This window comes from Prinia subflava, chromosome 2, assembly GCF_021018805.1.
Source record: "Prinia subflava isolate CZ2003 ecotype Zambia chromosome 2, Cam_Psub_1.2, whole genome shotgun sequence".
NCBI lineage: Eukaryota > Metazoa > Chordata > Aves > Passeriformes > Cisticolidae > Prinia > Prinia subflava.
Genome location: NC_086248.1, coordinates 97,244,347 through 97,387,222, shown reverse-complemented (window position 1 = coordinate 97,387,222; position 142,876 = coordinate 97,244,347). Strand labels below are relative to the sequence as shown.

At 43.7% G+C, this 142,876-nt stretch overlaps 3 protein-coding genes across 3 annotated transcripts; 2 read left to right on the top strand and 1 right to left on the bottom strand.

Moving 5' to 3' along the window:
* Positions 1 to 44,275: 44,275 nt before the first annotated feature.
* PARP1 (poly(ADP-ribose) polymerase 1) lies at positions 44,276 to 76,980 on the top strand. The gene is made up of 23 exons (XM_063391139.1): positions 44,276 to 44,454; positions 48,286 to 48,448; positions 48,961 to 49,079; positions 49,792 to 50,006; positions 55,237 to 55,333; positions 56,750 to 56,866; positions 58,342 to 58,518; positions 58,957 to 59,098; positions 60,639 to 60,779; positions 61,490 to 61,732; positions 62,676 to 62,744; positions 63,484 to 63,616; positions 64,750 to 64,945; positions 66,227 to 66,355; positions 69,588 to 69,671; positions 70,486 to 70,608; positions 71,106 to 71,234; positions 71,916 to 72,014; positions 72,556 to 72,708; positions 73,000 to 73,127; positions 73,499 to 73,560; positions 74,623 to 74,737; positions 76,144 to 76,980. Exons 1-23 carry the CDS (start codon positions 44,335 to 44,337, stop codon positions 76,223 to 76,225), a joined length of 3,036 nt encoding a protein of 1,011 aa, XP_063247209.1. The 5' UTR covers positions 44,276 to 44,334; the 3' UTR covers positions 76,226 to 76,980.
* A 5,843-nt stretch (positions 76,981 to 82,823) lies between these two features.
* LIN9 (lin-9 DREAM MuvB core complex component) lies at positions 82,824 to 121,658 on the top strand. Its single transcript, XM_063391137.1, has 15 exons — positions 82,824 to 82,902; positions 92,725 to 92,757; positions 93,757 to 93,851; positions 96,376 to 96,480; positions 98,289 to 98,422; positions 102,412 to 102,537; positions 107,348 to 107,505; positions 108,619 to 108,752; positions 109,730 to 109,849; positions 110,021 to 110,122; positions 114,795 to 114,875; positions 118,177 to 118,302; positions 118,621 to 118,803; positions 118,909 to 119,006; positions 120,297 to 121,658. The coding sequence occupies exons 1-15, from the start codon at positions 82,824 to 82,826 to the stop codon at positions 120,400 to 120,402; spliced, it is 1,680 nt and encodes a 559-aa protein (XP_063247207.1). The 3' UTR covers positions 120,403 to 121,658.
* A 2,079-nt stretch (positions 121,659 to 123,737) lies between these two features.
* Positions 123,738 to 124,967, bottom strand: MIXL1 (Mix paired-like homeobox). The gene is made up of 2 exons (XM_063391138.1): positions 124,668 to 124,967; positions 123,738 to 124,593 (listed from the first exon to the last, which is right to left on the bottom strand). The coding sequence occupies exons 1-2, from the start codon at positions 124,953 to 124,955 to the stop codon at positions 124,177 to 124,179; spliced, it is 705 nt and encodes a 234-aa protein (XP_063247208.1). The 5' UTR covers positions 124,956 to 124,967; the 3' UTR covers positions 123,738 to 124,176.
* Positions 124,968 to 142,876: the final 17,909 nt, after the last annotated feature.

Sequence of the window (142,876 nt, the reverse complement as noted above, 5' to 3'; positions counted from 1 at the left end):
GCATCATGTAAGATAAAGAAAGCAAGCTCACTAGAATCAATTTCTACCCTGCTTGTCTCCTGACACAAACTGCTTGTCCAATGGAAGCCCTTTGCTCTGAATTGTATTCTGTTGATAATTTTCTGCCACTGAAGTAATATTCTTTGTCTTAATCTTTCTTTTGCTCTTCCCTGTCATTAAGTCTTTTGGGTGGAAAGGGACAAAAATGACAAAACTTAGAGGCAGATCTTAGTTTATCTTCAAACACTCACAAAAGTCTATAATAAAGAAAAGGAGGTCCTTGCTCTATTAATTCTGTGCTACCTGTATTTTTTGCCCTGGTTTCTCTTCTGCCATTGAAACAAACATTCTCATGGAAAACATCAGGAAGGCTATAAACACATCAGAAACACTGTAAACACCAGCTGCCAGTGTCACGGGGGTGATCTTGTGGCACTGGCTGTTTGTTTCACTGCAGGTTATTTTTTAAGTCTTGAATGTCTCTATCCCCATTTGAGCTTATGGAGATTCTCTTATACTGTTGAAAAGTTCCCTTTTCTTCTTTTTCTTGTTGTAACCTCATTACCCCCTTTTTCAGCACCTTTCTCCAAGAAACTTTCTTCCTTGCAACATAGCACAACACCTTGTTACTGATTTAGCATTCTGTGCACTCCATCATGCTCTTTGGTTTGAGCAATCCTCCCCAACATGAGCTAATTATTGATCACAGGCATTATGTGGTGCTCCTGGGCATTCACTTTTTGTAAGTGTGGGCAGTACAAAGTTTCTAGGTGTTAGCTCTTGTGGCATTTAGTATTTTGGATTATTCAGTCCTCTCATACCACAGTTCAGTAGATCAGTTACCGTGCTTGGAAATGCCCAAGGCTTTCTGGTTTAAAATGTTTGTGTTTTCCAAATTTATTCCTACACCAGAATACAGTCTCCTTTTTCCCCCTTTCTTTTCTACTGAGGGGCACCTTCTTGCCAAACCCAGTGTCTCCACATGCTGATCCATTTTTCTCTTTCAGCCTTGTCCTGTATCTTCTGGTACCAGCCTTATTCCCACACAGCCAAATTGCTGCTGTAGGCCAAGATGAGACCCTGTTCCTTCAAGAACTTTTAGCCTCCCCCCAAAAAATCCAGTTTCCTTACGCAGCTATGTTAAGTTCTGTGTTGCAGCTGGTGGAGAGGCAGATTCTTCAATCTTCCAGGAATGATCAAGTCTGCTTAAGTTGAGCATTTGTTTCTATGGTTAAGTTTAGGAGAAACTTGTAGGGGAAAATTAGGTATCTTCCTCCATTTGGCATCCTTTCTGCTTTTCCCTCTTTGCAGGACAAGCATCTAATACATCTAGTACACTTTGTGCAAAGTAGAGCCCAGCATCTGTGTGCTTGGTTTCCCGAGTGAGTATAGTTTGCCAGAGACTATAATTTAAAAGCTGAATGCTGTTACCATCATGCTCTGGTCATGGATATTCTGAAGGACATAGGAAGGATTCAAAAGCCTAAAGTAAATCACAGCAGAACTGCAGGTGATAGAGAAACACCACTATTCATAGAGGAGCACTAATGAGCAGCAGGAGGCAACTGCGATTATGTGACAGGGAAATAATTTGTCTGTGTAATGAAGGACCTTTAAAGGTAGGCGCCTGAAAGATTAAACAACCCTGAAAGGTAAGTGGGAATGGATTACTGAGTGGATTTAGGGGTTTTAGGATGTCTGAGTTACAATTTAAGGCAGTGTTTGGACAGATGAGATTCCCTTCATTTTACACTTGGGTTGACCCCCTTAAGGTCATTCTTGGACGTGTTTTCTAGCAGGAGTGTGAGATGAGATGGGAGCTTTTTGCACACAGTCTGTTACTCTCAGATTAAGTCTGAGGGAGGCAAATGATGTTCTGTGGCTCGAGAACCACAGCAATCAGGTAAACTTCTGCAAAACTCTGCCTTAAATGAAATTGCTCCTTTGGTCAGATTTTTTGCCTCTTACATAGTACTTTTTGCTTCTCAATAAAAGCTGGTTCAGACATATATAAATGTTATGTATTATAAGACAGCCCTTTCAGAAAGCTGAGAAATAGAAAAGCATATGCTGCTCCCCTTTCCTGGGATTTGCTTGAATCATGGTGGTGTCAGAGGCTGGTTTACCAGCACACATAAACTTTGATCCTGGAGAAAGGTACCCATGTATTTGACAGCTGTGAGGAATCAAATTTACCAACACAGGAACAGTGGAAAAAAGTTCCCTCCCTTGTACTGTTCTACGTTTTATCTGGAGGGACCAATAATAAAAATTAGTGAAGGGTCCAGAAGAGTGAGTCATTCAGTCTTTGTTTCTCTGCTGCAGTTGCCCATAGCTTTGCAGTCTCCGTTGGATGGAAATCAGCAGCTCTAGTGGCACAGGTCACATCAGAGGAGGTGTAAGGCATAAGCACTGCTGGGTAGCTCAGGGGTTTCCAGTGGGATGGGGAGTGTTCTGCATGGAGTAGAAGATGGTTTATGTTCTCTTAAGCATGGCTGCCTGGGCTCTGGTCCATGCTGAAGGTTTTGTCCAGCCCTTTGTGGGACAGCAGGAGGTCTCTGGTCTGTTCCAGGGTGTAGATATCCTCAGCAGGAGTTCAACAGTTTCAAGCACACTTGCTGAGAACAGACAAAAGGGTTTTGCCTGAGGAATGCTTTCTTGAGATCACTGATGATTAGTGATGTGTAAGAATTTGAGGGGGATTTATGGTGTAACCCACTGGACTCCAAGCTTTCCAGTGGGGATGGGACTCAGTGAGAGGGCATCTGGTGATCCAAAGGGGAGGCCTCTTGTTATGTTCAAGAGGGAGAAGTTTTAGATATGCACTGTCAAGTATTCCTTGCAACATGAACTTTATCTGCTGCCAATTCTTTCTCTCCCTTATGAGCAACTAGGGGACTTAATTTTTTGAGACTGTACTTGCTCGTTTTGCAAATGCTGCACTGACATACAACAGATTGTAGCAATGTTCTGTAGCTATTAGGAATTAAAATAGGAGAAAAATGGTATTTTTAAGCTTGTTCAGCAAAAGAAGAAATTGCAGATCTTCACCCGAGGCTTAATGCACCCAACTAATGTTGGCAAGAGTTGTGAATGTAAAACTGAAGGTTGTCATAATCAGGAAGGCAATAATGAGAGAAGCTGCTGCTCAGGCAGGGCAGCTGACATGAGCAGAGTGCATGGGGACTGAAAGTCCTGTTGTGAGTGGACTCAAGCAAGGACACGTGGGAAGGAAGGCTGGTTCATTTGTTTTAGCAATTCATCCAGCTGCAAAAGACTCCTTATGCTATCAGTGTGCGATCAGTTTAATCCACTGCCTGCTAAGCTATATTTATTTTCTTCCTGAAATCCATCTACTTCTTTTTTATTTTTCCTGCCAGAGCTGGAAGATTACTTTAAATTGCTTTTTGGCATAGAAGAACACCTGCTTAAATTCTTTTTAATCTCGAATGGGATTAATGTTGCATTGGCTGATCTTGTGAGTTATTCTCTCCCACAGGAAGCCTATACCTGGTACATTGATTTAAAGAGAGGAGTCAAGTGCAATGGGGACTGGGCAGGGAATATTCCCAAAACCCTGAAAGGGGTGTTTGTGGTGGAAATGATTCAGTTTCTTTATTTCTTAGGCAAAAAGGGGTAGCAGCTGGATAGAGGGCCATGGTGAGCTCAGGGAAAGACTACCATAACTGCTTTTGGTTTTCAAAGGCTGAGGGAGAGGGGACAGCCTGCAGTTTTCTACCCTTGAACAAAACTGCCTAATTCAATCTGAACCACTTTATTTCAGGGAGATTGCAGTTCTCAGTGGTGTTTTCCATCCCAAAGTGATTTTCTGTGCTAGAGGAGGCCTAGGGCTCTTCGCTGGGGAAATCTGCACTGGGCTCTGTGTCACAAAAAGCTGGCAAATATTTCACTGCAGCATCTGAGTCTCCTGGGCTCTATAGGAATGCTGGCTGAGGCAGCTGGAATATTTATTATTGATATGGTTGTAGGGAACTGTCCAGCCACGTCACCAGAGACTGAGAGATTCAATTCCATGATCTCACCCTAAGCACTCCAGTGCCTTATCTGCAAGGCCAGTGCTCATTCCTCTTGTGAAAGCCTTACTCTGGTTGCTTGGGAAACTTTGCCCCAGTGTGCTTCTACGTTGAACAGACTTCTCTGCTAGCTCTCACTGCATTTAAAAGAGCATTTCAAATGCCCAATTAAACTGGAAAACCCATGCCCAACAGCTTTAAGTATGGTTCTCCATTTAGTCATCCTCATTAATGAGATCATAACTTCCTGAGTGGTTCCTGTGCGTCCTTAATTAACACCTCTGTTCTGTGCACACCCCCTCACTGTGGAAGTGAAGCTGTGGGGTTTTTCCTGGGGTTTGGATCCCCCAGAGGTCTCAATATGCACCAGCACCTCCCCAGCCCGCCAGGCCCTGCTCCCTTCTGGTCCCTCTGGTTGGTTTTTATCCCTCTCATCCCAGCAGGAGGGTCCCCATCCCTCTTGCTCAGCAGCAGCACAAAGTGCTGTGGGCAGCAGCTGTCCCCAAAGGTGTTTGCTGCCTTTTCAGATGGACACCTTGCAAGTGGCTGCAAAGGGCTGCAGCTCTGGGAAGTTTTTCCCTGTAAGAAGCTGAATCCTCAGGAGTTTTACCTTCCTGTGGCACATTCAATATGGCTTTAACTGGGTTCAGCCAGGGTTTATTTCACTCAGTTGTCCATGGGAAAGTGGCAGTGGTGAAGCATGATGGACCTCACTCTTTCAATTCCTATGCTGCTGTATTTTTTTGTATTTTGGTTTGAGGTTTTTTGGGGGATTGATTTTGGGTTTTTTAGATTTTTTTTAGTTAATTGCTTGATTTTTCTGAGACAGATCCCATCTGGCCCTGATGTTTTGTCAGCCTTGTGACATTCTAAAAAATTTTATAACTATTTCTGGCATTATCTCAATTTCTGACTATTTCTGCTTTCTTCCCAAAAATGTATGGCTGTTCTTGGCATCTTCTCCACATTCCCCCTTCCTTATAAACATTGCACAGACAACTTGTTTTATCCACACCTGCTTCTTCTGTGTATAATTTGCCTTTCTGCTCTGCGGGAGAGCTGTCCCCTCAAACATGCCATGTCCTCAGCTACCTGTAATTCTCCTTTGTCAGTTCTGTCAGCCTCCACTTGCTGCTTTGCCCATCAGCTTCCTGTACACTTCTGATTCTTGCCTCTTTTCAGAAGTTTCTGTTCACCTCAGGCAGTCTGCATGGGATTTTGATCCCAAACTGCCTTCCAGCACACAGAAAAGGAATACTTGTTATTCCTTTTATTCTTAATTAATACTTGTTAAACTTTGAGGGCTTACCTTTTTCTTTCCAAAACAGCTTTATTTAATACTAAAAATCCTTAAAATCACTTTCAAATTATCTAAGTGTGGAAAACATGCCTGCATGGAAAGATCAGCAGAAGATCTGATCACTTTGCATGAAATCTATATGAGGAGAGGTGATCTGAGAGTGGGTAAGGCTTTTCAGCCCTGGTGACAAAGGCACAAGCAGATGGCTATTTGCCATCTAGTTGGGCCTTTCTTGGGGTGACCTGTTTGATGTCTGTCTGTCTTGCTTATGAATGGAAAGTTCAACTTGTAAGGGTGGAACAGAAGCCCCAGTTTCCTACAGACTGGCCCCAAATCTCTTTGCTCCCTTTATTAATTAACAGCATTCCCATGGGTACTTCTGAAGTTGTTTGCTGATGTACCCCAAGCTCTACTCCCTCTGTAAAATTAATCTGGAGCTCTTTGGCCAGTTCATTACCTTGAATCTTTTTTTCCTTTTGGTTTTTTTTGAGATAGTCTTTTCTCAGTCTCCATAATCTGCTGTCCTTATGCTTCCTGTCCAGCTGGGGAAGCTTTCCAGCCTAAGCAATTTCTGTGCACACACAAAGGTGTCATGTCATCACCCACTGGCATATTTCCATGGTTTTGGTGTGATGGTTGAGCTCTCTCCATACAAACTCATCGGTGTCTCCAATAGAACAGAGAATAAAGGATCCAGCAAGTTGCAGGTGGTGTGCATGAAAGACACGGGCAGCAAACGGGCCGTGAAATTGGAACTATTACCAGTCTGCAAGAATCTGTCACAAGTGTCAGGGACTGAAGTGATTTGATAACTCTGTCAGCCTAGCAACATGACAATACTTCAGGGTGTTTTAAAAACTTAACCCAGTTTTTTCCCTTCTCAATAAGATTTGTTATTGTTTGTTTTTTGCTAGCCTTTCTGTGAGCTTGAGAGAGACTCTTGTCAGAAGTATTGTCACAGTAAACTCCTCTGCATTCTAGGGGGAAGGGGGGAAATCAATCTGAACAGAGAAATAAAATCATAATTAGTAACATTTGGCAGGACTTCATGCATTAGAGCAGTCCTGTGCTATGCTAGTTGCTGTGACCTCTAATGGCCCACTTTTAGCTTGGCTTTCCAAGGATATTTTTGTGAACCTGTCTTGATGTACATAATCCTTTTAGATCTAGGCAAGATCTCTGCCCTCCTCTGGCCTTGGTGGTTTCCCACAAGAGTGCTTTGCATCTCTATCTGTGCTAATTCCCTAAAGACATGCTATCCACTGTAGTATCATGTTTTGGGACTTTCTCAGTAGTGCTGGTCAGTGGGAGAAAACGTCCCATAAAACCCCTACGGATCTGGATACTAAGGTTGTATCAACAGTATCTCAGTAGGGCAGGAGTGTAAATAGGAGGAACATTGGGATTTGTAGGGGAATTTGAGTGGGCAGGATCTCTCAGTCTCTTAGCAACAGCAGGACCAACGGGTCTGGCACTGCGTGCTGGGGGTGTGCAGTCCCCTTTGGCAGAGGAGAAGAGCAGAACTTCAGCACAGAGGAGAAGGGGAGATGAGGAGAGGAAGAGCATGGACCACATCACCCTGGGGGAGACACGGTGAAAGGCAGCTTACCTGGTACACAACCATCAATGAACAGGTTATTCCTTTAGTAGCAATGGGATGGCAGTGAGGTGTCCTAGGCTCTCACAAAGCACGGTGACAGCCTTGGCCTTCATTTCTGTCCCTTCCTGTAAGTGCTCCCCACAGGGGCTCTTGGCATGGGTAGGTGTCATTAATGAATGTCTGAGCTGGGCAGCTCACCTGCTGCCCTTGCCTGACCCCAGGACATGCCTGCTTCCCTGTGCCTTGCCTGCAGCACACCAGTGTGACCCCAGGGCTCCTCCTGAGTCCATCCTGCTGCTGCCCCACAGCAGTGTGACCCCAGGACTCCTCCTGAGTCCATCCTGCTGCTGCCCCACACCAGTGTGACCCCAGGGCTCCTCCTCATCCATCCTGCTGCTGTCCCACACCAGTGTGACCCCAGGGCTCCTCCTGAGTCCATCCTGCTGCTATCCCACAGGGCAGTGTGACCCCAGGGCTCCTCCTGAGTCCATCCTGCTGCTGCCCCACACCAGTGTGACCCCAGGACTCCTCCTCATCCATCCTGCTGCTGCCCCACACCAGTGTGACCCCAGGGCTCCTCCTCATCCATCCTGCTGCTGCCCCACACCAGTGTGACCCCAGGGCTCCTCCTCATCCATCCTGCTGCTGCCCCACAGGGCAGTGGGACATTGCAAGAGCAGAGGCCAGTGCTGAACTTTGGTGCATCTGCCACTCAGATGTCCGAGCCCCAGGCTTTTCCTTTGCATTATAAACTCTTGCAGAGCTGATTTCTGAGGGTCTGTCCCAATGTATTTCTGGGGCCTGGGGAGCTCAGTGTGCAACACTGTGCCTAAAAGCTGTGTTTTGCAGCTAAATCTGTGATCCTCTGTGCTCACTGTAGTGATGAGTACGGTGATGCCAATATGCATATTGGAACACAAGACTGAATCACACATGATAAGTCATTTCCCACACTATTGCTCTTCTGAAATATGGGGTATGTTTGCTATTTAGCAGGTAGGCTGTGTTTTTTCCTTAATGTAAATAGTGGGCTTGTTGTATATAAAATACCTTAAGTCGTCGTGGGAAAGGAGAGGTGAAGAAAGGAGGATGGGAGATGAATACCAATGTTCTGCTTAACCTTCTCCTTCCTTCTGAAAAAATGTCAGTGCATTTTTTTTCTTGGGACTGGTGCCATTTGCTTCTTTATACTTGGAGAGGCATTGTGTTAAATCCATTGTGAAACATTATAGGAGGTGGTGGCAGCTTCCAAAGACCTTTTTCATAGCTGCCAAGTCAATGCTGAATTAAAGTGTCCTCAGAATGGCAGTATTATTTCTTTCTTACCTTTATATCTTTCCTTGTTTTTTCTTTTTCAATGCCACATTAACACATAAAACAGAAAAGGAAAAAGGGTTCTCATTTTTGCTGTAAACCCTCTCTTTGTGGCTGTTACTGGCATGGGGAGTGATGACATGCAAAGTGTTCCAGAAGGCAAAATCAGAACTGGAAGTCAGAGTTGTAGTCTCAGCTGTTTATCCTGGCACTGGCTGCTAGAGCTCAACCTCAGCTTCTCTGCAAACACAGATCCTGAATTCTCTTCAAAACTTATCCAGAATCAGCTCTGAGCACTGTGACAAACCTCACACCACAGATCCCCTGTTCAACATGTCGACATTTACTTATGACTGCAGAAGGTGTATCTGCCTCCACTCTCCTTCCAAAATATCCCCAAAATGTAAGCTTCTAAAGTGACTGGTATCATATTGTAAGGGGAAATTCTTCATTGCTGGCAGCCTGAGAGACTGTCTTCCATATCTGATTTCTCTTGAGGGAGACTTGCACATCTACAGCAGGTCTGCAACTACCATTGGTTCTGGGTATAACTGAGGGTGCCCTGAATTGTGGAGGGGCCTGATCCTTGGCATCTCTAATTTAGACTGTCCTATGCTTGGCTTCAGGATGTGTTCCAGATTAAATTGATCTGTGTAATAGCTGGAGGTGAGAAGTCTTTTACAGTTCTCCTTATGCTGTAAGTCACTGTAATATCTATTCCAATACTGGATGTGAATTGTCCTGTGTTATGTCACTGCCATGTCTGACTGTGCTGCAAATCAGGCAGTGAGAGAGCAAACACAGAGTTGGTATTTGCCCATCAAGGTTAAAAGGAGAAGTTAACAAAAATGAATGTCCTGGAAAGAGGAGAAGGGATGTATGTGTATGAACCTTCAAAAGAAAAGCTCCTAATCTGTGATCAGTAGTGATCTGTGTGTGGTAAGAAGCTGTCATGTCAAGAGAAATAATGGAAAAGTCTGGTAAAGGAACTAAAAATCAAACTGTGTTTGTCAAAAACCTCTGAAAGCATGTAGTCAACTGGCAGGCCTGCTGGGGCTCCATAAGCTTCTTTAATAAAATCAGTAACTACTTCCAAAATGCAGCCAGCTTGATTCCCATACTGAAAGGTTCTAGGTAGGAACCTGACAGCCTTTTCTCAGGCTGGGGTTTCCTCCAGAGAGCAGGAAATTCTGTTTAAATGCTAACTAAAAATAATTCTGTAAGAAGCCTAAAAGAAAATAGTAGATAAAAATCAGCAGGACTCTTTTTAAAGAGATTGATCTCCTGTAGTATGTGTAAATTGATATTGCTTCAAACTACATTAGTGAGAATTTGGCTCCATAGCCCTGGCATTTGTCTTTTAAAATTGAAAGATTGAGGACTTACTCTGAAAAACATTGAGTAGAAAGAGTATAGAAGCTCACCATTACTTTTGAAGCATGACTGTGCCCTAACATTTGCTTTGAAATCCCTGAGTCTGTACTGCAGCACAGAATCTGACCCACAGATTCATCCTCTGCCCAAGAAATGTGTTCTCTCTCTCCCATCAGCCAAGCAAGAGCAAATCTACAAACACTGCTGAGCTGACAGTTCTGCTGGTAGTGCCAGAGACAGGACAGAATCCAGCTCATTCCCCTGTGCTTGCTGCTTCATTAGTGAAGATAAGATTTACAAAAGCACGTAGAACAGATAAACTGAGAAAGAATCCCTTCTGTAAACTCAGAATTCTGACTTGCTTTTTAAGGTGTTTCCAGCAAACTCTGTTTCCAGAGTTCAGGGGAGATGCTGTCCAAATATTCCATGTTTATTGTATCGCTCAGGCAGCGTGGGGAAGATGAGGCCAGTGTTTTCCACAGCAGTGTCATGAGCAAAGGGGAGCTGCAGCATCATAACTGAATCCCTCAGTGAGGCTGATCTAAGGGAGGGTGAACACTGACCTGCAGCTGGTATTTCTATCAGGATGGCAATGATCCCCTCATTTCTGTTCATGTGAAGTCACGTTATGAAATCTGTACTAAGCCAGAAGGACCTGGACAGTGCAGAGGAGGTTCCCTGTAAGGAACACAAAGGTCCCTGCTGCAAGGCCTCTGTGTCTGACCCACTTCAACTGAGCAATGCTGCATCACTGGCAGGGCTTGGGTTTTCTCACTTGGATACTCTGAAACAATTGAAGGTTTTTGCCCACTGTCATGCTAAACCAGGTCTGAGATTGAATTGGAACTCTGGATCATGACTGTGTGCACCTAAAAGCTGAATCCAAGTGTGAACTCTCCATGCAGGAACCTCCTCTATGGCGGATTAATTATTCCAATGGCACAAAGTGAACTTCACAGGAGAGTATTCTTCAATACTCTCAGGAGAGTATTTCTTCAACAGCACAGGTGCTGCAGCCACTGTCCCTGGAGGCCTTTAAGAAAAGGACCCAGAGCAATGGTCTAGTTGACCAGGTGGTGTTTGGTCATGGGCTGGACTCAATCATGGAGATTTTTCCAGCCAGTCTGAGTCTGTGAAATGCTCTTCACCTTGTCTTTACAGATAACTCAGCAGCCAGCAGGTCTCATTCTAACACAACTTAAAAATGAGAGCAATCCTTTACATATCAGGTACCTCTTTGTGTGCATCTGTGCACAAGCTGTGCTATGTCTGTCACATTCCTGAGTCTTACTCTTCTCTAAGTTCCACCTTTTCTAAATGACCAAATCAAGCATTTGAATTTCCTTCTCTCCCAAATTCAGCAGCTCCACTTGACCCTTTAAAGTACAGATACTGAACCAGTGTTTGAATTAAAAGAAATGCCATTTCTAAGCAAACACCCACAAAGTTATTAGGCATTTGCTCAACAGAGTACATCCAAGTTACATTAAAAGGACCAAGCTGAGACCCATCTGCTTTTTAAATATTAATTGGCTCAGTCCCCAAAACCAAAAGTGCTAATATTTTTTTTTAATTGGGGGTTGTGATTGTCTTCTGAGAGATTTTAGAAGAGAAGATTAATTTATCTCTCTAGCAGTACTTGGCATGACCCACAGCTGTTTCTCATGTGGCTGCCTGGCTAGGAGAATGTGTTTTTACAAGCACTCTAAAGTGCAGTTAGTTGTAATGCAGAGAGGATTCTGCTTGCTTTTGCAGGATCAGGTTTGCTCTTGCAATGGGGAAGGGGAAGCTCTGCTCAAAATTTTATCTGGGTAAACTCAGGAAATGATGTGGCTTTCTGTGGGGAGGGCCTTACACAGAAGCCAAATAAAATTTAAAAATTGGCCAGTGTCTTTAAAGCAAAGAAGAAATCGAACAGCTTCAAAATTAAAACTGCCTTGTGGCATTTTCATATTATCAAAAATTGTTTTGAAAAAGTTGACAATGCTTCATTTTTGACATTATCAACTGGGTTGTCATTTTAAAAATGGTCATTATCAGCTTATATTTTGGAGCTGGAAAAACAAATGCTTTTCTAAAAGTATCTTTACAAAAGCCTCCTCCAAGTCACAACCCTGCAAAAAGCTTTACATTTTGTTTTTCATAAATGAACTTTACTAAACAGTCCTGAGGAAAATACTTGAGGAGTATCTGTGTTTAGGTGAAAACAGCAGAGCTGAATTCAATAATTTAGTACCTGCATCTTTGTAAAGGAAAACAAAACTTATTATAAAACAATGCTTTTTACTTGGACAAAGAAATGTTATTCTCTTTGGAGCTAATGATGGGTTTGCTCTTACTGCAGTAAAGCCAGTACTCTTTTTGAAGGTGGCAGGCATGGGCAAGAACTTTTCAGAGGCAGAAGAAAGGTCCAGTAATTTGGACTAAATATATATATATATATATATATATATATATATATATATATATATATATAATATTCCATTTTGGACAAACCTTCAAAACTAATCCAAACTTGGCCAACATAGGAAGGATGGGTCCATGTCACTGAAAAGTGTCCAAGTTGTAAGACATCAAATGTAAGGAGTCATTTTAATCAAAGGTCATGCAACCAGTTCTCCTTAAAGGATCTATACACAAACACAAACAACTTTGTCATTTATCCCTCAGATAAGGTGTTCTCTGAGCAATCCCAGCACACAGCTCCAACAGCTCACTCAGGGAGCTCCAGCGTGTGTTTCTCACCAGTTGATCTAAGGCCAGGGGACCAGCAGCTATTGAATCATTCCTGCAGGAAATGTGATTCAGTGATGCATTTTCAGCTGAAAGGGCAGAGCATTGGTGCATTGCATGGAGCTGAGTGCCAGCCCCAAGGTTTTGACACCCAGTCACTGCTGTGACTTTCAAAGCAAACTTCCTTCTGTGCTTGTTCTCAGTGTCAACACAGATGATTCCTTTGGTGTCACAGGCACCAGTGGGAGCTCAATGCCCCACAGCCTTTGTGTTCACTTCTATCAAGTGTCGGTACTGAAGCTGTAATTTAATGTTGCCCCACCTGTTTATGAAATCAATGAACCCAGAGATGAGAGGGAGGACATAATTTCACTGTTCCTTACAGCGGACAGCCTGCTGTCTGCCTTGTATTATCCTGTGCTGTGACCGACCACATTCCCAAGCAGGAAATTCTTAGTCTGTTCTGGACTTGGGTGGTTGTCCTTGTGAGGTACCTGTCATTCATGGCTTACTTCCTTTCAAAGCAATAATGAGGATGTAACTTTGGATGCTTTTCCTCAAAAAAGTAGCTTAAAGAATCCACAAGAATCTTGCAAAAGATGTCATAAAGATTGAAACTATCAGTGTTCAAGTGGCAGATTTTAATTGTACAGGACTGTTCTAGGAAAAAAGAGTCTACCAATATTGTTCAACCATTGTAGACGTGCTTCTCTCTGGTTTGATACCCTCATGGAACTCTCAGAGGAAGACAAACTATCCACATTCCCTATAAGATTGTACAATGTAAGGAAAGCAGCTGACCAGGCTGTTCTCCAAACTCTTCACAAAGGTTTGCAGGAGTTGTTCTTCTGGTGGCTCTTCGTTGCAATATCAGTTTACCTTTCCTTTTGGTTTTAATCTCAAAAACTAGAAGAGAATCAGAAAATTGAGAAGCAACAACTGATGAAAGAGCTAGTAAATAGCCTGTCTCTGGGTACTTTTGCTTTTATTGTTTTCATTACAAAGCAAGAAGCGTGTACCAGGGTGGAGATAATGGATATTAAATTGAAGTTTTTGTCAGCAGTAAATTAAAAATTTTACTGCCTTTTGTAAGTACCAGTTTGTCATGCTTTACACAGGAACATCAGAAAGGCCACATTTGCTCAGAGTAAAGGTCCATCTGGCTCAGCATCCTGTCCCTGGGTAGTGGCCAAGAAATTATGCCTAGGGGTGAGTATGAGAACACAGAAAATCAATAGTGATTCTTCAGGATATGTCTCCAGCCAGAGCTTCCAGTGACTCGTGAACTCCCAGTTTTTCTCAGTGCTTTTTCCAAGACTAACAGAATCCAATTTTGTATCTGAGGGAAAGAAGGGGGTAGATTTTGTAGATTCTGAGACACGTCTCTCACTAGTGATGCCCATGGGGTGCTCAAAGAAGAGGGCTGCTCGTGTTCCCCAGCCAGTCTGTGTAACTCAAGGACAGCAGTGCTTCCCATCCATCCTCCATCTTATCCCTTTCCACAGTTTATGATTTATCTCCTCCTGGTCATGTATGAGCTGCCTCTCTGTTCAGAAACAGGATACATTGCCAGTTTTCTCTGTTCTTCCCTTATCATCCTTGGCTCTCCCCTGTTCACTCCTCAGGCAAAGATGAGCCATTTCCCCACTGCACACACCTCTAGTTGGCTGTAATGTGTGACAAGGGAGGATAAAGCAAGCTCCCATCGGAGTACTTCCAGCAGGAACAGGAGCAGGTTCCCCAGGGACCTCTGCACAGGCCTGCTGATCTCCCCAGGGCTGGAAGACTGAAGCTGGGAGCTTCATCTGCCTGTTAAATTAGTCCAGGGAAAAGTACCTGTGTTTGTGAGCACACCTCCCAGCACAGAGTTTTCCTGTAAAGCCTTTGGGTAAAGTTTGTGCTGGAGTCTGAGCGAGTTTGATCCAGGACACTACATCCAGCAAGAGCAGTGGCAACCCAAACCTTGTAGGTGAGAAAAGCAAATGCTCAATCAAATATGAAGTAACTCATCTGGAAGGCATATCCTGTGGTGCAGTTTTAAATTACCAGCCTTTTTTTCAATTTGCTGTAGACAGCAGACTGGTGAAGCTCTGAATGCAGACCCCTGTATGATCTAAGATTTGCAGGTGCGCTGTCTTTCTAAAGTGAAATTGAAACGTTTCAAAAGTTGATACAGCTTACAGATTGCAACAAAGGAACACGTAACTGGAGTGAGAGCATTCATCCAGCAGAAAAGTTCTCATCTGGGGTGTTAATAGGTTGTTAGAAAGGGAATAACATATTAGAGAGCTTTTCCTGTTAGTGCCTTGCATGGGCATAATTAAAGGGGTGTAACACACATCAGCAGGAGCCTAAAACCGTCTGCTGAGGGGCTCGAGTTTGATCCCAATTACTGTAATGCTCTTGTGTCAGCAGGACATGAGGGTTCAAGCAGTTTGAAGTTGAATTTGCCCCTCCAAGGAGGGACTTGGATGTGCATGTGCAACGTGTGGGCAGTGCTGGTGTTGAGTCTTTCTTCTGCACACAGCTGAGTGCACACGGCCTCCATGGGCATGGATGCTGTGGAGAGACATCTGCTAAGACCTGGACTGAGATCCTCCAACCTCTCCATATCAATTGCTGAACAGATGGTGAGCCATCATCCTTGTTATTTTTCGTTCTCATGGAGAGATGTGAGCTGGCAACTTTTTTTTCTCAGCTTGGGACCAACAGATCTTTAGAAGTCAAAACATTATTATTATCCTATTAATTTCTAGGGAACCATTAAGATTTGGGTTCCTCATTCTAACAGGATAGAGGCTAGTAATAATTCCAAAACAGTTTAAGTCAGTATGGATGATTTTTGGCATAAACCTGCAAGATATATCTAAATTTCCTTTGTGCCAATCCCAAGACCACATTTTGCTGAAAAGGGCATTTTTTGGGTGTGATCATGTGGATGAAAAGATACTATCCCTGCTCCCAGCTTCTTCTGGCAATAACTGCTCATGACACACTCCTGATCTTTGTAGTGACCTGCTGCAAGTGTACTCATTTTCTGTCATGTTGGAACAGAGTACGTGTGTGCATGCAGCTTTTGTTGCAGCTCTGTGAGGATCTCTGATTCGGACTCAGTAACTTGTAAACCCCTTAGTGTGATATCAAGCATTCATCTGATGACACCATTCAAGTCAGATGGGTACAAAAGTAAACAAAAATATTTTGGTGAACAATTCATGGTGCCAAAGCTGAGCTGAGAAGCTCAAATCACAAGCATTGTCTCTGTTAGCAAGGCAACAGAAGCTACAACAAACCGTTCTTACATAACGAAGCAATTATGTTTTCTCAGTCTCACAAGTTTTTGACAACACAGCTTTCTCAGGCTTTTCACTGATAACACTTTGAGGCTCTTCAGGGAATGTATGATAAATAAGCAGTCACTATTCCAAGAGTGGTTTTGATCACCAATTTTTACTGAATAAATATCTTGCGTGTTATATCTACACTGATATGCTCTCACACCTGAAAAAGGTCACACAGCTGTCACTGAAGGAAGTAACAAGTCAATAAGGGAAGACCCCTTATGGAATCAAAAAGTGTAGTGGTTTTTGATTTTTTGAAACAAAAAAGCCATTGTACCTATGGGAGGGAAACAAGAAGCCTGGGTTAACTTTCATGGTTAGAAAGAGAACTAAATAATGAAGCTGTCATAGAGTTTCCACAAGCCGTTTTTTATCCTAATCTTCCTGAAATATTAAATTACATGAGCTGCAGTAGCAAGCTCCCCAGACAAAACTGTACCATACATATAAATTATAAGTAAATTATAAATGGCTCTGTACGGGAAAATGTGATTTTTTTTTCCCTCAAAGCATTGAATGGACAGGGGAGAACATGTTTCTTAGGGCTTATAGAAACACTTGGAGAAGGCTACCAATTGTTTTTCTAAAGTAAAAAACCACAATATTTGTGGCTGAAATTTGCATTAATTTTGCAAAGTAGCAAAGGCAACTAGGATTTAAGCTAATAATGTGAAAAAATAAAGTTGATTCTTAAACCCAGATTCCAGGTGCAGAATAGTGTTGCATGGGTATTTTGGAGATCCGGACATGAAATTGCAGATGTTGTAACTTGGCAGCTCAAGCACACCTCTGTGTTAAGGGCAGGGGCCCCAAGGACTCAGGCCATTTTCAGAATCATCAGGTCTTCAAACGCTGGGAGTGCCAGGAGTGTGTGCAGGGAGACCGAGCACTGGATGCACCAGCAGCCCTCCAGACGTGCAAGGGTGGATTTTTTTCTCAAGGCACATCCTCCCAGTCGTAATTGCTCTCAGAGGGGGAGGAGGAGCTCAGAGTGTTCTCCAGTGCACAGCTGCTTCCAGAACTCACACTCCTTTGGGGCTGCATTCAGAGGTGTATCAAGCACCTGCAGCTCCCTTCCACATTCTCTAGAAATTCCAGGAGCTGCTGGATGGGTCAGCATTTGGTTGTCTTGTAATAGCAGCTATTCCCAAGTGCCTGGGAATAATAAAACCTTGTTGGTTTGGTATTGTTGCAGGCAGACAAAAGGACAAAATTACTGAATCCAAGTGAAATTGCTGGCAGGATTTTCTAAGATAAAGTACTGCCTGCTCCCTGTGAAAAACACCTATATAGAGTTTGGTTCTTTGTGGGGTAATAATTCTGAGCTCTTTAATGACCACAGAGGGTAAGGACTCCCTCTGAATGTATTCTGCATGGTAGTAGCTGTAATAACTCTCAGCAAAGAACCCCAGCCACCTAGCTGAACTCCTGCTGTAGGAATGACTCAGGGGTAAGACTGATGATTCAAAAGGTGAAATATTACTTCACGTGGCATGTGGGTGTTCTTCCAAGGCTTCCATCCAAGGATCCACCTTGTTTGGTTTATGAGGTCTGACAAGACCTCACAGCCCTCGCTAGCAGACTGAAATGCAAAGCACTGCACTAATTCAGAGGTGTCAGATCTGCCACCTGAGATAAAATACACAGGTACCATTCAAATTTCCCATTAAGCCCTCAGCCTTTCCTGTAGGAATAATTTAAATAGGTGAAGGGAGAATAAATTCAAGTCGCATATAGAAAATGCTGCTGAAAATAGCCTCGGAAAAATAATGTTAGTAAATAGCAATGTGAAGTACTATGTGAGAGTCTATTAAAATAATCAAATTTACACATATATCACATTTATTCTCAAAGTACCTCATAAACATTAGTTAACTTCTTGTGCTATAGAAGTATAGCACCAATTCCTCTGTTTTATAGAGCTGTGTCAGACTTCCAAGGAAGAGATCACACAATCAGAGAGCAGAAAGAACTGCGACCCTGGAGCCTTGGTGACCTTTGTCCATCTGGAAAAGGTTAGGACTCCTTTGTTACTCAATTTACTTGGGTAGGGAAGACAGAAAGGTCGCTATCGGAGCAGCTCTGTGACAGGTGTGGTCCTTACTCCAGCTACATCCCAGAACAACTGCAGAGAACAGCAGACATTGCTGGGAAATTGCTCTCTCCCAAGAAAGGAGGAGCCAGGCAGTTCTGGGCTCCTGTCTGTAGGTTGCTCTTCTTTCAGACACTGGAATATGGCCATCATCACGTTAGGAAATATCCATGAACAAGTGGCCTTTCAATATTAACAACAACAAAAAAAGGTCATGAGCTTCAATGGCATAAAGAGGAACATCATTAAAGACCTCTACAGGTAACTGGTTTTTCAGCTGGGGAGCTGCTTGGAGCCAGCTGAGCCCAGCTCCTGGCTCAGGTAGCTGAGCAGGGCCCTGGAGAGAGAGAAGGGCAGGAACATGTGGAGGGCCCTTGGAGTGCAGTTTGCCATCGGTGCTCTAACAGCTGCCAGGTGGGGAAGGGAATGTTCTTCCCTCAACCCCTGCATGGTCCTGTGGCTTTCTTCTTACCAGCTCTGGCACTTACTGGCCACAGAGAAATCAAGGTCAGGTAGCAAAGCTGGCAGAGATTCCAGCTCCATGGAAGAGAGGCAGATTTTCACTGGTTCACAGTGGCAATAGGGTGGAAAAAGGAATGGAGCAAGGTCGGCTCTGAGATGAGTGGTGAGAGAGGCTGTGATTTCTGTTCCCCTTGGGATTCTTTTTGGATTTTACCTTATTTTTCTTTTGGAGGGTTTTTTTCCTAATTTCTTTTTCTAATCAAAAATATTTTATGTGACTCAGAGTCAAACATTCTTTTTTAAAAGAAGTGAATGTCAGACCCTGTGAATAACTACTGACTTACCTGCAAAGGCCTTTTACTTCCCCTAGCAACTCTCTGGTTAAAGAGAGCCGTGCTGGAAATGTGCTTTGAAAATTTGTTTTCAGGAGATTAAAGTCTGATGGAAACATGCAGCTCTTCAGTGAATGTCCTTTTGTTATGCTAAGATTGCCTACAGAAATGCTTGCAGAAAATCTTCAACTACCACTGTGTTTGTAGGGAAGGAACTATTTAATTGCAATAATAACAAGGTGGTTCTGAAAGAATAAACCCTGTCTGCAGCAAGCCATGCCTTAAATGTAGATCATTGTTGCAGTGACATCTCCAAACAATTACTCATCACAGGAGAAGTCAGCTAGCACGGACTATGAAACTCAGTGACCCAGCAGTGGGAATGTGCAGGAACAGTTTTCCTGTTGTATTTCCTACCCTGACCTTTTCCCAGGAGTGAGGCAGAAATGATGCTATGGAAGCTGAGACTATTTGCATGAGGTTATCACAAGCAAAATGGCCTTTTCTGGATGAGCTGGACAATTCTTGGGGAAAGGGGAGAACCTAATTAAAACAACTGTTATGTGTAACTGGGAATGGGACTCGAGTTCTTTTGCTGACAGACTGCCAGCTTGGAGCAGCAGCCTTCTAACCCTTTATCTCCTGAGACCTTTGGCAAAGGGAGTCTGAGCCTCCTGAATCAGCATAATGACAAGCTGGGAAAAGAAAATGGAGACATAAATATGGAAAGGGTCATCCTCTTCATAGGTGCTCTGTGGGCAAGTGAAACGAGGCATTCATTTACTTGCTTTTTGAATTGGATATATAATTAAAATAAATAATGTAAACTGCATTTGAATACAATGGTAACACAATTCTGGATAGAGTTATTAACTTCTGAGAAGTATAGGTAAAAGCTGTACAAATCAGGAAAGATTTCATTATGTAGTTTGGTGTAATTATCCAGTTGGTTTCTTAAGGCAAATCTCACCTTCTACATAAGCCTAGCTTTTCCTTCCTGGTTATGATTGATTGATTTTATTCATTTCTTTATTATTTGTGTATATTATGTGGGTGAATATTCTCCTAGTAAGATATGTGATCACCAGGTGATTTGTCAGCTCTGAATTTCAGAGGGGCTGGAGCTGATAGAACATGGTGTTCCAAGGGTAGAATCATACAATTGCAAGGGTTGGGAAAGACCTCTAGGATCATCAAGTCCCAGCTGTTAACCCAGCACCACCATGTTCACCACCAAACCATTTTCTCAAGTGCCATGTCCACACGTTTTGTGAACACTTCCAAAGGGAGTTCCAACTCCACTGCTTCTCTGGGTAGCCTGTTTCAATGCTTTCTGGGAATATTTTTTCTTCATATCCAACCTAAACTTCCCCTGGAACAATTTGAGGCCATGTCCACTCATCCTGTCACTTGTTAGCTGGGAGAAGAGGCTGACCCCACTTGGTTACACCTTCCTTTCAGGCAGTTGTGGAGAATGAAAAGGTCTCCCCTGAGACTCCTTTTCTCCAGCCCCAGCTCCCTCAGACGCCTCTTTTAAGACTCGTTCTCCTTTAACAGCTTTGCTTCCCTTCTCTGGACATGCTCCAGTGTCTCAGTGTCTTTCTTGTAAATGGGGGGTCCAAATATTCCAGTTGTGGTGTCACCAGTGCTGAACACAGGGGTAATTCTGTTCCATTTTTATTGATCACAGAATTCATGTATTTGGTCTGTGTCTGATTCACTTGGATGACTTAATTTAAAACCTATTGTGCCTGTGAAAGCACGTACCAGGGATTTCATTTGCTTGAACACCAAGAAGTGAATGAAGAATGAATGAACAAAGCCAAAGCCATTCACTTCTTCATTCAAGCAAATACCCAGGTAATATAATTGGGGAAATGATTGGACTAAGCATATGTCTGGGGACTAATAATCATAGATGCTGCTCTTACTCTGCCAGGTGCATAGAGCACTGTATATACTCGGAATAACCAACAGGGGCCTGTATTACATGTACTGAAATTTAAGAGTTGCAATCATGCTCCTTCCATCAGCTGCTGCAGCTGCAGCTTATTTACATAAAGGTGGGAAACCTTTGGAGCTGTTTCCTTTCCTAGCAGAACTGAGAGGACCAGCTCTTGCTAAAACACTGAAATAGATCAGCCAGTCCAAATAAACCAAAGAAGGCCTGAAATTCTGTATTTGGATCCACATGTGACCCTGACCTTGCACCTGTCTTGGTTAAGCAAGGCAGCATAAAGTTGCTGACTTGGAGAGCAGGGGTTCAACACGGAGCCATTACAGCAGAATGCAGACTGCACCCTGCTGTTTTCTTTCCTTACAGTGATGAGGAGATTTTTTTTTTTTCAGTTCCAATTATTATTTTGTCATGACGTTAACCTGGTGGGAATCAGAATGGGAAATGCAAAGAGCCCCTTGTCTCTCTGTGCCATGGTTCCTTGGGGGCCTGTGGGATGGAGAGCAGCACAGTCTGCCCTCACTGACAGGTTGTGAGGATAAGGGAATTAAGTCATGAAGGGACTAAGTTAATTGGTGACAATTGCCTGAGACAGATACCAAAATATAGCTTCCTTTTGTCTCATCTCTCCTAGTTACATGAAGCATTTGTAAGAACTTTATTTTTCTGTGTATTACACTGGAACATAATTTATAGCATTTGTCACTAGAAAGTGGCAGAAAAGCTACCACAGCAACAAGCTGCTGAAGAAGTTTGATCCTTTTTTGGTATGTGTGTGTTATTTAGCAAGAAATAGAAAGACTTTCTCACATTAATTCCTGCTGATTTCCTTCTATGTTGAATCCAATTTTTTTTCACTCAGACATTAGTTTGTTAGACATGCTTCAGCAAACAGACATCCAGAAAGATACCAGGGTAATTTGCTGCCCTAAAGATATCAGTCCCCATGAGCACATGCTAAAGCAAAGATGGAGCCTGTCACTGTGCAGCAGAGGCTTCTGCCTGCCCAGCATCTTGTAAGATGAGCCATCTAAAACTCCACCTCAAATCTTGTGCTTTCTTTTCCTCATACTTTGTAAAGACCACATTTTGTGATCAAACAAGGTGTTGTGCCCTGACAAGCCTTCTGCTCGCAGCATTGGGCTGAACTCTGTCACTGTGAGCTGGGCCGCTGTGACTTGGCCAGGTGATGGTGTTGCCTCCCAGACAGACACCACTGTAACCTCCAGTCTCATTGCATTTTGTGAGTATTCCTTGCTGCTCTGGGCTCTTGTTTTGATAACTCAGAAGGAAATATTTTCATCAAGCGTCCAAAGTGTGATCAAATGCTGGTATAGGGTTTTTTGTGGCAGCTTTTTGTTCTTTCAATTCAAACTTCATTCTTCTTCTCTTTTACAAGACCAAGAGTGAAGATATGCAAGGCCCAGATTCATTCCCAATTACTTCACTGGGAGTGTGCCTGCTAATCAAATGCAGGTCTTTCTTTGCCCATTGCAATTCCTACTGCTCTTTTTTTTCCACGCATACACACGTCCTTCCATCCCCTCAATTTCTGTGCAACTCCAGTCGCTCGCTTCTGATCCATTTCTGTGTTTTATGGCTGCTCCTGGTGTAGCCCCTGGGATCCAGGAGCAGTTACAGGATTTGGGACCAAGGAAGGCTGGATGAAAGCACTTCCCCTGCAGATGTGTTTTGTCACACCTGCACCAGTGACCTGAGGGGGCACCAAAAAACCACTAAGCTGGATCCAGACTGCAAGGCCTGACAGTTTTGTGATTCTAAAAGCTCAGCTGCCTGGGAAGGCTGTAGTAGTTGCTGTGAGGCTCACAGGAAGACTTTAGTCAGGTGAGCACCTAAAATTCAGTGCAGAAACTATTTGTGCAGCCCTTAGTCCACATGCCAGCCTCTTCGGGGAGGGAGGTGCCAGCCCTTTGAGGCCTCTCCAGTCCTTCAGAGTGGCACACATGTTCCACCTGGTCCCTTCCACAGAGACAAGGGAGCTGGTGAATGAGCTCTCAGGTTTAATCTGAGCCACCAGCTTTAATGGAAATCAATGTTAATTAAAGGAAACTCATCCCTGTTTAGGATGAAACACATGCTGGTTCATTTGCAGGATTAATCACTCCAGGGGCAGACTGGCATTTCCCCTTCTCTCTCGGTGTGGGTGGAAGCCACCTACATGTTTGTAACTTCCAGCTCCCTCCTGCTGCGTGATGGCACAAAGGGGCAGATTTGTCACTCTCTGGGGACCAACCATATGAAAGTGTTGTGTTTGCTCACTCATTTGCAGAGGGTGGCTGGTTTGTGCCTGGGAAAGTCAGCTGGTGTTGGAGGGCTGCTTCAGTAATTTGGAGAGTGCTGGTACTGCTGGCTTGGTGGTGGGGGTAATCCGTCAAACACGGTAAACATCTTTTTCACCTCCCCCCCCAAATGACCATCCTCACCTGCAAAAAGCTTGGAAAACCTTCCCAGCTCACTGCAAAAGAAGACAGGGCCAGTGCAATGAGCTGTACAGTACAAAAAGCCACAAATACTGATTCTTGCGGGGAGCACAAAAGTGGAGAGGACAGAAATTGAAGCCTCAAGGGGCTTTTCCTTTCCCTTGTGATAAATTATTAAATGCTAACCTCAACTGCAGCATTAATCTAAAATCCCTGTGTCCAGAAACCCTTCAATTAGCAGTTCTCCAACTTTTCCAGTGGTGCCACCTTTGAGCCTCAGACCCCAGCAAAGACAGTTCTGGCCCCATTTTCCTCTTGCTCACCTCATCCCCTTGGGCTCAGATTTAATGTTATGTTCTCCATGCCACTGCCAGAGAAAGTTTTTCTCAACAGGGATGAGAGAGAGGGAAGAGGTGAGAGTCAGGAGCTGAATTCCCCAAAGTTGCTTCAGCCCTGACGGGACTTTGCTCAAGTCCTGTCATACCTGTGAACAGCAATACCCAAGTGGGTAAATTTGGTGCCCATCCAGGAAAAAGAGCAGCTGGCAGCTGTGAGAAAAGCCCTGTGGAGAAGGGATGTTTGTTGCTATCTACTGACAAAATAACTTACAAGGGCAGGTCTTTTCAGGTACAGGGAAGCTTGGGATATTTCGTCAGCTAGTGAGGGGAAACAGTCACGCTGACAAAGCTTCAGCCCGAGGCTGCACTGCAAGGGACCCTAAAAAACCGAATGGGAGATTGAGGATTTTGTTTGTTGGTTTGGGCTTGTCCGTTGTTGATTGTTTAATGGCAAAATCTTTGATAAATTTCACATGGACTCTTCCTTAGAGGATTTAGATGGCTATTGGGTGGATCCAAGGCAATGGACTGGCACTTGGACCATGGAAGGTGGCTTTGAGCAGGTAGCCCAGCTGCTGGGGAGCAAGCACTGGAGGTGCCTGAGGGATGGGGATTGGGCTAGGATAGTCAGGGCTGAGAAGACAGCCCTCAGTGGAGCTCTCCTGCTTTAAGAAATATGCACTAAATTTGTTCTCTAGTGAGGGTAATGGGAGGCATCCTGGGGTAGAACAACAGTCAGAACTGCTGGAAACTGAAAGAAAAGGGGAGTGAGGCATAGAGAGGCAGTATATGCAAAACATTTGTCCTGTAAGAACACTTCACAGCATGTGGACTAGGGTTAAGAAAGCTCTCTGCTGTCTTCTGTCTGTCTTTCCCACTACCTCATCCAACACCCACCCGTTTTATCCCACCAGCCTCCTGATGGGGGGCATCCTGCTCATTGTCTGGGCACCAAGCTGAAGTGTCTCTGCTCTCCTGTAAAGAGTGAAGGGTAACACTGTTCAAGCTTTTCCCTGCAGTGCTTGAACCCTGACCCCATCAGAGCCTTCCAGAAGGGCTTCAGGTGCATTCACCGAACAAAATTTTTCCCTTTCCTATGGAGACTGGAATTTAATCAATACAGCCTCAACACAGACCTGCCTACAGCTGATTTCCTTGCTGCTGGCCTTGGCCAGGAGCAGAACAGCTCTGTATTGTAAACTCTGTGGTCCCACAAGCCTGGAAGGAGAAAGAAAATAAAATCCAAGTGCAGACACAGCGGGGAAGTGAGGCCTGCCAATAAAATGGAGCACAAAGCACCAGCAGGGCAATTGAAGGTACTCCAGGGCTTCCTTCTGCTCCAGGGGATAGTTTGGAACAGAATACATCATGTCCAGTGGCTTGGCTTCTTATCAAAGAAAGATTGATTCCTGTAGGAGTGATGGTGAGCCATGGGCATTTGAGAATCCTCACATGTTAGAATTTCATGTCAACCTTCAGCCAGTGCTAATCAGAATCTGATTTAAGGTTCAAAAATTTTTTAGGCTATGCCTGGTCATGCTCAATTTTTATTTGACATTTAAGTGTCCTTTTCCAAGTTACATGTTCCTTGGCCATTTTCTTACCAGCCCAAGCACAAAAGGTCTCAGCTGGACAGAAATGTCAGGATATTTTCTACATGTCTGACTTGCAGCCTCCTCTGTCTTGTAGCAAAGGCAACTTTCCCTTTTATGCTCCCTACAACAGATGGATAAATTAAACTTGCTTTTGCGCATTTGCTGGCAACTGTACTGCAAGATCTCAAGCACTTGATATTAACTGAATTACTATCTGTTAATAACAGCTTTCTGTGCAATGTAAACTGATATGCTAAGGAAGAGTAGGCCTAATAGTCAAGCATCTTCTAGATTACTCTTCCATTTACTAAAAGCAAGTAATTGCTAAAAAAAAAAAAAGAAAAAAAAAAGATGATAGATTTCATCTTGCTGTACAAATGTGCATTTCAACAGCTGCAGTTTCTCAGAAGGCTTTTTGGTGTTAATCAGCAAAAGGGCAAAGGGAAGGCAAAATCTGGGCCAGGAGATTTTCTTGGTGGATTTTCAAGTCCTTTAATAACAGCTCAGTCACTGGCAGGGTAAAGCCAGAAGTGCTGAGCTGCTGGAAGGAGTGCTGTGCTGCACTGTGAGGCTGAGAGGGCAGAGCAGTCCAGCTTCCAGACTCTAAAACCACAGCACCAATGTGTGGCACCAAGCACTGAGCAGCCACTGGAGAAGGACTGAATCAGGGCCTGTGGCATGTCCAGCCCAGGGATGACAGCAGGGAGCTGCCTGAGGAGCCACTCTCTTGTGCAGGGCTGCTGCCTCCTTGTTGCCCTGCCTCTCACCCTGTCTCAGCATGGGCTGGGAGGGTTTTCTGCACTGTCTTTAGGTTCACTTTGCTGCCTCCCAGAGACACAGGGCCCTTGGACCTTTGCTTCTCTCACCACACCTGGCTGGGGGGATCAATAGGTACCTGTGCCAGGAGGAGAAGCACATGTTGCTGCTGAGGGCTCCTTTGGAGAGGATTCCTGACCTAATAATGGCTCAGATGTGTCTGGGAATGGCACAGAGAGAAGCTCCTCTGTATCCCTGTGTTGTGGCACAATAGGTGTGTGCTGGGCCAGTCCTGCCTTGCAGCTCCCACTCCCTTCAGTGAGCTGCTGCTCTCATGCCAAGGTTCTGTCACAGTCATGAGGTCTGTGCTTGGCTCTTGCTCTGCTGTTTGTGTTGTCAGAGGTATCTGGGATGATTTTCTGATGCCAGAGTGTGTGCATGCACTCCGGATGTTGCTCCAGGCTGCCTCCTTTTCTCTCCCATGGGTCAGGAAGCCTCCCTCTGCAGTTAGCAGGGCTGGAACCCACATGCCTCTGTTCCATCCCTCGCTGCCTCCCCTTTGCTCTGTGCCGTTGGCAGGGGCTGGCAGGATGTTTTCCTAATTTTGCAGCACCAAAGCACAAGGAGCAGATGGGCTGAGCCTGTTGCTGAATCTGCTTTCTCTCCTCAGAGCATATTTGGCAAAGGGGAGGAGATGCTGGAAGCTTGGAGCCTTGCTGGACTTCTGCTGGGGCCAGACCCTGGCATGAGGTTGGTGCTTGCTGCAGATCCACAGCCGAGTTTGCAGGTGGGCTCAACCCCGTGGATCACACTGAGCCATGAGAGCATGCAGAGTTACACAGATCTGGTTCTGGCTCCTGGGGATGTGTTTGTTAGGGTGAGATCCCTCCTTTCTTGCTCGCACCACTGCCCACAGGGGTTGTAGGCATAAACCAGCCATGCTACAGCAGCTCACGTGAGCAAGCAGGATTTTGAGGTACCCTGAGGTGGTCCCACATGGACAAAATTGCTCTCAGGGGTAAGTTAAGCCTTTCAACTGACAAGAGGAGGAGCATAGTGATGTCAGTCCTCACCTGAAATACTTCAGAAGGAGGTCTTGGATGGGATGAGTCCCCACAGACACCCTTACACCCAAAGCACCTTTCCCTGGCAGTGTTTTCTATGATGGGTCCTTGAGCACCCTGCAAGTGCTTGGTTTGCCCTGCCCACAGCATCTTTGTTCATGGTATTTATCTGACCCTGCAGCATTCACTCTGGCTGCTGTTTAAGGAGTGTGTTCTCCAGCTTGTAGAAGCCCTCCCTGGGCACTGCACCATTCCTGTGGGCCAGCTTGGAGACACAGGCTGAAATGAGCACCAAGTCACACAGTACTACAGCTAAGGTGCACTTCACAAGCCTGGTAGGGGACAAATTTCATAGAGAAATAATGTGCACCTCCCCAGACAGTGAGGAGTGAGCTTCTACACATCTACAACCTGTAGCATCCCTAAGCAGCAGCTCTGCATCCCAATGGACTGAGCAGGGAGCTGAGGAGGCTGTCCAAAGTGTCCAGGCTCAGGTGATCCAAGGCAGCCTGGAGGGTCTGGAAGCCTGCTCTAGGGTATTTCTTTCATTCTTGTGGTAGTCCAATGAATGAGAGAAATGAAATACATTTTTGTGGTTCCCCAGCTGGCCTAGATGATATTATGTTTCATGCCTGTCAGATTCAGCCGGCTTGTTAAAATTAGAGATGATAGATTTATGGCCCAGAAGGGATTGGTGCAGCATGGAGCAGGCCAGACTTCCCTCTCTGATTTCAGCTTCTCTAGTCCTCCTCCACTCCCTGGGTGTTCTCCCCTCTAGGGACAGGGCTTTCAGGCACAGCTCTGACATAAACCAAGAGCAGCAGTAGCCCAAAGGCTGCTGTTGTGCAGACTTGACCACGGCCACTGTGACAACAATAGTGACAACTCCTGTTCCCCTCCAGCCCAGAGAGCTGCAGCAGCACCTTCCCTTCTCTCCATGTCTGTGGCTTGAGACAGAAAAACAAATGTTTGAAGGCTTGAGGGGGAAATGAGGACAGGGACAAAGATTTTCACTATTCTTCTAAAGAAGACAAGGGCTCACAACTTTCACCTCTAGCATCAAGGGTTTTTCTAGAGTGTCAAACTGGGATCAGAGCATCATTCCTATAGCCCATTTCCAGCACACTTTCTTCCTTCTTGGACAGAGTTTGGCTTTCCTCACTTCCTTTAGCAAAATGTGTATCGCAGCATCTCATCTCCCCTTGCCACAGCTCTTTCCCAGGCTTTTCCGCTTTACTTTGCATTTAAACTACTGTCACTTTTTAATTGCAGTCCTGGTACTCGACTCAGCTCTTGTCCAGCAGGGTGAGATGAGTATCAGGCAGTAGCTGTGGTGTCTGAAGTGGACGGGCTGTCACGTAAGTGCAGCTCCTCTGCTGTTACAGAGCCCCCAATTGCTGTGCATCTACATTTCTTCTTTCTTTAAGCAACATTTCTACCATAATTGCATGGGGTAAGAAACTGATTAAAATGTACCAAGCGGTATCATCTTTAGTGCTTTGAAAAATCCCTGCAGCTGGTGGGTGGCTGTGGGGGAGGGAGTGATTGATGCAAAATGTCCCCTCTCCCCAGGAGATCTTTCTCCCCCACACCCATAATCCTGCTACTTCGTACTTATATAACATTGTCATCTCCTATAGCACGTATGCATTTGTCACCAGGGTGAAGCTCAGCCTGGAGTTGGAGCAAAGGACAGAGATTTGGAGGGTCATGACTTCTGTCACTGGCATGCAGAGGGCTCTTTGCTTCAGTTTTCCTCTTTGCAAAGGAGTTCCTATTGATTTTTGCCTTGCTCAGCTGATGCGAAATGAAGTATGTGTTGACAGAAATGTTTTGAGATCCTTTGATGGAATGTGTTAATTTATTAATGGAATCTTCTCTAATCATCACATTTCTTTCAATTAACTAACAAAAGTCCTTTGTGAGGGTGTAGCATGCTGTTCAGCAAGCAAAACCTGACCCTCAGACAGCTCCGAGGCCAGCCGTGCAGAGAGAGGCAGTTTTGGAGTCCTGAAGGGTGGCAGGGCCAGGGCTCTGCTGGTGACACTGCCAGGCTGCACTGGGGCTCAGCAGCCTGCAGCACAGGGGATGGGCTTGGAAAGGGTGGGTATTTTTAGGGAGAAGAAATTAGGCAATACAGGCAAAACGAATCTCGGCTGAGGGGAAACACTGAGAGCTGCTTGGTGTGTGCATGCGTGATGCATGTGTGTTATTTTGGGAGAAGGCTCATCTGCCCGTCCCCTAAAGCACATGGCAGTGCTGGGACACTGCTCCTCAGCTCTGCCAGCCCCCATCTGAATTGGGAGAGTTTTATTCAGTCCCAAACCCCACAGATGTGCCTGTACTCTTGGCTCAAAGGGGCTAAGAGAGTTGGTCAGCCCAAACACATTTATAAAATGCTTTGCATCCCTGTGGCAGCAATGGGAGTGTTAAATTCCTGGCACCACTGCCATGTGTCTGGGATATGACCAGAAAGGGAAAGGCTGCTACCCTGCCAGAGTGTGGAAGGGGCAGTAGAGGAGGGAGAGAGTGTGAGCAGTCACTGTGCAACAATGGGGAGGCAGAGTTGATTTTTGCCTGCTATACAGTTTCAGTGTAACACCACTGAATTAATCTCCTGAGATTTAATATTTAAATCCTGGTATTTTTTTCATCTTAAATCAGAAGAAGCAGTCCTTGAGGCAGGAGCAGGGATTGTGTTCCTGCAGCACCCAGGTTGGGCAGCTGCTGTATTCATCTAGCAGCAACAGCTATCATTAGCTTTAATTACTGATCAATATGGCATTTCAACTAATGTGAGATAGTTCACCAGGCAGAGTGTATTGGATTTTCTGGGAACAACATAAGGAATAGGAATATTTCAAGAATGCTTATAATAAGCAGATGCTGCTGCTGGGCCAGGCTCATCATCACGGTGCGGGAGAGTGATGTGCCTACAACGCTGGAGCTCAGCCTTTGTGCAGGGTCAGAGGGGACACTGGTCCCTGGCTCCCAAACCCCTTCTGCTACTGCTCAGCAAACTCCCTTGGGAGCTTGCAGACTTCCCTCTTGAATTATTAGGGTTTCTGACTTTGAAATACGTGCTGTTCATCTGCCCTCTGAAGCTTAGCCCACCACTGTTAGAAACACGGTATCTCTCCAGCTTTTTAGCAGAAATTCCTCCCCAGGAAGGCTTCCCCTGCCTTGTCAGAGCCATTGCTCCTCCAGTCCTGCATGTAAGGCAGGTACTGCACGTTGTCCTTACGGTGGGGTGTCTGGGAGGGCAGCAGCAGCAGCTACAGCTGGTCACAGTCCCAGCACTGAGAACACATCCTTCACTCAAAAAGTTGTGACACGCGAATCCAGCGAGTGGCTGTGCAGCCGTGTGTCATACCATCACATGCAGTCTGAGCTTTAGTGAGTCTGGTTTCTTTCTGGCTTTCAGGTTCATCAGCAGCATTTTTTATTCCTTTCCCTCTATCCAAACTTTGGATCTGGTCTTTATTGATAAGACAGTATCTTTTAAAATGGCTTTTTTTTTGTCCCATAAAACATGGGTGCTCAGCTGGAACTTGAACTGAGTAGAAGATAAGGAATTCCTTTCTTGGTTAATGTAGCATAGATGTTTTATAACTTGTTTCTTTCTTTTCTCCTAAAGCTTTACTCTTTAGTTGGGTTTACTCTTAGTTGGGTTGTGATGATATCAAATTTACAAATACACCTGGTAGAAAGAATTATAGTTCAGTTTTGAAGGCCACACTATTAATGTGAACCACTGAGTTTTACTGGTCTGTCTGAGGCTTTTGCCTTACTAGGTCCCACCAAGCACTCTCCATGTACCTTTGGGAAATAGCACAAGCTGGGGAAAACAACTCCCAGCCTGTGCTTCACACAGAGGATCCAGAATCAGTTACACCTTTCTGCCTACAATCCTGTGCTTCTGACAGGCAGTAAAGCAAAATTAAATTCAATTAACAGCCTCTGGGGCCTGGTAAATTTTGTGTCTCCTTGGCCAGCAAATGGGAGCAGCCAAGAATGACTTAGGAGTAACTTCAGAAACAGGATTCAGTGCTGAAACAGAACTACAAAAGGGGTTTGGATTTAAAAACACAGCATTTGCCCTTTTTGCACAAGTTTCATCATCCAAGTAGTAGAAACGAGCTTTTTTCGAAGTGTTCCTGCTAATGTTGGTTGAAAATTGCATGCTCCTAACACTTTGAACTTTCTACACAAAAGATATGGTGATCTTTTGATTTTAGATTAGAAAGGGGAGCTTAGAAAATTAAGTCTACCCTCTAAAATCCAAAGACTTTCCACACATTTATTAAACTTTATTATAACCAAAATGTCCCCCACAAAAATGCCAGTTGTTGGTTTGTCACAGCCTTTTTCCCTTACCAGTGGAGAACACCCAGCCCAGAGAGATCACTGCTGGCTGGACTTCTCAGTGTAGGGAATTGCTGCTCTTCCTCACTAGCAGATGTCAGCAAGCCATCAGCTCATCATTTTTCTGGCTTCAGATCCCCAGGCTTGCACACCAAAGGAACCCAAAGGTTCCCACCTAATAAGGAACATTTTGCAACCTAGTGTTAGAACCATGAATGGCTTGGGCTGGAAGGGACCTTAAAGATCAACCCCTCTGCCATGGGCAGGGACACTTCCCACTACACCAGCATTGCTCAGTGCTCCATCCAACCTGGTCTAATAGCCAGAGATACGTCCTGAAATTGGGGAATATGCAGGTCTGCAAAGAGGAAGGCACAGGCATGAGGGACGTGGTTGCCGCTGCAGTCACGTTTTCAGAGCCCGTAGCTCACCTGCCTCTGAGCCGTGGGACCCACGAGCTGTGTCACGTGTTGGAGGAAATCCCGAGCTGGGACCAGGCAGTCCCACTCACTCTGGCAGCACGCACAGGCAGCAGCATGTCTGCTGAAGTCATACTCGAGCAGTATTTTTAACGTGGCTTGAAAGAACTGCCAGCTCCTCTGCTGCTGAAAATGGGGCTATTTTTAGCAATTAGCTGTATTCAAATGTTCCTTCCACAATCTGCACAGGCAGTAAATGGTTTAGTAGATTACCAGAAAGGATCAGATATTCCCCTAGATAAAAACAGTGTTTGATGTGTTAAAAAATGTTAACTCAGATGGAAATCTTCACACTTCACAGTACCAATTCACACTGAGGAAGGGCTGGAAAAGGGATATAACCTTGGGGCTTCCTGTTAACATTTCTGTGCCCCATTCTGAGAAAAACATGACTATTCAGCTATGTTGCCTGGTTCCTGATAGTGCTTTGCATTACTATAGCTTCTTTCAGCTCACAATCTCAGACCTTTCCCTCAATAACCTGGAGGTGGACAAGATAATCGGTCGGTGAGTGGGACATATTCCCATCTGGCAAAATCTTGCTGTTGAATGTAGTCCTCGATAAAATTCATTTGAGTTTCCTGGCATGTGGCACTCTGTACCTTCCTACAAACTATATTGTGAAGTTTATAATAACCATAGTAATGGTTAATAATAATGTTTCTCAAACAGGTCTTGCATCAGCCATCAGGCTGCCATGGGGTGGCAGGAGATGGCTGTGATCTGGACAGTACATGGACTGTTATGGAATAGGGACAGTGCCCCAGATGGCCCTGATTCTGCAAATAATGCAATTGCTTCTTCTCAAAGCATATGCTTACACTTGAAGTCTGCAGTCGAGGAGTTTAAGCAGAGACACAAAATTGAACAAGTGTTCAACAGATTTGTTACAATTTTAAGTCCTCTGTTTCAGAGGGCCTGGCATTCAGTATTGCAATGCAATTTTAATGCCTCTTGCTTGATCTGTAAAAGCCGGAGAATTATTTAGCTGGGGAAAAATGTAAAACATTGATTGCCTGCAATTGGCAACCTTCCCTGACTTCTGGACAGGGGAGAGCCACAGGTCTGCCAGATTCAGCATTTCTTTGAGTGGAGCCTGAGAATTCTCCAGGCAGTGGGTGCTGGAGGCAGCTCTCCCATCACTCAGAGCCCTTCAGGAAGGACTGGATGCAAAAAGCTCCTTTCAGTTATAAAATAACTTGTGCAATAGGTTAGCAGAGCTACACCAAGACAAATCCTTTCTTCTGCATGGCAGGGAAGGGAGGCATAGTCTGCCTTTTATTTCTCTTGATGAGAATCTCTGTGAGTCAAGATTTCCTTTGCAAGCCAATATGGAAACTTTAATGCCTGACATTAAATATTCTTTTTAAAGCTGTGCTGAACTGGAAAAAAAGAAGTTAATTAGAGCTTCTTGCAAAGGAAATAAAAAAGTATATTAGTTAAAGTAGTGACATTTCCTTTTGATAGAAAGCTGGGGTTTCCAAGAGTCTGAGATAAAGGCTAATAGGCAGGCTAATCAAAGAACACAGGAACAAGTCCTTATGCAATACCTCTCCCGTCTGTTCAGTACAAACCCATTTGATCTTTACCATTAAGCAATGGAATTTAGCTTCATCTCACAAAAAAAGAATATCCCAGAGCACAAGAGAAGAATTGTGTCCAGGCCACAAGTTTCCTGCCTGGGCTCACAGGCATCTTTCTCCACAGTCAAACTGCAGTGAGATGTGGAGCTTGTCCTGACCTTCTGTAAAACCAGTCACCAGCTATAAATACAGGTTTCAGATCTTGAGGATTTCTCAGAATTCAAGGAGGTACTAGAGCTTGAGCCCCAGACTCAAATTTATTTCTCAGATGTGGGGCAGTACTACTCTGCAGCCCAGCTCTGGATCTTACATTGTCCTTCATAGTTCTCTTTTTTCTGTGTTTCTCTACTTTTCCTTTTCGCCCTCCTCCTACTTATCCTCTTCCTTATCTGCTGATATGTTTCTCTGTAGCATCTTGCTCTTTCACTACTTCTTTGCCAACACCAAAACCCCTGCTTCTGAAAGTCAGAGGTGATCATTCTTACTCCCAAAAGCATTGCTTCTCACACAGGAGGATTATTAGAAATATTAGGTATTAGAACTCAGTTTTGTGGACAAGATTCGCCAGATGGAGAAGTAGGAGCTCATGTTTTGATGCAACCAGTGGTGCTTTGATTACACACAGAGCATGGCATCCAGAGGTGGAGCATCAGGGCAGGAGTCAGGCTCAGAAGGGCAGAACCATGCTTTCTGCAAGTGAGGGGATTTTTTGTAAGTTCTTAAAAGATTAGAGTTCTGCTGCTTGCAAAGCAAGCTGAAGGAGCTGCTTTCAACAGGCTCTTCTCCTCACCCAAGAATGAGATGTCCAAACAAGCATTTGGAAACCTCTGGAGTTGTATCAGGCAGTCCAGTTCCTTCATGCAATGCTGCTCTGATTCTGAGCTCAGGCAATTTCTGTTTCAAATAGCCGATGGATTTTCTTTTCTAATTACACTAATTAGCCTCAATTGAGAATAAAGAAGTTGATGCTTCGTCCTCTGGCACTGCATGTTCCTTGACAGAAAAGAGACAAGCTGGTGTTTGTGTCTTTCCCATGAAGAAGAAAAGTTTGAGTGGATTTTAAAGCCCAGTGAAAATGCCCAGAAAGCCATCCAGACAGCTGAGGTCACCAGGGAGGGAAGTGAAGGGAAATGGTTGCAATTTCAGCTTCCATTCAGAAAGCCATGATGTCACCTTTCTGCAAGAGCTTTCAGGTTTTAGCTATAAAAGGGGATGGGGTGACATCTTTGTCAGACTCTGCCACAATGTGTGTGCTAAGCTTGAAAATTGAGGCATCCAACCCTGCTTGCTTTCACTGAACCTGCTGGACTTTGCCATGCACATTAGTGTGAAGAGGATCTCACATTGGTTCTCTTTCTTAAAAACTGATATTACAAAATGATGGACAGCCTCCAGTTCCATTAAGTTCAATGCATCTGCTCAGCTTCTGACAAGATTTGGTCTCTAGGCTTATATGTAGTTTATGTCTCTTTCTGCTTGGTGGCATATCAAATGCCATATTACCCCCTCAGTTCTTCACCAGGAACACAAGAATTGCTGGTCCATTAAAAAAAAATTGGAAATTATTACTTTTTTTCCCAAGTTAACAGGCTTCATAACAGAGTCACAGTCTGGGATGAATGGAAAGGGACCACTGCTGGCCTCTGCTTGAATCTAGTCCAGCAACAGCAGGATGCTCAGGGCCTCATTCAGCTGGATTTTGAATTATCTCTAAGGATGGAGATCCCACAGCCTCCCTGTTCAATTGCTTCATCACACTCATGATAATCTTTTTTCCTCCTATCAAAACCACAATCTCTTTTTTTGTTTCAAATCTATCACCTTTCATCCTTCTGCTGTACACCTCCCCAAAGGGTCTTCTCTAAACACTCCCAATTAACGGAGTTTGCATCACATGAAAAAGAGATGGGCAGAGTTGCAGGATGCATATCCAGACTGAGACTTCAGATATTATGACTCCAGCTGAGTTAGTCTGAGCTACTGGCTCAGATGATTGGTTCACCAAGGATCAAAAATGTACAAAAAAAAGCAGAAGAGTCAAACATGGCTCACAGCTTTGCACAGATCAAGGAATTCAGACCAGATTTGTCACTAGGAGGAGCGAAAGGGAAATCTCTCCAAAAAAGTTTCCAAATCAATTGTCCAAATTTCTTTTGAAAAACACTGTAAGTACCCCAAGACTTTGAGGTGCTCCTGTCTGAAATGTCCTTCTGTCCTTCCAGGTGGATTTGATATGTGATGCCAAATGCTGATCCCTTCAGGAATGCAGATCCCCTTTAAAACTGGCAGGTGTGATAAGTCAAAGCCAAATCCAGAGCAAAAGGCTGCAATTCTGTCACTGTGCTCAGACTTCAAGGGCAGCCCTGAATTTGGCTGCCTGCATTGGTCACCTGATGGCAATGGCAGCAATGTGGGATCCTGAGAGTGATGTCTGTGCAACAGGAAACCGTGAGAAGCTGTGAGTAAGAGGTGTCTTGGGAACTGCACTCTAAGGTAACTGAAGAGCTGCAGTCAGTCTGTTCTGCTCAAGTTCACACTTTTGATAAATAATGTGTAATGCAAAGCTAGGAAGGAAAATATGTGCTGGGTGTCAGGTTTAAGGATCCAACAGACTTGTTAAGTGCATGTTTGATGTTAGACAGGCAGAGAAGACTCCTGCACTTGAGTGAGCTCAGCAACATTTCTGCTTCAGGACTAGGGCAGGCCTGTTTCAGCAGCAGGGCCAGGAAGCTCTGACCTCTGAGGTGTCAGGAGGCCAAAAACCGAGACACAGTCTGAAAGTTACGCCATATGAAAGCTGGTAGAAACCAAGGTGCTGCTATACATTTATTTTCCTTTGGTTTTTTTTCTACTTTGTCCTGAGAAGCATGCAGTGTCGTACTCTGGCCTGTTTTGATTCCTAGGGATGTGAATAGAAATATGACTCACAATATCTCATTAACACTAGCTGCAGAATGATTAAGCTAAACAGTATTTTCCTTTGGGAGAACCACAACTATTTAATGCCCTAGATAATTGATTTTGCTCTCCCTTGGCTAGGAAATGCAAGTTCCTTGCTACACATTCCCTGCTGGTTTTGGTCACTGAATTCTTGATGTTTGAAAAGGAGATAATGAAAGTTTTCATATCCCATTGATTCCTAGAGAGTCTCAGTTCAGTGGGGGGTCTGAGCATTTCTTGCCATCAGCAGTAATGATAATGGCTCTCATTTAACGAGCAGCCACTGAGACTGAGATAGCACGCACAGGACAACAAATTAGCAGCTACACCTGCAGCCTTGATAGAAGGAAGACCACAGGACTCCAGGAACTCTCCCACAGGTCATTGATTTGCCAGGTCTTTAGCAAAGTGGATGATTACCGGTGCCTGCAGTAAAGGAGGATGGCTGTGTCCAAAGGCAGTTTGTGAACTGTAACTATAGACCATGGGATCAGCAGAGGAGACGTGACCAGAAGAGGCTGAGAATAGCAGTGAGGCCTCTGCCAACCTGACCCTGGGGCAGGTGAGAATACCTCCCTTATTCAGGCAGAGCAAAAGCAGAGATCAGACAGTACACGTAGACAAGACCTGGTGAGCAAACTTGGAGCCTTCTGCTTTAGGGAATCCCAGAGGTGGTTTCTCTGCCACAGCAGCCAGCACATCAAGGAGGGCAAGAGCTGCTTGTCCTCTGCATCACCCTCCACAGCACTGGACCGTAGCCAGCAGTGCTGGGGCAGTCAGGGGCATTTAAGCTCCCTGGAGGTAATTGAAAGTTGACTGTATCTAAAATTAGCTGCCAGCAGCTGAATGTGTGCTAAGCTCTCCCCAGGCGGGTACCTGGTCTCAGGTCTCTCATGGGGGGCACGCTCCACCTCTGAGCAGCCTGGCACATCAGCTCTGGCGCCTGCAACCTCAGCAAAGAGGTGCAGCCCCTCCTACCCCCACCAAGAGGTCAGTGTGCCCAGAAATAAGGAGTATTAGTGGCAATACTGGCCTTGTACTGTCCTTGTGCTGTTTTTCTCCGGGTGAAAAGAGGACTCCAGTTTCCAGCACTGCTAATCCTCTGTAAAGTTCACTTGGTAGCTGGAGAGATTGCTGCAGCTTTACTGAAAACAAACGTTTTCCTCTGAAATGTGTTGCCTTTGGCCGGGTGATGTGTTTATCAAGCAGTCACTTTTATCATTGCTTGCTTTATTTTATGCCATCTATTACCAGTGCCCTATGTGCTTTTGCTCTGTGGTGCGTTTTATGCATAGTTTGTCCACAAACAGTGCAAACAAAGTTAATCTGATTGTAGCTGGTTTGCTCTAATTAGAGCAACACTGGTGCGTGGGCCCCCAGTGTTGACATTGTTCTCCAGGATGAGGAGAGCACACCCAGGGCTCCTGGGTTCTGCTGCCAGCCTTCCTTCTCTGTGCCAGCCATTGTGTAAACAGGGTCTTTAGAATTAAAAACTTGAATAAATAAGAGCTACATGAATTTGGGTCTGAATATTTTGCATATTCGTGAATGCATCAGATGCCCTTAAGAGTGTATTTTTATTAGAACAAAGAAATCAATTATCCTTTAATCAGGATATCCCCTAACAGTAGTTAGTCACAAAGGAAAACTAAGATTCCTTGTCAGGAATATACAATTCAAAAGAAGATTGCTAATATCAAATCCCCACTCAGAGATACTTACTGTCATGAAGCTGTGTGATTGTAATAGAGCTGAGAAATACTTCAGAAAGCAAATTTTATTAGATAAGTGGTCAGTGCTCCTCGTTGTGGCATAGACAAGCAGTTCAGAGTTTTCTGAAAGCGATGGGTGACAGAGGAGCTGGATTGACTTTCCGCAAGTTATGACTCAGGTAGAAATATTTAGCACCTCCAAATAGTGTAACCACTGCTGTGCTCTTAGGTAAACCCAGGGGCCTATAGGCAAGAAGTACCTTGCAGATTTTTGGCAATTGAGGAAAGAGGGCATTCACAGCTTCTGGGACTGGACACATTTCTGTCTGAAGGCAACTGAGAATGAGAGAGAGCCTGTAAGGAGAGTGATGAGGACAGGTCTGCCCAGTGTAACAGGAAACTTTCTCATCAAGAGGCAAGGGAGATGAATTACGGGGCAGTGTAGCCTCCACTGGCACCACTCATTTGTTGCACTTAATGAATTAGAATTGGAATTGGAATCAGTCACATAATGGATGCTCAAAGAGCAGAAAAAACATCCTGCTGCTCACCTGAGCAGAGCTGCAGACAAACAAATGCCTCAGGCCTTTGCCTGACAAAAGGAGCCAGTGTGGGTACAAGCAAAGTCTGTTTTCAGCTGTGCCGTGAAAGCAAGGTCTCAGCTGTCTGTGTCAGTCAAAATCAGATGGGATTTAGATTTTGGATAAATTATGGGGACTAGCTGAGTCACTAACTGGACATGTTTCAATTCCCTGAGGAGTTTCACTGCTCTTTAACAGAGTGCTGTAAGAAATCCCCATTTCAAAGGTGGATTTGTTTCAGAGGCTGTGGTATCTCTGCAAAGGGTCTGTGCAGCCTCAGTCTACCTCAGAGCACCCAGAGGACTGCAGAAATGTCATTTTCTTCTTTACCCCAATAGCACAATGCTACTGAGAGTTTCATTGGCTACTCTGTCCCTTTCAGCCCTCTGGCTCTTCTGTTTTGCTTTTCTTTATTCATTTTCAAGGAGCCAAACTGGTACCATAAGCAGACTCTCCAGTTGGTATCTTGTGCTGCCCAGTATGTATTTTGGCAGCTGTTCTGGGCCAGAGGATACCCAGACAGGATACCTGCTGGCACAGGTAGGGCAGGTATCTGCCACCCCAGGGATGTGGCCATCTCCTCTGGGGTGCCCTAGTCAGGAGTCACAGCTTGGCTTTGAGCCTGTGTGGAGACAACATGTATTTGGGATTACATCTTCAGATGGGGAAGCTGCCATCCTTAATTAAACCCCTCCATAAGGCTTGAGATTGGCACACACAGATCTCTGAGCCTGAACTTTGCAAATCTGTCTCCTTGTTTCTGCTCCTGAACATTTTCAGTGCTGCAGCTGGTGCCTCCTTCCTTTGGCAGCAGAGCCTTTCACAAGTGGCATCCACACAGGCAGGAAGATTAACAGCCTCACTGCACTACAAAGGGGAAAGTGGGGCTTGGGAACACAGTGGGAGAACAAGCTAATGGGCAGCATCCACACAGAAAAGGTAGCCAGGTATCCCAGAGGGAGTTTGCCATCATTTCTCATGAACTCTGCCAAAGGCTGACTGAATGGCTGTGGGATTAGCTCAGGATTTTGAAGACTCTGCATTTTCCTTGGGTGTGATTTCTTATTCTTGATGGCAGGTAGCAGAAACCAAGAATGGACCACAGCTGCCCATTCAGCAAGTGCTCCTCTGTCTCCAGCTCACTGGGTTGAGCATTTCAAAGGAAGGACCCATGGTGAAACTGAAGATCATCTCTTCCCCATGTTATGTCTCCTCACTGCCATCATAAATTAGGTATGGACTTTATCTCCAAAGCTCACTGTTTTATGTCCCTTTTAACATTTGCAGTTAGGAGAACTCTAAGCAATTCCTCTCAGCATTACTTTGCCACAACATCTGCCTTTGGCTGTAGGCTCTAGTTTAATTAACCTGCCATGAGAACGAATTTCCTTTTACTCTTTTTTAATTTCCCACTCTCTTATTTCATCAATAGTGATTTGTGTCTCAGTTGCCACATGGGGACAGTAAAACAGGGATAATGGCCTGGTCTTTCCTATATGGGGATAATGTCAGGATGAATAACCTCAAAGCCTGGCAAGCACCCAGGTACAAACTATGGCAAGTATTGTGGCTGTACTTGGCTCTGCCACTGGCTTTGGAATATTATCTTCCCCAGACTCAGGATATGTAGTCACACCACTGAATTTACTGAGAGAAAGCTACTTGGTTATGTTCCCAGGCAGTCTCAAATTCTGTTTCTCCTCTATTAACCCCTCCTCCCTTGCCTCTTCCTACATCTACTTTCCTGGGCATCTGAAAAGCTGAAAAAGCAGGTTTATTTAAGGGACCTTCTAAAGAACAGAGGAACCATCAGAGCTGCTTCACACAGAGCTCTGTGCTGGTCTGTAATGCAAAATTATTTAGAGAAGGAAGCCAGCTCTGGGCACCAAAACTTCACCTCTGCCCTGCAGGAACACTCTAAATTCAGCTAAAGAGATTGCACATGTTAATGATCATCCAGGAGAGAGGAGCCACAGGAAGTTGTTAAGCTATTCAAAACATATTTTAGAACCCCCAGACAGGATGATAAACCCTCTGATTTATTCCTTGGAAAGAAAAGACAATAAGATGCTCAGTTACATGGGGGCTGCACGATCTGCCATCCCTTTCCCAGTGGTGTAGTCTCAGGGATGTCAGTGGGGTGATCACTTGCATAAGCAAAAAGGCACAGCTGGGCCACAGCAGTGGCTGCTTGTAGCCTCTTGCCTGGATGCAAACAGGGTCATCCCAGCCACACCGATTATGTGCAGTGGCATCAAAAAAGTGGGTCATCAACACAGACAGGATAACCTAGCAATGAACGGGTTTTTGTTACAAAACTCTTGAGCTGTCTCGTATCAAAGAGCAGATAATATAAAATCTCCTGCAGCAACAAATCCAGGCTTGAGCAAGAACGGTTCTGACTCCCCTACAGGCTGTAAGCGAACATGTTCTCTATATATGTCCAACATTTTCTCACCCTTTGTGAGATGCTTAGCAGGGTGGAAATCTTGCAGGGAGACACCTCAAGTATGTGTCAGAGATGGAGCCCAAACCAAGATAGTCTGGAAGATCTAGTGCTCAGGATTCTGTCAGCACAATCTGGGGGGAAGCATTTGGTCCTGTGACACTGAAGAGATAACTTAAGTCTTCCTGGTACCAGGAGTCTGATCTCGTTCCCTCTGCCTTTCAGAGGGATCTAATGCAAAATGGCCCAGAAAAGAAAATATATTTCTTTGTGGCAGCCTGAAGTCACAAGCCAGGTAGCTGAGTGCTTGACACTGAATTTCACAGCTTGAGATGCTCAAAACTGCCAGAGACAGGGTTTCTTGGACCGCTCTTTTCTTCTTTACTGTTTTTGTGGGGTTTGCCTCTAGATATCAGGAATTCCTCGGGGCATCCTAGAGGTGAGATTGCAGAAACAGAGGTTTTAAGAAAATTCCAAGTATCTTGACATTTGTGATGAAGCCTGCAAATCAGGCCCTTCGATGATATCCCCTTCCCCAGCTGTGCTCCTGTCTGCAGCATGGTGAGCTATGGGAGCCCATGGCATGTGTGTGACATGGGTTGGTTTTCCTGGGAAGCACCACATTGCAAGGACCACCAGCCAGTTTGGAATCTCAGTGTCAGGATATGGAGATAATCAAAACACCTGTAAGAATAGCCCTGAGTTCTACTCTGGTGACAAAGAGGAAAAAAACCCATTGGTCTCACATGTTGGTGTGAACATTTGTCATCCAACAGGATCCCAGAAGCCATCAGTCCACTGAGACAGGAATATTCTTAGAAAAGGATGTAGACAGCCTGTGAGGGATCATAAAAATATTACCCTCTTTAACTGCCCTTGCTCCTGCTGTATGCAGGCCCTGCTAAAACCCAGCTGCCAAATGTGAGGGCTCTTGAAATATTGTATTTACTTCAAGGGGAGGTTACCCAGAAAAGTGGCCTTGCCAATGCCACTTCTCTCAGCTGCTGCCGAAGCATTCCCTGTTTTGTAACAAAACTTGGTGTCCTCGGTGCTGTTTGTGCTAGCACTGACTCACTGGTCTCCCACTGCCCTGGGGGAGAGGAAGGGATGTGCTGTGAGCCACATGTCACACTTGGGAGGACAGAGAGCAAGGCAGCTCTGTTGAGATCAATAGATTTATGGAAGGGACTAACATGATTTGGCAACTCTTGACACCACAAATCAGGATGACACTTTGCCTACAGAGAAAATTACACTGCAAAAAGAACCATAACAATGTAATTCCTGCTATTTAGATGTTCCTGTTTCAAGGCAGTGCACTGGTGGTAGCCAGACAAACTCCTGCAGAATTCTCCAAGTAAGGCTGAAAGGGTAAAGTGCCCAGAGCTTTCAGCCTAAGCCTTTCAAGCAGAACCACCTACCCCTTTCAACAAAGAAAATCTACTAAACCCCATCTGGACTGGTATTAATGTAGTATGCATTCATAACAGAAAAAAAAAAAAAGGTTAAGCTTAGAACAGCCATTTGTTACAGTCACTTTCTTTGCTTGTTTTCATGCTTGCAAGCCCATGAGTGTCTGTGTACGGCTCTTCATGACATCCTCCAGATCCTCTGCAAGTGTCTAGGCTCCAAGCTGCAGAGCAGCATTCTGGCCTTTGGACAGGGCTGCCTTTCTGTGGAGTGAAAGTGGCCCCAGCCAGAGGAAACACCAGCGAGCAGTCATTCCTCTTTTGCTCAAACACTATAAATAAATAACATAAACAAGAGAGCTTTTTCAGGGAAACTGGACAAATCCTTGGAAGAAAAATTCCCCCCAGGATGATGGCATGCAGGAAGTTCCTGAGCCACAAATCTCATGAGGCTGGGAAATATTTGGGAGATCAAGTAGTGCTTGTTTGGCCTTTCTTATGTCAGCCTCTGGCAGAGGCAAGATCAGGGTTAAACAGGCTATTGACTTCACTTAGGACAGCTCTTGTGAGTCAACCCATAATCGTTTGTTATTTGCTTTCCTCTTGGATGCCCTTGGCCAGAGCAGGGTGGCAGCAGTTTTGCTGAACTGGATGAACGCCACTCCACATCTGTCTGCTGGTCACCTTCAAACAGGGCAAACCCCTTGCAAACGTACCGGGCAGCGTGAGGGACAACCCACCAGGTCATCCAGATGAACTCTCCTGGGGTTTCTCCTCCTTTTTCCCCAGGGTGGGACCACGTGCACTGATCTCCCTCTGAACTCCTGGTGTCTGGGCCAAGAACTCCTGCGGGGAGTAATCAGCAAGAGCGAAGATTCCGCTGCACGGAGCGCCTGGGTGTCTGCGTGTTCGCAGCACCATCTAGTGCTTCGCAGAGATTCCTTTTCCTCCTTCCCCAAACCGCAGTGATGTAGCCAGGAGCCATCCCTTCCTCCCGGGCTGTTGGGGGGCTGGCTGTGAAGGCAAACCCTGCGTTCGTGCACAGCACACGTGCGACACCCCGGAGAAGGGCAGCACAGGATAAAAGGTGTGTCAGCATCTCAGGTTTGCTGAGATGCTGCTGTGCACCTCTGAGTGACACCTGCGAGCTGCCTGAAGCCCATCCGGGGCTGCACATCCTGCCTTAGTTGAATCCTAATTTCAGCATCTCTATAAAATTAATGACAAACACTCTGCAATGGTTTGGAGAAACTTCAGTGCTCTCCTCTTCCTTTCTCCAGGGAAGCTGCAGAGCCAATGCCCTCTGCTGATAGTAGACGATAATTATCTGCTGGGAGTGGGGAAAAAAGTTCCAGATTTTTATCGAAGGGCCTTTCTTTGATTTCGTGAGCAGCCCCACTGTTATTCCCGGGGCCTGGAGGAAACAGAATCACAGAACTGTCAGGGTTGGGAGGGACCTCTGGAGATCACCTGTTCCAACCCCCTGCCCAGGCAGGGTCACCTGGAGCAAGTGACACACGAAAGACTCCAGGAGGGTTTTGGCTGTCTCCAGAGAGGACTCGACGACCCCCCTGAGCAGCTGTTCCAGTGCTCTGCCACCCTCATATAAAGAAGTTCTCCCTCATGTTGGGGTGGAACTTCTCGTTTACGGCCATCGCTCCTTGTCCTGTCTCTGGGCGCCACCAAAATGCCCGCCTGGCATCACGCGGCCAGTATTTGTCTGCGGGCGAGCTGCTGAGCTCGGGTTCTCTCAAGACGCGGGAGCCCGCTCTATTTGGTACGGGACAGGGATGCGGGGGGATGCGGGGGGATGAGGGGGGATGAGGGGGGATGCGGGGCTGGCGGCGGGACGCGAACCCGCGGCCTTCGGCGCAGCGCGGCCCCGCTGCACGAGCCGCGCCGCCGCGCCCGCCCTCCATTGATACACAGGAGGAACCCCTAGGCGCGCGCAATCGATGCCCGAGCGGCAGATGTGCCCGGCCGGCCAGGCGGGGCTGCGCGCTCGGCGCTCGGCTGGCGCTGCCGCGGGCGGGGTCGCGGCGGGCGCGCGGCGCGGGGCGGGGGCGCGGCGGCGGGAGCGGCGGCGATGGCGGAGCCGGCGGAGAAGCTGTACCGGGCCGAGTATGCCAAGAGCGGCCGCGCCTCCTGCAAGAAGTGCGGCGAGAGCATCGCCAAGGACTCGCTGCGCCTGGCGCTCATGGTGCAGGTACCGCGTGGCGGGGCCGCCGCGGGCGGGGGGCGGGTCGATCCGGCCGCTCCGCTCGGTGCCGCCGGCGGCGGGGCCAGCCCGGGGCTCCTCTCCCTCTGCCCGCCGCGGTGCTCCGGAGCCGCTCGGCCGCGCCTCTCGCTGCCGCGGGGGCGAGCGCAGCCTATTTTTAACAGAGGCGCCTTCGCTCGCTACCGTGTCCGCAGCAGCGCCGGTGCCCGGGGCAGCCCTGCCCGCGGCGCTCCCCGGGCGGGGGGAGCCGCTTCCCCCGGGCTGCAGGGGCGGTTGGAGCCGAGGCGGTGCAAAGTTCCCGTTCGGGGTCGGGGGCGGCCCGGGGGCGCGCACAGAGCCGCTTCGCTGCCGTCCGGGAGGCGAGGCGAGCTCCGCGGCTCGGCTTTTCCGTGCCCCGGGAAGCGTCTGCCGCTCGCAGCGCTCGGGGCCGGGAGATCCCCGCTCGGTGTTCGCTTTGCATGCAGGACAGAGGAACTGCGGCCCGAGAGCTGTGAGAGGGCTGGGGCAGCCCCGGGGGCCACAGGATGAGCGGGCGGCCCGGGCGGTCTCGCAGAGCTGGCTGGCACATGGCAGGCGTGAAGCAGCTGGACCGCAGTTGGCGAACGGGCTGCGAAGGCACGGTTTGCTCTCCTCCGCCCTCATGCTATTATTTGCCTTTTCGAGAAAAGACTGCTCGGCTTCCTTGTAGAAGGAAGGGAAGCCCGTGTGCCCCCCGTCCTGTGCTGGGGGCTGTGCACGGAGCCGGCATCCCTCCGTGCTGCGGGAGGATGCGCAGGGAATGGCCGCCCCGCAGGGAGGCACACGCCGCTATCCGGGGCGGGGGTGCTCTATCCCCGCTGGCGGCATCAGGGCAGGGGGAGGGGGCACCTGCAGCGTGCTGGGGGCGGGCTGAGCTTGGGGGTGTTGCTGTGGAAGGTAAGCAAAGGCATACGCGTGCGTCTGCGGAAGACGAGCAAGGACGTGGCAGCGCAAAGCTCTGCGGATGGATGGATGCATGGATGCTGTGGCTCCTGGCCGCCCAAGGAGCCGAGTTTGAAGGACGTAGCTCTCTTGTGCCCCTGGGAGAGGCACCACTTGTACGGGCCGGAAGGAAGGGCCCGGTCCCTCCTCGGCCGGGCTGCGGGAGCCTGCTGGCTGCCGGGCGGGGCGGGCAGGTCTGCCGGGGTGGGAGGCAGAGCTGCTGCCCCGGAGGGGAAATACCTGCCTCTGCCTTTGTTCCCCAGAGCCTCCTTCCCCGGGGAAGAATGTGGGACCGTGCGGTGCCAAGCTGCAGCGCTTGCTCGCACGTGTTCCTGCTGCCTCTCCTTTTGTCTCCCCGGCTGCCCTCAGCCGCTCGCTGGAGCTGCTCCTCCTCCCCTGCTCCGACTGCTGCTCCTCGGCTTCCTCACGTTTGTTACTCCTTCCTGTCTTGCCACCAGCTGAGGCTGATGAGAGCCAGGTTGCCCTTCTTCAGCACGGGGGCCAGGGGTTGTGTTCTGGTTATCTAGGGTTTGGTTTATGGAGTGAGATCCTGGAGACCATGATGCTCCTCACAGAGCCTATCATTACCAGACATCTCCCCAAAACTGCCGGTCTTACACCAAACACTTGTATTTTTATTTATTTTCCTCACAACCTCTTGAATTTGCTTGTTCTTTCCTGTGCCCTCTGCTAGTTTTTGTACCAGAGCATGCTGCTGAGCATCCCGCTGTAAATGCCTGAATTTTACCAGAGCATGCGGGTCCCTTGCTTTTTCCTGGGGAAATCCCCTGCAGAGCCTCTATGCCGGCATCAGGGTATCGAGTTCTTCTGCAAATTGTGCTGAAGAAACTAAAGGGAGATACAGACCAACGCCTTAGTTGTGTCTGCTGTAACCTCCCTGTTGTTTTGATTCCTCAGGTGAAGAGTTCTGAGTGTCAGTGGGATTCTGGGTGTTTGGCACAGGGCAGGCACCCAGCTCCTGCAGGACCAGAACAGCTTTGCCTTTTGCTTCCAGCTGGAACTGAATGGTTTCTGTTATCTTAACATGCACTATGAAAGTGAATCGGCCTCTTTTTTCCTTAGTTTGTTTAGGAAACTATGGTCTAAAGATAGGTGAGCTGAGAGAAGTTGTGTAAACAAGGCCCAGCTTGCCTAGAGGTTTCATTTTCCACACAGAGAAGTGTCTGAAACTCCACCTTGAGATTACTCCCTGCTTGTATGGTTGTCTTAAAGACTGAGGCAGCTCTGCTCTCTTTTGTACACCCCAGTGCCTTGTGCCCTCAAAGCCTTTGTGTTGGCAACAGCCCTGAGTGGTCCTGCAAAACTCTAGACACAAGCCCAGAGATGTCCAAGTTGCGGTGCCAGAACTGCATGTGACTTACAGACACACTGAGAGCAGCTGCAGGCTGGCTGCTGTGATGCTGTGAGAGTATCTGGGTATCCGGTCCTGGCTTGTGGCAAGAGTCCATCTGGAAATAAATATGGCCTTTTACAGTTTGGGTAGATGGTTGGTTGCAGTTTGGGCTCCCAGCTCTCCTGGTTCCATGCTGTGGTCTTTGAAGCCCTTTCCTTTTCTTTCCTGCTCATGCACAAAGCTCTGCTGTTGTGTTTGTCTTGGAGACCTCCCTCCTGTTAGTGAGTGACACATGGAAGGCTTTCCTAGGTTGTTACTTCTGTATCATCAGTAACAATAATTATACAGCACTGAGTATTATTAGTTACAGCAGTTGTTTGTGTGTTATTTAGAGCCAAACCACTGTAAGGTTATTTTGCCTGGTGGGTAACTGGAGCGATGCCAGGATGGTGCCTACTGTGTCTGAGATTTAAACAAGTGGAGCACTTGTAAAACAAGTGCTTGGTGTGGGGCAGGGCACTCTGGAGCTGCACTTCAGGGATGACTTGGGTAATACTTCTGTCCTGATCACAGAATCATGGAATAGTTTGGTCTGAAGGGACCCTGAAGATGGTCTTGTTCCAACCCACTGCCTTGGGCAGGGATGTCACCCACTAGAACAGGTTGTTCAGAGCTCCATCCAACCTGGCCTTGAACACTTCCAGGGGCAGTGTGATGGGGCAGCCACAGCTTCTCTGGACAGCCTTTCCCAGTGCCTCACCACCTTATCATTGCAAGCCCTTTTGGAAACTCCCTCTCCAGCTTTCTTGTAGGCCCACTTCAGGTATTGGACAGTGCTCTGAGATATCCCTGGAGCCTTCTCCAGGCTGACCATCCCAAACTCTCTCAGCCTGTCTTCACAGGAGAGCTTCTTCAACCCTCTGATCATCTTTGTAGCCTGCTGTCGACCTCTGATGTAGAACTTAAATTGGGCTCTGGTGTTTCCCTTGAATTTTGTCTCTACCTCCTCCAGGCCACTCAGGAATTTCCTCAGGCCACAATCCTTGGAGCTGCCCTTCTTATCTTGTGCCTGATATGTGTTCTCCAGTATATAGACAGTTTGCTTGAGAAGTGGCTCTCAAAGGGATTGTGGAGTGAGGCCAGCAGCCTTGGTGTTGCACAGTCTCACAGGGACTGGTGCAGCCATGTTGAGGCTGTGACCTTTTTTTTCCAGTAAAACAGATGGACTGAGCAGCAGGGTGATGAACTGGTTAAGCTAGCTAAATGCCCCTTCCATGTCTATCCCCTTTGGGAACATCTCTCCAGCAGCTTGTCTGCCTTATTAGATTTTCTTCTTAGACTTTGTCCTAAATAGTATCCATCTTTTGATTTAAAGAAAAATAAAAAGAAGAAATCATGTGTGTTTACCTAAATACTCCTTTTTATCTTGAGCTTTGTTTTGGTTTCGTTTTCCCCTTGATTCTGCTTGAATTGTTTCATCATGGCCTAATGTGCTTTTTTGCTAGTCACCCATGTTTGATGGCAAAGTCCCTCACTGGCACCACTACAGCTGCTTCTGGAAGCGGGCTCGGATTGTGTCCCACACAGACATTGATGGCTTCTCTGAGCTTCGGTGGGAAGATCAGGAGAAAATCAAGAAAGCCATTGAAACTGGAGGCCCTGGAGGAGGTAGGCAGAAGCCTCGTGGTGTTTGGAGGTTCAGGTGGAACTGTGCTCTCTTCTGTTGTGCTGTTATTATGGTGGTTTGATGTCCATGTCACTTCAGCAAGTGATGTCGGAAGAATTGCTGAGGTGTCTCCACACTCCAGGGCTAGGATGCTGCCAGTATCATGCAGCATCTTAAATCAGTGAGGGGAAAAAGCCAAGTCATTCAGCAGATACATTGAAATACATTCCTTGTTGTCATGATTGGTGTATTTAGTTTTCAGTTCTTTAATGTTAACAGATGCTGTTGTAGTATGTTGTTATAAGGATACCTTCAGTGCAGTGCGTGGTTGTGGTGGCTCTTGGATGCTTTTGAGCATGGACTTCCTGTCTTGCTCTGTATTCAAATTCTGGACAAATGAGTGGTTGGAACCCAAGAGTTTTATTAATGCAGACTGCTAACGATCTGGGACAGAGAATAAGAAAATCAGGGAATGTGTGTTAAAGCCAAACTCTGTGTTTGCTTTGTTCTCCAGGGAAAGGAGGGGAACAAGAGGGAGGTGGTAAGGCTGACAAGAGCCTAAATGACTTTGCTGCAGAATATGCCAAGTCTAACAGAAGTACTTGCAAAGGCTGTGAGCAGAAAATAGAAAAGGTAAAAAACTTCTCCATCTCATCTTTTCTCTCATGAGTTTTAATTGAAACAGTGGCTTTTATAATTGCTTCCTGTCTGTCCTGCATATGGAAAGTGCTTGCAGAACTGCATTTGCATGTGTCTGAGGAGCAGCTGTGCCCTGGACAGCTGGCAGTAAAGGCATCCCTCAGGCATGGTAGCCTGGGCTTCAAGCCTGGTGATCCCTCCTCTCACTTGGGTCTTGCAGCAGGCTGGCAATGCTGCTCACTAGCATTTCTGTGGCAAGAAAGCCACCACACTTGTTGCTGCACTGCAAACCAGTACTTGTTGGACACCTGAAAAGTAATTTGCAGCAAGACAACATATTAGCTTTGATGTTTGAGTGGTAGGGACATAAAGTTTAATTTTAAGATTTGCCTGTATGAGTCTTGTTCATGTGAGTTTTACTTGTTAAAGCTTACTGGAAGTTTGAGTAAAGACGAAAGGATTACCCAGGCTGAGTGGATTTGGAACAGAGAACTACTCAAAAAGATGACTTTTTTAACCTAGCAAGAGTACATGAAAAAGTAGAGGGACTGTAGTGAAAGGGTTTGAACAAAAGTTGCAGACTTTGATAGAGGAGCTGTTGCTTTTTTACAGGTTTTTAGGTAGCATCATATTGGTAACTTGTTAACATCCTGCTCCTTCCAGAGTGGCCTAACAATTGCTCTTGTGTCACTTGAATGTACCTCAGGGCCAGATCCGGATTTCCAAGAAGATGGTGCATCCTGAGAAGCCGCAGCTGGGAATGATAGACAACTGGTACCACCCGGACTGCTTCGTGAGCCGCCGAGCAGAGCTGGGCTTCCTCCCGGCCTACGGGGCCACCCAGCTCCTGGGCTTCAGCATCTTGAAAGCTGAAGATAAAGAAACTCTCAAGAAGCAGCTCCCAGCTACCAAGAGTGAAGGGTAGGTGGTTAGTGGAAGAAATTGTGTTGTCTGGAGGAACCATTGCCTTTAAATACATCCATGATAAATGTTGTGGGATGTTGTTGTATCTGTTAAAAGAATATTGGTCATAGGGAGGTTTGGTCCTTCCTGTGACCTCAGGCGGGTGACACGAGACATTCCCTGTCCCTGGGAACATGCAGTCCTGTTGCCCCCTGTGACTGCCTTGAGGAAATGCAAAGACCTGCAGCTGTGACTTGAAGGGCTGACGTAGGGCTTTCAACCATAAAATAATGCCTGCGTAGTACAGATGCACACTGGGCTCTCCTTGGGTGATACTGTTATCAGCGATGGTTTCTCTGCTCAAACCTCTTGTTAGAGAATTGATGTGACATCTTTTATCTATGAGGTACTGATCTGTGACAGGCACTGATCTGATAATGGTGTTTATTGGCCATGTAGTGCTTACACTTGGATGCTTTTGTTTGCTGGATCTTTTATCGTATGTCTGAAATTTTGTTGCCTTGCATTGAGATTTTCAGTGGAGGCTCTTGACAGAACTTGTACTGATAGAGAAGTGTTTCCAGGTGACTTGCTAGCTTTGTGAATCTTTCTTTGTTAATGAAGGCTTTTGTTACTTGTTCTTGAAATTACTTTGCCTGGAGTCATGCTTCATAATACAAACCAATGTTGCATTGTCCCAGTGGAGGAAGGAACATAAGGTATTTCTGGATCCTACAAATAAGAAAGATCTTGTCATTGGAAAACATTGGGCTTCTCTGTGTACATTTTAGACTGAATTCTACTTCGCTTTTGTGAAGATTCACTGTGAAAATGTTCAGTGAGGCTGATGTCTGTTCTGAGAAGCTGTGGCCATGTCAAATCTGTGCAGTCTTTGTCAGTGTTGGTCCTTCAGATGTGCAGCTGATGTGTGTGGTGTGCAGATGCTTGGCAGGCCACTGGCAGTATTTGGCAGTATTTGGCAGTGGTGTGGGTGCAGCATCCCAGGATGGGGGCTTTGGCCAGAGCACTCAGCTGAACTGACAGAGACCAAGAGATTAGTGCAACTGTTGGGCAGCCTGCTGTCTTTCCATGCAGGGATTTTACCTCTGTGTGCGTTGCTTGGTGTAAGCAGAAGTGCAGTATTTTAATGCACTTACAGGTTTTGAAGTAGTCCTTTGCTTTTTGTGCTGAGATGTGAGTTCTCCTTTGTCCTAGAACAGTGAGTTTAATAGGGTTATTTGTAGTTTTCTCCCATGTCCTCAGCAAAGCTCTGGAGATTTGGCTGTGTAAGTGCTTCTCGTCTCTGCCCTGACTCTGCTTTTCTGGGCCACTTCTGGGATGCTATGCAAAATATGAAGGCTTTATAAAGAAAGGCCACAAAGTAGTTTGCCAAGTCACTGTGTAAATAAAGGCTTAGAATTGCAGTGGAAAAAAGCTTGCACTGGTGATGTGGGGTTATGTGAACCCGGACCTCACACCAGAAAAGCAGCAGGATGTCTCATCTCTCCTGCTTTCTAAGCACTGCCTGATCAAGCCCCTCAGCCGTGAAGTTGCTGGCTGGCTTTTATGCTCCAATACCTTCTGCTCTTTGGGCTGTGCTTGAGCCAAGGGTGGTAAGGGTCAGCTGGAAAAATCGTTGCCTGTCACACAAACTGAATGGGCAAGAGTGTAAATAAACAGCATGAGTGGAGGGGTGTGGTGTGTTAACTATCTGGTGGTTTTGCTGCCAAGAAAGCACAGGAGTTATGAAGCCAAAGGAAAAACACTCCGGAAACCTGAATGAGATGCAGTAACCTCAGATAATTCACCTTGTGCATTTGATCAGATAACAGAAATTAACAACAGAAATTACTGCCTCTTGCAGAAATTATGTTGAAGTGTCTCTTGCAAGTGAGATTCTCAAAATTATCTTTAACGATATTTCTAATTGTGCTGCATTCAAAATATATTTTGACTCAGAAGTCTGTACAATTCAGATGTGACACATCCAAATTCTGGTGCGGCTACTGCATGCCCAGCCCATACTCTAAGGAGAATCTCAGACTTTGGGACTGCCCTGTCAGCCCTTTGTGTAAGAGTGGCATTGAGATGTGCCTTTTCCAGACGGGAGAGGTGATGTGTGGAGCAGGGCTACCAAGAATAAGTTGGAAAATCCTTTCCTTGAGAAGGCCAAATATGGGAGGATTTACTGCAAGGATCCTGGCTCCTTTCCTCAGCCAGTTCTGGGTGAGACATGCAACCCTCCCTTGGGCTGTGAGCTGTCCTGCCTAAGCCCCAGCACTTTGCAGACTGAGGAAAGGGGGATCTTGTGTCCTTGCCTGCAGCTTCTCTGTGGAAAGAATGCCTGTATACTGATGTAGGAAATGCAGTAGCAGCTTGTGAGCTCCTTTTGCCAGTATTTCTTTTGTAGTGTGTGCTTTGTCCTCCTGCCCTGAGCTGTAATACTTCTTGTATTTTCTGCCTTGCTTGTTTAGATGGAGTTGCTGCCCAGGACGGGAGCAAAGGAGATGTCATGCAGCCCTGGATTAGCTGCAGAGGTGACCTGAGGCAAATGCTGAGTGCTCAGGTCACCAACAGTCTGGCGGCTCTTTACAGGGAGGAGGTGAAAAGGGGAGTTCTTGTTCCTCCCTGCATGGGCTGCTTGCTTTATCCAGAGTTGCTGTGACTATCCTTTCCACCTTTTCATTGTAAGGAGGGGAAGAGGCAAATGTGATAAATAGGTTAGATGGTCAGGAAGGGCCAGGCCACAGTGGGACAGTTGGCTTCCCTCTTCATCTTCTCCGACGTTGGAATAAGTCTTGTGTGTCCTCTATGAGGATGAGAAGTGGTTTGCATTTCCTGGGAAATGCCAGGCAAGCTCTTGGGCTGTACCTGTCAGAGGTGGAAGCTGTCCCTTCCCCAGCAGGAGAAAGGGTGTGCACACTACTGCTGTGGGCAGCACACAGCTTTGTGGCCCAAGGGTGGAAGATCCTTGAGTTCTTAATGTGTGTCACTGAGGGTGTAGTTCACAGATTGGTCTAAGATGTGCTGCTTTGGGAAGATGCAAGATGAATTCAGCTTTGCCATTCCCTTCTCCAGGCTGTATAAAATGATTGGTGTTTGGTTTAGCGTTGGCCACGAAAGAGGAGGTGGTGACCAATAGTTTTATGCCTCCCTGCAGTGGGGATGATCCCTCCCACTCTGTAGTTTGTTCCAGTGGCTGGAGCAGGTACAGTAATCACTGGCTGGGAGAGCAACTGCTGTCCCCTTGACTGTGAGGAGAAGCTGCCAAAAGTTTGAATCGCTGCTGGAATCTGGACGCATTTCCTGGGTCATGGGGTCTCTCAGCAGAGTGATCGCCTTCCAGTGGCTGCTGTGCTGGAATTGCTGCCTTTGGAGACAAGTTGCTTTGTGGGAGTGAGTGCTGGCTTGCTGGAGACAGCCTGAGTGTCAGCAGGCATTGCAGATACACGGGGCTGGGCACCCCTCCTAAGCACTGACATCATTAAACCCCCAGGTTGGGAAGGTGCAGCAGGATGCTTTGCACTCAGGCTGATAAGTTTTTCACAGATTGGGTACCCCTGGCTCCGTTAAAACTTTGGGAAGTCATTGTCCTCTTGATGGGGCTCAGTGTATGCTCTGGTCTTGTTCCCTGCAGAGGCTGCAGGCAGGGAGGAGAGAGGACCTGCCTGGCCTGGGGACTTTTGAAGACACTGCTCTGTGTGTGCTGGAGCCAGTCCTTACACACTGGTTGCCGCTTGCCTGATGTAGAACACAAGATGAGGTTTTTCTCAAGCAGTTGCTGGTAGCACAGTGTGGTTGTTTCCCTCCACCATGAGGCAGGGAGATGTACAGCATAGCTCCTGCTCACTCGTGGCACCTGGCAGGGGCACAGCTGGAAGATGAGATCTTCTGTAACACCAGTCCCTCAAAGTGCTCTGAGCTATGGTTCGGTCAGAGGTGCTAATGGTGGGCTGTTGTGACCACTGCAAATAAAGTGAGCACTTGGCCCAGTTTTAGGGCCAGGAGAGTTACTAGAATGTACAAGTCTCATGCAGGAGTCTCTGGGAGGAGAGTACCTCCTGACATCTTCCTGCAGCAGCTTTGTAGCTGTCATACAGAGTTAGTCTTAATGGGAGAAAAGTCCTAGAAAGTGAACTGTTTAAAATTGTAAGTAGGAGAGCAATCAAGAATGTCAACTTCATGACTTAACCGTCAGCCACAGCTTACAAAGTTGAGAGAGACTTCCTTAAAAAGAAACCTGGCTGATGTTTCATAACAGAAAGCATATCTGTCAAAATGGAGGGTGAGATCCAAGCTGTGTTTATTGTTTATGCTCTGCCTCGAGTTGCAGGCCTGTCCTATCTCAGCTGGTATAGAAATCCCCTTGGCGTCCTCACAAGGACACGTGGTCCAGGCAGACAAAGGGCATGACTTGACTCTGGAAACATAAATTATCTTCTTCTGAGGTCCCTTGTCACTCTGAAGTCTGCCAAAATCCCCCAGTTTTCATTTCACTTTCTTTTTCTTTCTTGAAATCTTTCTTGAGCAGAGTTTCCTGTAACTTCTCCCTTCAGCTCTAAGGCCTAGCAAATAGCAATAAATTCCCACACATGCAACTTCCAACAGTACGTCACAAAAGCAGTGTGAGCCTGGAAGCATTTTCCAAGCAGAAAGGTGCACCTGTTTGATTCAGAGGCCTGACTTAATTCCAGTCTGAAGAGGAACTAGATGGGAAATACCTAGTTTCCCAGTGTGTTAGCTCATTAAAGTTACCATGTTTGCTCTCCTTTATTTCACTATGGACTGTCTAAGCTGATCAAGCTGTTGATTCAGCTGAAAGACACTGTGGTCTTTTAACCTGCATTGCTACACCTCCCCAGATTTGGACAGCTGTTCAGTGATCTTTAGGTATGCCTTTGGTGTATAAATGAGTATACAGATACTCATCTATAGATGAGTATACAGGTGTATAAATGTATACAGATGAATATGCCTGAGAATGTTGCAGTCTTTCACGTGCTTTTGTCCCACACCATACGGTTACTCCATGGAAAGCCTCTAAGTGTACCTGACCTGATTGATTGCAGAGCCAAGGGCAGGTCTGTCATCTAGCACTGAGGAATTTGAAAAATGGGTTTGCCTGCCAAAACCGAGGATATTCAAGCCTCTGCAGATACTGGCAGGCAGTAATCTGAGCTCTGGTAACTGCTGGGCAGCTATTTCAATAACTTCCTTTCATGTGTGTGGTTTTGTTTTTCTGTATTAGAAAGAGAAAAGGAGAAGAGGTAGATGGAAACGTGATTGCAAAAAAGAAGCCGAAAAAAGAAAAAGAGAAAGAGTCAAAACAGCAAAAACAGCTGAAGGTGAGTTTTAGCTGCTCACAACATAAGAAATGCTTTGTTGGAAGTGTGCAGCGTCAGGCACTAGCTGTGGAGCTGTAGCCTCTAGAGAAGGCAGTACTTTGTACCCAGACAGAGCAGTGGCAGCACAGACAGTCCTGGCACAGGAGGTGCCCTGTCACTGGGGCTTTGCTGAGGGCAATTCACTCTGCCCCTTTCTCTCGAAAGACAGGAAGGATGTTCTCTAGGACTTGGGCTTAGTGGATTTAAAGAGATTAAGTTAAATGCCTTTTTTCTGAGAGGCTGGTTCTGGGCTCCTTCCTGTATCAACTGGCTGCGGTGGCTGAAGCTTGGAACCCGAGCACTATTGCAGAAGAGCTTGGAAAACAATAAATAGCTCAGTGTAAAAATTAAACAGCGATAAAATGCACAACTGGATTAATAAAAAATCAAGTCTTTTTCACCCTCTGGGGAGATACGTTCAGTTCTTGGGTACAGATTGTGATAGATCACAGCTTTCTACCTGTCACTTTTTAGAATGTTGTGGGAAGAATTCCCAGTAGAGCTTCAGGATTTTTTTATTTATTGAAAGTTCCCAAGGAAAAAAATTAACAAGCTGTCTTTGCTGCAACTGGAGTCTTAATGGAGTTGTAGAAAAATGCTGGCTCTGGCTTTATACAAAAGTTTTCTTTTCTGTTGTGTGACAGCACCATAATTTTCAAAAAAGATATTTTTAAGGTTCTGCTGCTGCAGTGCAGATGTTTGGGAGACAAATGGAGGTGCTTTGTGGATCAGAGTTAACTTTGGCTTCACTTTTTATGACAGCATTTCATTGTGCAAGATCATGAACACTGAAAATTACACCACTTAACCCAGTCAACCACTTCTTCCAGGGCAGACTACATTTTTTACTGGAGTCAGTGGATAATGTTCAGAAACTGAGATATTTTAGGACGCTTCTTTGCTTCCCAACCCGTTCAAATTCTGTAGAAAGGCCCAAAAGAATATACATGCTCCTCTACACTGCTGCAGATGACTGATCTGGTAGAAATTCCTCTAATGCTTAATTATCTTTAAAAAAGAACAGTGGCAATCAGCATTTCTGATTTTTTTTTTTAATGGAAGGCTCAAATGCAGCTACATCCCCACTGCTGTCAGTGTCAGCTAGGTAGGTGAAATTTGCAAAGAATGTTGAGAGCTTTCTAAGTAAGTGCACTGACATTTGAAGGATGTGACTTTGAGGATCTGGTTTAGGTGTTTGGTAAAATGTGTGACTCTCCCTTTTGGTAAAGGTACTGGTTTTTGGAGCTCTTAATCTCACAAAATCTGTGTTTAAGATAACACGGACTTGCTGAAACCTTGTGCATATTCTGCAGTTTGAGGAGTGTTCTTAGCTACTTGCAATCGATCGCTTCCTAAGCTGCTGGGTTTTGCCAACAGGAGCAGACAGAGCTGATCTGGGGCATCAAGGATGAGCTGAGGAAGGTGTGCTCCACCAATGACCTGAAAGAGCTGCTGATCGCCAACAAGCAGGAGGTCCCCTCAGGGGAGAATGCCGTGAGTTGGTTGTGGTTCTCTCTCTGTGGGGGGGGTCTTGGAATTGGTGAAGCTGACCTGACCCAATATTGCTGTGAGGTCCACAAGTCTGAAGGATGTTCTTAACATAACACTTAAGAAAGAAATGTGGTGCAAACCCCAGTCCTTCTGTCCCAGGACTTTGGTATTGCCGTTACTTGCTTGTGAAGGGTGGTGTGGTGGTGACTGATGCTGAATTCAACACCTTAGTTGTGGTGTAGTGTCTTTATTCTGCTATGCTCAAAGTGGTCCATAATTTTTTTTTTTTGTGCAGGCTCTTCATGAGCAGGTTGGTTAAGGCACTTCATGTTGCCTCCCTCAACTGTTAAATTATGCAAAATGAAGCAAAAATTGTACAAATTCTTTCCTAGTTTCTTTTCTAAAAACAGTCCATTTCGGTCTATGTAACTTGTGAAAGTCGTCTCTCTTTCAAACACATACTGCTTTAAGTATTTGTATTTATCAAGACTCTTTGTAAGGAGTGTGGGCTGGAGTGTGGGAAGTGTCTAGACTTAAAATGGTCATGGGATACTCTTAGGCAGGAAAACCTGGGCTTGTCTGAGCCTACATTCCCACCTACCTACTCATGTGCTCAGATGCAGTAGCTTGTCTTCTCCCTGGCTGTTCTGGCATGGCAGCCTGGTCAGGTGCTGTGTGGTAGCTGTGTTCTACTGAACCACAGGGTTATAGAATGGGTTGGTTTGGAAGAGACTCTAAAGATCATCTCTTTCCAACCCCCTGCCATGGGCAGGGATGCCATTCCCCTAGATCAGGTTGCTCAAAGTCCCTTCCAACCCAGTCTTGAACACTTCTAAGGATGGAGAATGCACAGCTCCTCTGGGCAACCTGTTCCAGTGCCTCACCACCCTCAGAGTGAAGAATTTATTCCTAATATCCAGTCTAAACATACCTTCTTTCAGTTTAAAGCCATTGTCCTGTCACTACATGGCCTTGTAAAGTGGCTCACCACACTCTTGTAGAGCCCGTTTAGGTTCTGGAAGGTCTTACAAGGAGACCTGGGGACCTTTTCTCCAAGCTGCACAATCCCATCTCTCAGTTTGTCTTTACAGGAGAGATGCTCAAACCCTCTGGTCCTGTTTGTGGCCCTCCTCTGGCCTCACTTCTGCAGGTCCATGTCCTTGCTCTGGTGGGAGCCCCAGATCTGAGTGCAGCTCTCCAGGTGGGGTCTCATGAGAGCAGAGCAGAGGGGGAGAGTCACCCCCATCTTCCTGGAGAGGAGAGACTGAGCAGGATGAACCCTGTGCCGTGCCTCTGAGGCATCGTACACCCATCAGTGCGGCTGAGAGGCTCGGTTAATGTTTCAGAGTGTGTGCCCTGCTGGAAGTGTCTGTGCCAGCAGCCTGGCAGTTGTGTTCTTGTGCAGCCCAGGGTAACGCAGTGTGTGTGCTTCCAGCCTCCTCCTGCCATGACCTGCACTGTGTTCTTTGTTGTTTTAGATCCTGGACCGAGTAGCAGATGGGATGGCGTTTGGAGCTCTGCTGCCCTGCGAGGAGTGCAAGGGGCAGTTTGTGTTCAAGAGTGACGCTTATTACTGTTCAGGGGATATCACAGCCTGGACTAAGTGCGTGGCTAAAACACAGACTCCCAACAGGAAGGACTGGGTAATCCCAAAGGTGAGTGTATACTGCATATTTGATGTTCTGCATATTTGATGTTTTCAGGTTTCTGAGCTGATTGAACAAGCAGCAGTCAGTGCTGGATGCCAGAGAGCAGAGTATGCTGCAGCGCTGAGTAGCTGTGACAGCGGGCAAGTCCTGTCACAGCCACATCCCTCCAGGAGCAGGCAGCTAATGCATAAATAAATCATATTTTTTCCAGTAATGCTAAACTGAAAGAGACGTTGTTGATTTGATTTGAAACTCATAATTTACCCTCCTCCAGCTTTGTTTTCTCAGTCAGTATGTGGGGTTTTGTCCACGTTAGTGTGCATGTCTCGAAAATAATTTCCAATACATGGAATAAATACCAACATCTGGCTAGCGTTCAATTCATCCTTTAAATCTTGTGATAATATTTGTTGGTTTTAAATTGTTTATGCTTCCATCCCACAGGAGTTCCGGGAAATTCCTTACCTGAAGAAGTTTAAATGTAAGAAGCAGGACAGGGTGTTCCCTCCAGATGCTGCGACTGTGAACTCAGCACCTCCTCCCTCTGCATCTGCTCCTTTGGCAGAGGCTGTGTCTGCACCCAGAGGTGAGTGTGTGCCTGGCCATGGGTTGGTGGGGTTCAGGGTGGTGTTCAGGCTGCCATTCCCAGCCAGACAACGTGCCACCCTGAACAGTCCCACTGTTCTGCCCTCGAGCAGGCAGAACTCTCCTGGTAAAAAAGTGTCTCACCTGCTTCACCTTGTCAGCACAGTCAGGCCCTCATATGCTGGGTTGTCTGGGGTCATGGGCTTGAGGTTCTGTTGTTTACTCACAGATCATTTTGATTGTGAGGAAATGATGTGTATGCAGTGAATCAGAAATGTAAAGGCTGATGGTGCAAATTGTGTCTCAGGGGAGATCTGCTGCAAAATGCTGCCTCACTTGGTTTCTTGGGGACCATCCAGAGATGTCCATAATGCCAGATATTCCACATAAATTTAGGTTTTGAGGGCAAGAGGGTTTTTCACGGGTTTGTTTTGTTTCTAAATCATCTACTGAGATTTGGCTTTACTGGTCACTGACTCCCCTTTTGCAAAATACATTTACTGTCTCCAGCTGGCAAAAGGTTGGACTTAAGAAACTCAGTGTAGGTTGCTGGAATGAATTGCATGCTTTGGTCATAAAGCCTGTCTGTTAAGAACTATGCTGACTTCTTTCTTATTCAGCCTAGGCCATAATTTTGGGTGCAGGGCATTATTGTTATTTGGTAAAAAAGGTGGGAGTAATTCTGCACAGTTAACTTTAGCCAGATCATGTTATTTTAGCAATGAAGAGAAAGTGATGCAGGTCTTGTTTTTAATTAGCAAATTGATTCTAGCCCCAGTGTCCCCTGAAAGTAAATTCAAAAGGTTGACCAGATTTAAAGCCAGGTTGCTTTGTTTGCTAACAACCAAACTAATCTGAATTGAGGGGAGAAGAGGAAGCACAGCCCTAGGCTAGTCAATTAGAGTTGATAGCATTTATTTTATAACAGTGTAAATATGCTTAGACACCTGCCATGTCCTGGACCAGCCTGAATTGCAATGTTGACACGATGTGATGGAGCCTCAGATGGTTACCACTTTGCTCCTGACTTCTTATGGGGTTTGCATGGTAGAGCCTTGTACTGTCTGTAAGACCAAGACTGGAACAGTGTTGCTTGAGAGATAATTCTCTCTGCAGCCCCTCAAAAAAAGATTTCCTTTTGAAAAGGCAGGAGCTTTCATGTGATAGTGAATTTATCCCATGCTATCCAGGCACAAAAGAGAAGAGAAGCAGAGTACAGTCCCTAGTAGCACAGTGCTGAAGAAGACTGATTATTTTTCTTTTTACTTAACAAAATAAATCAAGAAAAGGGCAAATACGCCTACATACCATTTCCCTGTCCTTCATCCCTTCTGTTTGTTGGTAGCTGCTGAGCTTCATTGCCTTTCCTTTGGGAAGGGGAACTCTCTCCTGCTTGCTTAGCACAGGTCAGACCTGCTTGGCCTCTCATCTCCCTGTCAATTGAGCTGATTGTACAGAGAGGGGGGATATGGTCACTTTGTGCTTGCTGTTTGTGCAGGGGACTCTGTGCCTGTGCTAACGTGTCATTTCCAAACCTTTAGACAAACCACTGACCAACATGAAGATCCTGGTTGTCGGGAAGCTGTCAAAGAACAAGGAGGAGGTGAAAAGCATTGTGGAGGACCTGGGAGGAAAGATGACCACAACAGCCAACAAGGCCACCCTGTGCATCAGCACCCAGAGTGAGCAGCCGTGCTGAGATTATTGGTAGCAGTGGTAACAGAGCTGAGCAGATTACAGAGGACACTTGTCCTCAGAGCTGTCTGGGGATCAGTGTTTAGATTAGGGGGAGTGTTTTGTGTGCACACATGGCCTGAGTGTGCTTGGAAAAGTAGACAGATGTGTGCTGTTTGAGTTTTGCTTGCCTAGCAAGTTAACCTGGCAGGCTGTGCCTTAAGGCTCTTGTGGGTCGGTGGCAGCTGGGATTTGTGTGCAGACCATGGTGGTGTGAAGCCACCATGGTTGTGATGAGGGGTGCTGAGGCTGTGCCCTTGCTTGCATTGGAGAATCCCCAGAGCTGACTGTGGGTGCCTGAGGGCACTTGTTTGCTCTGCTGGCAGCTTACAGAGTCTGCTCTTGCTTTGTGTTGGAGCTGTGCAAACTGAGTGCTGAGGTGGGAAATCTGCCCCCATCCACCAGAAAGTCCAGCTCCAGCTGAGATTGGGGAAAAGGAGAACTGGACCAGCCAGGTAGAACAGGAGTGTTTGTGCTCTAGCCCAAACTGCATCTTTGAACCAAGGAAGAACTTGGCTCTCCAAAGAACATGGTGAATCCAAAATGTAGTGGAATTGTGTTTTCACAAAGTGCTGCAGAGCCCTGAATCATGGCCAGAGGGAGAGGCTCAGGTCTAAAACCTCATGTTTTTTCTCCCCTTCCTATCCTTCGTCTGCAGAGGATGTGGAGAAAATGAGCAAGAAGATGGAAGAAGTGAAGGAGGCCAAAGTCCGTGTGGTCTCAGAGGCATTTCTTCAGGACGTGAAATCTTCCAGCAAGGACTTCCAGGAGCTTGTGTCTCTCCATGCCCTTTCACCTTGGGGTGCAGAGGTGAAAATGGAGCATGAGGAAATGGCTGTGGATGGGAAGAGCAGCAAGCCCCCAAGTACAAAGAGCGCCGGGAAGGTCAAAGAAGAACAAGGTGAGGAACAAAGCAGTTGTTTCTCCATGGGCCTGTTCAGTACTGTGCATGCACAAAGTAAACCTGGGTATGGTCTGTCCTTACCCTTTCCTTGAATTTCCTGCCTTTTTTTTCTCATGATAAGTTTATATAATGGACCTCAGGGCAAGACTAGCTTTAAGTAAACATGGAACTGTGTCCTGAGCTGGCTCTTGTTTCCTCTTCTTCACTCTGCCCAGGCTCCCTGCCATCAGTCCAGTCTCCTCCTCATAAAACAGCAGCTTCTCTGCCAGTTTGGGTTAGTGTTGCAGCTCTAAGAGGTCCTGGGACACCAAAATGACAGACACTATTCAGGGAATGTTGGCAAGTGAGAAAGTACTGGGGTCCAGAGCACTGAGTTTCTGTGCTACCTGATTTAGAACATAATATTTTTGTAACAGAGGAAGAAAAATAAAGAGCTTGCATTATTAACCCTGGATAGTGAACAAAACCATCACATTTGCTCACTTTTCTTCAGAACCTGTTTTCTCTGTCCTTCAAACGGCGCTTGCTGTCGTACAGTTGGGTGTGTTATTGCCAGACTGCCTCACCACAGTAGCATTCCCAGGGAATCCAAACACTCCCCATACCCTATGAGGTTTTTTAATCCTACTTTCACATTTGTGGTTGTGTTTATTTGCAGTGCAGGTGAAAAAATGAAATGATCCACCCCTTGGGGCCAGGAGAAAAGAAATAGATAGATAGAATCTGGGGAAATGTAATTTCTCATTTACTTGGTGGATTGAGGGCTGTGATTTGGCTGCTAGAGCTAGATTATGAAAAAAGCCACTGAAGTTGGTGTCCTCATATACTGGGAATCTGATCCACCTTAGAGTGATAATTATCCAAATTGAGAAATTTAAGGTTGATTCAAGTCAGACTGTGTTGCTCACCTAAGAAGAAAATTAACTGTCTTTCACTGCAGGACCTAGCAAGTCTGAAAAGAAAATGAAGTTAACAGTGAAGGGTGGAGCAGCAGTAGACCCTGATTCTGGTGAGTGATAACATTGCCTGTGCCTGCACCACCCACAGTCTTCAGGATGGATGATGGTTTGCAAAAGGGTTTTTCTGTGAAAGGATGAGAGTTCCATAAAGAAGCATGAATTTTTAAACCTTTAACATTGCTATCAAAGGAAGCATATTGATCGACATCCAAGGTGGATATTCCAGGATTTTCTAGTGCAGCTTTCTTCAGAAGGCCCACTTAAACTAACGCATGCACCTTGTTCAGCTTTAGGATCTCCTGTCAGTGGAGTGAGTAAAGGTCCAGCCAGCAGAAGACAGGTTTGGCATAAGCATCTACTGGTGCTACTCTCCAAAGCTGTGGTGCATGGATGTTCTGACAATTTGTACTGCAGCCAAGGCCAGCCTTTGGTTTTCAGTCCATTTGCTAATGTGACATCTGCAGAGCTTCATCTCTCCTAAGGATTCCTTCAGCTGCTCACGCAGTATTAGATCCTAGATTTTAGATCATCCTCTATCAAAGGTTACAATTTTTTTTTTCCTCTACTTAGGATTAATAGTCACTCCAGTTATGTAAAAGTGTGTGCTCACAATTCATGAAGAGGAAAACATGCTCCAAATAGTTTTGAATGAGCCGTATGGTCACTGTTTTTGCAGTATTTTTGTTAAATCACACTGCTGCATGAAACATTTGGATGAATGCAAATGCAGGAAGAAAAGCTAAAACAGTAACCTCCTCCTCTGTGTTCTAATTTTTTTCCTCTCTGCAGGTTTGGAGGATTCTGCTCATGTCTTTGAAAAAGGTGGGAAAATTTTCAGTGCAACCCTGGGACTAGTAGATATTGTGAAAGGAACAAATTCCTATTATAAACTGCAGCTGCTAGAGGATGACAGAGAGAATAGGTGAGTTTAGTTTTCCCGTTAAATACTTTCATTCACTTTTTTCTGATAAATATTGGATTTTTGACACTCCAAAAGCTAAGTGTGAATAAAATGTCTTTGGGGAGATAATGGATTGGTATAGTTACTTGAAGAAAAAAACCCTCTACAACACAAATGGAAAAAGCCAAACCATAACTAAAAGAACTCCAAACCCACCAAACAAGCCACCCATGGTGAAATCTCTCATCTGCATGGAGACATTCCTTGTGGGTGTTGAAAGAACCTAAGGTGGGGGTTTTTTCCCCATATTTTCTAGCTTATTTTTGTCTTCTAATAACAGCTGTAACCTTGGGAAACAAAACCAGATTCTGGCTGTTCTGCCACAGTATTAGTGTGAATTGTGTGCCCTGAAGCATAACAAAATGCATGAAATAGTCAGGAGCTGATTGTGTGTTTAGCTTTCCAGTCTCATTGGGTGCATGGCAGAGCTGTCCAGTGGTTGCATTGCTCATTAGATGAAGAGATTGAGAGGGTTCTTTAAAATAAAGCTGCCCCTTCCAAACACGTAAGTGACACAGAAATCCAGGGTAGCAAGTTCCAGATTTATTGCACTTTACTGTGTTTTTAATAAGCCTTTTGCTGTCTCATTTGTGTGAGGTTGTATCAAGTCTGGGATTCGGTATGTGGAGGAATTTCAGTGCCTGCATTTCATACCTGACATATTGGAAAGGTTGATTGATTGTGTCCCCATAAATACTACAGAAGCTCACCCAAGGTGCTGTCAGTAGTACAAACAAATACTTGATTTACTTGTGGCTTCTCTAAAATTCTGAACTCTGGAGCCTGAGGCTTAGAGATGCTTTGTCTTTGTTTTTCAAATGTATGACCCCAGTAGTCTGAAGATTTATATTTGCAAAACTTTAAGGCTGAAGAAATGTTAGCCTCTCTTTTTCTGCTGTGCACCCGATTATGCTCAGGGCTGTGGCTCTGGTCTGTTAACACGGGGTGTTTCACACCAGTTCTTGGACATACAGTGATTCCTCTGTTGATTTCCCACAATCACTGATGAGAGAGTGTGTTCCATAAAACTGATGGGATGCAAATAGCACTGGAGTGGCTGATGCCTGTTCTTTTGTCCCATTCCATTTCTCCAGGTACTGGGTGTTCCGATCCTGGGGCCGTGTGGGCACTGTAATTGGCAGTAACAAGCTGGAGCAGATGCCATCAAAAGAAGATGCCATTGAACACTTCCTGAATTTGTATGAAGAGAAAACTGGCAATTCTTGGCATTCAAAGAACTTCACTAAATATCCCAAAAAATTCTACCCACTGGAAATAGATTATGGACAGGTAAGCCTGAAATGCCCCTGTCCCGGGTGGAGCATTGCTGAGATCCTCTGCTGTCACTGTTCTGCTCTGTGCTTCCTCTTGGATCACTGGCACTTAACAAACCAGGGGAATTAAAATGCAGCTGTTGCATCTTCTCTCTGCTACAGGGGAAAACTGTAGATCAAGGAGTACCATCCATTAAAATAGACCTGTTGGAAAACCAAAGAGTTTTCTGTTATTAAATCTGATGTCCCTTCAATGCTTTTCCCTGTTTACTGTGTAACTTTGAAGATATTAATTTGAATTTAATCCAGCAGTCAGTTCACATACATTCTGTCTGAAAACTCAATTTTTTAAAATTTAAAATAGATGCTTCTCATCTGTCTAATGCCTCCAAAATCCTCCCAAATGCTGTAACAACTCCAATGCAGTATTCCACTTAGTGCACATACTGAGTAGGCTGAGAAAAAAATTATTCTGTAAGATTTGGCTATTTAGACAGAGAAGCTAAATAAGAATTCTCTTCCTTCTTTCCAGTGGGGGTTTGTGTGTTTATTTAAGGGCATACCTGTTACCTGAACTATTTTCAGACTAAATAGTTGAATGCTGTTAATAGCTATAAAGTTGCCATAGCACATATTTTTAAGACATTGTGTTTTTCTGTGGCCAAATTAATGGATGTCACCTTTCAGTGCAAAGCACTCGAAGCTTGGCTTTAATTCTGGAAATTTGAGTATTGCAGTGGCAAAGTGTCTGTCTCAGTGTAATGTAGAGTGTTACTTAGAGCACCTGGCTGATGATTTATTCGTGTAATGCTCTCTCCATGAAGGCATCAAGATAGTATTATGGCTAATTGATGATTCCTGTACACATCTGTGGCAGTTTTTTATTACAAAAACTTGGTGAAACTAGTTATTACATCTGTTTTTTCATAAAAGCAGCAAAGTAAACAGTCATTTTTTCATATGAAAGTCTCTATACAGCAGAAAGCTTGCAGAAAAAGTAATTAATACTTGCTTGAGGTGAAGCAGCGATACAAAGAGAGTTCCTATTCACTTAATTCTACTTTCTGCTTATTTTTTAGAGTGCCATCTCTTGAAATATCTACCAAATTACTGAAAGGTGGTTTTCTAAGCCCATTTTGTTCCAGAATGTCAGAGCAGTGTCCCACGCTCCCCATGAACTTCAGGCTAGTCATAGTATGCACACACTAAATTGGTTTTGAGTTGTTGCCATGGCAGCCAGCCTGTTACTTTTATCCTTTGTGATTTTGCTAATTCTGATACTATTTTTACCTTCCAGGATGAAGAGGCTGTCAAGAAACTGACAGTAGGTGCTGGGACGAAATCAAAACTCGCTAAGCCAATCCAAGATCTTATTAAGATGATCTTTGATGTGGAGAGCATGAAGAAAGCAATGGTGGAATTTGAGGTGACTACACACGTTCATGTTTCTCCCTCCTAACCTTCCGTCATGCTTGCACAAACAGAAGCAAGTTCTTTGCAATTCAGAGTGCTTCATACTTTCCAAAAACCAAGTATGAGTTTTAGATCTGTCTAAAAATAAAAACAAGAGTCTGACTGGAATTTGCCAAGACCTGAAAGTAGTAACTTAGTTATGGTACATGCAGTTCTTAAAACACAGGTGCATTTTTTATCTGTCAGTGTCTTCAATTTAACAAGAGAGGATTGTCTGCCAGTCCTGGGAGTAGTAATCATTCTATATTTTTGTTTGTTCATGGTTTTTTTCCAGTCACACCTGCAGAGTGACTGCTGTTTACTGAATGCTCTTAAAGTATTAACACAGATAACCAATGTGCTGGTCATGTGAGACTGGTGACACTCCTTTTTTCTAAGCAGAGAACCACATTTGGGCACTGGGAAGTGCAAGAATACCGTGGATTTAGGTATCAAATGAGATGCACCTCAAACTAGAGAAATGCTGCCAGTTGATACATCCACTAAAGGAAGTGCCTTATCAAAGTCTGCATCTTCTTCTGCATCGGGTGGACTTGAGATTGTTTTGGTTGTATTTCTCATTTATTCTAATAAAACTCTATTTTCATCCATTTATCTTTCCTCCATACTTCATGACCCATCCTTCTGGCAAGCTTTCAGAGAGTGCTTTGGTAGCATAGTATGTCTCTCCTTGCATTGTTTTACTGGTGTGCAGAGATCCTGCTGTTTGTTTTAATGCAGCCATTCGAGCTAATTCTAAATAACAAACATCAGTTTTCTCCAGCCAGCTTAGTTATCCTGCCTAAGACTTGACATTCAAGCAGCTGCTCTTTGCTCTCTCTCTCATTATTTGGCATGCCTACATTTCAGAACAGGCTTTGTATGTTTTCTGCAGCTTACCTGATGGCTTGCCCAACATTTTGTAGTACCTTAGGTTAATTATGTTCTCCTATATCTCCAGTGGTACTTTGCATCAAAGTCTTGTAAAACATGAATAATTTTTTGTAACTAGCTAAAGACTGAACTGATCATCATCTCATGTCATTTGGTTTTGAAGAACTCTCTTGAAACTATGTTAATTCACACCATCTGCAGATCTATAGCAGAACTGAGACTCCAGATGAGCCAGTCTTCCTATTATATTTATCTTCCTGTACTGATGCTGCTGAACAGCTGTTTTCTGTTAGAGGAAATAATATTTTCCCTGGTTAGAGGTTTCTGTGTGTCCTCCAGGAACAACTACTTGGTTCCTTTAATTAGCCTGATCTTGAGTATTTTGTTCCATCCAGACACCTCTTGCTTTGCCAATAGCGTAGCAAATTCTTGGTCTTTCCATTGCATGACAACGCATTTATCTGATGCATTTATCTTCCTGCTTCTAATTTAGCTTTCAAGAATTTCACTTCACCAAGCATACAGGAGTTTATTACCATTATCTATGTCATTGCTCTATGTGAAGTGGCTTGTTAGAGGACTGAGTGGACTCTAGTGCTGTGTCCCCCCCCTTGCCTGAGTGGAAGGCAAACATCTCCCTTGCCTCCTGTGACAATCCTGGTGCACACATCTGGGATGTGGAGCTAATGCTTCCCATTGCACTCATTACCTAGTGGTAATTTCAGTGCTGTTGTTTTAGGCCCATCCCCTTGGCTGCTGTGCTCTTTTGGCACATCTAATGATAAAGCTTTGGATGCAGTTTAGCTTTAAACTGCATCCTGCTTAGCTCGGCAGGATTCTGTCTACCTCCCGTGGGTCGTAGAAGACACAAATTCCAGCCCTTTGGTTGTTTGTAGGCTCTGTTGGAATTGTGCTCCTAAATCACATGATTGGGGGATGGTTTATTTTATAGGTGTTAGTGTTTGTGTGTTAGTGGTTATATGTGTTACTGTACATGTTTATATAACTCACAGTTAGAATAGGTATCTGCAGCTATTCTACACATCCAGGTTAAGTGCCCTATTTTTCTTTTATGTGTCCTGCATGATTTTTCAGCTGATAATGGCATAATACAGATTGGTACAGGTAGTACTCAGCAGGAGAGTATTGGCCCCAAAAGTTTGGGAGCTACAAATCTATTGCAGATCGGTTTTCATTACATTATTAGTATTGTCCTTGTGCCTTTCATGTCTCCAAGATATGATCAGTTTTGAAGCCTGTCTTCTCTCTTGCAGCCCATCTTGGCTTTTCTTGGTACCTGGCTTTATCTACACTGAGCTGTCACTAAAGGTGAAAGTTCTCCTAAGTCCAGTACAGGCATGCAGTCTCATACAAAATCACTTCAGGGCTTTCACCCCAGTCTCTGTGGCTTGGAAGAGCCTTCTGAGTTCATCTTGCAGAGAAGATTTGCATGCAGTTGGATTTCCTAGCTCCATAGTGGATAAATAATGTGGGATTTAGCCAGACAGTATGTCATAGTCATGGTTTCATAGGATCTTCTGTCCATGAGCTAAATCTTAAATTCATCGACTTCATAAAAACTAGTTTGCCCTGCAGAGTGTATGATGAGTACTGTCAGGAGTCTAGAAGGGTGTATGTATGATCTTTCTAAAAAACTCCACTGGGCTTGATTTTTCTTGAGTGTTTTTGCATTCAGGTGGTCCTTTAACAGTGTAATGATTTCCAATACTCTCCCAAGATCCATCAGCACACAAAGAAAACCAATATTAAATTAAATCAGTGGATAAATGCAGGCAACCAAGACATTTTAACTTAGTTGAGGGGTTTTGGCTCATTTTTCATGAATATGAAGCACCTCACACCATCTTTGCCTTTGATCCTTGATAATTGTAAGGTGAAGTTGAAGGAGGGTGTCTGGATTGTACCTAGAGACACAAATGATCTTATGAACAAGAATTACTTCATTCAGTTTGCTTCTTTGCCAGCCTTAAGTGTATGGTTACTCAACTGAAAAAGGAATGCATCTGACACCAGGTTAATGTTAAACTTCATGCCAGAGATGTAATATCCTATTTTTTTGTTGCCCTAACGTGTGCTGATCTTCCTGTTGCAGTATTCCTTTGATTATAGGATGTCTTCTCAATGGTGTGTCCTTCTGACATAAAGCCTCAATACACAGAGTCTAAAATGTTTCCATTTTTTTTGGTCAGTCCTATTAGCATGGAGAAATTAGTTCTCTAGAAACCAGAGAGGGAATGCTGCAGTGGTTTAAATGTAGTGAAATTTTGGTTTAATACTTATATCTTTATCAGATTGACTTGCAGAAGATGCCATTGGGAAAACTGAGCAAGCGACAGATCCAGAGTGCATACTCCATCCTGAATGAGGTTCAGCAGGTAAGCATAAAAGAGATGTTAGAGCAAAAAGAGAAATCAGAGGTTGTTCTGGGTTCAGTGGGGTGAAGGCTGAGCTGTGCATACAGAGATCTGTGCTTTCTCTCTCTCTGGAGAAGAGGATGTGGCTTCCATGGGTAACCAGTTAGTTCTCTTCACTGTTGTACCAGTGTGGGCAGTACTTGTGTCTTCAGCATTTTTCTAGCACAAACTTTAGGCCATGCCAAACAAAAAGGGCAGCTGAGCAAATGAAGCTGGTGCCTTGATCTAGTAGTGAGCTGGTGTTTCCACCCCAGAGAAGTCTGTCAGAGGATGGGAATAAAGGTTAAGTTGACACAGGAAAGGGTCTGATTTGATAATGTTGTATTTACACATCGTGATCTGAACCATTCCAGAATCACTACCTAGTATTGCCTTTACAGATTGCAAAAATGTACCAGCATAACCCATTTTTTTAATCACAGGATCCCTGTCAAAGCATAGATTACAGGAAGTTTTTCAGTTGCTAGAACAGACCAGAACCTTGACACTGTTATGCACCACTTACATATCCTGAAGACTTTATTTTGCCCTCCAGAGACATAATCCCCATTTATTTTTTCTCATACACTATTCTATGTATTTCTGTGCAAATACTGTGACTTGCTACATGTAAGACAATTAAATAGAAGTATTCTTTTTAGTCCTGTGAGAGTTTCAGCATAAGCATTATTTGCATTGCTTCCCGTGTTAGTCCTTAAGTATCTTACGTGTTTTTATTGCAATGGAGACTTAGTCTTGCTCAGTAATTTTCTTTGGTGCTTGTTGTCTTGTCTAGGCAGTTTCTGACAGTGGTTCAGAATCCCAGATTCTGGACCTCTCCAACCGCTTCTATACACTGATTCCTCATGACTTTGGGATGAAGAAGCCACCTCTCCTAAATAACTTGGAATACATTCAGGTATTGACTAGGAACTGTTTTTTGTGAATGTTGAAAAATGTTGTTTGCAGGCAATAGGTCTTGATGTCAGACATCTAACACAGAGAATATGTGAGGTTTAACACTTACTTAACCTCATGAAAGCAGAGGTTAAACTAAGCATTAGAACCTCACAAGCAAAAAGATAATCTGAAGAAAAACAAGTTCAACCTCATGCCTTCATGAAGTTAAACTTGTTTTTCTTCATAATATCTTTTTGTTTGTTTATGTGCATGTATCTGTGTAAATAGTTATATGCATAAGGTATTAGAAGATAGAGATGTTATGTATATATGTGTGTGTATATTTTAATATATTTGGGGGTGTAAATATATATTTAAAGACAGCGTTGTTGTGTTATTAGATGGTACCATGGGGTCAGTGATTGTCATACACTTTTTTAATTTGGGGTATCACAGACTTTTTCTGAACATGTCAAAGGCCTAAGTAACATAACATCACCTGTTTCAATTCTTCAGGCTAAAGTGCAGATGTTGGACAACTTGCTTGATATTGAGGTTGCTTACAGCCTTCTCAGAGGTGGAAATGAAGATGGAGATAAAGACCCAATTGACATCAACTATGAAAAACTTAAAACAGATATTAAGGTAAAGGAAATCAAAGACAATGAGTGGCCTGCTAGTTTGGAATAAAACAGATCATCCAAATTGTAACTGGACAGATATATGGCACTGAGATGGGTTAAGGAACTGAAATGCCTTGAAGGAGATGCTGAAAGAGCTGAGATGTTTTGACCTGGAGAAAAGAAAGCTCAAGGGATATTTTATCAATATCTAGGAGTACCTGATGGGAGAAAGAAGGAAAGAAGACAGGGGCTTTCCTCAATAGTTTCTAGTGCTAACAGGCAATGGGCACAAATTGAAATACAGATTTGTGTTTAAACAAAAGAAAAAGCTTTTGTTGTTGATGCTGTTTGTTTTGGGTTTTTTCATTTGTTTACTCTGATAGTGATCAAACACTGGAAAAGGTTGCCCAGAGAGGCCATGGAGACTCTGTTCTTGGAGATGTTGAAAGCTGGACTGGACTCAGTCCTTGGCTGACCCTTCTTTGAGTAGTGGAATTGAAAATCATCTCAATTTCCAGCATTGTCTCAGACATTCTGTGGCTGTCTGTAGATCTGTGCATCTTCTCTAGCCAGGAATGTATTTCCACTTAAATGGTTGAGGGGGTTTGAAGGGGGCAGTTGCAGGCACAGGGTGGATGTTGTTGTGTTTTAAGATGGCTGCTAGTTTGTGTGCTGAGGAAACTTCCCATTTGCCTCTTTGCAGGTTGTTGACAAAGATTCAGAAGAAGCCAAGATTATCAAACAGTATGTGAAGAACACTCATGCTGCTACGCACAACGCATATGACCTCAAAGTCGTGGATGTAAGCTGGGCAGGACTGGGGTTTATCTTTGGGAGGATGGACTCTCCCAAGTTGACTTGCTTGTTTGCAATTTCCTTGTATTTTTGAGTAGCTTACCCAGTTTCTTCTGTTGAAGGGATGATTTGATAGAACATTTTCTTTTAATTAGTATAGCAAAAGTCTAAGCAAAGATGGATCTAATGAGGTGTTTTTGCTTTGGTGTTTTTATTTTAATTTAATTTGCTTCAAAGGGAAGGTGGAGGAGTAATCATCTGAAATTGAGACTTAGTTCATTGAATGATTTTTTCAGAAAAATGGAGCCTCATGAAAATGCAGAAGAAAAGGCAGAGAAGTAATCAATAACAAGTACTGCATGATTACTGCTCTTTTTTGCTAGCACGACACAGCCAATTACAAACACTAAAACTTATCCCGATCAATTTCCCTAGCAGATCAATGTACACTGCAGATTGGATGATTTTTTTTTCTCCCCTCTGATGAGTTGCATGAAGGTAATGGTTCATTTGCTTGATTATTCTTTTCCTCCTATCCTCTTCTGAAGATCTTCAGGATTGAGCGTGAGGGGGAGAGCCAGCGTTACAAGCCCTTCAAGCAGCTCCACAACCGCCAGCTGCTGTGGCACGGCTCCCGCACCACCAACTTCGCTGGAATCCTCTCGCAGGGGCTGCGGATAGCTCCGCCTGAGGCTCCTGTGGTAGGTGGAATTGCTTCTCTGGCTGCCTACATCCCTGTGCCCGGGGATGGCCACAGTCAGGGACAGCCTAAACAAGGGAATTTCTGTGTGGGGAGGGCCCTGTGTTATCTGCCATCATTTAAGTAACGTGGTGTCCCCCGAGTGGGGTGTTCATGGGTGCCCCCAAGAGCCTGAGTTGCCGCTTTGCTCTCCTGGGAGCCCAGCCAGGTGGATTCAGTGCTGCCTTTGTGTTATTTTGTTGCCCCAATTTTTATTAATTAATTGATTTATTTAATTATTTCCTTCCTGCAGACTGGCTACATGTTTGGGAAGGGCATCTACTTTGCAGACATGGTATCCAAGAGTGCGAACTACTGTCACACATCTCAGGCTGATCCTATAGGTTTAGTACTACTGGGAGAAGTTGCCCTTGGAAATATGTACGTAACTTATGAAGAGTATTTGCCAAATGTGCTTAATACATCCTCACAGAAGGTGATGCTAAGATTGCAAGCCTTCTCTTCAGTGTGAAGAAAAAGCATGTGTTTTTTCTTCAGAAACAAGATCTGTTTTTTCTTAAAATAAGAGCTGTTGCTGTAGGTCTAGCCGAATCTTGTACAAAATGCTAACATCATTAAAATTAGTAACCAAGACAAAGGAGGGCTGTTGAGTTCCAGAAGACTAAAATTTTGATTAACTTTACATTAACTCATCATAAACTAAAGCTTGAGAAATTTGTGATTTTGTTTTTTTCACTAAGGTAGTGTAAGACAAATGTGAAGTGCTATTGTGTGTTCTTTGTGCTGTCCAGGTACGAACTAAAGAATGCTTCCCACATCACAAAGTTGCCCAAGGGAAAACACAGTGTCAAAGGTAAGCGTTAGGAGTTGTCCTTGGTAATCTATAATTGATGGCAGACTTGGTTGTAGTGCTCTGCTTAGCAAAGAGAACTATAGTCACTTCTTATCTGTGCTTCCTTTAAGTTGCATAATGTTGCCCTGTAGTTGCATCAGGATGTGTATGTGGTGTTTTAAGATGCAAGTTAATATACTTGGAGTGGTAAGACTGAAGGTGCTGAAGTTCAGAAGGAAACTTCTATTTGACGTTACACTGGAGAAAATATAAAGTACATTCTCCAACTTCTTACTCACTTTCATCGTAACAATACTGTAAATTTTAGAAGAGAGATGAATAGATCAGAAGAGTAATTGTTTAGCTTTCAAAGTGCCTTAGAAGCTTGGACAGAAGGGAAAAACTAGGAATAAAAGTTCAGATGGAATTACTGCTCTCATTACGCTTCTATCTGCAAAAGGTGTCATAGCTTGAAAAAGAAGATGAGAGAAAAGACTTAGCTGTCTAATTCAAGCAAAAGAAATGGTAATCATGACTGTCTTCTGTACCAAGATGGAAGAGTGAAGAACAGTATCTTCAGTAATGGGTGGCTTATCTTATTCATTTTGAAAGGCTTAAAAAATAGGTTCCCTAAAATAGAATAAAAAGTGATTTTCCACCTTTTTCTATGCATACTACTCATGTTCTTATGGATGTGAAGTCAAATTTATATTGAAAATTTTAGCGAGAATAAGAATTGGTTTATTGTACTTGTCTGCAAATGCTGCAATGCGCATGTTTTCATTAATGGAGCTAGGATATGAGAGCTACAAATCTCTTCTGGCTTAGCTTTGATCATACAGATTAGACAATTAACAGCTGAAAGTCTAAAATTCTCATTCTTAGTGTAGCGGTGCACAACTGCCGTAAATATGGTGATGCTGAATTGAATAAAGAGATTGTATTCTTTGTTCTGTTGAAGATATCTCTACACTTGATTTGAACGTATATGTGAAGTAGCATTTGGCAGGTTGGATCATTTTCTTTTTGTGGAAAGTCTGTTTGCCTCCTAGATTTGTAACTACTGTTGTTTTCCCTTTCTAGGCTTGGGCAAAACGGCGCCTGATCCCACAGCCACTACCACCCTTGGTGGTGTAGAGGTTCCCTTAGGGAATGGGATCTCCACAGGAATTAATGATACCTGTCTTCTGTATAATGAGTATCCTTTGCTGTTAAATTGGCTGCACTCGGTGTTTGAGTGCCGCTGCACTTGCAGGACCTCACTAAGGCCAGTTAGGAGTTTTGACTCACTGTGTTCTGTTTGGTTTAGATCTGCTTTGGGGGGTATTTTCAGACAATCTCTTCTGCAAGGGGGATGATTTTACAGTTGTTGCACTTAAATTGTCATTCTGCAAAAAAAAGGAAACAATACATGTACCAATAGCTGTTGCCCAACATACTAAAAGTTGTTGGAGTGGTCAGGCAAAACGGTCCTGCAGTGTCTTGCCCAGAGATGTGCCAGGACAAGGGCAGGGGAATGCAGCCTGCAGTTTCTCATCACTCCAGTCTGGTTTCTCCCTCGTGGTGCTGTGGTAGGCCAGCTTGGCCAGGAGGAGGTGGAGGAGCCAGCTCTGTGCTCTTGAGCTCTCTCAGCATATCTTTTGTGCTCCCCAGACCTCTACAAGTGTTGAGGTAAGCCCCAAATGCCCATCAGAGATGTAGCCATTAAGTCTCTTTCTATGCAGAAGTGCCTCCAAATCAATAAGTGCCTCCAAATAAATTAAATCCACAAGAATAAGAATACAAATAAGCGATGTCTAAGGTCCAGCTCACTCTCTTCACTGCCAGTGAAGCAGGTAACCCAGTAATGCAATCTTTGGATTTGTAGAAACTGCCTTTGGCCTTGGTTGGCTGTTTTCCTCCTTCAAGGTGTTTGGGTAACACAACTCATGGCAATACTGGTTTTATCTTGAGTTTTCTTAAACACACCATCTGTCAGATGATGAGCTATAATACAGTTGCTATTACCTAGTTGAGGTAACATTTATTTTGTTTTACACTTTGGAATTAGAGGTAAGTTTGAGGCCTAAAGCATTGTGAAACACAGAGATGAGCTGGGACTGTGTCTGCAAAAATAAGAAATGTGCGAACACTGACAATCACTGTTGAGCTCTTCTCTGTGATTCCAGTTTGGGTTTTTAGTGGGAAATTAAGATGACATTAATGACTTTGTGCTGGAAGGTAGCAATAGAACTGCAATTATAATTGTAAATGCTGGGTCCGAAACTGAAGCTGTAATTTAAACAACATGACGCCTCTACTTAGATAACAAGAGAGATGAGTATTACTCTGACAAAGAATAATTTTCAGGAGCCACAGCCCCATATCTAAGTCAGTTCACCTACCTGTCACTCAGGATTCCTGCTGTACTATTCTCCACATGACTTAATTGCTTGTTCCTAGCTATTGTATAAAACATTTTCAGATTCATGGAAAAGTCAGATTTAAAGCTTTGTGGTTTGAGCTCTTAGAACTTAATTTCAAAGGTGAAGTTTCACCATGTTTTGAGGTTTTTCTGTGTCATTAATATCAACTACTGTAATTATTCCTTAACCTTCTTCCCAGATATATTGTGTATGATGTTGCTCAGGTAAATCTGAAGTACCTGTTGAAGCTGAAATTCAACTATAAGACATCACTCTGGTGAACAGTATTTAGGAGCCCTGTTAGAGTTATACTGTAGTTACACTATAGCGTTGACTTCTGACATGCTTATGCATTGACTTCTCTTACCAAGATATCAAGAACTAAACTGCAGAAGAAATTACTAAATCCTATTTAGTACTTAGTGAAAGTTTTATATAAAAAGTGTGGCAATACATGGACCTGAATTCTGATGAGAACGAGTACCTGGTTTTGTTTTATACCACTTCTAATTCTGGTGCTTTAAGTGTTCCTTTTAATTGACCAAACAGACAAGAAAGAAGAAAGGAAATTAATCTGGTGTTCCTAGCTTAACAGAGCTGGGCATGAGCAGGAGAAGGAACCTGAGCATGTTTGTGATACTTGCTCTGTTAAGGTTCCCCCTTGTTCAAGATACTCTTTTTCAGTTTTCACTTGACTAAACAATAAATGTGCATTTATTTTGAGGTAAAAAAAAATAAAAGCTAATTTCATACTAACAGTTTTATGTTTCAAAACTTCCAAATTGTTTTGGGTTTGAGTCATAATTTAAATGTATTTGGTAGAATGTTCTTAAACATGGTATCTCTCTTGAGGATTGAATGCGAAATATTGAAAATCTGTAGTTATGTTTCAGGAAGTTACGGTGAAATTAAAATTTGGACTTTCCACTGAGACTTCATCTGTCAACAGTTGGTGTGCTAAACGTGGAAAATGAGCTTGTGGCTGTTTGAATTTAGTATTAGCCCAAATAAACCTCCTTTAAATACCTACCTTCAACATGATGTAAGCTGGTTGTTGTAGACTCACGTCCTAACAAAGCTGTAAGTTGAGTTTGGGCTCAGGCTTCGTTCATCAAGACCTGGAGTGAGATCTATTGCTACGCTGTCAGTGGTCTTGAAATCCCTGTTTCAAAGCAGCAATATAAACTGATAATTTCAATGTTTCATGATGTTTGTTACTTCTCACTTTTATAGGAGCACTCAACCATAGAGCAACATCAGATTGTTCTCTTCAAAAATTACTGATTTCCCTGAGGCATTAGGGAAAGTGATGGCTAATTCCCAAGAAGGGGACAGTTCAAGCTCATTCTGATGGTTGTGGCTTCAGTCTTTAGCAACCTGTGTGGAAACAGCAGGTCTATTTCCCAAAATGTTGTTGTGTCCTAGGGCCTTTTGTAAAAAGAGTTAAAGCCAGAGTTGTTCCTAATGGTGCAGGTCTTTCCAGGACCCCAGAACGAGAGGAGGATGAAGAGTGATAGATGAAAAACAAAGCTGCTGTCAGGGACAGAAGGAAATGTAGATGGACTGGGTAAGTTGTATGGCTTGACGACAGCTCAACAGAAAAGTGTGATTGAGGTTGGTGATAATGGATTTTGAGAGGAAGTGAGGAGAGTAGGCTGTCTTCTGCCTCTTAAGAAGCTTAACCAGTGGCTAATCATTGTTTTGCTTCCAAAAAACCCTTTTGGTCAGTCACTTAAGTATGATCTTGTCAGTCTCTGAATGAGAACATGAGAACTCGTTCAGTTTAGTTATGAGATAGATGATTTTTTTTCCTCCTCTAAAAAAGCACTTTACAGTTCAGTTTGGGACCAGGAGTTGGAGGCAGCTGCTTTTGATGCTCTCTTTGTCACCTGTACTAGAGGTGGCTGAAAGTTCCCTGTTGCTCCAACCCAAGCAGCACAAGGAGTGCTTTGTGCTGTGTATGTAGTGCTCAGCTATAATTGCAGTACAAACAGGTAACATCCCAAGCTGGCCCTAACCTCGCAAATACAGCAGGAAAAGATACAGGACTTTCTGAAGAGGCAGCAGATGCCCTTTGGGGACTGTAGAAGAGCCTTGTGACCATCCTACAGTGAAATCTGATGTCAGTCCAGGCGCTGTTTCTGCTGCCAGCTTGTCTGAGCGTGGAGCAGATCCGCTCCCCTGGAAGCAGGCACTGGTGCTGCCAGAGCCAGCGGATGGACAGCCTCTCCTGGGGCCAGGCTGGGAAGAGCAGCATGGTGACAGTCACTGAGGGGGCACTGCTCTGGGAGTACGAGCACAGAGCAGAGCTGCATGAATAGGTAGTCCCATTTCTGTCAAAAGCACTTGGAAGGAACGAGTTGTCAAGGCATGAGGTCCCATGACATCCTGTGCTTTTTTCAGGGGAGGCATGTTGAGGAATGGCTTCTGATCTAAATGTTAAACTACCAAAAGCAGCAATTTATAAATATTTAACCATTTTATCTTTATTTAGCATGGCTGCAGGCTCTGTTGTACAATGGCTCACAGACTTTAAGATAGTCTGTGCAGTTAATTGAAGGAAGCCAGCCTAGGCTTACTGATTGGCAGTCAGTGTAAATTCTTTGTGACTTGCCAGAGTTCATGCAGGAAAAAAATGTCTGAGAAAAAAAAATTAGAGCACACGTTGCTCATCCTGGTACTTTAGCCATGAAACAATGAGTGACATTCTTCCCCTGCCTCCCTTCAGTTTGTAGTCAGACAAAAGTGGGGTGGAAACCCCCAAACAAATAATTTCTATGTGAAAAAGACATCTGGACACATGAAACTTTGTCAATACCATAAATAATTGTACTCCTCTTCTTAAATGAGGTCTGCAGTGTTTGTAACTACTGAGGTTTCTACTTCAGCTTGCTTTCTGGGAGACTGTTACAGACCTCTCTCTGTGAATTCTAGGGACATAATGACATAATTGTCTGCTGAAGTGTTATTGCAGCCAATTTATGTCCCACTTAGTGTTTTGCCTGAATTGCTTTTATGTATGTGTTGAGGCCCCTAACTTAGTCCATGATACTCACGCTCCTGTTATGCCCATAAAAATAGTTTCCACTGTTGTGGAGTACATACATCTGAACAAGAGCTTGTGTGTGCTTTCACTTTCAAGTTAATGCCAGGCAGCTTCTTCAGAAATGTAATTTTGGAGATGAAGTGGCACCTGTAGGAAGAAATGCAGATGTAAGTTCGGGCCAAGATGAGTTGCAGTGATGATTTTCATTTGTTTAGTGTAAAGGTAGCATGTGGGCCTGTTGTGGGCATTGCAGATCACTTCCTCAGAAGTGAGATACAGAGGGACAGGCGAGGTGAGAAGAAGGAATGAATTCCCAACAACTCAAAGGGAAATCTACTGCTTCCCCCATCCCCTCATTAAACATTCTAATTTCATAATGTGATTAATGCAGCAGGACTCAGATTTCACAAGAAGGTGCTTCAGTGACTAAAGAGCACTTTCTTCTGCCAGCTGTCTGTGCTTTTTTTCCTGCTGCCAGGGCCTGCCTAGGGGAGATGAGGAAACGACAGCGTATCTGGCTCCTGTCCCCTGGACGCAGCCCTACCTGCTCTGTGCTGACAGGACTCTGAATGCATTGGTCAGTAGGTGGTGTAACCCATGTGTTGATACCATCTGCAGCCACTGAGGAGCAGTGGGAGCGGGGCAGTGCTCCCTGCCGCATTTCAGCACACACCATCAGGAGCAGTTGCCTAACGTGACCCTGGCGAGAGCGAATGGCAGTAGCGCAGGCAGTTCAGGGACCTCCCCCAGCTGTGCCGAGCAGGTGAGTCAGCAGCACCTAAGGCAGGTTGTTGGCAGCGAGCGCGGATGTTTGCAGTCACCCTGCCTGTCTGTCAGGAGAGTTGTGTCATTTCCACCTCGCCCAAGTGCAAAATTGCCAGAATGGTAAAAGGATGCACTGGAAACATTGCGTGTTTGTGTGCACGCTGACAAATGGCCCTGGCTGGGGCTTTGTCAAACGGGGTGGCGTTTGTGTGACTTGGAAACAGCCAGCACAGGACAAACGAAAGACCAGAACACGGAGATAGTGCAACATTCATTAAAAGCCAAGATGTAAAAGGTCCTTTATCCAAGAACCATAATGCAGTGTTGATTGTTACTCTTTCAACATAGTCCATGGTAATGGCTTCAGTTAAATATTTTCCAAGTGCAGCTGTTGGAATGAAATTAAGGAATAATCATCATCGTGTTGGGAGCTGAATTCTACCTTCACACATGTTAATTTGTGAGATGATTGGCAGGACGCGTTTGGGGAGGGGGAAAATCTCTCACCTTTTTCATCTAGTTTTGTTGCAATCTACTAAGGCTCCCTGAAAGGCATTAAGGTTTTTTTGATTCCTTTTTCCTCTTTGCCTTGTAGAAATTCACACTGTTGAGGACTGCCAAAATGTGGTTGTGTTGTAGAACACTCTTCATCCCTCCCTTGCAAAGCCCTTGCTCAGGGGAAGCTGTAGCATCAGGGTGGCTCTGGGCAACGCTGCTTTCAGTGCAGCCAGAGCTGATGACACGGTTTACAAAGCACAGCAGTGAAAACCTTGCTGGTGATCAGTGTCTTCTGTCAACTCTGGAAGTCTCAGTGTCACCAGTTTCAGCTGAGCATTACCATACAGCCCTTGGAACAAGGGGAGCACATCTGGAGTACAGAGAAATACTGGTGTTATGAACACATTGTTTAACTGGGCCTGGAAGGTCCGGCCCATGTCAGGCCTTTTGGGTGGTGGAAGTGTTTCATTAAAAGGGGAAAATTGTGCGGGGTTTAATGTTTGGGGGGGTGAGGGCCCGGTGGTGTTGGTGTTTGAAATAGCACAGGTTACTATTTAGCTGTGGTTTGTTACTAGTTTCTTTAGTTTTGTGCCTACAGTGCTTTGCAACTGTCTGGTGTAGCAGCTTCCTTTGGAACTGTGCAAACTCGGACTGAAGTGTCTTAGGCCCTTTGGGGGATAAGGGGAAGGGAAAGGCTGTTTAAATAACCTTTCAAAATGACCTGAAAAGGGGGCTGGAAATGCAAGCTAGGCTTTGCATTTTCTTTCTTCTCTTTTTTTTTTCTTTTTTCCTTTTTTTAGCTCTGGTACAATGTACACAGAAAGCCCTAGGGGGAATTTCTAAAGCATTTCACTTCATTTGTTTCTTGGGTTAAAAACTGGCTTTTTTCCCTTGAGCACGAGGGCAGCATTGATTTTATTTATGTATTAAAATTGTTTAATAATATGACCTATATCATGCCCCTCTCAATGTGCTAGAGTGCCTAGTCATCTGAGTTCATTAGCAAATTAAGAACACAAACTCTCTTCCATGTCCCAAGATAGACATTTTCTGTATTTTCTAGAATCTTTGGTTTCACCTAGTGCTTTCAAAGAGCTGCGTACAACCAGGCATAGCATCCATTTTGCATTACACCACTGTGCTCTTGGCAATACGCTTCACAAGTGACACAGACTTAGCTTTGACTAAGATATAGTGTTTATTTATTTTGGGGCTCTATTTGCATTTTCATATTTATTTTTTTATATATAAAAAAGGAATTTTGGTTGGTATAATAGCAATAGATACTGTTATCAAAGCCAAACCTATGTAAAGAGTCTGGTCCATGAGCAATTAAGGTGCTTGTGGTTCATGATGGTATCTCCATGCTTCTATTTCTTGATGCAGATTCTTTAAAATTGACTGTGCTGCAGAGATCTAAGAGAACTACTCAAACTCCCCCCCACTGCTGCTACTTCAAGAAATCTTTGAGGAATGAGATAGTAGAGGGCAGGCCAAGACAAGGAGCTTGTTAGCAAACCCCTCGTCGGGGGTTTGTTGGCTTTCCCTGGCACTGGGTGAGAACCAGTGAGACCTTGACCTTCAGGCCTTGGGCTGGGTGATCATTTCAGCCACCTCACGGAAAGAGTGCCACGGACCGTGACAGCAGGGCCAGGGCTGGCTGTGCTGGGATTGCTGTGATCCCTTACTCCTCCTGGAGCCTCACCTCTGCAGTCCTTTGTGAAAAGCGACAAGGAAAATAGGCACAGTTTAGCAAAAATTTATTACTCAGTGAAGGAGGATGGATATAATATAATGGGATTGCTGAAAGACTCAGAGCTAGCACAGCTACTTTGGGGTCACCCTTTGTGATAGCCAACACCTCCATCCCCTTCGCCCCCATCCTGAACTGCCAGTCACCCATTCCCCCTCATCCCACATCCTAAGGACAGGGAACTGTTGGAGCAAGTCCAGAGGAGGACCATGGCAGTGATAAGAGGACTGGAGCACCTACCCTGTGACAAGAGGCTGAGAAAGCTGGGGCTCTTCAGGCCTGGAGAAGCTGGTGTGAAGGCCTCATGGCAACCTTCCACTGTCTGAAGGGGAGCTATAAGGAAGGCAGACAGGGACTCTGGCAGGAACTGTAGTAGTGATAGGACAAGGAGCAATGGGTACAAACTGAAAGAGGGGAAAATTAGCTTAGATATTAGGAACAAAGTCTTTAGTGGGAGGGTGGTGAGACACTGGAACAGGTTGCCCAGAGCAGCTCTGGCTACACCAGCTCTGGAGGTGTTCAAAGCCTGTCTGGATGGGGCTCTGAGCGACCAGGTCCGGTGGAAGGTGCCCCCGGCCAGTGGCATGGGATTGGAACTAGATTGGAACTAGTGTAGCGTCCACTCCGACTCCTTCACTCAGGTCGTGTGGTCCCGCCAGGCTCGGGGACGGCGCTGTTCCCGCTCGTCCCTGCCGAGCCGGCTCCTGCCCCGGGCGCGGCGCGCGGGCCGCTCCGCCCGTCCCCTCACGGCCCGCGGGCGGAGGCCCCGCCCCGCGCGCGCGCCCGCCGCGCGCTCGGCCCCGTCTCCTCCCCCAGAATGCCCCGCGCCAGGCAGCCTTTGAAAAAGCGGCGCGGCTCGTTCAAGATGGCGGAGCTGGATCAGCTGCCTGACGAGAGTGAGTAGGGACCGGTGCCCCCGCTCCCGCCGGCCCCTCGTCCCGGCGGGACTCCCGCGCCGCGCCCCGCCGCCCGCACGCCTCCCTTCTTCGCTCCCTCCCTCCCGCCGCGGACGCTGTGCGGGGCCGGAGCCCGAGCCTCCTCCCTGGCAACCGGGCCGGCCCGGCCCCCCCACCCCCCCGCCGCCGCCGCCGCCGCCGCCCCTCCCGAGCGAGGCCCCGGCCCGAGCGGCGGGCGGGAAGCTCCGTCCCGAGGGTGCGACCCCCGCTGCCCTCGGGGGTGCCGGGGCTGGGCCCCCTGCCCCTCCCGGGCGGCACCTGCCGGGCGGGCGGGGCGGGAAGCGGGAGCCGGGCGGGGCGCAGTGACAGCCCGCCCTGCCCGCGGGGGTCGGGGCACTGCGGGGGAAGGAGCGTCCTGTCCCGGCGGAGGGGCGAGCTGCCCGGCGCTCCGGACCTGGCTGTCGCCCATGGGGGCAAGGAGGGCTCGTGTATTCGGAGCCCGTACCGTGCACGGTGCATGCAGCTCCGCAGGGATGGGGGTCAGGGCGTGCACACACTGTGTAGGGGGCATTGATGAATGCACAGGGAAGAGCTCAGAGATCGTGTTGTGTGTCAGCAGCAGAAACCTAGCTGTACAGGAAGACAGCATGTAAACATGTGTTCTCCTGAATAAGACAGCATGTAAACATGTGTTTTCACGCATAGTTCTGTATATCTGCACCTCGAGTGCTGTGTCCAGTTCTGGGCCCTTCACTGCCAGAAGGACATTGAGGGGCTGGAGAGAGTCCAGAGAAGGGCAGTGGAGCTGGGAAAGGGGCTGGAGCATGAGTCTTTTGAAGGACAGCTGACGGGGGCTGCAGGTGTTTAGCCTAGAGAAGAGGAGGCTCAGGACTGACCTTATCACTCTCTACTACTCCTGAGAGGAGGGTGTAGCCAGGTGGGGATTGGCCTCCTCTCCCTGGCAACAAACGAGAGGGTGTAATCTCAAGCTTCAGCAGGGGAAGTTTAGATTGAATGTTAGGAGGAATTTCTTCACCAAAAGGGTGCTTGGACATTGGAACGGACTGCCCGGGGAGGTGGTGGAGTCACTGTCCCTGGAGATGTTTAAGGAAAGACTGGATGAGGCATTTAGTGCCATGGTCTAGCTGACATGATGGTGTTTGGTTAAAAGCTGGACTCGATGGTCTCAGAGGTCTTTTTTAACCTCATTGATTCTGCGATCTCCATAGGGTTAGTGTGGATGTTGTTTTCAAAGAGCACAAGGATTCGATAAAAAATTAGTGTTGCTAAAAACAGACGTGTGTTGCTGTATACATGGATTAATGCACAAAGTACTCAAGTGTTTCAGAAGAGGAAATTATTCAATGTAAAATGTGTCTAGATGCCATCTTGACATGTCCTCTTACAAACTGTGATCTCCTGCCAAGCTAAAACTAGGGCATTCACTAGTTTCAGTGGATGTGCACAGAACAGGGCAGACATCTTTTGGTGACACTGTTCTGTTCAGCACCATGCAAGTTCATCAAGATACCAACCCTTTCCATATCCAAAGACTCTCAGAGAGAGGGGACTCGGAGTGGAAAGCTTGAGTCTGGCTGCTCAGTGTGGGTCTTTGTTGCAGCTCCAACGACTGTCAGGAGAAAAATTGGTTAATGTGCCCAAATGGCCGGTGTCACTGTGTTAACTGAACAGATTTATGGAGGAGCGTCATAAATTATGGATAGAGCTGCCACTCTCAGCTTGGTGCAGCTCAGTCATGGACACTGTGCCACATTTAGAGACTGATTAATACAAGTCATGGACCAATTGACACAACTGTAATTAATAATTAGCAGAGGTTTACTGCTTATTAAGTGAACTTCTCCTAATCACTAGAACGGGCACTGTTTAAGTTACTGTTCCTCCATTTGCCTTGCCCATTTTCCAGACAAAGCACTGTGTGTTTCAAGAAGTTAATGTGAAGTATGAAAAATAACTTTTTCTTCTTTGTCACTTTTGTGTTGCCTGCAGTGACATCAGGAAGGTTTGACAGGTCTGTCACTTCACCTGTAGCAGATACCGTAGTAGAGTGTGTGACTCAGTTTGCCTTAGGATTGGGCTATGCTGGCAGCCCTTGCCAGCAGTGTTGGTGTTACAGTCTCTGCTTGGCAGGTGAAGCAGACACTGTGTGGTTGTTTGTGAAGGCACTAAGGTTCTGCTGTGCTGACCTTGACCTTAAAGTTTGTATTTACCTAAGTTTGGTGCAAGTCAGGGGTGTTTTCCCTAGACAGGGAGCTTCATGTCTTCTGTGGCATGGCTGAACTGCTAGAACTGTGAACATTTCAGGGAGTGACTGGCCATTCCTATTCGATCCAGTTTTGGTGATCTGGATGTTTTCAAATTACACTAATTACTGCCACACATAGTTCTTTCATTTCCAGTCCTATGCTTAAAATGAAGATGTAAACTTATTCCTGACTAATTTAATACTGACTTCATGCAGCTCTCAGTCTGCAGCTTAATATATGAAGGATAATAACAGTAAGCATTGCAAAATTAGTTTTGGAGTATTCTTATGGTATAAAAATAAGTTCCAAAAAAAGTTGGAATAGTTCATGACTAAGATATTTTGAGATTTATGCATCACCCCTGTCAATTTTCCCCAACATAGTTTATTGTAAAGTAGCAGACCATAACTGAGTTTTCCACATAAAAAGAATTACAGGTAAACCCAGCATACCTGGTGACAAGAAAACCGACGTTTTGCTGTATGCTAAGAACCATACGGGTTTACTTTCAGATTGGATGTCTGATGAGGTGGGGTTTGTCCCACAGTATTCTAATAGCACCTACTTGCCCTCTGGCAGGTTCTGTAATGCAGCTGGGCAGTGACTGTTCCCCAACCCAGGGGTGAGATGAGTGTAATGCACACAGGTGTGTGTCATGATACATTCTTATTTTATCTGTTACAGTTACTATTCTGTTCTCCTCTAAAGCTGCTATTCTGTCCATATCAAACAGTAAGAGGGTTCATGCTGACAGCCTGAAATGGTGTGTAAGTTTACATGCTTTTCTTGTAGTTTGAGGCCTTTCCTGTGCTGCCAGGGGAGAGCCATATAGTAAATCTAGGATGCAGGTGAAGAAAGAGCAAATCCATGGCAAATCCTCTAGCTGAAAAAGTACAGAATATTAAAGGTCCCAATTGTAGAAGTACTTCAAATACTAATAATTTGATTTCTATTCTGAAGACAAAAAATTTGTTTCTGCAGGCTGTTGGGTTGGTGCCCAACAAGTGACTAATTTTAGTCAATGCCTTTTTTTCCTTCTTCTTATCTCCTGGTAACTTTGCAGTGGAGGTAAATGGTGGGCAGCCTTGGTGCTGCAGACCAGATGGCTTTTTCTCTGTGTCTCAGAAGAGGGAAACAGTGGATTGTATTGGAGCATACATAATGCTGCCCTGTCTCCTGCTACTGGTAATAGCAATCTGATTTGTGGGCTGCGTGGTTCTAAAGCTTGTGCAGTGAAGCTGAGGGGAGGCTCTGATGTGAAATGAACTTTCTGCCGAGGTGAGGCTCTGCTAAAACAGGCAGCACGTGCAGATGTGACTGAAGATTGTCCTGGGCCCACTGGAGGCAGAGCTCTGCCGAGAACAGCACAGGCAAAGCCACCTCTTGGTGCGTCCCTTGGCACAAGCCGGTGTGAGGGAGGAGGATGCTGGGGCCTGCTCTGTAAAAGGGAGAGGGAGATGCCATTTCTAACAGGAGGGTGATAGCTCAGGGTCAGGGGCACGGGGCCGCTGCCAGCAGCGAAGCACCGGACTGCGGTGTTCCTGTGCTGTGTGTGGGCAAACTCCAACAGGGCCAGGTGAATCGCAGAAGGAAGGCAGACTCCAGGGCTGAGGGGTGTCAGGGCCCAGCCTTTACCAGGAAGGCAGACTCCAGGGGTGAGGGGTGTCAGGGCCCAGCCTTTACCAGGAAGGCAGACTCCAGGGGTGAGGGGTGTCAGGGCCCAGCCTTTACCAGGAGGGCAGACTCCAGGGCTGAGGGGTGTCAGGGTTCAACTTTTGCAGTACAAATTCTAAAGTCAGTTTTGCCAATACCATGTATTGATAGACATGGTTGGTACTGTTCCTAGGAGCCTGTGTTTTAGGGCAGGCAGGAGAGAAGCGGGATAAGGATCTTTCTGCATGGGTTTTTATCACATGGGGGATGCTGCAGCATAAGGGCAGCGGTTAAAGCAGAAATTGTTGTCTTTACTCCCAGCACAACCCTTGGCTGTGGTTCATGGGTCCTCAGCTGTAGGAGGTTGTGGCACACCTCTGGCACTTCCATTTTCCAGCCCCAAGGGGCCGTGAGCCCAGCACTGCTGTGGCCTGGGTGTTTGAGACAAAAAACCAGCAGAGCTGTGTGAGATTGCAGTATTTGGGAGAAGGCTCAAGGTTAATTTGTGGCTGCTATACAATACTCACAACTAATAATTTTTTGGATTATTTGTGCTGCCTACCTTTAAAATTGTGTCTTACCATGGTATCAGCATATTGTCCATTATGAGAACACAGTTTCCAAAAAGAGGGCCTTGTTATTGTGGTCATTGTCTACCAAAGTCCTGTACAGGGTTCACAGGGCTGGAAAACCTACTTCCATCCAGTAGTTAAATTAGGATCTGGAGATATACATATGTCAATTTATTATGTGGGCTCATAACAAGAGGAAAATACTGACTCATGCTGGAAGTGAATAGTTAGTGTTTGTTTATTTATTTATTTACCTCTTCAATGAGCTCAGAGTTTGGGGGAAGTTTTAAAAACTCCCCAAAGCAACTTTTCCCTCTGATGTGTGTTTTTCACTTTCAGAATTCTCCTGAATAAGCTTTTCTTGCAGTGGCCAATTGTTTGAGATGCTTCCTCTGCTGAGGAAACTGAAACAACTTCTGTCATGCTCGTGTAGATGAATGATCTCTTGGAGGATTAATGACTCAGTCTATAATAAAGGCTCATGTTTTTCCCTTCTTCTCCATGAGTTTCTTCTGTCACACCATTTTTAGTGCCGGCAATGCAGATTAATTAGATTTCTGAGCTGGTAATGCAACCAATGTTAAAATAACTGCTCACCTGTGCAAATTTAGACAAAATAGTGCAACGATCTGGAGAGGAAAGGCTTTACATCATGTAATTGCTTATCTGGATCCTAAAATTTTCTATATTAATTTAGATATGTCCCTTTGTGCCCACACGTTAGTGAAATCAGTAGCTATAGAACATCCCTGTGGTTAGTTGTAACATTTATGTTCAAAATTATCAGCTGTTACAAATTCATTATTAAACTGAAAATGCTTCCACAAACATAATATGCTTGTATGTGTTCCTGTTTAGATTCAGCATTTGAGAAGCCACATTTAAACTGCTTTACTTCATCTCAGCACAGAGAATGTTCATCAGGGCATTCACAGCTGCCCATATTGAATTGTGGTCAAACTCCTCTTTTGTTCAGTTACAATGTTTTCAAATAAGGGGAGGCAGTATGTGCTTAGTTTAAACTTAAACCTATCTTTTATTTTTGAAAAGCTTTTGCACTCTTCTTTCATGCCTCTAAGCTGATCTCCACATCAGAAATACTTTTCAGAGAGCTGATATGGCCTCTCGAGCAGATAGAGGAGGTTTTTTGAAGTTCTTTTTATTGCAATGCCCTGTGTGTCCTCCCCTGAGCTGGGAGCAGGAGGTTGGGGCTGGAGGAGGGATTCCTGTGTGCTCAGAGGCAGCAGCAGTTCAGGACTGGAGGAGCTGTCCATGCGCGGGGGCCCGCGCTGGCTGCCGCTGCAGTCTGGGAGTTTCTCAGCCAGACATGAAAACATCAGGGCCCTTGGCAGACCTGGAGTGATTTGAACCTTGGTGGCTTTTTATCAATTTGGTTTTATCTGGACTTCTTAAAAATCATTTCTTGCAAGTGTTACAAAACACATAAATATACTTGTTCCTGACTCTGAGTTACTGATGAGCTTCCTGTTATATGATACTGTTTAATACCTCATAATCTAGAACATGGTTATTTTTATTGCACATCTGTGGTGTACGTATTTTATGGAATCACTGAGGGTTTTTTCCAGAGCCAGGAAAGGCCATTATAATAATCTTAGATTCTTCATTAAACATGCTGGTATACTTGTATTTGGAATTTCTATGAATCAGTTTCAAGCTTCCTTTTTAGCTACAGTTCTCCCTTCAAAAATGTATTGAACTTGGTTTAAGATTTTGAGTTGCAGGAAGCTCAACATGCCTTTTCTCGACATAGTTACATAAAATCTGTTCAAGTTTGCATTCATTGCTAACCTGAATTATCCAATGTAATCTTTCATAAAATAGGTCTAGTTATGCCTTTCCTTAAAAAAAAAAAAGGCTGCAGAGTCATTTACCCATCTGAATCATCTTCCTTTGTAGATTCTTTTGATCAATGCAGATCTTGACCTTCTTTGTGAAGAACAAGATTGGAGTGTCTTAACTTTCTAACAATAAGGCATGTCTTATTTATCTCCTAGATCTCTGATGAATCTTTTCCTAATTTTACAGACCTAGTCAGGTGTGAACACTGTGTTCAGGTAATAATTTACTATCAACATATGCAGAGTGCTACTTGGTAGGATAGTAAGATAAAGCTGAGGTAGTTTACAGTTTACCAGTGTAGCCTCCTGAAAGCAGGCCTTGGAATTCCTGAGCCACTGCTGTGCTGAGCTGCCTGTGCTTCCTCCCTGACTTAAGGGTTGTTTTGCTCTCAGTATTAAGAAAGTCACCTTCAGGATCCTCTGAACGTGGAGGAGCTGGAAGTAGATTTTGGGTGTAATAACCTGTATGATTCACAGCATAATTTCTTGCTTTCCACCCATTTGTTTTTTGAGTGTTTCTGGAAATGAAGTCTGTGTCATTGTCATAGTAGATATTTACATTCAAGTGTGTGCGTATTCCACTTTAATCTCTGTGTATAATTAAAATGTTAAAAAGACTGCCTGTGATTACGTATTTGTTATTCAGAACAGGAGTATACAAGATTGCTGACATTTAGTGTGAGGCTAGTATATTATAAATCTAATCATTATTATAAGTAAAGTTTTGTATTGTTTTAATAAACTTAATCTATCCTGCATCATTCTATAATATTTATAGTTCTTGAAATGCATCTATCTGTATTAAATGTTGGTTGCTTTTTATTGTAACACAATATTGCTTAGATCATCATCCTAGTTTCTGGTTTTGTGGCCCTGGTAGTGTTGATAGTACTGCCCAACTAAATGAAAAAAAGTTGAGAGATGTACCATATTTCTTGGAGTCTGGTGTTGTTGCAGGTAGCCCCTAAAATCAATATAGAAGAGCTTGATAAGAAAAGCCATTTTGTGTCATATTGTTGATCATTGAGGTAAAATGAATCTTATGGACATCTCCATTGTCATTTTGGTATCCTATATGTAGTCTAAAGCTTTAAGCTACAGAAGTATTGATGTTAATTTGTTACAGTAAAATAGTTTAGTTTAACTTTTGAACTTCCATAGATCAGGAATATTTTATTTGGACACTTGTATTCCTAAATAAAGATGCCCTGGGTACATTAATTACAGGTCAAGTGAAAACAAATGAGCAGCCCTATTCTCAATGCATTTATGGAAGATTAACTGTCCCATATGGAAAACTCCCTGGCAACTAATGCTGTTTTGGAGTGCTAATCTTGTAAAGCTAGGAAGTAGCACAGTAACCTTCTGCTGGCCTGTCATCACCCTCACAGGTGAAGCATCCCATGGTTAGCAAAGCATCTCAGGGACTTCAGCTGTGAGATTGACACCACCCAGATAAAGCTTTGCTGCCTCTTGCTGAGTGTTTCTTTTGCATGGTTAACCGTGTTCGTACTCACCCTGGACTGGATTGATTGAACTTGATTCATATCAACCGGACAGTGAGAAAAAGGAAATGCTGTATGTTCAGATGAAGTGCCAGATCTCTCAGAGTAGTGATCTGTTCTGCAAAGGCAGCATCTCCTCCGTTTGACAGTCCTGATGCTCCCGCTCCTGTGTCTCCATCCCCAATGACCTGTTCTTAAACTCTGTGTGCTTACCCCTGCACACATCCCCCACCATCCCTTATGTAAATTTGGGACATGGTAGTTCTTCACTGTTCTTAATGTTACCTTTTAGAGCTGTTCGTTCTTGGTGGATAGCAGACTACTCGTGTATTTATGCAAGCACAGTGTGTGGTATTGGATTTTTAGCATAAAATGTAAAAAAAAAAAAAAGGTGATACCTTGAATATACAGTTTAGTTTGAAGACCTGAATACCCTGTAACTCAGATCATCACAGAATTGTATTCCTGTACCAGTCACTGATAGGTCTCTAACCCAATAAAGGTGGTACGTCAGAAAAGAAATGTGCAAGAGGAGTGACAGTATAGCCCAGCTGTGTCACCGTGGCTTTGACACGCAATCCCAGATGTGCTTGCTGTTGTAGGTGTGAACAACTTGGGAGATACTGGGGTGGGAGCTCTGTAAACCCCCAGTGAGTCAAAGCTAGTTCTGTTTCATATCTTAAACTGGGTTTTTAAGCTTTTGGGGGAAAAGAAATGGAACCTTTGTTTCCTTTTCCTTTTTTTTAAATGGAAATTTTGGGGTTTAACAGACGGCATACTTAGATGGCAGCAAACGAAATACTGTGATGAAAACAAAAGGGATTTAGGGGTTTATTTTTTGCTGTTTCTGCATCTGTATTCTCTTCAATGGCCCAGCCCAATCCAGAACTCTCAGTTCCCTGGAAAGGCACAATAATTCTTTTGGCTCTGTGATACTCCCTGGAATGTATTCTCTTAGAGGCAGGTGTCTCTGGCACTGTGAGGTTAGTGAGGTAAGGAGCTGAATAAATGGCAGCTGCAAGGAATCTCTGGACCTTTGGAGTCACAAAGTTCTTGGAGCAGCAGTTTCAAAGAGAAGATGAAGGAGAGAGCAGAGAAAGCACGAGGGAAAAGTGATTGTCACACAGGAACATAACTGGAAAAATAAAGTTGATTTGAGAGAAAAGCATGAATCTGGGGAGGCATTGCCATGGAGAAATATCTTGCCCTATGCTGATGCAGTTGCTTCAAACAGCTCATTCTTAGACACATTTGAAATTTCCCAGGCATGAAGGCCCACTATAGTCAGGCCCAGTTTTGTTTTTCGGGCCCAGGAGTGTCACCATGGAGGGAGGTTCTATAGATGCAGGGGAAGGGGAACAGTGAAATTTTTATGTGTTTATTACACTGTATCAACAGTTTAAGCAAAGTAACAATCTCGTCTGCATTTGAGAGCTGAATCTGTTGCCTTTCTGAATAAAGAGTACCACCAGGGGGCAACTAGCTATCCATGTTCTTCCTTTTGAGCATAAACTACTCCTTTCCTGGAAATCTTGGGCACTGAAGAGTTTTGAACTGGTAGAAAAAAAGAAAGAAGTGTTTATTAGTTTTCTTGTCAGTTGTAAAATACATTTGCAACTGCATCAAACGAGCACACACTTGGGAGAATGTAATTTGGACGTAAAGCCTGTTGAGAATTTGCTGTGTTAAATCCAAGTGTTTACCATCTAAAGTTGTTTCGTAGGCATGGAACTAAAGAAAAAAACCAAAATGTGAATATGCTTTCAAAATTTATTGGTAATAAATGTATAATTCTATGCTTAGTGCCACAGAGGGTGTGCTGGGTTCACTAATTCAGCTGTGAAAGATTTTAATATTAAGTTCCACTTTCTACCTGAGAATTAATTAAGAATGAGTAGACTCTGCATAGGTTGTATGATTTGGAATAGCTTGTGATTTATGTGGACTTCTTGTTATATTGCAGGTTCTTCAGCAAAAGCACTTGTGAGCTTGAAAGGTAAGAAATTAATGTTATTTACTTGTAGGCAATCTGACTTTCAGGTGTATTTAGTTTCTGGCTTCAGAAAGTTCAATAAAATCAGAGGCTTTTTGTTGAAATATGATTGAGTTTATTGTAGGTATTTGTAGTTCTGTACAATAATAATACTTGGCAGTTGAAACTACATATATTGTGGTGTATTTAGACACTGCTCTTTCGGGTGAAGTTCCTGAAATGTGTTTTTTTTCTTCAAAACTACTGCCTAGGCATCAAGTTTGATGAGAAGATTTGGGTAATCTTTCATCTCTTGAGGGTGAGATACAGGAAGGATTCTTAGTGAGACCTGTACATGTGACAAAATTTACATTAGAAAGCCATTTCACAATTTTATGGTGTTCTCTGTCAGCCAGTTGTGGGCTAAATCAAAAACCTGCTGCTTATATTTTTTTCCTTTGAAATTATCTTCATGAACATTCATACAAATTTTGAATACTTCTAATTTGCCCAATAATTAAAACTTCTTCATATGTTACAAGGCTTTTGTTACACAAGGAAGAAGGTACTGTCTGTTGAATATGTTGTAACTAAGGCAGATTTGCTGCAATAAAATTTTATTTACTTGTTGGTGTACACCCACTTAATAATTTTCTAGAACTAGAAGGTGTCTATGTCTTGTAGGTTTCAGTTACAACCACAGTTCAATGTTGATTTGTGTCAACCTGACAGTGGAAGTAATTGATTCCAGCACAGGAGGTTGCAAGAAATCTAAACGTTGTCATAAGTAAAAAATATTTGTTTATGTTTCTCCTTGTAGTGAAAATCTCCTTCAGGTTTTTATTTTTAATTAACATTAAGAACTATTTAATAAAATACTGAAATCTAAAATCTGTTTGTTACTGAATTCAAAGAAGTTGCAAGTAAATATTTTAGTAGTTGATGATGTTATACTTGGTTTTGGACAATAGTTATATTAAAACATATACATATAGGTACATTAATGATGTACTTTCTTAACAGAGGGAAGCTTATCCAGCTCGTGGAATGAAAAATATAATTCTCTGCAGAAAACACACATTTGGAAAAGCAAGAATGCTGGTTCTGCCGTGGAAATGGTAAGAAGCAATAAAAAGCTTCAGGGTTAGTAAAGTTCCATACCATGAATCAAATGTAAGGATCACAAAAAAAGGCTGAGATTTATAGTTTTATGTCCAAATGTGAAACTATATCCTTCACAAGCACTTTGCACAGTTTGCATAAGAGATGGAAACATATTTTTTTAAATTAATAATCAAACACATTAAATTACTTACTTTGTTCAAGATAGGTCGAAATAATTTCCTCTCTGGTTTTTTTTTTAGTAAAGCAAGTGCAGTGTGAAGTATTTGTACTGTATCTACCACCTTGAGCCTAGGAATCACCAATTCTGATCACCTATTTTTGTATCTCATGAAATATCTCACTTCTAATTATGGCTGAAAATTGAAGCTTAAAGGAGAGGAAGGGAAAATGTCACAATGCACTTCCAACATTGTGCCTTCTGGGGAGCAGATCTTAATAAAAGGAAAGCACTGTCAGTGAAATTTGTGTATTCTGAGAACTTTCACAGGAGGCCTTACCTTAAAGAACAACCTAGGGGTGGGGATATGGAATGTGCCTGCAGCTTCCAATGGGATCTCTAGGTTTGGGTTGACCATTTCAGTCCTGTGGGGGTTTTTTGCTTAACTGTTTGTTTCTTGTCCTGTGGTCTTCTCCCTGGTATTTATTTTGGTAGGATTCATACAGATGCATATATACACGTGTTGCTATGTGGTTATGGTAGAGAACATAAAGTCTACAAAATGCAGTTCCAGACAGAGACCAGAACTTTGTGAAGACCCTTAGTTCCTGCAGTTCATGTCGCAGTTTTCAGCTGCTTCCCAGGAATGCCCATCATCTCACAGAAACAAGCCTTACTGCTAAGTTAGAGGATCACATGTGCTAAAGATCTGAAGTGACTGGCTGTAACATCTGTATAAAAACTTCATCAGTCTTTAGATGTGGTGGCTTTAGGTGGTAAAAACAGGGACTCAAACTTTGAATGTAGCTCTGTAGTGTTCTGTAGAAAGCTGGGGGAAGGATCAGAGCATAGCCTGATGTGTTGGCAGTGACTCTGTTGCTAAGATGTAATGGAGTAATCTGAGTTTACTGAATACTGAAAATTTTGAAGACATGTTTTACTGTTGGTTGTAAACGCTTTCCAAAAACGCCTGACCTGCTTAGCCACTGTGGATGATACCTCTTTGCAACACTTGTTATTTTGCTCTGGTGTAGGGCACAGACAGTCCAGAGTGATGAAACACTCTTCTCATTTTGGATAGTTCTTTGGAGCAGAGTTGGGCAGTTTCTGTTGAGGGTTGTAAAACAGTGCACTTGGTCTGGATCATGATGATTTGGTTACCTTGTCAATATATAGTTCCTCTGTCCAGTGTGTCCTTTCTGGTTTGTAATATTTACCAGGAATTAATTTTTTCTTCTGTGTGCTGCATATGCTTATGTGTCTGTCACATACAGAGCACTTCTGTTACCTAAATACATTTGTGTAGTTCTTTTTATAAAATCTGTATAATTGAGCGTAAGAGAGGCACGTTCCCTTGGAAAGCCCTATGTTCAGATGGCATAGGACAGACAGATTTTTAGCTACCACTGATTAATTTATAGAAAATATCTCTTCAAGCAGTTAACTAGTCACAAATGTATTAAACGTCTTTCTTAAGTGAGAATGCTTGTTAATGAAGTTTTATTTAACTGTGTTGATTTATTTTGTCTCTGGCTCTTTTGTTGGGCCACAGAACTTTCATGGAAGGAAAGGAAGAGCTGCTTTCCCTCAGTGCTGCCAGCCAGTCACAGGCTGCCCTTTTGTCCTCAGTGAAACCAAGAGTCTTTTGTCATAGGATCGTATGTTGAGGAATAGCTAAATGATTTGTTTTATGACACATTTGCAATATCATTTCTTGTTTTCAGTCAGCCTTCTAATTCTTTCTGAGCTATAGCAGTACACAAGTAAATTTCACTTAGCATAAATTATAAATTCTTTTTTCTGAGATTGTCACATAACTTATTGGAGATTTAGTTTCTTCAGATTCAATCTTCTTAGCATTTTGCTATGTAGATACTTTCAATGAGTTGGAAAACCAACAAACACACACTTTATTAGAATTTTTTTGCTAAAATTCTATGTAGCTGAGAACAGACAAAACAAATACAACATTTGAAAAACCCTTTTTTTTGATCCAAAATTCAAAACAAATTGTTTAACAGATGTACTGCTTATAACCAAGGCAAGCTAAGATACACAAGTGTTTAGACACCTAACTCTAATGGAACAAGTGGGAGTTAGGCTCTAAATACTTCTGTGAAACTGGGCCAGCAGTGTGGTAATGGTTATAGTTAGCACTGGAAAAGCCTGAAATCTTGAACTCCTTCTTCTCTCAGTCCTTAGATCTCTGAGTGCCAGGAGGCACTATTTATTGTGTACTGTGTGCCTGAAAACCAGCAGGTGATAAGACAAGAGGCATCTCATTTCTCTCACAGTGAATTCTGTGCATGAACAGAGCAATCAGGCTTCTTGCTTGTAATTCTTCATTGTTTTCCATACAGCCCTTCAGAAATTCAAAACGGAGTCGACTCTTCAGTGAAGAAGATGACAGACAAATAAACACAAGGTCACCCAAAAGAAATCAGAAGGTTGCGATGGTTCCACAGGTACCTACATACATGTATGAAGATATTTTTACCAAAGAGGGGAACAAGCCTGTCCGTTCTAGTTGGAAATTAGAATATATTTGCTTTTCAAGTTGCATTTTTGGTTTATGAATCTTCTTGTGAGGAAAACTGTTGCTAGAAGTAAGCCACAATTCAAAACAGATTAATATTTTTCTTTCTTACAACTGATTTCTTCAGCTGAGTTTGTTTGTGGGAGTACCTGTTCTTTGTGGTCTTGGACATGAACACACAGAGCTGGAAAGGATTCCAGACTAACTGCCCATCATGCTCCTGCAAACAGTCATCTTCTGTAGTTAGCATAAATTTATTCAGCTTCAGTTTAAAACTGCCTAAGTTTCTTGCCCTCATTACATAATTGAGAAGGCTGCCATAGAATTTAATGTATCCCAGCAAGTTAGGGACTTGCTGTGGATTTGTAGCCTTACTGTGTGCATGGCCAGCTTTACCTTCTTGATCCTGTAATGCTGAAGTCCTCAGTTCAAAGAGCTTTTTTCCATTCTCCACTTGATTGTCCATGCCTTGATATAGCACAGAAAAGCAGCTGTAATTTGTCAGACTTTACTTGCTATGATAGAAAGGGAAACATCTCTTAGTGAATTGGCTCTGTAGTACCTTTGTCACCCACATCACTTCTCTGTACCATCACTCTATGAGGCTGAATTTACCTCACTGAAAAAGTACTATTTGAATACTGCTCTGATTTGTCTTCTGAGCTGTGCTGGGCAGTGTCTGATGTGAAAAGCTTGGCACTCGCCATTTAGCTGGGTCTGTTCTGCCAGAGGGAAGAACCATGACATTGCTCTTCATTACCATCATTTCTTAAGAGAGTAGAAAGCCTTGGTAATGTTCTAAACCCAGTTGTGTTGTGCTTCAGTGTCTGATTCTGGAGGTCCAATGGTTGCCAGATGAATATTTGCGAGGGACTGCAGCTGTTGTAGTTCACAGATCTTGCTGTCCCGCAGGGCTTTGTTTCAGTGGGAGAAAGGGGAGCTGTATCTAGTGCAGCAGCAGCCAACAAGGTGCCTACCTTATGTTTTATCCTTTTATTGCTGCTACTGAAGTCCAAAATACATAGAATGTTTGGGGAAAGATAACAATCGAAGATGGCATGAGGATCCAGTTAAACCCTGTAGTCTCAAAAAGCTGTTGTGTTTTGCAGCAAGTATTTTCTTTCAGCCAAGACAGCCATCTTTGGAACAAAATTACAGAATTATTTTTATGGTCTTGTTTAAACACGGGTCTATCTATTATGCAAGCAATCTAAGTGTCTTTTCTGTGATTTATCAAATAGCTTTCAAATGTAATTAAAACTTGATTGCTCGTTTCTCTTACAGTTTTCTAAGCAGACACACTGCTCAAAGCTTTGGCTGTGTTACATTCCTGTCCTAGCTTCATCCCCAGCTAAAGAGGAGTGAGCAAGAGTAGAAGCTCTAGTGCAAATCAGGCAGGTTGCTGGCATCTGAGCTGCAATGCCACTTATGCTCACCTGACAGTCACTGGGGCCTCAGAGTTTTGAAATCTGTGTGTATTTTAGTGCCATGCTGTTGTTACCGATAATGTAGTTTTCAGTGCTGGAAAACGTTTCTGTTAATTGATCCTGTTAAAATTTGCTGTCTGTTGTGTTTGATTGCATTGCTGATATAATGCAGTAAGGGTTGTTATAGATCTGCAATAAAAACATTGCCATGAAACAGTATGTGCAGACTTTTATCAGGAAAATCTGGTTTATATGAATACTGAAAAATACTAGATTCTGTTTAACAGTTTCTCTTTTTTTTACTACATAGAAGTTTAGTACAACAATGTCCACACCAGAAAAGAAAGTATCACAGAAGATTGGTTTACGGCTTCGTAACCTGCTCAAACTGCCCAAAGCTCACAAGTGGTGCATATATGAATGGTTCTATTCAAATATAGATAAGTATGTTTGGTTTGTATAATTCTCTCTTATTAATATAGAAACAAGTAATTTTCTGAAATTGAGCTGCATAGTTCCATATATTGGTTAGATACTCCAATTTATTCTTAACTTACTAGTTATTGAAAACTATTTTGTTTGGTGGTAGTGGGTGTTTTTTCTTTTTCTAATGAGCAATGCATATGCTCTCTGCTCTTTGCAACTACCAGCTTTAGAAAATATTCTATGGAAAGTCTTCCTTCCTGGATATAATGGTTTTTTTATCACCTTTGTCTCTGCCAGATACCAGATTTTATTTATAATGCTTTTAGGGTCTGAAACATGAAGATGCTAGAACACTTAGTTTTTTCTGAACCCTTGCATCAGTGTTATACAGAGGAGATAGGAGGGCTACTGCTTCTTCTTAAAGTGCTGCTTTCCTAAAAGGTGTAAATGTTGGTATTAAATATTTTTTCCCTATCATCCTGTTTTATTGTGATCACTAACAGAGCTTCAGGCTGTGGTTGTTCAGCTCTTGTCCAGATATCAGTGTCCTTCTTGGATCTCTGAATGTATTTCCTGGACCGTTTCTACTATTTGTGGCTCAGAGTTTTTGGCATTGTTCTCTTAATGCCACTAGCACAGTGGTATGAATTGTTTATATGAAACAATATAACTTCTAAAGTGTAAAAAACATTTTTGATGAATCGAATCTTAAAATCTACCCTGTTTGACTAATAGATACAACACAAGTATTTAATATTCTAAAGAATGGCTTCAGAGTTAACAAGCATTATTTTCCAGAATGTACAAACAAAATAATTGCTGTTTTTCCTTCCTATTTTAATCACAATTGCTGTAGCTTTTTTTCCTTAACTGAGAAGGCAGTCATAGCAACAGAAAAAACATTTTGGCATATATTCATCAGAAGTAGAAAAATTTTATGTCCATTTTAGTTAGTTTTGAATTCATCATCTCTAGGATTTAATTCCTTTGAAAGAAGTAGTCTTTTCATGCTTTTCTTGCCCTTACTTGAAAAAAAAATGAACAAAAAACCCAACCCTATTTATTTCTAGGAGTAATTTTAATATGTAACATTTTAAATAATGATTTTTACAACAGACCAAGAACTTTTAGTTTATTCTTAAAGAATTGTCTACGAAATTTTAGGTCTATCAGTAGACTAGAATTTGAGTTTAGCAGGTTATTCTGAAATCCTCTTTGATCGTTTTCCATCTATGCTGGTGTGGTGGGTTCTCCTTGGCTAGACCAGGTGCTCATCAAAGCTGCTCCATTACTCCTCAGCTCGACACAGGAGAGAAAATGTAACAAGAGGGTGGAAAGCTGAGATAAGCACAGGGAGAGACCACACCACTTACTGTCATGGGCAAAACAGACTTGACTTTGGGAAATTAGGTTAGTTTATTACCAATCAGATCAAAGTAGGATAATAAGAAATAAAACCAAATCTTAAAAACACCTCCCTTCTTCTTGAGCATTATTCCCAGTTCTCTCTTCTCTATGTCGAACCCCCCATAAGCACAGGGGGACAGGGAATGGGGGTTGAGGTCAGTTCATCACCTGTTGTCTGTCTCTGCTGCTCCTTCCTCCAGGGGGGCAATCCTCCCACTCCCATGGGAGCCAGTCCTTGGCAAAGTTCTCCAATGTGAGTCCTTCTGACAGGCTGCAGTTTTTCCCAAAGTGCTCCAGTGTGGGCCCCTTCCATGAGATGTGCCCCTTCAGGAGTAGACTGCTCCAGTGTGGGTCCTCCGTGGGGTCACGAGTCCTGGCAGAAAACCTGCTCCAGTGTGGGCCCTTCTCCATGGCTCCACAGTCCTGCCAGGAGCTGGACCCAGCAGGGGCTTCCCCTGGGTTCACAGCCTCCTTTGGGCATCCACCTGCTTCACCATGGTCTGCAGAGCAATCTCTGCTCTGGTGCCTGGAGCACCTCCTTCCCTCACCTTGGCTTGGTGTCTGCAGAGCTGTTTCTCTCAGATACCCTTACATCTCTGTCCTCCTGCAATTGCACAGGGTTTTTTCCCCTTCCTAGCTACATTACCTCAGAGGCACGACTGCCATCACCAATTGGTTCAGCTTGGCCAAGGGTGGGTCCACCTTGGAGCCAACTGGTGTTGGTTCTGTGGGATATGGGAGAAGCTTCCAGCAGCTTCTCAAAGAAGCCACCCCTGCAGCCCCCCTCTGCCAGAACCTTGCCTTGCAAATCAAATACAGCTTGTAATGCTCGTAAGATATGACCATGTTAAGATGTAACATAGTTTACAAGAGACTGGGTATCTTTGGAAGGAAAACTTTGATGTATCTTGCTTGGAATGATATGATCCAGGCTTAATGAGAAGCTTAAAAAAGTTTAAATCATAGAGCTGTCAACTGACAAAATATGGCTCACTGTGAAAGTCTCTGAATATTTTAATCAAATTATTGCATCCAGAATTGAAATAATCAAATCAAATGCCATGTCTGCTGTAAGTTTTTGAAATATTTTTATTTCTACAACTGTCATCTGTGGTTATTAGAGTTTTGAAGCTATTTAGTTGGATTTTCTAGATACTACTGCAGTGGACAGTTTTCTGTAAAGTCCCATTGATTTTGGGCATGCAGAGACTTCTGAAGTGCTACTTACTACTACAATGATCACAGGTCCTCAGAAGCAGATGCACCTGTAAATGCTTACATCATTTTCCAGAGCTTCCAATCTTGTGTATGCTGTGGGTTTCGAGTTTGCCTGCTTAAGGACAAGTGTTAGTAAAAACAATCAAATACAGATTATGTTTCTCAAAAAAAAACCCAACCCCCCAAAAACCCAAACAAACAAACAAAAAATACAACCAAAACCCAACCCAAGCTAAATAGTTATTCTTTATATAAATATCTTATGTTAGCAATAGTAAATATGGATAAAATTATACTGTTGTATACTCTTCTGTGTCTGTTTCCTGAGCCTCATTGCTCATTCTTTTTGCTTTCCTTTTCACTTCATACCACAGCTGTAGATCCTCCTACTGCAAAACTATTCTCTTCCATTCTTGCCCGAGTCTCCTTATATCTGTGCACCTTTCCTCTCTCCTGCCACCCCCAGCACTCAGTTGAAAGCAGTATTGCTTCCAAGGTCCTCTTTGTTCTGTGCTTGGGTGTATTCCTCTCCAAATCCCAGTGCCCTGCAAAGAATGGAGAAAAGCAGCTTTATCTAGGATGCAGTTATCCTTTTGTTCTCGCCAGGGGGGATCTATTTCAGTTGCACATAGTCTTTTATGATTAACCTTCTATTTGATGGGCATATCTGTTGCTGCTCCCTTGTCCCCCCAGCCTAAGAAGGATGTGGTACTACAAAGAAAAAGGCAGTCATAAAACAGAGATAGAGATGGGTCATAGCATCAGAGAAATTCCTGAGTTGTGCAAGTCTGTTCTCTGAACTGGCACTTCTCTCATACTGATCCTGTGCTTCACCATGGACTCATGGGATGATACAATAGAAGTCTCACCTGTACAGCTGTAGAGAATGAGGAGTTGGTTCAATTTCCTGTATTTTGGAAACCTCTGTTGAGAATCTGAGTTACAATTGAATGAATTGATGAAAAAAGGTACTGCCTGTCTGTTTCTCAGTACCACATTGTCCTTCCCTTTATTCTCAATATTTCACTCTCTGGTTCCTTCAGTGTGTTGCAGTATCCTCATGACACTGAGCTGACTGCTGAAGTTTCACTTGGTGTCTTTATATATGTTACAGAGCAGGATGAATTACGTGTATTTCTCTGTAGTAACTAGAGAAAGGCGCATTTTTAAATGTCAGTGGTAGTAAGAGTCAAAGAAAGTCCTGGAAACTTTCTAATTTTGTTTTTGGCTGAATTGAAATTGTTCTTTGAATAGGAGTTTCTTGTTCATGTGACTAATTTATATTAATTTTTTAATGTGTTTCTGATGATGGATATTTTTTGGAATCTTGTGACCAAAGTTTACTTAGTGTGGTTAACATAGGACTAATTATGTTTCAACAGGCCACTATTTGAAGGAGATAATGATTTCTGTATATGCCTGAAAGAATCTTTTCCAACTTTGAAAACCAGAAAATTGACAAGAGTAGAATGGGGGAAAATCAGGCGATTGATGGGAAAACCACGGAGGTAATTTTTCTTACTTTTCTTGCAGCTATTACTTACATGTATTTTTGATGTTACTGGGAATGTTCCTTCTAAAATTCTTGCATTCAAATAGTAAAACAAAACAATATCTTAAGAGCAGTAAGACTCATTTTATTGAGGTGTTCTCTGAGCACCTCTCTCCCCCACAGACCCTATTCCTTAAATGGATGTGTCTGCGTAGTTTTCGTGAGCCTATGCTTGAAATGTTCTCTTCCCACTCCAGATAACTAAGTGTCCAAGCTAGGATGTGTTAGATTTGTTACTGTATCTTCTATACTGCAGTGCTTCCTGGCCTGGAAGAACTGACCCGTTTTTCTGTCTATAACCAGCTCTTCATGGAGAAAACAAGTGCACATTTTCACCTCATTTATTTTATTATTGTTTTTAAACAATTTTATAGATGCTCAGCTTTTCCTAGACTAGCTATCAAGACATAAAAAAGATAAAGTCACCCATAGGGTATTGTCCATTGTAGAGAAGAAGCCAGAATTTAATGAAGGACATAGTGGGGTTTTTTTAATTTAGAGTTTTTAATTCTTAAACCCTCTGATTCAGCTCAGCCATTTCACAAAACCTACACAATTTAACCTAGAGAAGGCTAAGGGAGGATCCCATTTTTGTGTACAAATATTTGAAGGGAAGGTACAGAGAAGATAGGGCCGAGTTTTTTTTCCCACCATTACCTGGAGACAGGAAAAGAGGGAATGGGCACAAGTGAGGTGGTAGAATCTCCATCCTTAGATGTACTCAGAGGCTCTCTGGACATGGACCTGGGAAGCCTCCTGGAGGTGATTCTGCTGCAGGGGTTGGAGGAGATAACCTTCAGAGTCCTTTCGAACTTGACCACCCTGTCATTGTACAAGCAGTGTTTCATAAATTAATAATAAAATAAATTTTATTTCTGTAAATGTAAACACTAAAGCACTGAATCCATTTCTTCAGAGATCACCAAGTCAGTTTATATTTTGCATGATGGAGACCATTTCATCTTCTGTGCTTGCAAACAACATAAGTAAAAATCGACAGTCAAGGGAATGCAGCAGAGCCAGCTTGAAAATAGCTCCCCTTGGGAGGATGTTCATGTAATTTGAGGTTAACTTAGATAGCTTTTCGTTCCTTTGTAGTCATGCTTCCTACTGGGAGAGAAATGGTGCATTTGGAGGTTAAGTCATCAATTTCTCATTTGACTTTTGCCAAAAGTGGTTACCTCTCTAAAAGGTCAACTTGCCTCATTCAGCAGTCTAGTGGAGCACTGCTAAAACTTCAGTCTTAGAATGGTTTGAGTTGGAAGGGACCTTAAAGATTGTCTGGTTCCAACAGGGTTTGGGGTCGGGGCTGCCCTGGGCAGGGAACCTTGTCTGCATCAGATTGTAAGACCCCATTCAACCTGGTGGGTTGCAAACTTCCTTCTGTTTTTATGGGGTTCTTTAGGTTGGTTTTTTGCTTTTTATTTTTAAGCCATGGGGAGAGTGGTTTTGGGTTTGATTTGGGGTTTTTTTGTTCAGCTGTCATAGAGTTATTTTTTTTAAAAAGAGAGACGCATGCCGAAGGAACCAAAGGTTGAAATGGGCAGGAAATTATTTTATCTGAATTCTGAAGCAGAAGTATTTGACTGCATAAAGAGTCTGATTGTTTGTTAATAAAAACTTTGAGTAACTGCTTTATAGCAACATAAAATAAGCATCTCTGTTTGCTTTTCATTTCTTTACTAATACTTTTAAATTACTGGTAGTCTCTTTCAAGAGACGTCAAGAGTGGTCTTTGGCCTTAGTTTTAAAAGACTTTGAATTATTCTAAATCATTTAAATATTTTTCATGACAATTTTCATCTACCTCTAGAGCAGATTTTTTTATTTTACCATTTTGTTAAAAATTTCTTCTGTCTGTCCTTATCATATGGAAGTAAGCTATATACCATGTCAACACTGCTATCTCCCATGAGGGATTAAAAAAAATAATTAAGATATTTTGCACCCACAGTGTTGATGGCAGAGGATCATAGTCTCTCTATGATAGTTATGCACATGGTTGGCATCTTGTTGTTGTTGAAGTGTATTGTAGTATTTTCTTATTTCTGCTGCTACCTTAAATGTCCTGTCACACATCAACAGTGTGTTTGATTGACACAGCAGTATCCTTCATGAGAGCCTGCAAAGCTTGTAAGATTCCTGTAGACTGTGGGGAAAGATATGCTCCAGGAGAAGGAAGAGGTAATAGTTAGTTTTGTGTACTCTGTGTAAACTTGATTTGGCTTGTGAACTAGCAGTGGATATGAATTAAGCTTAGATCTGCTTGTCCTGCCACTACGTGATGGTGGTGATTCCTCTGTTAGTTCACAATCTCACAAGCAAGGTAAAAACTGAGAAGAATGTTCAACCCCTTAAGAAGTCTCTACAGAAAACTAATGAATTTGCAGTCTTGAGTTGTACCATAGTTTTAATCTTCATTTTTTTCACAGGATGGCATGAAGATGGAATAGCCTTTATTAAATGTGTTTGAGGAACATTGGGGTGGAAGTTTCCTTTAACAGAAGCCAGAAATATATTGTAAATACTTTCTACATCCATAGTTTCAGCATTTGGGACAGAGACTTTTTAAGACCATCCAAGCTATCAGTAAAACAGTAGTTGCTGTTGTAGGGACATTCCAAGGTCAGTGATTAGTATATCAGCATTTAAATTTGTATTTCTAAGAGTACAAGTCAAAAAGCATCAGGTGATATTTGCTGTTCTTGATGCAAGACCCTGGACATGATTAGAAGGACAAATATGAAGTCCGTATTGATTTTTTTTCTTTTTTCTTTCTTTTTTTTTGCCTATTTTGTTGTCTTGTGGTTAGCCATTCTTCTCCTCAATGGAGGATCTGACCTGCATTTTGCAACTTGATATTCACAACCCTCTGCAAGCATTATTTCATACCTGTTCCTCCCCAGTAGTAAATATGAAGTCAATAGCATCAATAAATGAGAACATCCTAGTAAGCTCATCGTAAGTTTCCCAACCACCACCCCTCTCTACATCTGCCACATCCTTTTCCAGATATTTTAAATTCCTAATGAGGACCTCTGGAATAGTACATGATTCCAGGTAAACACATTCTGCTCTTCAGTGGTAAACTGGTGAGTGGGACACACACCTACTCAATCTACAACAGAATTTCTGGCTGTGCAAAGACTAGTGGTGATTGTTGTGCTGATAGTGGTTGGAAAGCCTCATATGGGAACCTTCTGTGCAGTGCATCTCTGCATTACATGACAAAAGTACCTCACAGCTTCAGTTCATTCCTGCCTATGCTTTTTCCCATGTCTTGCTTAGGACTAGGATCTCATTGTGTTAACACTGGGAGAAAACAGGTGGCCTATGGCCCATACAACTCAGAAAACACGTATAAGATAGAAGGCAACTGATGTGTGCATACAGAGTGTGAAACTGTTGGTCAGTGTGAAACCAAATAGCCTCAGCTTCCTGGCAGCTTAGTGCTTACAGTCTTCTTGTACACAATGCCAGGAAGAGAAATTGTGGGGAAAAGTGAAAGGGCTTTGTGGAACTCTGCCATTGGGGGTATACAGAAGAAAGCCTAAGAATGTTTGTTTCAGCATGTAATAGGAGTAATAGAAGCAGACTTGGTAAAAGGAGCTGACTTCTTAGTACTGGGTTGGAGATGACTGAGGAACACCTTGAAGGGATTTAAATCAGAAAATAATTTGTAGTGTAGTAGAGGGAATCAGCAGCAGAGTTTACTATGTCTTCTAAAATAACTTTATAAAATAGAACTTCTTATTAATCAGTAATCAATATATAACTGTATGAGTTCCACAGAAAATGTTTAATCTGCATTTGACTGCAGTAAAGCAATTAACAAAGGTGGCAAATTATTTGATGAATAACTTTCTGCAGTCAGGCAGACTTAAAATAGCATTTGTGCACCTTCTTAAAATCACTTTTTTCAGTGACACAAGAATGAAGACACTTTTTTTAGTAAGCAATGAAAGCTAGGATTGAGTCCTTATTGTCTTTGTGCTTTGTGCTTATCTCCCTCATGAATCTTGCCTGTTCAGTAGGTTAGAAATGAAAATTAATAAAAAGCAAGCACTTTGGGAGTAAGCCTTCCATGTTTTAGATTGCATTTTAAGAAGGACCGTACCCCCCAAAATGGGGAAGGGGACTACTACAGATGATTTGATTTTACACAGTAGCCCCAGATCAAATAAACTTTTACTGTGATCAGTCTCAGAACAGTTCATCTGTGTGACAGATTTTGGGGCTGTGCTCTGCGCAGGTGCAAGGAGATGAGACAGAGAAGGGCCCTTTTATGTGCTGAGCCTGGTGCCCTTTCATACTGAGTCAGTTTAACTGAGCTGATAAGCACACGAGAAAGGGATCTCCTGTGTATCAGTAAGTGCTGGCAGCCAGGGCACTCACAGGATGCCCTCCTCACACGCATTGAACTGGAATCCAGAGCAGACTGGGGCCAGCTTTAGCTTTATTATAATCCTAGATGGATCCTTATAAGCAGGAAAAATCCTAAAAAGTTGTACTCTTTAGATATACTAATGCAACAGCTTCTATTCCTGAGTATTATTTTAAAATAGACTCTTATTTTAAGGGTGAGAATTCTGAGGAGTAAGATTGTCTAAATACATTAAATGGGATTTTTTTCTCTTGAACACATCACCCCAAGCCTTTTCATTTTCTCTCACTGATTTTTAAACTGTACCTATTTATTTGATGTGCCTTCACCATATATATTTCAGTTATGAATTTAAGTGTAATTTTATCTAATGATACTACAGGTGTTCCTCTGCGTTCTTTGAGGAAGAGAGATCAGCATTAAAACAGAAACGGCAGAAAATCAGACTTTTGCAGCAGCGGAAAGTTGCAGATCTTTCACAGTTCAAAGATCTTCCAGAAGAAATTCCATTGCCGCTTGTAATAGGAACAAAAGTTACAGGTAATGTCTTAAAAACAAACAAAATAAGCAGCCACGTGTATTTTGCAAAGATTTTAGTAAGTCACAATACATTTATACATAATTATAATAAATGTAAAACACCAAAAATTTTATTGGTTTTTTGTTAGTTCATTGAGAATATGTTTGTGAAGATTAGGTAGCATTTTTAAAACAGTGATAAGGTTTTGAGGTGCAAACTTAGTATGGCTTATTATTTCTGCTGTTCAAATTGTAGGAGTTTTTACATGTCTAGTTTTTTACATATGTAACAAAGTTTGACAAGAGGGAGATGCTTAATTTCAAAATATTGAGTGTTGTCTGATTTTAAAGTCTGACCTAATATAAAACTTGAACTTTATTTTTCCATAAATGTAAAACTACCTGTTTTGAAAAAGAAACTATTGATATTGCAGTGTAGTTGGATGTATATGCTAAACATGACATTGCCTTACTAAAAAAACCTTACACATAACTGAGGAAGGAATATTGTTGAAAGCATTCCACAGGTTTTGAAAATTTGAATTCCTCCCTCCTGTCTGATTTTGGTCCAAGTGCTTTTCATTTTCACTTCAGCATCTCCTGTTCAAGTCACTACTGTTCATTGCATTTTTTCTATTGAACACCACTGCCCTTAGATCTTGCTGAAGAGCAGGCATGCTCCACACTGCCTCTCTCACTCTCCTAGACCTGTATCCTTGAGCTGCCTTCCACACTCTTTTTTGCTAAATTTGCCATTGTCAGAGGAGGTGTTCAGAGAGAAATGCTGTGCAAAATCATCTGGAAATTGACTTTTGCCTGCAAAATCTGTGTGTCAGAAGGTTTTGGGTATGAAATAGTAGGAGTTTCTTAGACACAAGTGTAGTGCTAAGGATTAGATTTGGGAACTATTTGACCTTCAAACTTAAATATTGTAAAAAACTTGGTAATGTTTCTATTATATACCTTTTTTCTGGATTTGCTCTTTTTTTTTTTTTTTTCCATTTAATCTCTGGCCTTTGAGTATACATATAAAGAATTACTTGCAAAAGATGTAATAAATCTGGTTTTGTTATTCATATCATAGCATTGGTAGCATTGTAATGTTTGGTTTCTTGGTCCTGTTGTTTCTTTCAGCCCGTTTGCGAGGTGTCCATGATGGTCTGTTCACTGGGCAAATTGATGCTGTAGACACCCTAAATGCCACCTACAGAGTGACTTTTGACAGGGCAGGTCTTGGAACACACACAGTCCCAGATTATGAAGTCCTTGTAAGTATTATTGACACATTCTAAAAGTAGCTGTAATAAGAAAATGAAAATTAAAAATCCATAATGATATGCTTTAATCAAAAATAAGACAATAAAAAATATTACACCCAGGTGGCATTGTCATAAAGTAGAAACAGATTCCAGGATCATGAACTTTCACTGTTTATGGTTTTACAGAACAGGATAATCCTCTATGATTAAAGCACAATGGCTCAGGGTGGAATAATTTACTAGACCACCTATTGTAGGCTGTTACAATGGCCTGAGTTGGGTATGCAGAAATACAATGAGTGGTATAAGATCCCAAAGAGAATTCTGCAATGGGATCCTGCCAGGATTTGCAGAAAATTTTCAAGAAAACCTGGCCCTTTGTGATTTGCCAAAGTCAGGAAAAGCCTGTGGAAGTTGCAAACAAGTATTATGAGTTGACTGAATTTGATTTTGAAATTAAGTTTGAAATTAAGTTAGCTAATTTCAGTTAAGTTAGCTAAGGTAGCTAATGAAGCTACCTGGGAGTATGTTGTTTTGGTCAAATAATTGGAGGTTATCTCCCAGCTCCAAGGCTTTGTTCCTGCCAGACAGTCCAGCCTAGACTGCAAGATTTCTGGAGGAACTCACTTTATTTTGTATCTTGTATAGTGTTGGATCTACGTAATTCTTCTAGTCTCTGTCCTGGTCTGAATTTGGGGCCTCTGCTCAACTCCTGTTGTGATTTGTCTGCCAATAGCATTTTTGGAAATGTCCATGCAGGTTTTGTTTGATGTGATGCCAGAACACTTTGAAAACTCCAGCAACACATTAGGATTTGAAGCTCCTGCCTAGACCAAAAGCAATATGTTAATCTTTTCATGCTGTTGGGTTGGGGTGTGGATACACATGGCTAGTCCAGATCCCAGAAATAAATTATGTGTTCCAAAAGGGTAAAAATTAATCAGACAGTGAAGTATCTCCTTGCTTTCCCTTTCTGTGTCTGGCAGAGTAACGAGCCTCATGAAACCATGCCGATCGCTGCCTTCGGGCAGAAACAGCGGCCGTCGCGCTTCTTCATGACTCCTCCCCGATTGCCATACACGCCCTCACTCCAGTCCCCAATCACAGTAAGTCACTTTTTTCAAGTGGTATTCATCACTGAAGCATTTTTGATACATGTCGAAGCTGTTACCTGAAAAAGTTTTTGAGATTAATTTTCTGATGTCATTTAGCAAGATCAAAATTTTGCAAAATTCTCTAAAAAGAAGCTATTCATTTAGATGTTTTATCCTTTGTAGGACAGTGATCCTTTATTAGGACAATCTTCATGGAAAAACAAAATTTCAGGCACAGATAGTGAAACACTAGGAGGCTTTCCAGTAGAATTCCTCATTCAAGTGGTAAGTGTTAACTGCAGTTCTTGATTTTGTTGTTTATTGTGCTTTTGTGTTTATTCTGGCAATTCTTCTGCAGTTCAATGACCTTCTGTTAATTTATGACAGATATGGTAATAGCCAAATTAACTTTTGAAGAGATATTCATATTTGTTTTTATTCCCCCTTCTTAATTTTCTCACTGTGAAATATGCTGCTTTTCAGACTACTGAGATCTTCAAAAGTGTCTTATTTTCCCAGCTCTACCATTTTATTTTTTTAAAAAAGCATTATTTCTATGTGCAGACTTGAAGACTATTTATTTAATATATACTTGTATTATGCAAAGAACATTTGCCTATATGCATTATCATATATGTTTTATGTTATATAATGTTCTACTCTCTTGGAGATGAAAAGCAGCACTGATTTCCATGCCAGCAAACATTCATTTTATAGATAACATTACACAAAAAACACCTTCCTGTCTTCACCTTTATGACATAGTTCCTCAGTGGTTTTTGTGCACCAGTTCAAAAGAACACAGACAAGTAATGTTAGGAAGCTGAGGTTCGCTGAATATTAAAACACATTGAAGCATTTTCCAGGATGATGGAAGAATGTAATTGCTCATGTTAGCTTAGATTAAGATCAGTGATTGAAGTCTTTAACAAGGAAAGCAGTTTTGAACAAAGGGGATTGGAATGATTCATGTTTAAAATATTAAGAACTGAGAAATAAAATGCCTCTCAGATTTGAAAGTCTGTGTAATTGGTCAAAAGAATAAATTTGTGTCAGTAGCTCACATGACACACTAACATTTGAGCCATTCAACAGAATTAATTTTATTTGACAGAATCATCTATTCAGCTTTTTTAGAAGAAACTTGTGTGAAGCTGATTTTGAAAAAGGTGGCATGGCATCTAGCTTAGCTAAGAAAATTTAAAATAGATGTGGTTGCTATAAGATTAACTATGGTAAAATTGACATACACAAAAGATACAGTCTGTATGCATCTAAACTGTATCTGCAGCTGTCCTGTTTGAGTCAGGGAGTATGATCAGTGAGACTAGGTAACTAAGGTGTATTGAGCTTTACACCTACTTAGTAGTTCAAATGGATCTGTTTATGATATTGTTTCTGCATTTTGAGTATGAAGATGTGGGATTTGTCAGTCACGTCTGGTTGTGTATTACTACTGTAAGGAAATTTGAATTTTACAAGTATAGGCCTCTTGCTTGTATTGCAAATGGTGGCATTTTACAAAGATAGCATATTAATATGTATTTTTGATTGAAGATTTTCAAAATACTTCAAACAAAATGAATCCACAGATTTTTGGCGTTTGTCTATTTGAGCAACAACAAAGAATCACTGGGCTTAAACTTTTATGGAAGGACTCAAAGCATCATTTGTAAGAATCAATTTTTTAATTAGAAGGTTGAGGAGGTACTGAAATTTGATGTTGTGAAATGCACGAGACTGGTGAATGCTGGTTATTGATTGTATTAACTGTGTTCACCAGTCCAGATGTCCTTTTATGTTAAGGGTTGCTGCTCAGGGTATTTTAGCCTTTCTGATAGACTGGTACTTAAGAAAAGCCAAATTCCTTTTTCTGATTTAATGCTGATTAAGGAAGTAAATGGTCAAAAACCATTTGATTCCAAGAAAACTTTCTGGAAAACTGTTGCCAGGCAGTTATTTCTAAGACCACAAAGAAACAATTTTATGGGAAGAATTTTGGACAAAACAGAAAATACAGAGCACACTTCAAATAAGATTTCAACCCAGCCCCTTATTTCCCTTATCTGAAATTAATTTGGAAGAAGAGGAAGTGAATTCTAAATCCCATGCATACAATGACAAAGAAATATTAGGGATATTCTCTACCTATAACATGAAGTTTTAAGCAAACATTGGGACTTGTAACGACTATTTTAATAATTGTTCTACACTGTTCTACACTGTTCAGTTTTTCTAAATCTTTATATTTATTACTACCTGTTACATTTTGACATCTGAGACTGTGGACCAATGTATTAGAGGACTGGCTCAAACATTAACATGTTATTAAGAATAAAGTCAGCAATAAATCAGTAATTTTTTTTTAAAGGTCTTTTGTGCTTAATTCATTATGTAATGTATCCTTAAATATTTCATATGCTATATGGCAGGTCAGAATTGATGGACTGCATTTGTGCATTCTAGGCAGTATTTAAATTTGGAGGATGTTTTTCCAGGTATTCAGCTACAGCTTTTTTTATTTTCCTTCCTCCCTGCTTCCTTTTTTGTTTTGGAGTAAAAAATTCGAGTGGGAGGCAGCTCTGTAGGACAAAGCAGATGTTGGCAGGGTCGCTGCATGCCCGGTAGAGGGAGTGTGGTGATGCAGCATGGGCACAGCTGTGACCTGGTGTCTGCATGTGGAGAAAGGAGGGATCTTCCCAACTTAAATGCAGGAGGAGCAATCTGAAAACGGGTACTCGATTTTTGGCTGTTTTCTCCTTATGAAAATTTTGAAAATCTTGCATAGTAAGTTATCACACACTGCATTTTGAAAAGCTCGTATTTTATGACTAACAAGTGAAATCAGAAGTGAAAATCTAAACATTCTGGTTGGGTTGTTCCTTCATTTCTTTTAATGTGGAAAAGCATTGTACTGAAAACTTGTTTCCATTTTATTGAGAGCTATGAATTGCAACAGTGAACAGGATGAGTTATGGTGAAAATTTCTCAAGACAAATAGGGCTAGACTGAATTATAGCATTCACTGGCAAATGAAAATGGAGGTCAATGTAATAAAATGTACCCCTGAAAGAAAGTTGATGATAGATACAGTGAAAATCCTTAGAATCAGATTATCCTGATCACTGGAATATATCTTGGAATAGGATGAATATAACAGAAAATCCAAGCTCATCAAATAGAGAACTAGCACTGTGCATCCTCACATATGTCTGCACATCAAAGTAGAAGTTAAGAATCAAATGCTTTGCAAATTCGGGGAACAAGTTATATATTCTGCATTAATTTGGGGACTCATCAACTTCATGAAGGAGAAGAATGTGTTAGGCAGTTGCTGGATGGTGATGACAGCAGAGTTTGACAAGTAACTTTTTGGCAGCAGTGGCAGATGGTATACAGTGCTTTTTCTTCCTCCCAGGTGTTTTATTGGCAACATGGACACTTGTGTGGTGTGTTAAAAACTAGATCAGAGAAACAATCCACCTCACAAGTAACAATTTTACTTTTATTTCTTGACCCTTCTGAATTTATTTTTTTGTCATTGTCTCTTCTGTGATTGGGTTCTTCATGCAAAATGCAAAGAGCAGAAATGCAAGTGCTGGCACTGGGGTTCAGCACAAGGACAGAAATGAGCAGCTGGAATTGGGAAGCTGATAACCCATGCAGTGTTACCTCTGTGCCTCTGATCATGGCTCACCATCCATTGTAAGATGCATCTGGTAAAATATTTGGAATAGAAGGAGAGAAGTATTGATGTCACTTTACAGGTTTAGTTTCCAGGTGTGTCTTTCAGAATACTGTTACAGGCTTCCTGATCTCACACACAGGAAAGATGGCAGAAAATGGAAAAAGATACAAAAAGGGCCAAAAAAAAAAAAAAAGGTTGAGATGAAGAGCTCTTTAAGAGAGTGGAGTCTGAAAAGGCTTGGGTTGTGATTAGTCTGGTGGAAGAACAGTGGAGAATAGATGCTTTTATTGTCTCTTAATAAACAGGGATAAAACAAGGAGGGAACACTATATTTAGCTGAAAACCAGCTTTTTCTGTTTGGCAATTTCAAACAATTTGCTGTCAAGTGAAAAAGAATGCATTTAGCATGGAAATTCCCAGAATATTCCTCATTAGCTGAAAGAGATTCTGGAACAATTTTTTAATTACAATTTGTGAGGGCAAGCAGCCTGGCTGAATTAAGCCTGAATTTAAAAATCACAAAAGTGATTATATATAAATCGTATGTGTGTTGAACTAGGAGTTCCTATTTCTCCCAGTCACATGTTTCACTGCTAGGATGCAGTTAACCCCTCTGGGATTTAAAAAACCTGATTTTTTTTTCTCTGCTTACTCCAGTAATAAAAGTGTTGCTGGTTGTAGTGAAGATGGGATTTCTCTCAGGGCCCTAGAATGAATTGTTTTAGGAGTGATGAGTGTGTTGAAAGTGCTCCCAGTGATTTCCACTTCAGCCTGCTAGGTCCCCAGGGCAGGAGACACAGGATATTCCCATTACAGAAGAGGGAAATGGAAAGCCCAGAGTTGTTTTGTATAAAATAGATCCAATCTCTATACCAGGGTTTACTGCAGGAGTAAACAAAGGGCTGGTGCTGAGAATTGGGGGGGAAAAAGGTATAGTAAGGTGAGTGATACTAACTGTAGACCATAACACCCTTTGCTCTCTTTCAGCCTCTAGCTGGCCATAAATCATGTTAGTCTTCCTGCAGGGAATTCCAGCTGATGGATTTTAGCACTCATCAATTTAGGGCACTTGGAATCACTTTAAAAATCTCTGGAAAATCCATCATTTAATTTTAATTAATTTTTATTTCTGCTTCTTAACTTGATCAACAACTGAGAAATACATTTTAAATTATGAAAGAAACAAGTATAGTTTTTATCTTTAGTTTGTATGGCATTTCAAAACTGCTTCAGGACCTATTCTTTCTAAAAATAGTTCCTTTGTTTTAGACCAGGTTATCGAAAATCCTTATGATCAAGAAGGAACACATCAAACAATTGAGAGAGATGAATACGGAAGCAGAAAAGCTGGTGAGAATGTTCTCTTTTCAGTTATTAAAACAGGATATGATTTAACAGCAAATGCAAATAAATTTAATTAGGAGCGTAGTCTAAATAAAACCTGTATTTTATTGCTTTCTATGACATGAAATGTCTTTATTATTTTTAAAGATAAGTCAGAGAGCTCAGTTGTTTCCAATATAATTCTCCTTTGAAAGCACTGTGCTTTGGAAACTGATTAGTGTTAACATTGGGATAGCACATGTCAGTTAACACACAAAGCAAGGAAATACTGTGTACCTTGAGAATTTGGCATATAGGTTTATATGGTAAGACATTGTGCTAAAACTGTTTTGCAGATGGTAAATACTTATCTCAGCTTTCTGGTTAAAGCAGTTACTCATTTCAGAGATTTTTTTGTAAAGCCATGAGTGCCCTTGACTGGCATTTAAAGTTACAGTACCCCAGCAGCTGCAGTGTAATTAGCAGCAGCAGCAGCATAGTTTTTCTTGCTAACTTTGTCTAATCAGGAGTCAGTAAATCAAAATTATAAGAGTGGCTCTTCTACCACCCATGACTATAAATTAACTTGAGAAAGCTCTCAGTCTCAGCCTTCTGCCAGCATCTCTCCAGGCTGTTGTCTCTGCAGTGTACAGAAGGCTAAGGTTTGTGGAGAAGAAGGGTTCCTTTTATTTCTTGAAACAAAACAGTTGATTTTTTTTTCCAGGTAAATATTTGAATGTTGAACGATGTGATTTATTGTGATGAGATTTCTCTTTGTGCCTACAATGATCATGTGCAAGTGTGCATTTTGTTACTATGCTTACTACTGCCCCATCCCTGCGTCTCTGTAATTTTCTTCTTCTGTGTCATGGTGTTGTTCTTCAAAACCTTGTTGTTATCTTTTCAGTTACTACATTATTTTTCCTGTACATCAAATGTCTTTTAATTTTGTGTGTTAGTAACTAAACTAGATGCAAAGAGAAGTGAGATTAAAACATGTCATTGCAACCTGCAACTCTCATAATGAAAAATTACCAACTCTTCTTAATTTTTTTTTTCTGAGATATTCGTACTTTTGCATAGATAAGGACGTCTGTAGGAATGACAATATCCTTCCTCCAGCAAGAACCTGAATGTTAGCTCAGCTATTAAGTCATAAACTACCTGTATTGTTACTTTTCTTGGTCTCCTTATTCCACGTAATTAAAAGAGGAAAAAAGTAACTGGGAATGAATTCTAGAAACAGATGCCAAATTTGATACATTTTAGCTCAATTGTAACCTGGTTCTAAGTACTTTGAGATACTTTGAAATTCTTCCCTTCTCTATTTCCTTTGAAAAGCAGCAAACATAAAGCAACCCCCACTACTACTCAAGGCTGTCCTGATAAAAATAGAGGATGTGATACCTTCCTATTGGGCCATATTCTTAGCTCATCTTCTAAGCCTCTTTGTCCCTTGGCAATCCCATCTATGTTTGTGCAACTGAATATGTGTTGATTCTCCTTTTAAATATATTTTCTTTGAACAAGAATCTTTTTCTGACCCCAATTCACTTTGGCATCAATAACATACCTGAACATGAATCAAATTGAATCCTTTGAGTTCATTCAGGTGTACTTTAATAGTCAGACTATGGTAATAATTCATACATTTGTCATTTGACAATTGTTAAGAGTACCACTGCTGTTTGGTTTAAAGTAATCCTTTTATGAAGAGTTCTGTTTAATGACCAGTTCAACATAGAAATAAATGGAACTGACAAAAATCAAAAATTATACTGAATGTAGGCCATTATTATCTGGCAATAATTATAAATTTACACGAGTCAGGGGATGTCTTCAGAGGAGTTAATAATGTATACAACTGTACATTTTTTGTCTCATTTTTCTTGACATCACTGTACTAGTCTAGGTTGCAGGCTATAAACAAATTACTTTGTACATAAACCAGTAAATATTTGGATAAACAAGTATAAATTGAAAGGACCTGCAGTAAAAACAAGGTAGAGGTAATGCTGGTTGTCTCAGGGAAGCATCTAGATCCCTGGTGACAGAGGTGTTACCTGCTTCAATCTACTGAAGGCCATCCATCTTTGTCAGTTTAGCTGTTCATCAGTGTTTCCAGGTCTTGGATTGTGCCCAGGTCAGAAATAGTGCTGGTGCTGAGAAATGTTTCTTTTGCCATCACTCACATAGAATGCCCTTAGCCATTCCTCTCCAAAAGGAAATTCATAATTATCTGCAGCTTTCACAGCTAAGCTGAAGCAGTCCAGTTTGCTTTTAGGGAACTGGTCACTGGAGAAGGTCTGAAAGATTTGATTTTTTTGTCTTCCAGAGCGTCAGAAAGTATGCTAAAATTGTGCTACTTTCCAGTGCATTCGGAAATTATGGTGTTAATTTAAAACCCTGTTAAGTTGGTATTCAGATTTGTAAATCCCTGGAGATCATCTCAGTGGTTAGGTTTAATGGGGAACTTTGAACTGAACTCATGACTTAAACCTTTTGAGATTTTGACCAGGATTATCCTGATGGAGGCTCTTGACTTTGCAATTTGCTTTATCTTGTGTGTGAAATCTATAGCTACAAGTTTTGATTGTAGGAGGTACCTGTATCTCAATCCTATGGCTGGAACTACCTCTAGCTTCTCTTGCAAGAGGCAATTTGGAGAGGAAATTTTATAATAAATTGTATGTTTTGTTTCAATTTCATAAATATCACCCAAACAATGTCAAGTTGTATTCTGAAAAGAGTATAAGAAAAAAGGTACTGTATTTCGGTACTTATTCTTTTTGTGGAAAGTCATGCTTACAAAATACTGTTACCAAATATAAGCTCTAGTAAGGCTCTTTTTTGGCAGAACTGTTAGCTGTAACAGAAGGTGTGCAGCACTGAGTCATCCTCAAGTGCCCAGTAACTTACTAGCCAAAAGTGCCTCCCACCCTGCAGCAGAGGTGGCCGAGGCCGCATTGCCCTGTACTGTTCCCCTGCTGGCAGGATAGTTTTCTGCTCAGCCAGGAGGGAGAAGCCATGCCCAGCTACTGGAGGAACAAGGAAGTCAGACCAGTGTCATCTTCTGTACCATTCACCACCATAGATTATTGTAGCACTTCACGATGGGAATAAAAGCATGGTTGTTACCTGCACAGTTTCACTTGGAGTTATAAACAGTAATACTGCATTTTAATGTTTTGTATGTTAACATTTTTCTATTTGACACTGGGATTTCAAATATCTCAGTATTATTTTCAAGTAAAAACTCCTTTTGATGAGTTCAAAATCTGTAATTGTACAGTATTGCATTAACTTTAACATGCTTTGTTTTCCACAGAAATCCTATTCCATGCCAATTGGCATTGAGTTTCAGAGGAGATATGCAACAATTGTTCTAGATCTAGAACAACTAAACAAAGACTTAAATAAAGTTTTGCATAAAGTTCAACAGTATTGCTATGAGGTAAGATTTTGCTGGAATCTCTGTGTACTTGGTGGTTTTGCTCAACCTAAGTAGGAAACAGAATTTCCTGGGAATAGGGCATAAGTGGAGGTCACTCTGAAATGAAACTATTGGTAGCTGTGTTGGATTCCTTCTCTGGAATTTGAGCTGCCTTTGAGCAACACTTTTCCTGATACCTGTTCTTAAGCAGACATGCATAAAGAAAAAACACTGTGTACCATACACACACGAACTGTCTTTGAAATCATCTCATTTCACACATGCACCAAATGCAAAGGACATCTTCATTCTTCATTTCTCCTTTTTATATCTCTGCAGCTTGCTCCTGACCAGGGCCTCCAGCCTGCTGACCAGCCCACGGATCTGAGGCGCAGATGTGAAGAGGAAGCCCAGGAGGTCGTCAGACAAGCAAATACCTTGTCAACAGGACAACTCTGTGTGGAGAGTGAAAATTTAACTGATCTTATCTCTAGACTTACAGCAATATTGCTGCAAATTAAGGTAAAAAGTTGGCACAAAATAGCTTCTCCCTACAATATGTAGTATTAAAGCTCTGCCAGTTTTTGTGCTGAACTGTGAGAACATTTTTGTTGTCTTCTTCTACAGTGTCTAGCAGAAGGAGGTGATCTGAATTCCTTTGAATTTAAATCACTAACAGATTCATTAAATGACATTAAGAATTCAATAGACTCCTCAAATATCAGGTATTACTTTTTGAATATTTAATTCTTAATTACACACTTTGTGATAGTTCTTACTGTATTTTAGAGGTGAACATTGATTGTAATTAAGGGGTTTAATCTGATAACTTCTACTTATAGGAAGGGTCCCATCTGAAAGGGGGCTTCTTAAAGGGAATGTGAAATGAGCCGTTTTCTCTTTGAACCTATCAGTGAAGTAACATGTTAAAAAAATTTTTTTAAAGTGCTAAATTGATACAGCAACAGCTAGACTTTCTTATTCTTTAGTCATTTATGACAACTAAAAATTTCTTTCAGAACATTGTCAGATTTTGAAATCCCACTAGTAATACCCATTTTTTTAAACCAGAGAACAGTACAATTTCAGTATTCTTTTTGCATACTCCAACCTCTTGTCTAAAAATATCAAAAGGTGGCATGTGAGACAATAAGAGATTCTGAGCAGCTTCCATTGGCAAGATTTTAAGCCAAGAAACAGAAGAGCAGCCATATTGTGCCAGATCAAAGGCTAATGTAGTCTAGATGGGCCATTTTTCAACAGATGTCACAAGCAGCTGCCTGAGGAGACATCATAAAAATAGCAAAAATGTGGTAGCGAGAGCATAGTGATACTTGTCTGGAGTACCCTGCAGCCTCCAGCAATTTGTGACCAGCATTTTATGCTGCCAAATTATGTCATTTAGAAAATAAACCTAAATGCTAAGTATTCTTTTATATCCTTATTATTTGTATTGCTACATAATAATGGGAGGCTGTTCACATGAATTTTTAAATTTTAATGTTTTTTTCCAAAGATAGTAGGATGGCCTTTTGATTACAAAATAATTACCAAGAAATGCTGTTTTATAGCGTTTTTCATTAGGAAAAACAAAACCAAACCACAAACATTAGTGAAACTTCTTTATAATGAACCCTGCAAATTGCATATTGGAATTGATTCAAGTAAAGGTTGATGAACCTAGCAAAGAAAGTGATGATGTTTCCATTTCGTGGTACTTATTTTGGCCATTTTAGCATCTCTTCATAATATTTTAATTTCACTAACTCTGATCATGTTAAAACCTACTTTAAGTGCCCAAGTCAGTGACTCCTGATTTCTTGCAGCTGTTTGTGCAAGATGTATTTTCCCACATTTCTTTGTCAAGTTGCATTTGTATGTACTGCTCTCCGATTCATTTGAATTCTTGTACAGGCTAGGTTCACATTTGATTTTTGACTGCAGAGATATTCAGACATAACTCTTACATATGGGGTTTAACATTTCTTTCTTTCCTTCTTTTTTTCTTCCCATAGTTGTTTTCAGAATAACGTTGAGATCCATGTTGCACATATTCAGAGTGGTCTGAGCCAGATGGGAAACTTACATGCTTTTGCAGCTAACAACACCAACAGAGACTGAAAACTTCCTTCCAAGTGTACAGCAAGTAGTTTTGGAAAAACTTCTTCCTTTCTATAGGCTTCACCAAATACCCTAACTGCCAGAAGATAAGGGAAGAGAAAACCTCTCAGAAAGGACCCTTTTAAATATATTATATCTGCTTCTTAAGGAAACCAGCATTACTGGCCAGCGTTATGTTAGATTTCTCCATTTGTTATTCACATGCAGTAGTTTTGCTAATTGGTAATCTCTTAGTAATTGCATTGATTATAGTAAACTTGAAAGCATACCTTCATATAATTTGAACTTAGTTTTTAAAAGTTCAGATTAATTCTGCACACCTCTTGCTGTTGGATCTCCTGGTATGTTAGAAGTGCCGAAGAGGAAATGGCTTGAGTTAGTAGCCACATGGCAGGTCTTTGTTGTGTAAAGCTGCACCTCTGTGTTGCTCTTCAGAGCTGCCAGGTCAGCTTGGGAAGCCCAAGCGTTCCTGATCTAAGGAAGCAGCAGCAGGACAGAGCCAGCAACCATAAGCTGTAAACTGGAGGATGTTGGGCAGGTCTATCGATCAGTCAGTGTCTTGTTGGAACTCTTAATTTATCATAACTTATAGAAGGAGTCTTATGAAGGAATATAAAAATGTAACTGTTAACTTTCCAGAAAGAGATTGGTTATGGCTTTTTCCCTTCATACGGGGCAAAAGAAGTGCTTTAGGTGGTATTTTATATAAGTGACTGGTTAAATGTATTGTTTTTCCAAATCTTGTTTGTTTTGCACAAGTTTTAAATTAGATAACTGGTTATTCAACAATACCTACCATATATAAATATGAAGATTTTTATAATTAAAGATAACCAGCGAGGTAAACTGCAAAAATAAGAAGTGATAACCTGCCTATACCTTTTGGAATGTTAATCTTGTAAAAAGTGTGTATTGGTTTGTTTAAATAGTCTTGTAAAGCTTCTGTGTAATGAATTGTTTCCAGATATGGATTTTCACAGATAGCTGTAGAGATGTTTTTGATTCTTTTAGATGCCTCATTAAATAAGGTCTTTTATATGTTAATGTATAAAGAATATGTAAACAGGATTATTTTCAATTTTAAAATTTTGTATAGTTTAAAGATGCTTCTGTATTCTGTGTTGGTATTGTGCCACTGCAAAACTTTAGTGCAGAGTTTATATTTAGCTAAATTTGTTCTGTTAATTAAGAGAAATGCATAAATCTTTTATTCTCAATGAAATTTGTAACTGAATAAATTGACCTATGAGAGTTGATATATTTCACAAAAATGCAAAATTTTTTGCAGATGGTCTCAGGTCATTTTTTTAAGAGAAGCTAATTGCTGAAAATGAAATGTTATGAGGATGAGGTAAGTAGCTGTTTTAAAAGGTATTTAAAAATTTTACAAGGGGCACTATAAAATAATGATAAACAGTAATTTAGCTGAGTTACCCAGGAAAACTTACCTTTCATAATGCAATAGAACATCATAGTGGTCCCTGCAATTGTTTTTGGAATTATGTCACTGGTTATTTTGCGGTGTTACTATCTGTCTGATGAAGACAGCAAGGAGTCCTCTGCCAGCACCCTTTTCATGTAAACAGAGAAAGGTGCCAGAGGCTAATTAAGGGTACATAAGTTTAGTCAGACAGGGAAGTAATTTGCTCTACAGCTAACTCAGGAGAAAGGATCCATCCCCTTGCCCCCTATACTCACGTGCCTGCTGCTCCCTCTGCACACCTCTGCTCTGACCCCATCCTGCTCTGTTGGGACTCAAGCTCAGCATGTGCACTGAATGCTTTTGAGGAGCAGAACTTCCCAGTACAAAACACCAGGAGGGTAATTTGGCCCTGTTGATAGCAAGCATCCCAAACTGTGCAGGAGACAAGTTGTAGACACTAGCAGAGGATTTGGGAACCTGCTTTTCATGACAACCTTTTATCCTGCTGGACACAGAATACATTGCAGTAACCACTACACTCCAGTCTCAACTCTGATTCCTTAGGTATGATGGTTTTTACATGTGAATACTTAGATTTGCTCTACAGCATATTTTCTGTTGATGTTGGGGTTTTTAATTATTGCAGGGTAATATATCAGAGAAAGATCTGTCATTTGTGATAACCCACGTACTTTCACGGGTCATTTGTCCCACTTATGTAGGCAATGTGAATATACACTTCTTTTCTTTTCTTTAAAAGGCTGCATTTCTCCTTGGGTGCTGATGTGTTGGGTCAGAGATAATGTTGGATTTTGGTGACAGTAACAAACACAACTGCTTTTGCTGAGTGTGCCCCAAGCATAGCAGGAGTCTCAAGAACTCACAGCAACTACTGTTCCTGAAGTCTGCAGGAACAGGACAGGTTACTTTGACTTTTTATAATCAGTAAACTTGAATTTACCCTGAGCCCCCAAGAAACCATGGTCTCATTTTCTGTCTCTTCCTACAAGTGCTTCTCTTCTGGGGTTTTCCTGGTCCCAAGCATAGCACCCAAGTCCACTTGGGACAGATGGTGTCTGAGGTAGGTTGGTTGGGTTTTGGTTCATGTTTTTTTTCAAGGGTAGCCCTGGGATTTTTTTGATGGAGAATACTAATCAGCAACCCTGCCATGCCACTTCACCTTGCAAGCTTGCAGTCCAACCAGCATTCAGCTGTCCCAGATCTCACAAACACAGGTATGTTACGGGGTGGAACTGAGGGATTTTGTGCATTGGTAATTTATTCTGTGGGGCATGATTCCTGATTTAGGGTATTTCTGCCACCAGTACATGGATTTTTCCTGTGCTTCTTGCATTCAGGTCCAACTTGCTCTGCTAGGCTCTGAAGTACTATTTTGTAAGCAGGAAGAATTGGCCTTATTCTCAACATACGTACAGAGTAATGTATCCCTCCTCAATAAATTGAATTAGAGGAGACTTCTGTTGTTACTGATTTTGCCATTCTCAGTGCAGAGCCATTCAGCCCACAACTGATCATGTGAACAGCTTCTGTGTAACCCCTGCCTAAACAGTGTCCACAAAATACTCCCATTTCTCTTAGTTTAACATTAACCTTGGCTTAAGTGACAGACTTGAGGCTTTTGTCTGAGCACTTGGGATTTGGGGGTTTGTATGACTTAGGCCAGACTTAGGCCATTTCCATTTAGAGATGGGGGTGTTTGTTTAGGGCAGGTTTAAGATAAACACTGACTGAGAAGGTTTAAAGCAGTTTCTGTAACCTGTCCTTCAGGTCCCTTAGGTTGCTTATTGACACCCAAACTGCAGCCATGGGTCTCCAGGACCTGGGAAGAGAACCTGCAGCTGGGATATCCACCACCTCTCTACCCCACTGTCAACCAAGGTAAGAAACCTTGCCCCTGTACCAGGTACACACAAAAGCAGATCAAAAATGTAAACCTTTATTTTATTTTCCTTGGTCAAAAAACGCTGACAGACCGTCACTCTTTTCTAAGACCAGCCCCCAGCCCCAAAACACAGTGGGTTTGGGTTAGCTTTTTAGCTAAAGAAGGTTAAATAGATACACTAAACATGATAAAAGGAAGCTTTAAATACAGTGTAAAAGGATGCCCTCAGCTGATGGAGCCGACCCGTATCTGTCTTAAATAAATAGGTACAATCAGTTACTACCCGATAAAGTGCATCAGTGGCAGGCAGCAGTGGTGTGAGGTAGCGCGGTGTGTGACTGCTCCCCGCCCGAGCAGCGCACCGCGGGACGGGCTCCGGCGGGAGGGCTCCGCAGCGCGGCCGGGGCTGCGCCTTTCACCTGGCCCGGCCCGGGCCGCGTCCCGCCGCTCAGAGGGCGCGGAAGGCGCCGAGCGCGTTCTCCTCCCACTCGGAGCCCGACTCCGAGTAGCCGCTGGTGTCCTCGGCGTCCGACACGGGCGAGTACTGCCCGCAGAAGGCGCGGCCCGGCGGGAAGGGGCCGGCGGCGCTCCCCGCGAACGAGGCGGGCTCGGCGCCGCCGGGCTGGCCGGGCGGGAAGCCCTCGAAGCCGGGGCCGGGGGGGAATCCGGCGGCCGGCGGCCACGCGTAGGGGGCCGAGCCGTCCTCCGTGCGGGCCAGCGCGGGGAGGGCGCAGCGGGGCCTCTCCGGGGCGCGCAGGGCGGCGAAGCGGGGCGGCCGCGGGCAGCCCGGCGGCGGCGCGGCGGGGCCGGGCCGGGGCGGGCCCCGCTGGCGGCGGGACTTGGCGCGGCGGTTCTGGAACCAGACCTGGGGAGAGAGCGGCGGTGAGCGCGGCGGGGCGGCCCCGGCGCGGCGGGCGCGGCACAGCCGGCGCTCCTCACCTGGATGCGGGACTCGGGGATCTGCGTGGCGTCGGCCAGTTTCTCCCGCAGGTAGATGTCGGGGTACATGGTGTCCTGGAAAACCAGCTCCAGCGTCTCCAGCTGCGCCGCCGTGAAGCTGGTCCGCTTCCGACGCTGCGAGGCCGCCGGCGTCCCTTCCGACGGCTCCGCCGCGGGAAGCGCCCTAAGGGCGGGCGAGGCCGGGCCGGGCCCGCCGCCCCCCGCCCACCTGCCCGCGGGCAGGGCGGGCGGCTCCGCCGGGGGCTCCCCGAAGCGCAGCGTGGCCATGGCAGCGGCGAGGAGGGGGCCCGGACGGCCCGCCGGCTTTATAGCCGGGGAGGGGGCTCGGCAGGGGCGGGGGTTCGAGGGGGCGGCACGGCCCGGCGGGGAAGGTGCGCTCCGGGCACCCCGCCGGGCCTCGCGCCCCAGGCTGCCCGTGGGGTGCCCGACTGCGGCGGCCCTGCCTTGCTCAGCCAGAGGACTCAGCGATGCCCTATGCGTGCCTGGCAGGGGTGGGTGATGGCTGGCAGCCCGCGACTCCCCGCACGAAACATGGACAGCAGGAGGGAGAGGGCAGCGGGCTTTGCATCCACACGCAAAAAGCTGGATGTTGGCAGCTTGGCACCCCGAGAGGACCCAGGGCAGCGGCTGGGTTATTTCTGATACAGCATCTGGGCTGATAGGGTTATGGAGTTCACTCCCTCCAGCTGTTGGTGTGGAGGTAGATGCTCTTAAGCAGCTGACTGCTTTGGATCGTGCATGGTGTGAGACATAAAGCAAACAGAAGTTATCTCTTCCCGTGGCCGCGACTGCTACGCTTGCAGTGCTTTGGTGCCAGCTGTCCGGGTGGTGTTCAGCTTCCTACTCTGCCTGCTGCTGCAAAAACATCTCTTTCGTTTTAAAATGCAAGTTAAACACACCTGGAGCAGCTCAGACAGGGCAGAGGCAGACACTGGTGGCATCACCTTTTCCACCACTTGCTAATGCCTCTACACAAGGCACTTGCACCTCCCGTGTGCTTCTGCCTTAGCTGATTCCCAGACGGACAGGTATCGTGCTGAAATGCTGCCTGCACACCCCAACAACACCAAGGCCCTTAAAATGGTTTGTGCTCATTTTACTTTTTACAATTGTCTCCCAAGAAAAGTTACTTTGTACAGAAAATCACGTTAAAATTGTTAAAAGCTGGTTTTGGAAGTTTTGTTCCTAAAACATTTGTAGCTTTCTGCTTTTACATGTGCAGTCCAGCTGCTTTCATGACTGAAGTTTCTAGGTTGTTCCTAAAATCATGGGCTATAGCCTGCAGACAGCAGTCAGAGACGTGAGACTTGTACAATGTTCTCAACTAGCAGTGTAATGAGAGGGCACAGTGATGAGAAAGGGCACAGGTGAGTGGTGATCAGAAAGCACAGACAGCATTATTTAAGGTTTTTAGTGAAAAACTCATGAAGAGTTGAATCACTCTGCAGGTTCCATGAAGAGCCACAGGTGGCAGCAAAAGAGAATTATTCCAGATTATGTTTACATGATGAATGTTTTATTGTATTTTACATCAAATAATATTCCTGAAAAACATAGCAGAGGTTTCTTTTCTGAAGGATTTAATCCTGCTTGGAATTATACCAGTATAAGAATATAGTTTCTAGGATTTGGTAAAGTTTGATTAAGTCTGCCAGACAGGGAGAGCAGGTATTGGAAGAAATGTGTTTTTTCACACACATACACATGTTTTTCTTTCAGCAGCGGCCAAGGCTTAAGGAGTTGCTGGCACCACAGGCCCCCCACTGTTCACCCCTGTCCTGATGCCCTCCCTTTAGCTGAGTATGTGTCAGTCCACACAGTGTGATCAGGGAATTAACCCAAGTTAAATTAACTTCACAGTAACAACAGTTGGGGTTTGTTGGTTGGGTTTTTTCAATCCAGATCCTGGATTCCTGCCTGTAGGTTACCAATTTCCTCAGGGTGGCTGTACAACCAAGAGGATACTGCCAGATGGAGCAGGAGGGAAATGAGGGGATCCCATCTGGGGTGCTTCTAAGACTGCCCCACCTGGATCTGATTCTGGGCTAGCAGAGAACAAAACTGAGACAGACTGCCCAGGAGCATGGTGGTTTTCAGTGTCAGACTTCCCATTAAGACAACTGTCAATGTATATTGAACAGATACTTAGGAAAGAGTGGGTACTGGGAGCTAATAGACCTGTTCCCAACTCATAAATCTGGAAATGGGCTGACTCTTTGATCTCTGACTGCTGTGACATCCTTCGGTTCCCTTGCCCTTTATAGTTCCAGAGGTGTTCCAACAGCTGTCTTGTGACAGCAGCTGACACGCTTCCCCATGGTGAGGAAAAGAGCCCTGAGGCTTCCCAGGCCTCAAAACTTTCATTGGGAGACACAGATTTAACAATTATAGACTTTTTAAAAGTCTGCATTGTTACAATGGAAGTAAACTGACTTCCACACTACATTTTGTGGCATTCCATGTTGTCCAAGGATGCAGTGTGACCGGTGGCTCTGCCATGTGGATTAGGAAATTCTGTGTCACTGAACTGTGGGCAAAGCGGTCGGTGCCCTTGGTGCAGCCCAGGATTACACACACAGGCCCTGGGGTGTGGGGTTCACACTCAGGCTCTTCATTACCTGGCTGCAGACAATTGTATTTTCCAGCAGACATACCTGTGAGTGGATGAGACTGCTGTGGGCAGGTCAGGCTGTGCTGCCTGTCTGCAGGTGCTGACTTCGGTTTTCTTCTAGTCTGCCTCAGTTTCCCTGTCTGGGCTGGCTGGCTACTATCAGCATGTTCAGATATCTTGGGGATGAGTTCTTTTCTGCTTACCAGTGGTATGTGCTTTTGCAAAAGCAAAACAATTCTGGAGCGAGACCAGAGCCCAGGAATCATATTTTCCCTTTCCTATTGCTCAGAGCATCACACAATAATTTTGTCCATGGGATCCTCATGGCCACTCTTCTGTACTGGCTTGGTTTGAAACATATCTAAGGTTGCATAAAAGCAAGGGGGACAGTACTGATTGTAAAGGAGTGTGCTGTTAGGTGGACATCAGTGTAGGAGGCTTCTGCCTCCCCCCAGGCAAGCAGGGTGGCATGAAAGACAGCTCCTTGCTTCCTTCTGGCAGTTCTCTCCCCTCCCAATGATCCCACAGCTCCCACAGAGTGTCATCCCACTGATGTCCTAAAAGCTGTGCCTGTGGGGTAGTGCAGTGTGCCTCCTGCAGCAAGAAAATAGTGCTGTGTCTAGATTCAGTGGGTACTTTTCCTGACAAGTAGTTTTCCATCCTGCTGTGCCCCTTGTAGTCTGACAAGGAAGTTTCTGATGCCTTGTGGGTGCAAGCATCTGCATGGAGTCATACCCAGGTAAGGGCTGGAAGCATTTGGATGACATTCAATTTTGTCCCTTCCTGTTTTGCAGACTTTCTTTTATTTGTGTCCCACCAAGGCACAAAGGGTGATTTTATGTTTTCCCTCGAGAAGCAGAAGCTGTGACAGAAGTCCAGAAGTGGCCTGCTTTTTGTAATTAAGATGGCTAAAACTGAGAGAGCTATCTCTAAGGGAAAAGCAGACTGCCTTGTGTTGATATCAAAAATTACAGGCTGCTTCAGAAGCTGTTCACACTGATCTTCACTCTGTTTGTCAGGAGAGAAACTTCTTGTGCTTTTGTCTGTGCTGGGAGTGCCTCAGCACTGAGGAATCTGTGCCAAGAGGATTCACAATAGAAAATGTGCCTGTACCTGCAATAAAACAGTTTTAAGCTTCAGCTGGAGAACATGTTCTCACATCACTGCTGCCAGCTCTGAGCATCCAGCAAGGGTAAGACAGGCTCTGAAACGGCAAGATTGTGGAGAAGCGGGGAGATAGGCCCTGTGGTGACTTTTCTGGCTAGCTGGCTCTTCAGCCTTTTGCATGTCAAAACTGGGGAGCTTCTCTCAGGCTCTTGGGGATACAAAGTCATCTTTTAAATGTGCAGTTTAAGATCCTGCCTTATGTGACTTAAGGAACTGGAGCTTGGGAAGCATGCCAGAATGCATGGCAAAAGTATGCAGCAGTGTGACACACAGACATGGCTTAGCACACAAGAATCACACACCCTTTAAATAATCAAAATGTGAGCAGTTCTGCTGCTCAGTCCTGGAGGGAAGGGACACCAGGGGTTTTGCCATGCCGTGATTTGTAACCAGCTATGCAGCCTTGGCTGTGTTCAAACTCCTCTGGCTTGTCAGATGACACATCACCCTGCTCCTTCTAGAACTCTACAGGGACACAGTTTGTGCAGTCTTTTGTCATTCCAGCAAGGTTTATTGTTCTTTTCTTTCTGGTGGCTGTCTTCAATGTGAATTCTCTGGTCACTAAAGCTAAGATTGAGGGTTTTAGTAGCGGAGATTTAGCAGTCTCTTGTCAACCTGACTAAATCCGCAAAGATTTGGTATCTTGGAGATCTCAATTTCTACATCAGTTTTAATTGAAATTGGCCAAAAAGTTCAAACCTTATCACAGAATCATATAAACATTTGAGTTGGGAAGAACCTTAAAGATCATCTAGTTTCAACCCCACAGCCATGAGCAGGGACATGTTCCACCAGACCAGATTGCTCAGGGCCCCATCCAGCCTGGCCATGAGCACTTCCAGGGATGGGACATCCACCACTTCCCTAGGCAACCTGTGCCAGGGTCTCACCACCCTCACAGTAAAGAATTTCTTCCTAATATCTAAATCTACTCTCAGTTTGAAGCTGTTTACCCTTGTCCTGTCATTACATGCTCTTGTAAAAAGTCTCTCTCCGTGTATTAGGAGACTAGCCAAAAGAAGGGACAGTGGTCACATAAAGCTGATTTAATTAATTTAGAGAAAGTTTAAGAAAAAAATAAAACCACAGTTTTGCTGTGAAGACTTAAGTTTAAGATATCCCTGGATAGCTTGTCCCTGAAGAAGCAATCCCTGGATAATTATCTCGCGAATTTAAATTAATTATAGTCCAGACACATTTTTATGGTTGCACATAAAACTACATTTGCTCCAGAATTTCTGCTGGCAAGAAAATACCGTATAATTTCCAGGTTCTCTAGCAGGGCTGTGATACCAAAAATTGTTTATGCATGCTAGGCTTAGGTTTTAAGGTTTTTTGATTCTGCCTAAGAGGAAATCTTTATATGAATACTTAATTTCCCTTTGATTGCTTCTAGTCATTGTGACAAAGCTCTTTACAACCTCCAAATGCTTTTAGAGGTTTATCAGGTCTTCCCAATGTGCAGACACAAGATCTATATATTGAGGTCCATCCAGGCTTTTAGGTAGAGTTCTGAGATATTACAATGATGTCATGTTTTTAATTTAGAGTGGTCATTTTTCTAGTCCTCACAGCTTTAACAAGGAAGAGCTTGAGCAGGGTGGGTTGTGTATGGTCCTCACTCTGGCATGGCTTGCAGATGCCTTGAAATATATTCCTGAAAGGCCTGAGCTGCCTGTCCATTGTGGATACTCAGCTGTGTCCCTGAGAGCCCCTCCTTGCCAGAGTCCTCTACTGGCAAGAGGGGGCTTGCCTTGCTGGTCAGCCCAGAGAGTGTGTTCACCTCCAGCTGGGACACAGAGAGATGGACAGAGCCTGTGTCTTACTGCAAGGTCAGAAATGGGACCTGGCTGTTTGCTCCAGGCTGTCCCAGTGGGCAGTGGCTGCCTGGGCACAGGGGAGCGAAAGGGAGATGGTGCTGTCACAGTGTCCTGAGTGTGACCTGTGACCGAGGGGCTGGGCTGTGAACCCCTTTCAGCTTTTGTACTGATGGGGTAAAAAAGGCACTTTGGGCACATCTCCAGTGTGACGCAGCATTGGGGAACAATGTCAGAGCCTGGTGATATCAATGCCCAACACAGCTTATTTCAGATCACCAGGATTGCCCAGCAGCTCTATGGGCAGATAGAGGGTTAAAATAAATGCAGTGTGACAAGAGGTTATGTTCTCTCTGAAAGATGCCTGCCTTGCTTGGCTCAGACCTGATTACCTCTATATATGCACGATTTATTTTCCTTTGAAAATTCAGCTGCCGTGTCTCCGTGGCTTTGGCCATGAGGAACTAATAGTATCTTGTGACTTTAGCCCTGTGCTTAGGAGGGGGATGTGACTTGGTGGGGTGAGCCATTTCCTGAGAGGTGTGAGACGGGACTTCAAGACCTGGTGGTGCCATTCGTGTATTCTGCTCCGGGGAGCTGATAAGAGCTTCAGACACACAGAGAGCCTTGAAGGAAGCGGTGGGGGAGGCGGGGAGGCGTAAAACCCCAGCAAATGCATATGAAAAGATCAAGGGGTTGTATTTGTGAAATCCCAACAGGAACAGATTTGGGGCAAGATGCCCAGGTTCAGAGAGGCCCCAGACACAGCAACAGGGCAAGAGCAGAGTATGTCTGATGGCGGGCAGCTGGCTCCCTACCATCGGAGGGAGAGGAAGATTCAGGATTTGGGAGTGGGAGGGAGATAAGAGCGAATGGTGGGGGTGGGAAGAGGGAAAAGGCAGTAGGGAGAAAGCTACCTGGAGATAGGAGGTGCTGGTTGAAAGAGCAGAGGATGTTTAGTGTTGAATTTAAATATACGTAAACCTCAGCTTACCTTTGGGTTTTGAGATACCCTGAGAATGGCAAGGTGTATGTACCTGACCCTCACTGGTGCTTCTGCAGTGAGAGGGCAGTCCCACCAAGTTTGCTATGGCAGCAAACCCTAGGCTTAAACAAATCCTTGTTGCAATTTCTCTCTCTGCCCTCTCTTGATTTTATATTTATATTGTGAGACAACCTAATGGTTCTATTTAATCGTATTTACTGTATTGCTCTGCTTACTCACATGCTCTAAACAAGGTCATACCCAGCTCTTAGACATATTTTCCTTAATGAACATTTGCTGAGAACTGTTGGTGCAGGTGGTTGTGTATATAAAATAACTGCGTTATCCAAACTCCCAATAGTGTTTAATTAATTCACTGTGAAAGCAAAGGAATATAGCTGCAGATGAACAAAAAAAAAAGAAAGGAAGACGATAAGAACACTAGAGCTAAGGAAAAAGACAGGACCATGTTTTCCTCCTTTTCATACAGCACCTACTTAGAAGAGGCAGCCTGCCAGGGTGCAGCCAGAATATACACACAGAGTAGGGCAGGCAGGGCAAAGCAGAGAGGTCACATCCTCCTCTAACAGCACTGGATAACAGCAAGAAAAACTCCAAACAGTTCCCCCTCTTCAGGCTCCTTAGCCTTAGCAAGAAGTGTTAGGGCATTGTTCTCTACCTTTTCTTGGCAGGCTCTTAAACCCTTATCATCGTCCCCTGCATCATGTGATAAGCTCTTCCTTCTACTCCAACTTAATAAATGAGTCACAAGATTCTGTGTTTCTGTCTTGCAGTGTTTGGTATCTGAGAGCATGAGCTGCTGAAATTAATGTATTTTTATGTAAATGTTACCTTGTTTGTTTGTTTGTTTGCTACAGCTTGTGTCTCATGGTTATTGAGAAAAGGATCCAAATGTGAAGCAAGTTTTGGTTCAAAACCAGAAGACAATACATAGAACCAGAACTGTCTCAGTATGGTTGGATGCCTGTTAACAATATGAACACGGACCCATGATCTTTCTCTGTGCTACCTTGGTGCTATTAAAATCCACCAAGTTTTCCCTCTCTGAGTGGTACTGCCTGGAGAATCCTTCATCTGGCTTCCCTGCTGCGTCTCAGGCATGTGCCAAGGTCGGTGCTCTGGCTTCAGTCTAATTCATTCTAAGTGTTTCCCATCCTCTCTTCTGATACAGTTTTGGAGATGAGGGACCTTTAGTCTCCTGTATCGTAACATTTACAACAAAACCATTTTGCTTTTGCTCTTGCATTTTTTCTGGGCTCTTTAATTTCAAAGGTTTTCAAGCCTCTGTAAAATTTGGAAGATTTTCAGGTTTAAGATGTGGATGGAACGTGGGAAGTTTCACCTGAGCTGGGGTTTTGCAGTTGATCATTAAATCAGCAGTACCACATGATCATAGCTGGGGAGTGCAGTGGTTACTATGCCATTTGATGAAGTCATTATCTTCTGTGCATGAATTGACTCATGTTTTTTTGCTATTTAAAATCAAAGAGAAATGCCACGCAATTAGGCTTTAGGTAGGCATTATTTCAGTGGGTTATCCTGACATTTGTAAGCCCACGGCACAGTTTTCTGGTGCCTGACTCACACAGAAGCTCCACGCGTTTGCACAGAAGAGTATCCCCATCCTCCTCCCCCACTAGCCCGTCCCCCTGCCTCAGCCATCCCGGATAAGTTGTCCAATAGCGTCCTGTGTGTTGGCCCACTCCTCTGGCAAAGGCACTCACTGAGGAATGTCCCTGCCTCCAGCCTGCACCACTGCCCCCCTGGGCTACCCTGCTCATTCTCTCACTCCCATTTTATGTGACAGCTGTTTTTCTTCCCCTTTTATTCAAGCTCAACTCCTCTGCTTTTATTTCTGGCATGGTTATTTTTCTATTTGACTTTGGCTCTGTTTGCCAAGGCCGCACCCTTGTCACCTCCTTATTCTGATCCTCTCCTTTGCTGGCTAAAGGTCCTCCTCTTCTTCCTTTTATTGGTACTTTTATTTCTTTTTCCACTATCTTTTAGTCCCCATGATTCTTACCCCTCTCTTTTGCATATGATCAAACTTGTTTTATACATTACTTGCAGGATTTAAGAGTTTTCTCTGTGACAGCTTTTCTTCCCTGTCCCTGGAAGCTTCTCCATGCTGCTGGACACATGGCAACGAGCAAATACATTTATTGCTCCAGATGGGACAACTGCAATCCAAGATGGATCGTGACTCTGGGCTGAGCTGATCTCAGCAGCTCTCTACTGCCATGTTAGCCATCCCCCACATCTTTACAAGACCATGTTTTTCCTTTTTTGCAGTCACATCTTTGCAGCTGGGATACCTCTTACCTAAGGTGTTTGAGGTAAGAGAAGGTTTAAAGGAATGCTGAAAGTTTGCTGCAGGTCTGAGTGAGCAAAAAAGGGTGCAGCAGCTTTATAGTGTAGCAATTCCACTGCTGCTAGGCTCTTGTCACTGACAGCCTGCAATGTGGCTGTAGACAGAATATTTATGACAGTGGCTGGCAATTGCAAAGCTGGGCAGGATATCACCTGAATCACAGCATCACCTGGGTGTTTTGCATCGTGTGTGTCTTGGTTAGTGCCAGCATAGCAGTGTTCATGGTTTCTGGCATTTCAAAAACATTGTATTTCTCTCAGATTTTGCCAGGATAAGGGCAGAATTGAGAAGATAAGGAGCGTCCTTTGATTAATCTCTCTTGGTTGAGCTCTCCTTCCTCTGTGTTTTGTATTTTTATCAACTAAGGCAGCAAGAGTCCTGGCGTGTACAATGCAGTCCAGGATAAACAGGGAACCAGCTGCCAGTAAAAATCCTAAGAGTCCAAGGACTGATCCTACCTGCCCACAGAGCTTGATTTTGCATCTCTTCAGACAGATGGTGATCTTTCCTCTGGCTGCATGGAGCAGACTCCTGCTTTAGGGATCAGGATAATTCCTAAGAGCCACACAAGTGCCCAACTAAGCAAACCCCCCTGCATGTTGCACTTTCCTCATCTACTCGACCTTTATTCCAGACAAGTTTTGCATTTCAGATTTCCACAGCAGCAAGTTGCCATTAACAGTGTATACCCAAGTCTGGGCTGTCCAAACACACCCACCAAATGCCACTGTAACTTGCCTGTGACCCCATTGCAAAGAGAAGGTGCATGGCACACTGGCAGAGACACACAGGGTTGTTCCTAGAAGACGTCTGTTCCAGCGTCCTGCTCTCCAGGCCTTTATCTAATCTTGAAGCAGTGCAGCTTCACCAGATTCCTTTGTCTAACCAAAGTGCAAAAGCTGTTTTCAGGTGGGAATTTTACTTAGGACTATGTAAAATGTGTAGGCACGAACAGCTGCAAAAGACCAGGTCATTTATTCCAGGTCTGAGTGAATTCTTTCCCTGTCCACACTTCCCAGGGTCACTTCTCAATCTGGCCTGTGTTTTCAGCAGCTGGAAAAACCATCAACCACATCACATAAAAGTAAAGACTTACTTTCTTTCCACAACAAAAGGAGAGCCACTCCTGTGAAATCCTCTCCAGATCTGTGGGTCCAGGTTCCTGGCTTTCTCCACATAGGCATGTGAAAATCATGAATTGTGGAAAAAAAGGGTGATGAAGTGCTTTTTGGAGCACTTGCAGAATAGCCATAGTTTAGATAATGGCTTTTTTTTTCCTCTGGGTGAAGTCTGAACCATTTGGGAGTTGATCATTGAACATTGATATGAATAGGAAGGGGAACATAACATAAAGAGGACAGCAACAACCCTGAGGCTGGGAGACTTGTGTGGTTGCTGGTGTCATATGCTGAAGCAGAAATTTGTTTGACATTTTGGAAGGGGAAGTCAGTGCTGGTCAGTCCTGGCTGCTGCGCTGGGTAGGTGCTGATTCATTTGGCTATGAGGATAATCCATTTTGCAGCAGAGAGGAGGCTTGTGTCTGTGCAGTTTCCAGGAGGAATTGTGCCATCACACCCTATGAACAGTAAACAGTGTCAGATTGTGAAAGGGCTTGTGCCAGTAAGTCTCACCTGTGATGTTTTTGGCAGGCCATCTAACCAACACCCAGGGAGGGCTCACAGACTGGTGATGCACCATCTCCTCACATTTTGCAGTCTTTCCTGGTGAAGGTAGGCTAGAAATCCCTGGCCTGGCCGGACTTCTTGCCAGGACAGTGGCTCCTTGCAAAATGAAACAGAAGTCAGGCAAAGAGTAACATATTGACATTTCCCCATGAGGTCATTTTCATTTAGGATCCCAGAAGAAACCATATCTGAAAACCAGAGTCCTCAGTCACAGACTCAGAAAGGAGTTGCAGTGCATGTAAAGCTGTGAAAGTATCCCAGGAAACCCAGGCCATTCACATGGAGTATGTCCAGTTTATGGAGTAGTTGGGATACTCAGACACATGCAAAGACAGTGTGGATTTAGTCATTTTGGGGGCTAAACTTGAGTCCTGGATAAACTTCAGCTTTGTTTCAACTAACTCAGCTTTGTTATTTTCTTGATATGAGTACAGTGCAGAGCTCTCTCCCAAAAGCTCTGGAAGCTGCTGGTCCAGTCCAGAAAGGAGGCTGGGTGTGTGATGCTCCTCTCCAATGATTTTTACTGCACAGTAGCTTTTACCCAGGTCCCAGCAGCATCCTGGTGGCACCAGTGATAACAGTGTAAAAGCATTTGGACTCTTTTGGTTTGGACAGTCATCCATGAGGCACTAAGGCTACCTTCAGTGAGGTACTGCAGCTATTGGTCACTTCTGACCAGATTTGATTGCTGATCCTGAGACAAAAGGTTTCATTCTGCTCTTCCTGGAAAAAAAATATTCAAGGGCATTTCTAAAACAAGCAAACACATCTCCAGGCTTTCACTTCTGTGCTGCTATTGCATTGCTTCCTGTGACCCTCTCTCCTCCCAGCAATGCATAGATTTCAGGTTGCAAAGGCTGGGTGGAGTATATTTTAGAGCAAGACTCTATTTAGCTGTGATGTCAACTGCAGCCAACTATAAAAAGCTCAGTAATGCTCTTTGAAAGTGTAACAGCTGCTGCTCTACACAGTCCCTGGTGTATTACAAGTCCGCCCTACTTCATGTTCACACAACCAAAATAAAATACAATAGCAATCATTATATAGTTCAAGGAATTTGGGACATAATCTCCCCAGAAACCAGGAGGAATTCAAGGTTAGACAAACTGAGTAATTTTGCACGGTTTGTTAACAGAAAGGTAATTTTACCTGGATTTGCAAAATTGACTGACTTTTACCTCACACTGACAATCAGTGATCCCTACATAGTGACAAAAGAGCAGCAAACCTTCCTTTGGGCAGCTCTGCTGGGTGCTGTTCACACACACTTACAAACAGAGCTCTTGCATGGGGTAAGTCCATCAATATTACCCAACATATAAAACCCATTTTCATCCTTAACTGGATTTGGCCATATATATTTCAAAAAAACCTCTGACCAGGCCAAAATTTCCCATAAAAGCAGGAAAGGAAACTGTTGAAGGAAACAGGATTAATTAATCTAGAGTGAGCAGATAGAAGTGAATGACTGTGGAATTGTGCTAGCACTGTACACCCTCACAGTACTAGAGAGGTAGTTTTGGCTGGGTCTCTGTTAAGGACAGCCCTGAAATGGCGGATGTTGTAGAAAAGCCTTTCTTTTTCTTCCCAAATCTGAACAATAAACATTCAGGGAGGATCCCTGCTTTTTGCTCTGTGGACTTGCTTCTATTGAGGACTTCAAAAAATCTTCCAGGTATATATCTGCTTTACTAGAAAATAGGAAGGTTGGGGAACCTGCCCACAGTTATGTGAAAGTCAGTGAGTGGCAGAGCAAAAAGGTGAGCCTGGCTGAGCTTTCCCCCTTCCCCGTTGTTGCTGGCCTGCCATCTGAGCTGACATTACCAGTGGCACATCCAATTCCATTTTCTGAAACCATCTGAGACAGATTAAACAATATGAGTCCAGGAACCAACAGTTACATAAAAAAGAAGGAAAGCTTCAGAAAAAAATCTCATGAGTGCCCAGTTTGCTGCAGTGGTTGCTTTAAGTACTGCTGGGGCTGAGCCGTGGCTTGGCAGGGCCTGTAGTGGGGACCAGCCAGGCTGGGGGCAGCACCCTCCTGCCTAGCAGAGCCTCCAGTTCCTTTCTGCATCCTCGACACAGGACTAAACAGTGCAAAGTGGCTGCAATGTTGTAGGCAGGGTGGTTTGGTTTGTAGTGCAGATAGGCCTTTGTAGTGTGGGTGGGGAGCAGCCTGTTCCAAGGGACGTGCAAACTCCTGTGACACAGGTTTGGAGCAGCCGTGAGCTCACCAGTCTGTGAGGAAATGGTCGGTGCCAAACACGGCTCTTACCAGAGGTGACAGGACAGTCAGGCAACGTGAGGAATGTTTTGGCATCAGCCACAGCCCTTGGGATGGAAACTGGCCCACCATGGGATGGGCTTGGCATGTCTCTGAGCACTGGCTGCACCCAGCTCCCAAGCAGGGAGGTTTCATCCATGAGGAAATAGAGGCACCCAGAAATGAAAGCAAGCAGTCTCCAGGCAGACAGAAAGCTTGGGAGGGAGCCGGCGAGCAGCCCTGGTGCCTGTCTTTCCTGACGGCTCTCTGGAAACCCCCTCGGGCTCCCCCACCTTGCCAGGGCTCCATTCACTGTGCTGTGGGCTCAGGGTGTGAGCAGGAAAAGGACCTGGCTGGGGGGGTGGTGGTTTCTTCTACCCACAGGCACACACGCAAACACACAGTGTATGCTTGTTTAAGTAAAGTGACGCTGAAGAAAGGTGACTTGTGTCAACACACAGAGACTAATTTACATGCTACAGTGTGTAGCAGTGTGGGGTCAGGTAAGAGCTGGCACATTTTTCATGTCCAGCCCTGTACACATAATGGTATCACAGGGGGAAATGAGCTGCTGTGGAATTAAAGGTTGTGGTTTTTTTAATGGCACCTGGGAAAAAAGAATACTGGAAATTCTTGAACATTCAATAACTTTCCAGCCACTGCCTCTAACAGTCTGCAGATTATTTTAGATTTTACTGTATCCCTCAACAACTAAGAGCTCAGTTCTTTAGATACTGAGCAGCCTCCATTCTAAATACGGATAGCTGAAACTTTTTGCAAAGCTTTTATCTACCTTTGTCTGAAGTTTTGTGACAACCAAGTGGCTTCTAAACTTCTAGAAGTGAGACTGATAAATTGTTGACCGTGAGCCCATTTGATTAAAGAAGAGAAAAAACAGTCCTGCAATCCTAGATGGTTGACAAAATGAAGCTGTCTGTCTCGTACAATAGCCATGGAAACCTCGGGATCCCAGTCTTCTGACTCCCTGGCTATGATTTTCCACAGTGACTAAGTGATTTATTTAATCCCTTCCCTACTTTGTAGTCTTGGATCTTTGAGGTGTCAGGAGGAATCATCAAACCAACTCCTGCAACACATTAGAAGGGAACATCTTGTGCTGTGTCATTGAAGAAAAAAAAATCTACTTCCTTTCAAAACACATGTTTTCCCTCTAATAAATTTTACAAGTTGAGGAAAACAAGCTCTTTCAAAAAATAAAATTAACTGAAAATTTGGACCCCTTTGCAATGAATATGATCCCAAAGCTAAAATCTTGTTTCTTTCACAAGTGGTTATAACAATTTCTCTTCTTTGGATGTTCATGATTTTCCACCCCTTCTGAAGGATTTTTCTCCTGTCTCTTTGGTGACAGTTAGAAAGATGAAAATTGTTAGATATTTTGTTGTGCTACTTGCCTCTAAGTGTTATTCTCATCAAACCAGATCATATTGGATACTCTTACTTATTTCTGTGGGATTTAGGAGTCCTAATCAGGACCAGCCCCTTCCTGACATGACCACTTAAGCCAAGGGACTGGACTATTCTCTTAAAGTAATCAACTGTGAGATAATTATGTTTTTGCACCCAAAATGTAGTGAGGGGGGTTGGAACAAGTAGCCACTGACCTGCAAGTGGCATTTCACACCACAGTGATAAGGTTCAAACCTCAAAGATTGCTACTGCCCTCTTTTTGGATAGAGAGGATTAGCAAGAACCAGCTGTCTGTCATGGCTAACAGGTTATGGGCACACCACCAGTGATGCCTGGGACTCCATCCGGCAAGGAATTTCCTTCCTCAGTGTTTGATCTAGAAAGAAATGTCAGTTGATGCTCCGAATATTAGAGCCTGTTCTCTAGCTGGGAAATACCATTGTTTTGTTGTTGTTTAAAGGCTACTCAAGAATTACAGTGATGGGCATTCTGTGGAGGCCTGTAATAAAGTCAACACCATAAGATATTCACGTACTTTTGATCCTAAGGGCTTGTCTGTACTAAAGACACATTTTTTTGCTGTATCTTAGTGAGGTTAAAGACACACTTCTTGTGCCTATGTGTGTATAGCTACACCTAAATGAGGGGTTTTATCAGCAAAAGACCTGGTTCTTAACTTAATAATTGCACTGCTAAGGCTCCTTGAGTGCAGCCCAGCTTATATAGATTCTGCAGGCGGAAGGATGCCAGAGAATTGCTCCTTTCATCATGATAATGTTTTATCTCGGGGGCCAGTGCTGACATTCTGAGTGTTGTTAACCTCTGCTGCTTTAGGACTAGTGTGTAGGAGTGCGTCACCACTGAATTAGGCATTCAGATACTCCTCTCCTGAGATTATTGTTCAGGAATCTAGCTGGTGAAATGTACTGACCTTGGTTAAGCTTTTCCTTTGAGAACTACTGTTGTTTTTCCCACACATGCCAGCCATCCCAGACCCCCCTTTACAAGGGACATGATGAGGTCCCCAGTGGATGACTTCATGATTACTTTAAATTATATGTTAATGTATAACATTAACTCTTCATTCAAAGGTTTCATTATCTTGCAACAAAGCATCTGAAAGGAAAACAATTAATGTATCTCTCTATTTAAGACAAAAATGTATGATGTTTTCGGCAGCAATTCCTCTCAGTCATCAGCAAGATAGGGACCAGAAGGAGTGTAAATAAACTACAATTTTAGCTGAAGGGGCTGGGCCAGACTATGGATGTATTAAACATGACAGTGCTGAAGTCTGAGTTGGTGGAAAGTAAGGGTTTGGCAGCTTAAGCAGATCCTGCCTGCAGTTTCTTTTGCCATCTCCCTCATTCCCATTCCTCTCCTTGCAGCCTTTCACCCTGACAATTGTACTGACTCAGTTTATGGGGCTGAGCTGTGAATCAGATCTGGTAATAAAGCCAGGAGAGAGAGGGAGAAGAGGTATAAAAGGAAGGAGGCTGCATTTCCCTGCAAGCCACTATTGACACTGAAACCCCCTCATACCAAAATACAGCCTTCTGCAAGGATGGAGAAAGGAGCCACAGATGGATTTTTCCTTTTTCCAAAAGGAGCATCTGTAAGCCGAGAGAAGGCACAGTTAACCAGTGCAGCCCCTACACAAATGTAGCTTTTTGACTCTGGCTTGCAACAAAGCATCTTGCACTACTAAGAAAGGATGTTATCTGCTTATCTCCCAAAAAGACAGCCTACTCCCAAACAGACATTCTCAATCCCAAACAGAGAGAATGGGAAGTCCTGGCTCAATAGTTTGTTCTGTGCTGTCCATTAGGAAACTGAACTGAAAAGGTTTTAGCTCAAAGCTTCCATTTTTATTCACTAGTCTCACTCTCCATAATCTGCTCTGATTTTATTATCCTCGAAAAGAAATAAAAATAAATGAGAGGAGAAAAAGATGTCAAAAGACTATTGCCAGTCTGGTGAGTCCTATGTGATTCTCAGCAGTTCTTCTATGCAGTACATTTCAGTCTATAGTTGTTGCCACTGTGAGGAACTTCTAAGGTCCACAAAAGAACAGAAGTCAATAGATTTAGTCCTGCTAGCCTCTCCACTAGCAGTCCACAAATTAGAAGAGGTTGAAATTGCCTGCTGGAGTGCAGTTCTTCTCACACCAAACAAGGGAGATAAAAATACACTTCCTGTACTGAAAAGATGTTCATTAGAGCAGAAGAGCACAGGTAGGGAAGCTCTGTGAGCGATCTGCCTCTGGCAGGAACAGCAGGATGGCTGGATAGGTGTGGCTGCTCCTTAGGCTGCAGTTTGGTATTGCAGCTGGGCTGGGTACAAGCTGGTTTCTGTCTCTGCATTTGCACTGCCTTCCTTATGTTACATTTAGTGGCTGTGCAGCCACAAGGAGAATCTGTTTATCTGGCTGACAACAGGACAAACCAACCATGCCATAAAAATGAGAAGTTTTCAGCCATATCAGCCAGCTGGATCAACTCCCCCTGAAGCCACTCTATTGCTAGATCCAGTGCAAGGGAAAGGGCAGGAAACGCAGCTGGGAGCAGTGGTGGAGTGCAACCACTGCTATTTGGCATTAGCTCATGGCTGTAACTGCTGTGCCCAAAGGGACAATCTGCTCCCATCCTCCCTTTCCTGCTCCTGGCAGCATGCTCCTGCTGCTGCCAGTGGTTTCCTGACCCTTTGGTGAACTAGGCCTGCCCTCCAAGCCAGCAGAGAACCAACCCAGCTGCTTAAGAAGGTGAAGAGCATTGCTGAGTGGTCCAACTAGCTTAAGAGCTGGCAACTAGGATGCTGATGGGAGTGTGTGGTGTATGGCTGGGAGCAGGCCAGGGCTGCAGATATCTCATGAAACCTCATTCTCAATCTAACTCAAAGCAGGAGAAATAACCCCAAATAACAACATTAAAAAGTGAGCCACAGCTGAGCAGCTGGGAACCAGCCACGTGCTCTCCATTAAAGAGTGCCTCCAATAATCAGAGGAAAAGGGACAGGCTCACTGCATGCTTTTGAAAGGTGTGTTATCCTTCTGTTTGCTGAATAGAAGGAGTGACGTTGACAGCGCCACGTGTTGCACACACAGCCTTGCTCTTACCGAGAGAGAGGCAGGAGGGGCAGCGGTTTTGCAGAGAAATCTCTTTGCCTATAATTTCCCACTGGATAGCTTGGAGTCTCAGAGGTAGATACAGTTCATTTGAAAATAAAGCCAAAAAAAAAGGACACAGGAGGGAAGAAGCTGGTATGTAGCACAGCACAGAACAGGACATGTTGGAGCAACAGAGCTCAGGGTCAGCCGTGTGCCACCTCTGTCCTCTTTGGGGACACATGCTAGTTGAGGTCAGACTCTGCCACAGAGGCACAACTCACTTTTTGGAGGTGTTTGAAAAGAGCATCCATAGGTGCTCTGAATTAACATGGATAGGAATCATTCATCTGGCTGTTAGTTCGCATTTTTTTCTGGGCACATAGCCAGAAGTGCAGTTGCTAATTGCATCAATTTCCCTGTTCTCTCTTCTGTAAAATCACTTTATTAGAGGAGTTGGTTAAATTCAGGAAGTGTTCCAATTCCTGGCCGTATCTCATTTGGCAAAGACTTGTAGATAAAAGTGCTGTGCTGCTTCTCCCAGGTCCTGTGCCTGTGAAGGGCGTGCCTGTTTACACAGCTACACCGCAGCAGATGTAATCATATCAGCGTGAGATAATGGAGCTGGTATCGCTTCATTTATGAGGCTGAGCTGCTCTTTCATGCTCACCTGTAGCTGGGATAACTGCATCCATGCTATGGGATGTTTGTTGTCTCTCAGAATGAAAATATTT

Bases quoted from the DNA above. Each gene is read 5' to 3' on its own strand.
- PARP1 (XM_063391139.1), top strand. From the start codon at position 44,335: ATGGCGGAGCCGGCGGAGAAGCTGTACCGGGCCGAGTATGCCAAGAGC. The intron at 48,449-48,960 runs GTAGGCAGAAGC...TTTGTTCTCCAG, and splicing joins AACTGGAGGCCCTGGAGGAG to GGAAAGGAGGGGAACAAGAG. The intron at 64,946-66,226 runs GTAAGCCTGAAA...TTTACCTTCCAG, and splicing joins TGGAAATAGATTATGGACAG to GATGAAGAGGCTGTCAAGAA.
- LIN9 (XM_063391137.1), top strand. From the start codon at position 82,824: ATGCCCCGCGCCAGGCAGCCTTTGAAAAAGCGGCGCGGCTCGTTCAAG. The intron at 93,852-96,375 runs GTAAGAAGCAAT...TTTTCCATACAG, and splicing joins CTGGTTCTGCCGTGGAAATG to CCCTTCAGAAATTCAAAACG. The intron at 109,850-110,020 runs GTAAGTCACTTT...TATCCTTTGTAG, and splicing joins CACTCCAGTCCCCAATCACA to GACAGTGATCCTTTATTAGG.
- MIXL1 (XM_063391138.1), bottom strand. From the start codon at position 124,955: ATGGCCACGCTGCGCTTCGGGGAGCCCCCGGCGGAGCCGCCCGCCCTG. The intron at 124,594-124,667 runs GTGAGGAGCGCC...CTCTCTCCCCAG, and splicing joins TCCCCGAGTCCCGCATCCAG to GTCTGGTTCCAGAACCGCCG.